General features: G+C 41.9%; 3 protein-coding genes across 3 annotated transcripts; all 3 read left to right on the top strand.

Moving 5' to 3' along the window:
* Positions 1–37,638: 37,638 nt before the first annotated feature.
* On the top strand, positions 37,639–40,787 carry LOC127575465 (collagen alpha-2(IX) chain-like). Its single transcript, XM_052025360.1, has 4 exons — positions 37,639–37,780; positions 38,398–38,488; positions 39,767–39,844; positions 40,544–40,787. The coding sequence occupies exons 1-4, from the start codon at positions 37,733–37,735 to the stop codon at positions 40,684–40,686; spliced, it is 360 nt and encodes a 119-aa protein (XP_051881320.1). The 5' UTR covers positions 37,639–37,732; the 3' UTR covers positions 40,687–40,787.
* A 10,619-nt stretch (positions 40,788–51,406) lies between these two features.
* On the top strand, positions 51,407–53,836 carry msh5 (mutS homolog 5). Its single transcript, XM_052024860.1, has one exon. The coding sequence runs from the start codon at positions 51,407–51,409 to the stop codon at positions 53,834–53,836; it is 2,430 nt and encodes an 809-aa protein (XP_051880820.1).
* A 17,664-nt stretch (positions 53,837–71,500) lies between these two features.
* LOC127575166 (collagen alpha-1(XXI) chain-like) lies at positions 71,501–143,965 on the top strand. The gene is made up of 7 exons (XM_052024859.1): positions 71,501–71,601; positions 114,620–114,734; positions 118,936–119,496; positions 132,427–132,592; positions 132,703–132,928; positions 143,316–143,489; positions 143,846–143,965. Exons 2-7 carry the CDS (start codon positions 114,656–114,658, stop codon positions 143,963–143,965), a joined length of 1,326 nt encoding a protein of 441 aa, XP_051880819.1. The 5' UTR covers positions 71,501–71,601; positions 114,620–114,655.
* Positions 143,966–144,179: the final 214 nt, after the last annotated feature.

Below are 144,179 nucleotides of genomic sequence, written 5' to 3'. Positions count from 1 at the left end.
CCAAACACATAGAGAAATGCACCTTTTGCGCAGTGTGTGTTCTGGGGGCAGCCCCCAAGTGTTGACACATTTCCGGCGCCAACATAGCATGCCCACAACTTCCTAACCCATATGTCTATGGAATGTGGGAGGAAACCAGATATAATCTGGATATAATAATTTATATAATCTCTAGGAGATGCCAGAAGTTCAAATCATGAATGTACACTTTAGAGCATACAATAGCTCTATAATAGCAGACAATAGCATGTCTGCTTATGTCATGTATGATAATGTCATAATTTCATTTGCATGTATTCTGTTTGTATATTACATATAACTATACCACAGAAGGCTTTGGCAACATAAATGTTACAGACCAAGTTTGTTGGAAACATTTAACAAGTCCACCAATAAATGTAAAACCACTTTAATATTAAGAATTTTTAAAATATGTCTCAAGTGTTGCACTATGTCACATAGTCCTCTGCCAGTGGACTGCTCTCTCAGCATTTTCACCTCTTGCTTCTGAGCTAAATAGGGCTAACAGCTGAGAGGACAAAATGAATAAACCTACTTTCAGACCCATGGAAAAGCCACACTGAAGGCATCTTCTGCAAAGGATGTGAATGGTATTTTGCAGTTAGTTTCTTCTTGCTTCATGGCATAAGACGATGACTGTCCTTTACCAATCAGTTACCTCAACTGGAAGGAACTACATAGAGCAATACAGCACAGATACAGGTCCTTTGGCCCAATGACTCCACGCCAAACACATTGTCCACCTAGCTAGTCCCAATTTCCTGCGTTTGGCCCATATCCCTCCAGGCCCCTCCCCTCCATCTACCTATCCAAGTGCTTCTCAAATGATACTATTGTACCTGCCTCAACCACTTCTTCTGGCAGCTCATTCCACATACCACTCTCTACGTGAAAGAGTTGCCCCTCAGGTCCCTTTTAAATCATTCCCCTCTCACCCTAAATCTATGCCCTCTAGATTTGGACTCACCTACCCTGGGGAAACAACTGTTACCATCCACATTATCGATGCCTCTCATAATTTTCAACATTTCTATAAGGTCATTCCTCATTCTCCTTCATTCCAAGAAATAAAGACCTAGCCTGGCCAACCTCTCCTTATAACTCAGGCCCTCTAGTCCTGGCAACATCCTTGTGTATCTTTTCTGCACTCTTTCCAGTTTAACCACATCTTTCCTATAACAGGGCGACCAAAACTGTACACAGTGCTCCAAGTGTGGCCTCACCAACGACTTATGTAACTGCAACATAATGTCCCAACTCTATACTCAATGCCCTGATTGATGAAGGCCAGCATGCTACACGCCTTTTTTGCTACCCTGTCCACCTGTGACACCGCTATAAGTCATGCTCTCGTTTGACTTTCCAAAATGCATCACCTCACACTTAACTGTATTGAAATCCATTTGCTGCTCCTCGGCCCACTTCCCTAACAGATCCCTCTGTAATCCACAATAACTTCCTTCACTATCAACAGCACCTCCTAATTTCGTGTCATCTGCAAACTTGCTGATCAAGCCTTGTGCATTCACGTCCAAATCATTTATATAAATAACAAATAACAAGGGTCCCAACACCAATCCCTCCGCCGTAATCCTCGTAGCGGTGTAAATTCCACCCCGGCATCTGTCAAGCTTGCACTGGAGGAGCTGTGCACCGTGATTAACAGTCACAAGACAGTTCACCCTGATGCTTTCCCGATCATCATGGGGGACTTCAACCAGGTTAGCTTGAGGAAGTCTCTGACCAACTACCACCAACATATCACCTGCAGAACCAGAGGAGCCAACACACTCAATCACTGTTACACCACCATCAAGAATGCTTACCATGCCATCCCACACCCGCACTTTGGCAAGTCCGATCATCCAACTGTACTTCTACTCCTGGCATATATTCAGAGACTGAGGACTGCAGCACCAGTGGTGAGGACTGCAAAGGTATGGTCAAGGGAGGCGGAGGAGCATTTACAGGACTGCTTTGGATCAGTGGACTGGACCATATTCAGGGATTCATCTTCGGATCTGAATGAATATGCCACGGCTGTCACCGACTTCATCAAAACCTGCGTGGACGAGTGTGTGCCTTTGAGAACATACCAAGTTTTCCCAAACCAGACGTCCTGGATGAACCAGGAGATTCACAGTCTGCTGAGGGCTAGATCTGTGGCGTTCAAGATCATCGATCCAGAATCCTACAAGAGGTCCAGGTATGACCTGCGGAAGGCCATCATGAGAGTGACAAGGCAATTTTGTGTGAAGGTAGAGATACAATCAGATGCATGACAGCTGTAGCAGGGTCTGCATGCCGTCACTTCCTATGAGGCGAAACCTAACAGCATAAATGGTAGTGATGCTTCACTCCTTTATGAGCTCAATGCTTTTTATGCACGCTTTGAAAGGGAGAATAACACTACACCTGTGTCAATCCCCACAGCATCGGGGACCCTGTGATCTCTGTCTCAGAGGATGATGTAAGAACATCCTTCAAGAGGGTGAACTCTTGCAAGGCATCAGACCTCGATGGTGTACCTGGCCAGGTACAGAAACCTGAGCTAACCAACTGGCTAGAGTGTAGACATCTTCAACCTCCTACTGCTGTGGTATGAAGTTCCCACCTGCTTCAAAAGGGCAGCAATCATACCAGTGCCCAAGAAGAGCAGGGTGAGCTGCAATTTGCCTACTGCCACAAGTCTACAGTGAATGCAATCTCACTGGCTCTCCACTCTGCTTTGAAGCACTTAGACAACAGCAAATCATATGTCAGGCTGCTGTTCCATCCCCTCAGTATTAATCAACAAACAAGCTGCAAAACCTGGGCCTCTGTACCTCTCTCTGCAGCTGGATCCTCGAATTCCTTATCAACAGACCACAGTCAGTGCAGATCGGTAATAACATCTCCTCCTCGCTGACAGTCAACACAGGTGCACCTCAAGGATGCGTGCTTAGCTATTGTTCTACTTTCTCTACACTCATGACTGTGTGGCTAAGCACAGCTCAAACACCATCTATAAATTCACAGATGACACTACTGTTGTTGGTAAAATCTCAGTTGGCGACAAGGAGACGTACAGGAGTGAGATAGATCGGGTGGCGAGAGGTGTCACAACAGTAACTTCACCCTCAATGTCAGCAAGACCCCAAGGAACTGACTGTGGGCTTCAGGAAAGGGAAGTTGGGAGAACACACACCAGTCCACATTGAGGGGTCAGCAGTGAAATGAATGAGCAGCTTCAAGTTCCTGGACATTTTCAGAGGATCTATCATGGGCCCAACACTTTGATGCAATCATGAAAAAGGTATGCCAGCAGTTCTACTTCATTAAGAGTTTGAGGAGATTTGGTACGTCACCAAAGACTCTTGCAAGTTTCTATAGATGTACAGTGAAGAGCATTCTGACTGGTTGCATCACAGCCTGGTATGGAGGCTCCAATGCGCAGGATTGCAAGAGGCTGCAGAGGGTTGTAGACTCAGCCAGCTCCATCGAGGGCATAACCCTCAAGGACATCTTTAAGAGGTGGTGCCTCAAGAAGGTGGCATCCATTACTAAGGACCCTCACCATCTGGGATATGCCCTCTTCTCATTTCTACCATTGGGGAGGAGGTACGGGAGCCTGAAGACCCACACTCAATGATTTAGGAACAGCTTCTTCCCCTCCACCATCAGATTTCTGAATGGTCCACGAACCCATGAACACTACTTCATTATTCCTTATTTTTGCACTATTTATTTATTTTGTAATTTATAGTCATTTCATGTCTTTGCACTGTATTGCTGCCACAAAACAACAAATTTTATGACATATAAGTCAGTGATAATAAACCTGATTCTGATTCTTCTGATTCTGGTTCTAACACCACTAGTCACCAGTCTCCATTCCGAGAAACAACCTTCAAACACTACCCTCTGCTTCCTGCCTCCAAGCCAATTTTGAATCCACCTAACTAATTCTTCCTGGATTCCATAGGACCTAACCTTCTAAACCAGCCTGCTATGTGGGACCTTGTCAAAGGCCTAGCTAAAGTCCAAATAGACAACATCCAATGTCCTACCCTCATCTACCCTTTTGGTTACTTCTTCAAAGAACTCTAAAAGATTCATCAAACATGACTTCCCACACACAAAGCCATGCTGACTCCTCCTAATCAGACCCTGTCTATTCAAGTGCTGGTAGATCCTGTCCCTCAGAATTCCCTCTAGTAACTTCTCTACCACTGATGACAGGCTGACCCGCCTGTAGTTCCTTGGCTTGTCCTTACTACCCTTCTTAAACAACAGAACAACATTAGCCACCTTCCGGTTTTAGGGAACTTCAACAGATTAACCAGACTTCACCAGATTGTGTCTAAGATTACAGATGTAATCTTTGACATGACAGCATGTTGTTGTGGAAGAACTTAATATTTACAGTAGGAAAGTTTAAAACACCTTAACCTGCAGTTGCTTTGCACCTGGTGTATCAAATCCTACATATGATGGTCTTTGAATGTAACTTCTGACACTTCTTGGTTTGTGTACCTGTGGTAGTTTTTAGACTTATTCTCCACACTGTTTGGTCTTAGTGCCACTCAAAATTTCTGGAATTATTCCCTCACTTGTATTCCAAAAGCTACATCAAATAGCAGTGTAACTGCAACTTCAGAAGTGAAGGGAAGTGTAGTATTCCACCAGATCATATATTTTTCAAATATTATTGGTTACTATTTAGACATATATTCCAGCACATCAAATTAATGAGTAAAAAACAGCAAATGGAAAACTGGAAAATAGCAAATGTAACTCCCTCATTCAAAAGGGGAGACAAAAAGCAGGAAACTACAGGCCAGTTAGCTTAATGGCTGTCAAAGGGAAAATGTTAGAAGCCATTATTAAAGATGCTATAGCTGAGCACTTGGGGAAAAAAATCAAAGTAATCAGGCGAAGACAACGTGGCTTTGTGAAAGGGAAATCATGTTTCACCAATTTATTGAGTTGTTTTAAGAGAATATATGATGTGGATGAAGAGAAACTGCAACACTTACTAAGATTTCCAGAAAGCATTTGATAAGGTACCACATCAAAGGTTATTGTGGAAAATAAAAGATGGTGGTGTTGGAAGTAACATATCACTGTGGGTAGAAGATTAGCTGGCTAATTGGAAAAAGATTTGGCATGAGTAATTTTCCAGTTAGCAAGATATACCAAGCGGCTTGCCACAGGGTTCTGTGCTGTACCTCAGCTTTTTATAAATTAGAATAAATGATTTTGATGAAGGCACTTAAAGGAATGGTTGCTAAATTCACTGATAGCACAAAGAAGGGAAGGAAAGCAAGTTGGAACTTATTAAATAGCAGAGCAGGTTTGAGGGGTCGAGTGACCAATTCATATGTTTGTTCCTGATTCAATGACTTCTTTTGCACTCAGGAATCAGCTTTAGAAGATATTCTTGAAGATATTTATTCAAATTCTATTCTGCCTTCAAATTATTGGTTATGAAACAGCTTCCTGAGGGATATGTAGCTATTGATGTATTGCACTTGACACATACATCCACTGCATTGTTTAATGTAGCATCTCTTAAAAATAAACTACAAATTGCAGATATTTGCCAAGAGTCTTCATAAGACCAAAGAAAGACATTGCAGAGAGGAAGTGGGAGCAGAACCTTGTTGAATGGGATCTTGTTGGTTCTGGCTCACCATCCTGAGTTGCCATCCATAGTCCCCACCCATTCAGATGTGGAGGGCTGATCTCGCTGGCCTTCCACATCCTTGATGGGTGCTGAGCACTGTTTTTGGTGTCAGTAGGTTACTTCGTGTTATTGCTGGCAAAATCAAAAAAGGTAAATGTTTTAACAGTGCATACCCTCATCAAAAGCAGGAACTATCAACTAAACTGCAGTGTTTGGTACAGCAGTGTATCAAAGTTAGACTGTATGGTGCACTCAGTTCTTAAAATACACCTCCCCTCAAATCCATTACAGATGTAGCATTAACTGCCACAACTAATAAAGCTGGAACCAACGAGAGAGAATGCAATACTTGATCTCTTTTAGGACCAACGAGAGAGAATGCAATACTTGATCTCCTGTTAGGGAACCAGGCAGGTCAGGTGACAGAAGTATGTGTAGGTGAGCATTTTGGGTCCAGTGACCATAATGCAATTAGTTTCAAGATAATTATGGATAAGGATAGGTCTGGTCCTTGAGTGGAGGTTCTAAATTGGAGAAAGGCCAATTTTGTGGAAATGAGAAAGGATCTAGGTAGGGTGGATTGGGATAAGTTGTTTTCTGGCAAGGATGTGCTCAGTAAATGGAAAGCCTTCAAAGACGAAATTTTGAGAGTGCAGAGTTTGTACGTTTCTGTCAGGATTGAAGGCAAAGGTAACAAGCATAGGGAACCTTGGTTTTCAAGGGATATTGGTGAGCTGGTTAAGAAAAAGAGAGAGGGGTACAGCAGGTATAGGCAACTAGGAACGGATGAGGTACTTGAAGAGTATAGGAAATGTAAGAAAATACTGAAAAAGGAAATCAGGAAGGCAAAAAGAAGACATGAGGTTGCTTTGGCAGATAATGTGAAGGTAAACCCAAAGGGTTTCTACAGGTATATTAAGAGCAAAAGGATAGTAAGAGACAGAATTGGTCCCCTAGAAGATCAGAGTGGTCGTATATGTGTGGAGCCTCGGGAGACAGGGGAGGTCTTAAACAGTTTTTTTGCATCAGTATTTACGCAGCAAACTGGTATCGTGGATATGGAAGGAAGGGAAACAAGCACTAGTGGCATGGAACATATAGAGATTAAAAAGGAGGAGGTACTTGATGCTTTACAGCGAATAAAGGTAGATAAATCCCCAGGGCCTGACAAGATATTTCCTCAGACCTTGAGAGAGACTAGTGTAGAAATTGCAGGGGCCCTGGCAGATATATTTAAAATGTCCTTAGCCACGGGTGTGGTGCCAGAGGACTGGAGGATAGCTCATGCTGTTCCATTGTTTAAGAAAGGCTCAAAGAGTAAACCAGGTAATTACAGGCCAGTGAGCCTGACATCAGTAGTGGATAAATTATTGGAAGGTGTTCTGAGAGATAGGACATATAAGTATTTGGACAGCCAAGGGTTGATTAAGGATAGTCAGCATGGCTTTGTGCGCGGTAGATCATATTTAACGAATCTTGTGGAGTTTTTTGAGGAGGTCACTAAGAAAGTAGATGAAGGTAAGGCTGTGGATGTTGTCTACGTGGACTTCATTAAGGCCTTTGACAAGGTCCCACATGGGAGATAAGTTCAGAAGATTCAGTCAATGGGTATCCATGGAAAGATTGTAAACTGGATTCGAAATTGGCTGAGTGGGAGAAGACAGAGAGTGGTTGTGGATGGTTGTTTCTCAGATTGGAGGCCTGTGACTGGTGGTGTGCCTCAGGGATCTGTGTTGGGACCATTGTTGTTTGTTGTATATATCAATGATCTAGACTATAATGTGGTAAATTGGATTAGTAAGTTTGCGGATGACACTAAGATCAGAGGTGTAGTGGACAACGAGGAAGGCTTTCAAAGCTTACAGAGGGATCTGGACCAAATGGAAAAATGGTCCAGAAAATGGCAGATGGAATTTAATGCAGACAAGTATGAAGTGTTGCATTTTGGAAGGACAGATCAAGGGAGGACATACACAGTAAATGGTAGGGCACTGAGGAGTGCGGAGGAACAAAGGGATCTGGGAGTTCAGATACATAATTCCCTGAAAGTAGAATCACAGGTAGACAGGGTTGTAAAAAAGGCTTTTGGCATCCTGGCATTTATAAATCAAAGTATTGAGTATAGGAGTTGGAATGTTTTGGTGAGGTTGTATAAGTCATTGGTGAGACAAAATTTGGAATATTCTGGTCGCCGAACCTCAGGAAGGATGTCAGTAAGATTGAAAGAGTACAGGGGAGATTTACTAGAATGTTGCCGGGTCTTCAGGAGTTGAGTTACAGGGAAAGACTTTATTCCTTGGAGCGGAGGAGAGATATGATAGAGGTTTACAAAATGATGAGGGGCATAGACAGAGTTAATGCAAGTAGGCTCTTTCCACCTAGATTAGGAGAGATAAGTACGAGAGGACATGGCTTTAGGGTGAAAGGGGAAAGGTTTAGGGGGAACATTAGGGGGAACTTCTTCATTCAAAGAGTGGTGGGAGTGTGGAATGGGCTGCCATCTGATGTGGTAAATGCGGGCTCGCTCTTAACTTTTAAGAGTAAATTGGATAGATACATGGACGAGAAAGGTCTGGAAGGGTATGGGCTGGGGGCAGGTAAATGGGACTAGCAGAATAATGTTTTGGCACAGACTAGAAGGGCCGAATGACCTGTTTTCTGTGCTGTAGTTTTCTATGGTTCTATGGAGACATTTAAAACCAATGAAAAGTAGAGTCATAAATTAAATAATTTTTAAAAAGTGAATTCAAAAGAATAACATACAGTTGCATGCAAAAGTTTGGGCACCCCTGGTCAAAATTTCTGTTACTGTGACAGATGACACAAAGATCAGTGGTGTTGTGGATAGTGTGGAGGGTTGTCGAAGCTGTCGCAAGGATATTGATAGGATGCAGATCTGGGCTGACAAGTGGCAGATGGAGTTCAATCTGGAGAAGTGTGAGGTGGTACACTTTGGAAGGACAAACTCCAAGGCGGAGTACAAGGTTAATGGCAGGATTCTGGGCAGTGTGGAGGAGCAGAGGGATCTGGGGGTTCATATCCACAGATCACTGAAAGTTGCCTCATAGGTGGATAGGGTAGTTAAGAAGGTTTATGGGATGTTAGCTTTCATAAATTGTGGGATCGAGTTTAAGATCTGCGAAATAATGATGCAGCTCTACAAAACTCTGGTTAGACCACACTTAGAGTACTGTGTCCAGTTCTGGTTGCCTCATTATAGGAAGGATGTGGAGGTGTTGGAGAGGGTACAGAGGAGATTTACCAGGATGCTGCCTGGATTAGAGAGTATGGATTATGAGGAGAGACTAAGGGAGCTAGGGCTTTACTCATTGGAGAGAAGGAGGATGAGGGGAGACACGATAGAGGTATACAAAATATTAAGAGGAATAGATAGACTGTACAGCCAGCGCCTTTTTTCCAGGGCACCAATGCTCAAAACAAGAGGGCATGGCTTTAAGGTAATGGGTGGGAAGTTCAAGGGAGATGTCAGAGGGAGGTTTTTCACCCAGAGAGTGGTTGGTGCATGGAATGCGCTGCCTGGGGTGGTGGTGGAGGCTGATACATTGGTCAAGTTCAAGAGATTGTTAGATAAGCATATGGAGGAATTTAAAATAGAGGGATATGTGGGAGGAAGGGGTTAGATAGTCTTAGGTGTGGTTTGAAGGTCGGCACAATATGGTGGGCCGAAGGGCCTGTATTGTGCTGTATTGTTCTATGGTGACTAGCTAAGCGAGTAAAAGATGACCTGATTTTCAAAAGGCATGAAGTTAAAGATGACACATTTCTTTAATATTTTCAAGCAAGATTACTTTTTTTATTTCCATCTTTTACAGTTTCAAAATAACAAAAAAGGAAAAGGGCCTGAAGCAAAAGTTTGGGCATCCTGCATGGTCAGTACTTAGTAACACCCCCTTTGGGAAGTATCACAGCTTGTAAACACTTTCTGTAGCCAGCTAAGAGTCTTTCAATTCTTGTTCAGGGGATTTTCGACCATTCTTCCTTGCAAAAGGCTTCTAGTTCTGTGAGATTCTTGGGCCATCTTGCATGCACTGCTCTTTTGAGGTCTATCCACAGATTTTCGATGATGTTTATGTCGGGGGACTGTGAGGGCCATGGCAAAACCTTCAGCTTGTGCCTCTTGAGGAAGTCCATTGTAGATTTTGAGGTGTGTTTAGGATAGTTGTTCCCCTTGCCACTGGCTGCAACACAAGCCCAAAGCATGATCGATCCACCCCCGTGCTTAACAGTTGGAGAGGTGTTCTTTTCATGAGATTCTGTACCCTTTTTTCTCCAAACATACCTTTGCTCAATTGCAGCCAAAAAGTTCTACTTTAACTTCATCAGTCCACAAGACTTGTTTCCAAAATGCTTCAGGCTTGTTTAGATGTTCCTTTGCAAACTCCTAATGCTGAATTTTGTGGTGAGGACACAGGAAAGGTTTTCTTCTGCTGACTCTTCCATGAAGGTCATATTTGTGCAGGTGTCGCTGCACAGTAGAACAGTGCACCACCACTCCAGAGTCTGCTAAATCTTCCTGAAGGTCTTTTACAGTCAAACAGGGGTTTTGATTTGCCTTTCTAGCAGTCCTACAAGCAGTTCTCTTGGAAGTTTTCTTGGTCTTCCAGACCTCAACTTGACCTCCACCGTTCCTGTTAACTGCCACTTCTTAATTACATTACGAACTGAGGAAACAGCTACCAGAAAACACTTTGCTATCTTCTTATAACTTTCTTCTGCTTTGTGGGCATCATTTATTTTAATTTTCAGAGTGCTAGGCAGCTGTTTAGAGGAGCCCATGGCTGCTGATTGTTGGGACAAGGTTTGAGGAGTCAGGGTATTTATAAAGCTTTGAAATTTGCATCACCTTGCCTTTCCTAACGATGGCTGTGAACAAGCCATAGCCCTAACAAGCTAATGAAGGTCTGAGACCTTTTAAAAGTTATCTGAGAGCTCAAATTTATTGGGGTGCCCAAACTTTTGCATGGTGCTTCTTTCCTTTTTTTCACTCTAAAATTGTACAAAACAAAAATAATACGCTAATCTTGCTTAAAATGTTGAAAAGAATGTTTCATCTTTAACTTTATGTCTTTTGGAGATCAGTTCATCTTCTACTCACTTAACTATTCACAGTAGCAGAAATTTTGACCAGGGGTGCCCAAACTTTTGCATGCCACTGTAGTTTAAATATTTTCAATTATTTCTGAAGTAAAATAATTGTCTCAAAACTACTTATCTATCCCTTCTAATCTATGGGCCTAGAATCCACTTTAAAATCAATGGATTCCCGAGTCCTATGCCAGGTCTGACCTAGTGTACAATTGAGGAGATAATTTCCTGAGTGAAATTGTTGGATTTCCATGTGTTGCTTCCACAGAAATCCAAGACTTACTGAAGTTTCACGGCTGCAAGCCAGTTCACTGACTGCAGTGCAGCAAGGTTCCCCACACTCTATCATGTCTCTCACCACAATGAAGGTTGGAATTCTCAGGGATTCCTTAACTGTCCATCATTAGGGATGAAGGATTGAGTTTGCTTCTTTCAATACAAGTGTAGTATAAGCACATCGGGCGTTAAGGCAAGGCACTGCCCTTAAAGAAACACAAAATATAGCAGCCCAGCAGCAGCAATGGGTCTAGTGGTGGTAAGACCAGGGGAAGAAAGGGAGCAAGCCATTGGGAGATGGGAAATGCCAGAAGCATCAATCCAAAGAGGATGACTGGAACTGACAGAGTCCTGACCTCCAGGAGTAACTCCTCATGGTCCAACATATATCCATGACTCTACCATTACTATAAAGCCAGGGGATCAGCTTTGGTTCAATGAGGAGATGGTCATGCTGGGAGGTGCCACACTGGTGAAGTTAAAACTGAGAACCACCAACGAGCTGAATTCCAGCAGTTAGAATGATTACTCTTGACATCAAAGCAACATTTGAGCCCCGGTTGAAATTGAAATCAATGGGCATCAAGGGGAAAACATTCCAGTGGCTGGAGCTTTTTCTCACACAACTGAAGATAGTTGTGGTTGTTGGAGATCAATCATCCCAGCTCCAGGACATCACTGCAGAGTTATTCAGGGGAGTGTCCTGGGCCCAACCATCTTCAGCTGCTTCATCAATGACCTTCCTTCCATCTTAAGGTCAGAATTAAGGATATTCACCAAAGAGGCACAATGTTCAATTCCATTCACTACTCCTTAGCAAATGGAGCAATCTATTCTGCTTGCATCAAGACCTGGACAACATTCAGGCATGGTCTGATCAGGTGCAAGTAATTTTGCACTGCAAAAGTGCCATGCAATGACCACATCCAACAAGAGAGAGATGTATCCACCTACACTTGACATCTAATCACATAATCCCCCACCATCAATATTGCGGTGGTTATCACTAAATAGAAAACTCAAATGGACCAGCCACTACAAGAGCAGATCAGAAGCTGGCTATCTAAAAAACACAAATAAGGACATTAATTAGCCACATTGGATTTACCCCATCTTATTTGAACAGGACGTAGCTGACAATTTTCCACAATCATGTCAATGCCAGATGTGATTGTCCTGAAAGAGCTGGCTAGAGATACAGCTAGTTCTCAAAGACTGGTCTTCAATACTTCAGTCCAGCGCTCTCAGCTCTTTCCTGATGTCATGTGGAGTGAATCAGATTAGTTGAAGACTGGCTTCTGTGAAGGTGGGGCTCTCAGGAGGAAGTTATGGGTCATCTAGTCATGGAATACTTTTCACTTGCCTGGGTGAATGCAGTTCTAACTACGCTCAAGAAGCTCAACACCCTCCAGGACAAAGCTGCCTGCTTGATTGATTAACTATTCAGGAAATAGTACCCTCTTCCAGTGACTACAGTTTGTACCATCTAGAAAATGGGAAGATCACCCAATGCATTTTCCTCTCCAAGTTGCACACCATCCTTGTATGGAAAAATATTGCTGTGCCTTTGTTGTCACTGGATCTACGTTCTGGAATTCCCTACATAGCTGCACTGTCGGGAGCACCTTAACCAGAAGGCCAGCAGATGGTCAAGAAAGGGGCCCACCACACCTTCTTTGGGGCCATTAAGGATGGGCAATAAATGCTGGCCTTGTTACCAATGTCCAAAAAATGAATGTGAACAAAAGAACCATAAACCATGGAGCATTGGAAGGAAAGATGCATGGCCTTGCAGGATATGATGAGGTGAATGTCATCGTACTTAAAAAACCTTCCAAGGACACTGGCTCCAGCTGAATTACACACATACTGCCACCTCTACCTACACCCATGAAAGCACTCCCACACACCCCTCACACCTGTACCCCCACTATTAATTATTCACACTCACATATTCGTATGTGGAGTCACAAATTTAAGATTGTTATTGATTTACTGGTTAAGAGTGTATTTCTGCAGTATTTTCAGGCAAAGATAACATGTAATTAGAAGGTCAACAGGACCACCTCATGTACACCGCCTCAGAAGGCCAGAGGAGAGTGTCCAAGTCTGCACAGCTATAAGAGCTACATGGGCCAAAATGATACATGAGCTGAGGAAACAGTAAATCTCTGGTAAGCATATGTCTTATATCCTCTCTTCATCCATTCATATTGTTTTGTAGTTGCTGTTTAAAATATTTTTAATGTCCATTTTCCTCATGCGCATGGTATATTCATGCTCCTCTGTTATAATTTATCATTGCAGAGTATCCTGAGAAATCACAGTGACCATTCTTTACTCTCCCTTACCCCACCCATCCCTTTGACATAAGAAGGGGTGGAAGTTGAAGAAGTGGCAAAGGAAGAGTATGCTGTGTCATCATGGCTGAACCACTAAACATTCCCTAAGAAACTGCACTGCCGGAGAAAAAAAGATTGTAAGAATGGATAGCATGTTCAGAAACATTTGACAGTCGTGGTCTGAAGTCAGGCAGGAGCCTTGGGCAATCTGTTAGCTCTCAGGAGGAGTCTACCCATCAGTGCTGCCTCAGAGGGCTTGGGTGAAGAGTACAATACTGAGGCATTTATGAGACAGCTGGTGTGGATAATCACCAAGATTGTTGGGGCACTGTCAAGTTATGACACGGACTCAAATTGCACCAGTTGGTTTTAGCCATTGGGATAGGCTTAGGCTTTCCTTTATGGAAAGACTTGTATTCTCTGTCAGATGTAAAGGTAGAACAAGGGATGAGGAAATAAATGCTTAAGAATCATGCAATTATTGAAGTAAAATGCATAATTATATCTTTTATGATTAAGAAAAATTATTAGTCTCCAAAGTATTAAGTTCTCCTTGTATTTTCACTTAATTATAACTGTTCACATCCTCAGGGTGAAAAAGGACTTCCCAGTATTGAAGGCAGACCTGGTGTGGAAGGACCCAGGGTAAGTTGTATTTTTATTATCTTCTGAATGAATAAATTTGGTAAGTTTGAAGGTGATTTAAAATTCTATGGAAACAATAAAATTAATTAAAATGTGTTTTGCAGGGTCTTGTGGGTGACCCAGGGTTTCCTGGTACGAAAGGTACAAAAGGAAAACTTGTGAGTAATGGCATGCATAATAATTTATTTTAACTATTTTGATAAAGGTTTACATTCTTTGAGGTAAAGAATGTGCATGCTTAAAAATGGAACATTTTCCTACTTGTCAGAGGTAGTGTAAATTGGTAAAGTGGTTTATTATTGTCACATGTACCAAGGTACGGTGAAAAACTTGTCTTGCATACCGTTCATACAGATCGATTCATTACACAGTGCATTGAGGTAGTACAAAGTAAAACAATAACAGGATGCAGAATAAAGTGCTACAGTTACAGAGAAAGTGCAGTGCAGATAGACAATAAGGTTCAAGGCCGTAACCACGCAGATTGTGAGCTCGAGTCCATCTTACCATAGTAGGGAACTGTTCAATAGTCTTATAACAGCGGGGTAGAAGCTGTTCTTGAGCCTGGTAGTATGTGGTTTCAGTAATTCTGAACAATCAAGTTTTATGCACCATCTCCCTAATAAGCCTTAAATGAGAACTTAAGCAAACCTGTTAATATGACATTTTAAGTTTATACACCTTGGACTCCTTGGAGTCCTCCTTGGACTCTGTCTTTACCTCTCGTTGTCTTGGTGTAGCAGCCAGCATAATCAAAGACCCCACCCACCCAGGACATTCTCTCTTCTCTCCTCTTCCATTGGGTAGAAGATACAGGTGCCTGAGGGCACGTACCACCAGACTTAAGGACAGCTTCTACCCCACTGTGATAAGACTATTGAACGGTTCCCTTATACAGTGAGATGGACTATGACGTCACATCTACCTTGTTGTGACTTTGCACCTTATTGCACTGCACTTTCTCTGTAGCTGTGACACTTTACTCTGTACTGTTACTGTTTTTATCTGTATTACATCAATGCACTCTGTACTAACTCAATGTAACTGCACTGCATAATGAATTGACCTGTATGATCGGTTTGTAAGACAAGCTTTTCACTGTACCTTGGTACAAGTGACAATAATAAACCAATACCAATACACCAGCTTTGTGCTGAATCTACTGGATAGTGTGAAATTTGAAACAATTTTTATGTCACAGACACAGGCTGGCTACAGCAATCAGCTATTACATGGGCTTTTATGCTTTCAGTCAAGATTAGGTTTATTCCCAAAGGTAGAATGAGTATTCCATGCCATATCCCTTCATTAGCTCTATATATTAGGTCTGGGTTGTGTTCCTGCTGAGAACAGCCTTCACGACATTACTGGTCACAAAGTCATGTAGCCACTGTCCCTTTACTCCATCCATAGATCTAAAATGAAAATGAAGATTGAAGGCCAACCATTCTTAAGCATTTATAAGTTCTGCTTTTTGTGAGGGACTTCTGATTGAGGAACATTCCCTGTTATCTCAGAGATTGAAATTGTTGGCCCAGTCACCCTCTCTCAAAATTGCTGCACTTTTAAGATTTGCCAATTTGTAGTTTGTTTAACCTAACTCGAGACTTGTTTGGGATGACAACAAACCACATTGGGTGCAGTTATGTTGGTTATTAAAACAACCGATTTATTGTACAAATTGCATCCGGTGCAAAGATGTACTTCACAAAGATCAAAAACCAAGGGAATCAAGGGTTTTCAAGGGATATTGGTGAGCTGGTTAAGAAAAAGAGAAAGGTTTATAGCAGGTATAGGCAACTAGGAACGGATGAGGTACTTGAAGAGTATAGGACATGTAAGAAAATACTAAAAAAGGAAATCAGGAAGGCAAAAAGAAGACATGAGGCTGCTTTGGCAGATAATGTGAAGGTAAACCCAAAGGGTTTCTACAGGTATATTGTCATGAACCAGCAACAAAAGAAACATACTGAGCATGATTTAGTGTTAAAAACTATTTTATTAATCACTACTTATGATAATACATAAAATAAAAGTAAAAATGTTAGTATGTTAGAATTCAAAAATGTTAAACCTCGAACGTTAACCCCAAAACTAAACTTTTTGTGTGTGTGTGTGTGGCAAAGTCCAAAACTCCCAGTTCCGGAATGGTTCTTAAAGTTCAGTTCCGCAAGCCATAAGGTGAAACATGAGCAAGGGCCTCTTCAACAACCACCGTTGTCTGAAGATAAGACGTAGACGTAGAGAAACAGAGAGAGAGTACATACGAAATCCAAATGTTCCACGATGGAACTCAAACGACACTTCAGTGTTTACTCGGTAGTGACTTCCTCACCCCGAAAAGCATCTGAATCGTGGTCGTCCACACAAATATACCTGTTTCCTTCTACAGGTCAGCAACAAAGTGAACTCCACCGGATTACTTCCAACTTCCATACATGGATTTCAGTAGCAAACACAGTTATTGTTTCTCATCCATCGATAGAGAAAACAAGCAGGCTGGTGTCTCTCTCTCTCTCTCCTTCTAACTTCAACAACGTCATTACGTCCTTTATCTTCTATTGACGTAAGCACGCCCCACACACACATACACACACACTCTCTATCTTAAAGGGACTTTCACTGAGTCCGTAACAATATTAAGAGCAAAAGGATAGTAAGAGACAGAATAGGTCCCCTAGAAAATCAGAGTGGTTGTATATGTGTGGAGCCTCGGGAGATGGGGGAGGTCTTAAACAGTTTTTTTGCATCAGTATTTACTCAGGAAACTGGCATCGTGGATATGGAAGGAAGGGAAACAAGCACTAGTGTCATGGAACATATAGAGATTAAAAAGGAGGTACTTGATGCTTTACAGCGAATAAAGGTAGTTAAATCCCCAGGGCCTGACAAGATATTTCCTCGGACCTTGAGAGAGACTAGCGTAGAAATTGCAGGGGCCCTGGCAGATATATTTAAAATGTCCCTAGTCACGGGTGCGGTGCCAGAGGACTGGAGGATAGCTCATGTTGTTCCATTGTTTAAGAAAGGCTTGAAGAGTAAACCAGGTAATTACAGGCCAGTGAGCCTGACATCAGTAGTGGATAAATTATTGGAAGGTGTTCTGAGAGATAGGACATATAAGTATTTGGACAGCCAAGGGTTGATTAAGGATAGTCAGCATGGCTTTGTGCGCGGTAGATCATGTTTAACAAATCTTGTGGAGTTTTTTGAGGAGGTCACTAAGAAAGTAGATGAAGGTAAAGCTGTGGATGTTGTCTACATGGACTTTATTAAGGCCTTTGACAAGGTCCCACATGGGAGATAAGCTCAGAAGATTCAGTCAATGGGTATCCATGGAAAGGTTGTAAACTGGATTCGAAATTGGCTGAGTGGGAGAAGACAGAGAGTGGTTGTGGATGGTTGTTTCTCAGATTGGAGGCCTGTGACTAGTGGTGTGCCTCAGGGATCTGTGTTGGGGCCATTGTTGTTTGTTGTATATATCAATGATCTATATGATAATGTGGTAAATTGGATTAGTAAATTTGCGGATGACACTAAGATCAGAGGTGCAGTGGACAGCGAGGAAGGCTTTCAAAGCTTGCAGAGGGATCTGGACCAAATGGAAAAATGGTCCAGAAAATGGCAGATGGAATTTAATGCAGACAAGTGTAAAGTGTTGCATTTTGGAAGGACAAATCAAGGGAGGACATACACAGTAAATGGTAGGGCACTGAGGAGTGCAGAGGAACAAAGGGATCTGGGAGTTCAGATACATAATTCCCTGAAAGTAGAGTCACAGGTAGACAGGGTTGTAAAAAAGGCTTTTGGCATCCTGGCATTTATAAATCAAAGTATTGAGTATAGGAGTTGGAATGTTTTGGTGAGGTTGTATAAGTCATTGGTGAGACCAAATTTGGAATATTGTGTGCAGTTCTGATCGCCAAACTACAGGAAGGATGTCAGTAAGATTGAAAGAGTGCAGTGGAGATTTACTAGAATGTTGCCGGGTCTTCAGGAGTTGAGTTACAGGGAAAGATTGAGCATGTTAGGACTTTATTCCTTGGAGCGGAGAAGAATGAGGAGAGATATGATAGGTGTTTACAAAATGATGAGGGGCATAAACAGAGTTAATGCAAGTAGGCTCTTTCCACCTAGATTAGGAGAGATAAGTACGAGAGGACATGGCTTTAGGGTGAAAGGGGAAAGGTTTAGGGGGAACATTAGGGGGAACTTCTTCATTCAAAGAGTGGTGGGTGTGTCATCTGATGTGGTAAATGCGGGCTTGCTCTTAACTTTTAAGAGTAAATTGGATAGATACATGGACGAGAAAGGTCTGGAGGGGTATGGGCTGAGGGCAGGTAAATGGGACTAGCAGAATAATGTTTCGGCACAGACTAGAAGGGCTGAATGGCCTGTTTTCTGTAGTTTTCTATGGTTCTAAAGATGATAGCTACAGTATTTTCCATGAAACCAGATGCTCACCCTTTGAGTGACTGCAGTCTCTTTTCTCCTGCTGTGTCCTGTTGACTGCAGGTTCTCTTCCTTTTGGTTGTGCTTGCTCACTCTCTCTCCAACTCCACACTCTATATGCTGTTTCTCTTTGATCTTACTTGCTAGCTACCAACTTTCCAGAGCCATCTTTCCTATTATTTCCAGAAGTACATTTTACATTTCACTTACTACTAGCTTCATCTCTTTAGCAGATTGAACCATTACCTATCTCTGTTTATTCTCTTGCAGACTGAGGAACTCCTTGAATGACACTCTTAAGCTAATTGTCTAGCATTCTGTCATAAATGTCGCTTGCTTCAGCGACATGCCCCTTGAATATTACAACCTGATCAGAAGCATGCTGGACTGGGCAGTGGCAGAGCCTGTGGTGTGGAAGTTCTGCCCTCAAAACAACCTTAAGAGTTTTGACAGATAGCAAGGCCTCATCTCCAGCTGTGCCTGCTGTAAAAGCTGTGAATTTAATATTTTTATATGTCTCTGACACTTTGTGACATTTAAAAACTTTAAAAATTGAAGTAAATAAATCTACAAGAAGTAAAACTAAAGCCATTTATAATTAAAGGCATTTTCTTTTGCCTCCTAATCCACAGCTGTACAATTCCATATGCCAACATGAGTTTATGTGCAATACCATTATGAGAAAAGCAATATTAATAAAATTATAATCTCTGTACAGGGTGTTCCAGGAGGTTCTGGGACAAAGGGAGACTCTGGGCTTAAGGTATGTTGGTGTGATCCCACAGCTATTTGCACAGACTTAAAAAAAATGTTTCTTCTCATTTATGACACGTAGACTGAAATTTTCTCACAGGGGATACCTGGAGATCCAGGCCGACCTGGAAGAGATGGAAACCCAGGCATTGAGGTATAACTTATTCAATTTATAAGTAAAACACATTCAATTTGTATCTGAATTTTGATTGCAAGAGTAAACTATAGTAATTACTCTGATTACTATTTTAGGCATATCAAGGACCACAGGGACTGAAAGGACTAAAAGGCATTACTGGACCCAAGGTTAATGGAGTGTTTTCTTAAATTTTTGGATAATTCAATAAACCAACAGGTCTGTAATCATTTTCTATATTTTTAAAGGGAGAGAAAGGATTTCCAGGACCTCGAGGTCATGAAGGTCCAATAGGAAAAACTGTAAGTAATTAAAACATATCTTTTTGCTTGAGATTCTGATTTCGAGATTCTGATATCTTAACTCTGAATTGCTCCAAATTTAATATTAATAAAAATGTTTATGTATGTCACAAGATTTCCTCTGATCGTGATTTTGAATTTGAATTTCACAATAGCTGAAGATGCAGGAAATCTTTGTTCAATATTTACTGCTAACTGAATTACCAGAAGAAACCACTTCTGATCTATAGGGAATAGAGATTTTAATTTACAATGAGTGAAGATAATTGTTGAATCAATCACTTTGGGTCACTCTTGCTAAGTTCCTGTTGATATTTACAAAGCACCCCGGATTGTTTGTGTCAGCACTCACAGGAAAAATCCAGAATCTATAAGAACAAATAGCATTTTGTTTTTCAAATATTATTCTAACCATATAGGAAAACATGCTTTAAATCAACTTTCACTCCTATGGTTTTGGGTTTGGATCTTGAGGATAGAAAAAAAAACTTTTGTGCAGATATACTTCCTTTTCTTCTATCATTCTCATTCATCCAGAAGATTAAGATGCATGGGATCCAAGGTGAATTGGCCATTTGGATTCAGAATTGGCTTGCCCATAGAAGACAGGGTAGTGGTCGATGGGACTTATTCTGGCTAGAGGTCTGTGACTAGTGGTGTTCCTCAGGAATCTGTATTGGGACCTCTGCTGTTTAAATGACCTGGATGAAAAAGTAGATGGGTAGGTTAGTAAGTTTGCAGATGATACAAAGATTGGTAGTGTTGTGGATAGCATAGAAGACTGGCAAAGGATACAGCAGGATATAGATCAGTTGTAGATATGGGTGGAGAAATGGCAGGTGGAGCTTAACCCAGCCTAATGTAAAGAGTTGTACTTTGGGAGATCAAATGTAAAGGGACAGTACACTGTTAATGGCAAGATCCTTAACAGTGTTGATGAGCAGAGGGATCTTGGGGTCCAAGTCCATTGCTCCCTGAAAGTGGCTACACAGGTTGATAGGGTGGTAATGAAGGCATATGACATGCTTGCCTTTATTAGTTGAGGAATTGAGTTCAAGAGTCAGGAAGTTATGTTGCTGCTTTATAAAACTCTAGTTAGGCTGCATCTGGAATACTGCATTCAGTTCTGGTCACCCCATTCCAGGAAGGATGTGGGGGCTTTGGAGAGGGTATAGAAGAGGTTTACCAGGATGCTGCCTGGATTAGAGGGCATGTGCTATGAGAGGTTAGACAAACTTAGGTTGTTTTCTTTGGAGCAACGGAAGCAGAGGGGAGATCTGATAGAGGTTTATAAGATTATGAGAGGCATATATAGAGTAGATAGCCAGTATCTTTTCCCCAGGGTTGAAATGTCTAATACCAGAGGGCATGCATTTAAGGTGAGAGGGGGTAAGTTCAAAAGGAGATGTGCAGGCAAGTTTTTTTTTACACAGAGAGTGATGGGTGCCTGGAATGTGCCGCCAAGGGTGGTAGTGGAGGGAAATACGATGAAGGCATTTAAGAGGCTCTTAGATAGGCACATGAATGTGCAGGAAATGGAGAGATATGTACATTGTGTAGGCAGAAGGGATTAGTTTAGTTGGGCATTTGATTACTAATTTACTTAGTTCGGCACAACATCGTGGGCATGTTCCTGTGCTGTACTGCTCTATGTTCTATTATTAAATTGCATTAACACATTGTTGCAACTGGAAGTGGAATGTGTAACTGCTATGAAAAAAATGGTCAATTGAAATAGAGAAGTGAAAATCATTTGAAAATCTTACATTATTTTAAAACAAAATTAAAAAAAAAATCACCTCTTTTCTTTCTCTCCTGCCAGCAACCTAATTCCCCTGCCCCCTCCCCAGCGGTTTCAGTGATACCTCCTGTGCATCTGATACAGATGTATTGTTGACAGATTTTCATTCAAGCACCCTTTAGTTTTGCATACTTGCAATTTTGGAGAGACTGTTCTCAGGAATGTATATTGATATTATGGAGGATAAATTGCTGCTTCTCTGTGAGGTTCTGAATCCTTTTCTCATGCTTGTGCATAATCCTTGTTTGATGGGTTGAATGCCGATGGCATTAATGTTGAGAAAACAAAGGTGTTGCATCAACTAGTCCCTGGACAGCCCATGCACCACCATATATCAATATTGAAGCACAAGTATTAGAAAACATGGAGCAATACTTCCCATCTGTTTTCTTTCTAAGGAAACAAATATTGACAAAGATATTCAATGCAGGATCAGGTGTCCTAGTTCTGGAGGCTAAAGGACTATTTTCAACAATCATAGCATCTGGACCCCAACTAAACTGTCTGTATACAGTGCCATGGTCATACCAACCTTCCTTTACAGCAATGAATCCTGATTCTTGTATCATAAAGGCCAGAAGTGCCAGGGACACAGCAGTACTGTCCATATCATTGTCCTGTGAGTCTTTCCAACTTGCTGCTACACACACTGAGAAAATTGTTGCTAAAGAATTTTCACAGGGTTTTGGCCATTTAAGGTATTCATAAAAAACATTTCTTGACTCAGTAAACCTTGTAGTCATATCTCTGTTTCTTTTATCATGAATTAAACATCAATTTTTACATGATCTTTTAATCCTATACAATAGGGGCCAAAAGGCCATAAAGGTAATGCAGGAGTACCTGGATGGCCTGGGATTGTTGGGTACCCTGGAAATCAGGTAAGCTTTATAATCTCCAAGTACTGTTCTTTCTACAGATCAATATTTTCATTAGTTTACATGTTGTATTACGTGACAACCTGTTTTAATGTTTACATTTCCTGAAGGGTCATGTAGGATACCCTGGACCGAATGGAGTAAAGGTATGGTGGATCTTGTTTTACATACTGAAACATCTCAGCAGAAACAATTTACTCTTGACATCTACTCTAATGAAATTGATGCCTGTCATAAAACCTGCCAAGCTGAAATTGATTTCCTGCATGGGTAAACCTTAAAAGGATCCCAAAATACCATCTTGGCCCACCTCCTTCAACCTACACTCAGAAAAGAATTCTGGCTATTTAGGTTTTTTTGTAGGATCTTGCCATCTAGAAGTTTTTCAATGCATCAATAGTAAAGGTATTTTATCAGTAATCCACTGACACTAAAAGGAGTTTGAAAATCCAGAAGATGTGATAAGGTACTAAATAAATGCTAATGTACTTCTCTCTTTTTAAGCTTTGCTCAACATTATTATATCATAGCTTCCAAGACTTCAGACTGGGAATTCTGGTGGTGAATTCCATGCTGGCAGAGTAACATACAGGTAGAAGAAGTCTGATCAACCATTTACACCCCACCTGATCTCCTTTTTCATAAAATTTAATGGTTTGAGATGTATAATATGCAATTGGTCCATGACCATCAGTTTCACCTTCCTGTTGAAGTTAAATTTTAACCCACATTCATTTCTTAAAGGATACCAAACACATGGTGAGTATTTATGTCAAAGATCTGAATAATAAAACAATACTGTGACTGACTGGAGGGTAGTTTCTTGCAATATACCCTTTATTTTTCGCAGAGAATTAAAATAAATCAAATACTGAAAATTAACCCTTATTATCTCTCAGGGGGACAAAGGTGCTAAGGGAATACAAGGTTTTGAAGGTCTAAAGGTAATGTAAAAATGTTACTTGTAAAATTACAATTAGCGATACTAAGAAGAAATCATCATAGTAATGATACCCTTCAATGTACTTTGTTTAAGGGTGAAAAAGGAGAAAAAGGATCAAAAGGAGAAGTAAGTAAAGACATTCTTATGATCATTTAGTAAAGGCAAATGATAAAGAAACTTGATGGGTATGGAAAAAGAAATTGTTTCCTTTTGAACCAGAAACTAGAAGGGGGCACAATCCTAAATGTGGAGTTGTATCTTTGTCTCTTACCTCCAATGCAATTACCAATGCAACAACAACCTCTCAGTTTCAAATATTCTCACTTTTGCTGATAAATTTCTGGAAGTCCATAAAGACAATATCCATATAGATTGCCCTTTCCAGCATGTTGCGAACCAACACAAGAAATTCTATAAAATTATTCTGGAATGACTTACCAATTACAAATCCATGTTGTCTCTTATTGATAGACTGGGATAAACTGTGACATGTCCATGTGCATGGTCTCCAATGATAAATTCCAGGAACTTTCCCACAATTAATGTTCAACTAACAGATCAGTGGCTACCTCATTTCTCTCAACTCCCTTCCACATAGATTGCATTTTATGTTGTTCCTTGATTTGCTGTCCTAGTGGATAGGCAATGGTAGACAGCAGGAGACACAGAAGGTCTATCACTTATATTTGAATCTAACATATTGACCTGCATAAGTGCCAATTTTATTTTCTTTACAGTGGACACTGAGAGCTTATTCCTCAGAGATGTGCCTGCTGTAATTTATGGAGCACCTTGCAACAACATAGGACACCTACTGCCATGACTGCCAACTGCATCTCCTGGGCTAATGCCCACTGATCTTTGTAAATAGAATCATGAATATTAAGCTTTGGAATCATTTTGTTTGCCTATAAATTTTCCATATGTTAAATCCAGCCATGATTTTTTTGTTGGAGTCTGATACCCAAAGTCTCCATTGAAATAATAGAAGAGCAACTGTGAAAGATGAAATGTTCACAGATGGTGTCACTGTTCTTCCATATAATGAAAAACAGACTGTGTTCCAAACATTGGCTCTGCATGATTGACTTCTGATGTTAAATGATTAATAACGGTCAGACTACACTTTAGTTTTGTATGCAAGGAGCTAACAGTTTGCTCAGTGCTGTGTCAAACTCTTCTAAAAACATATCAACTAAATCTTGCATGCTACATAAATAAGTAGGACGGATAATGCAGAGCTTCCATTCTGTTTTATCTGGCTCCTGATTAATCACAACTGATCCTTACTAAGTAGTCAGCCTACGCTTCCCATCAATACAATGTTATGTTTTGTAATAGGGTTTGAATTTGTGCCAGTTTCTTATTCAAATACATTTGATAATGAGTAGCATTCAAGTTTAAATTATTTCAAGTACGATCCCTTTTGGTCTGCAGAAATGATACTATGATTAAATAAGCATGCTTTTATATTAGCTTCTGTGTTTTCAATGCATGTTTTTTATTTGTACATTAACAAATGTCAGTGAACATGCTGATGTAATGTACTGTGTGAATCACAGAATGCATGATTGATGTGCTGCATAAGTTTTCTTAGCATTAAGTCGCCTCCCTTTCCCTTCACCCCATAACTGGCAATTGTGATTTCCTTTGTCCAGGTTCCATGTTCTGCAATTCCGACACTGTACTTCCTTCCATAAAACTCATCAACTTATCCGAGACTTAGATTCCCTCCTTCTGCTATCTCTGTTCTTCATATGCCTTAGAATGCTTTCCAATTTAACATGCCTTACAAATACAAGTCATCACTTTTGAAGATCTTGACTTTATTTTCTAGCCAGGTGATAAAGGTGATCCTGGACCAAGGGGTCTCAAGGGCAAAAGAGGGCCTCCCGGAGAACTGGGCGATAGGGGTGCACTTGGAGAACGTGGTATAACTGGTGATACAGGTTTGCCTGGATTTTCTGGACCCACTGGACCTCCTGTAAGTAAAATTTGACATATGAAACAATATACATTCACATTACTCCAAATACCTTTCGTGTCTTTGTGAGAAAAGAAATATCCTGCATCATAATGTATAGGATAAATCAAGGTGGTAGAGAAATATGTCTGCAATGAGAATATTTATATTATAAATATCCAGTAAATCTGAGGTACAGCAATGGTTACATTGTTTACAAAGGTTATTTGCCAAGAGATTGGATCACATAGTACTGCTTTTAAATACTTTGCGATTAAATTTTGATGTCTTGTGTGTAAATTATGAAAACATTATTCTGCAAAAATCTTGTTGTTTATGAAATTCAACCACAGGCATTTCTGGACATGATATTTTTGGAAAGATGCAAAAATAGCAGGGTTATTATAATGGGAGACTCCAACTTTCCAAATATTGATTGGCACCTACTTAGTGCCAAGGGTTTCGATGGGGCGCAGTTTGTTAGGTGTATCCAGGACGGATTCCTGACACAGTATGTTGACAGGCCAACTAGAGGGAATGCCATCTTAGATCTAGTTTTAGGTAATGAACCAGGACAGGTGAGAGATCTATCGGTGGGTGAGCGTATGGGGGACAGTGACCATTGCTCCATAACCTTTAGAATTGTCATGGACAGGGATAGGAGCAAAGAGGATGGGAAGATTGGGGAAAGGTGAATTATGAGGTTATAAGGCGAGAACTTGGGAGTGTAAATTGGGGTGACATTTTTGAAGGGAAATGTACTATGGAGATGTGGTTGATGTTCAGGGATCTTTTGCAGGATGTTAGGGATAAATTTGTCCCAGTGAGGCAGAGAAGGAATGGTAGGGTGAAGGAACTGTGGGTGATGAGAGAGGTGGAACAACTAGTTAGGAAGAAGAAGGCAGTATACATAAGGTGTAAACAGCAAGGATTGGACAGGGCTCGTGAAGAATATAGAGTAGCAAGGAAGGAACTTAAGAAAGGACTGAGGAAAGTGAGAAGGGGACATGAAAAGGCTTTGGCGAGTAGGGTTAAGGAGAATCCCAAGGCTTTTTTCTTGTACGTGAAGAGCAGAAGGATGGCTAGGGTAAAGGTAGGTCTGATTAGAGACAAAGGTGGGAGAATGTGCCTGGATGCTGTGGAAGTGGGTGGGGTTCTCAATGAATACTTCTCTTCAGTATTCACCAAGGAGAGGGGTCTTGATGATGCTGAGGACAGTGTTGGTGAGGGTAATGTTTTAGAGTATGTAGATATTAAGAGAGAGGATGTGTTGGAGTTATTAGAAAATATTAGGACAGGTAAGTCCCCGGGGCCTGACAGAATATTCCCCAGGCTGCTTTGTGAGGCAAGGGAGGAGAACGCTGAACCATCGGATAGGATCTTTGAGTCCACGTTGTCCACGGGGATGGTACCGGAGGATTGGAGGGTGGCCAATGTTGTCCCCTTATTCATGAAAGGTAGTAGGGGTAGTCCAGGGAATTACAGGCCGGTGAGCCTTACGTCTGTGGTGGGTAAGCTGTTAGAAAGGATTCTAAGAGATAGGATCTATGAGCATTTAGAGAATCATGGACTAATTAGGGACAGCCAGCATGGTTTTCTGAAGGGAAGATCTTGCCTCACAAGCCTGATAGGATTCTTTGAGGAGGTGACCAGGAAGATTCATGAGGGTAGTGCAGTGGATGTGGTCTACATGGATTTTAGTAAGGCGTTTGACAAGTTTCCGCATGGTAGGCTTCTTCAGAAGGTCAGAGGCCAAGGGATCCAGGGAGGCTTGGCCGTGTGGATTCAGAATTGGCTTGCCTGTAGAAAGCAGAGGGTTGTGGTGGAGGGAGTGCATTTGGATTGGAGGGCTATGACTAGTGGTGTCCCATAGGATTGGTTCTGGGACCTCTACTTTTTGTGATATTTATTAACGACTTAGATGAGGGAGTGGAAGGCTGGGTTAGCAAGTTTGCAGATGACACAAAGATTGGTGGTGTTGTGGACAGTGTGGAGGGCTGTCGAAGTTTGCAGAGGGATATTGATAGGATGCAGAGCTGGGCTGAGAAGTGGCAGATGGAGTTCAATCCAGAGAAGTGTGAGGTAGTACACTTTGGAAGGACAAACTCCAAGGCGGAGTACAAGGTAAATGGCAGGATTCTGGGCAGTGTGGAGGAGCAGAGGGATCTGGGGGGTTCATATCCACAGATCACTGAAAGTTGCCTCACAGGTAGATAGGGTAGTTAAGAAAGCTTATGGGATGTTAGCTTTCATAAGTCGGGGGATCGAGTTTAAGAGCCGCGAAGTGATGATGCAGCTTTATGAAACTCTGGTTAGGCCACACTTAGAGTACTGTGTCCGGTTCTGGTTGCCTCATTATAGGAAGGATGTGGAGGTGTTGGAGAGGGTACAGAGGAGATTTACCAGGATGCTGCCTGGATTAGAGAGTATGGATTATGAGGAGAGACTAAAGGAGCTAGGGCTGTTCTCATTGGAGAGAAGGAGGATGAGGGGAGACATGATAGAGGTATACAAGATATTGAGAGGAATAGATAGAGTGGACAGCCAGCGCCTCTTTCCCAGGGCACCAATGCTCAAAACAAGAGGGCATGGCTTTAAGGTAATGGGTGGGAAGTTCAAGGGAGATGTCAGAGGGAGGTTTTTCACCCAGAGAGTGGTTGGTGCATGGAATGCGCTGCCTGGGGTGGTGGTGGAGGCTGATACATTGGACAAGTTCAAGAGATTGTTAGATCAGCATATGGAGGAATTTAAGATAGAGGGATATGTGGGAGGAAGGGGTTAGATAGTCTTAGGTGTGGTTTGAAGGGCGGCACAACATGGTGGGCCAAAGGGCCTGTATTGTGCTGTATGGTTCTGTGGTTCTATAAACACAAGTGCACCTTATCAGTGTAGCACATGGCATGTGCACCAAGTAACGCTGTCCACAGTGTATTGCTCATTTTGAGCATTGCCACTTGAAATTGGGTCACATTTTTCTCCCCCAGAAAAGTTGTTGGCCACCTACAGAGAACAAAGTCTTCAAAGAACTCCATTTGCTACAGCAGCAGTATTTGAAATGCACTCAGCCAATGAACACTTACTTTTGTACAATGCTGCGGAGATTACGTGGTGACATGTGAGGCTGCTGTAAGGTCATATAGTGACTTGGATGAAGTCCATTGCTGTTTCTCCACTTAACTGTGACTCTTCCCTTTTGGTGTGCCACATGAGCTGCAGCAGTAGGACAAGTGTTGGAGACCCCTGAGCCATTCAGGGAGACATGTTTCTAGTTCCAAGGTTTGAAGGCAAGATAATGCACAACTAAGATTTTCTGAGCGGCCTTCTGGGCTGTTTCCTTCTGTGGATGGAGCTACAGCTGTGCATGTGTGCCCAGACTACTCTGCCAATGAAGGCCAAGGTCAATGTCACTCTGAACTTCATACCTTCCAGCTTATTCCAAGTGGCTGATTTACGCCATAATTCCCATTGCACTAACAACTTGAAAACAGTCATGCACTCAAAATTTGCACACATATAACAGTACATTTGACCACACTGCAAAATTTTAGCATTTCTACTGAGAAGCAATTCAATTCTAAGCAACTGTACTTTAACAAATTAGGTTTTCAGCTACTTTATCTGATTGTAGATAAGCCTGATCTATTGTGTCTCTGATCTTTCAACATCTTTTCAAATAGATTTTTAGAAACTAAATCTTTACTTAAAAATAAATTGATATTTTGAACTCTTGCCATTTTCAGCACGATAGCAGCGTGATGATCCAATACAACTATGATCTAATACAACTATAAATCAAGGTATCATACCGCACATGTAATATTTATGGTGAATTATGTACCACTTTTATCTATTTTAGGGTCCCATTCTACCTGCCAGTCATGTGATTGAGGTCTGCAAAAGACTTGTTCTTGAACAGATGTCACTATATACAAGTATGGTGAGAAGAAAATGTATCAATGCTTGCCCTCTTTATGGAGATGTTCCCACAGGACCTCCTGGACCAGTTGGTGAAAAGGGACAACCTGGGAAATCTGTGAGTAATCAGATACTTACTGAAAAAATTTAACCGTAAACAACTTCTGCCATTCAGTGGGCTTTTGCCTTAGAAACAAAAGTAACAAAAGCTGGAAATACACAGTAGATCAAGCAGCACCTGTGAGAGAAATGGAGTTAATATATCAAGTCAATTTCCTTCCTTCAGAATTGAGAATAGTTCAACAAGCCTTAAGACACCAAGAAAGGGCGAAGGAAGGGAGGAAAGAACAATAAGTATCTGTGATAGGTGGGAAGGCTGAGGAGATTAAATGACAAAAGGAATGATTGTGCAAGAAAAAAGAATTTCTTAATGCAAACACTAAATTAAGAAAAATTGAGTTTAGAATTCTACCTATGGAAATACAGGAAGATTTAACTAATGCATGAAGTATCAAGGAGCCCAGTTCCATGGAGTAACTTCCACGACACAGTATTGATCTTGAAACTTTAGAGTATGAGGGAATCTTAAGGGGTTGATTTCTTTCCAGAATTCAGTTAAATTTTGCAGTTAGTATGACCTTACAATTTATTTTGTAGTATTGTGAGTAAACTAGCTGCTTCCTGTCTGATAGTAACCCAGGCCCTTCTACCTGCACTGGCTTGAGTCCTGAAATGTGTGCTCTATAATATGCTCACCCTTGTGGATAGACCATAGTGATGTCAGCTTTTGCTCAAGCTGCAGGAAGCGATGACACTTCCTACACCAATGTTGTGCAGAACAAAGAAAGAACCAGGAGTTCCTACATGGTATACAGAACTAAAGAACAAAAAAGAGCAATCACACTGTTTAGAGTGCATTGCAGACCTCTAAACAGTCCAGCAGAGATAGAAAAGCAAAAAAAAGAGCAAAAGTTCTGAAAAGAACTGGAACAGTAATAGTGGGGATTTCAATTACTCTAATATTAATGGGGAGCAGTCAGACTAAAAGGCACATAAGGCACAGGATTCATAAATTTTATTAAGGTGAACTATTGTACCCCATATTTTGCAAACTCATATGAGTACGTGCAATTCTGGATTTAGTAAATGAAGCTGGGTAGGGGGAAGGATTATCAGTGGGAGAGCATTTTTGTGGGAGTGATCATCATTCAGTAGAATTAACATAGTTCGAGAAAGGGATAGAACTGCTAAAGACAAGTGAGAAATAATGCATTTGGAAGGAACAACAAGGCTAGAAGATGCACTATAAATGTTGAGCAAAACTCAGGAACAAAGGGACTTTGAAGTGTATGCCCCTAGATTCTTAAAGATAGCATAATCCTTAAAGGTGATTAAAAAGTCATTTGGAATGCTTTCTTTTATTAGCCAGGGAACAAAAAAAATAAGAGCAGGCAGCTTTCATTAGGACTATAAGGAGAAGGACATTATGGTTGATGAATTCAGGGAGGACTCAGTGAAATTCCGCAACATTAAAAAAAGAACCAGTATTAGATGTCTTAACAGGCTTAAAAGGTGGATAAATCCTCAAGGTCTGATGAAACGTATCCCAGGCTGCTATGGAATCCAAGGGAGGCGGTTGCTCAGGCCCTGACAGATTCAAGAGGGGCAGCAGGGATAAGCAAGGTAATCACAGGCTTTACAGTCCATTATCAGTGGTAGGGACGTTATTGGAAAAAATTACAAGGGACAAGATCAATCTACATATCAAAAGGCCAGGATTAATCAAGGATGTCTTTGTTAGGGGGAGATTCTGTCCAACCAATTTTGAAGAGGTGACAAAACATATTGATGACGGTTATGTGGTGGTAAGGTCTATGTGGACTTCTGAAAGGTCTTTGACGAGATCCTTCATGGTATATGTATCCAAAAGGTTAGAGCTCATGGAATCCAAGGCAAGTTGGCAAACTGCTTCCAAAATTGGCTTGGTAATAGGAGGCACTGTTTTGGAATTGGAAGTCTTTGACCAATGGTATACCACAGGGATCAGTCCTAGGACCTTTTAGAACATAGAACATAACAGCACAGTACATGCCCTTCAGCCCACGATGTTGTGCCGACATTTTCTCCTGCTCTAACATCTATCTAACCCTTCCCTCCCACATAGCCCTCCATCTTTCTATTATTCATGTGGTTATCTATGAGTCTCTTAAATATCCCTAAGTATCTACCCCCACAACCTCTGCTGGCAGTGCGTTCAACGTACCCACCATTCTCTGTGTAAAAGAACTTACCTCTGACATCCCCCTTATACTTTCCTCCAATCACCTTAAAATTATGCTCCCTCATGTTAGCCATTTTCGCCCTGGGAAAATGTATCTGACTGTCCACTCGATCTATGCCTCTTATCATCTTGTACACCTCTCATCCTCCTTCTCTGCAAACAGAAAAGCCCTAGCTCACTCAACCTATCCTATAACACATGCTCTCCAATCCAGGCAGCATCCTGGTAAATCTCCTCTGCACCCTCTCTAAAGTTTCCACATCCTTCCTGTAATGAAGCGAAGAACTGAACACAATACTCCAAGTGTGGTCTAACCAGAGTTTTATAGAGCTGCAACATTACCTTGCAGTTCTTGAATTCATTACCCTGCCTAATGAAGGCCAATACACCATACGCCTTCTTAACAACCCTATCGACTTGCGTGGCAACCTTGAGGGATCTGTGGACGTGGACCTCAAGATCCCTCTGTTCCTCCACACTGCTAAGAGTCCTGCCATTAACCTTGTATTCTGACTTCAAATTCGATCTTCTAAAGTGTATCACTTCACACTTTTCCGGGTTGAACTCCATCTGTCATTTCTCAGCCCAGTTCTGCTTCCTATCAATGTCCTGTTGTAACCTACAGCAACTTTCTGCACTGCCCACAACACCACCAACCTTCATGTCATCTGCAAACTTACTAACTCACCCTTCCACATCCTCATCCAAGTCATTTATAAAAATGACAAAGAGCAGGGGTCCCAGAACAGATCCCTGCAGAACACCACTGGTCACTGACCTCCAGGCAGAATACGCTCCATCTACCACCACGCTCTGTCTTCTATGAGCGGGCCAATTCTGAAACCACACAGCCAAGTTTCTCTGGATCCCATGCCTCCTGACTTTCTGAATGATCCTTCCATGAGGAAACTTATCAAACGCCTTACTAAAATCCATGTACACCACATCCACTGCTCTACCTTCATCGAGTTGCTTTGTCAAATCCTCAAAGAATTCAATCAACCTCGTGAGGCACGACCTGCCCCTCACAAAGCCATGCTGACTGTCCCTAATCAGCCTATGTTTCGCCAAATGCTGATAAATCCTGTCTCTAAGTAATTTGCCCACCACTGAAGTAAGACACTGGTCTGTAATTCCCAGGTTATCAGCCCTAGCGTATCAGCCTGTTGTATGCCATCCTCACAAATGTCCAAGTCTCTCTCTCTGGTGAATACTGAAGCAAAGTATTCATTAAGGACCTTCCCTACCTCTTCCGACTCCAGGCAGATGTTTCCTCTTTTATCCCTGGTCGGTCCTAACCTCACTCTAGTTATCCTCCTATTCTTCACATAAGTGTAGAAAGTCTTGGGGTTTTCGCCAAGGACTTCTCATGCCCCCTTCTAGCTCTCCTAAATCCATTCTTAAGCTCCCTCCTGGCTACCTTGTAACTCTCCAGAGTCCTGTGTGGTCCATGCCTTCTAAACCTCAGGTAAGCTTCTTTCTTCCTCTTGACAAAATATTCTACGTCTCTTGTCAACCACGGTTCCTTCACTCTACCATCCTTACCCTGCCTCAATGGGACAAACCTATCCAGAACCCCATGCAAGTACTCCCTAAACAACTTCCACATTTCCACTGTGCATTTCCCCAAGAACATCTGTTCCCAATTTACGCTCCCAAATTCCTGCCTAATAGCATCATAATTCCCCCTCCCCCAATTAAATACTTTCTCATATCTGCTCCTACCCCTCTCCGAGGCTATGGTAAAGGTCAAGGAGTTATGGTCACTGTCTCCAAAATGCTCTCCCGAGAGATCTGAAACCCGATCAGGCTCATTGGCTAGTACCAGGTACAGTATGGCTTCTCCTCTAGTTGGCCTGTCCACATACTGTATCAGGGATCCTGTGTTTTGTTAAATCCTTTTGTTAAATGCATTAATAATTTGGATATGAATATGTAAAGTATAATTAGTAAATTTGCAGATGATACAAAAAGTGATGTTTTTGTTGATAGTGAGGTGGGTAGTCTTAGGCTACAGGATGATATTGATCAGTTGGTTAGATGGGCAGAGCAATGGTAGATGGAATATAATCCTGATAAGTGCCAGGTTATGCATTTTGGGGTGTTTGATAAGGATAGGGCATACACATTGAATGGAGAGACCCTAGGGATCATTGAGGAACAGAGAGACCTTGATATACAAGATCCTTGAAGGTGGCAGTTTGCAGCTGGTGAAGAAGGCATACTTCAGCAACTTGAAAAGGTTGGATAAACTAGTGCAAAAAACTGCAGCTTATGAAAATCCACAAGAAAGTACTGGAAACACTCAGTAAGTCAAGCAGCATCTGTGTGGAGAGATCAAGGGCCCTTCTTCAGAACTGGAAAAATGTGAAAACAAGTGTGTTTTAAGTTGCAGAGAGAGACAGAGTGGAGAGAACACTGGGAATGTCTGTGATAGGATGCAGACCAAAGTTGCCTAGGCAACAATTACTTTAAAAAAGCTACAGTTAGAGATAGAAGAGAAAAGGAACAATTGAAACAGAATAGTTGCATTTGGAGAGAGAGAGAGAGAGAGAGAAAGTGGAGGTGGGGGAAGGGGATAGGAAAAAAAAATTATTAAATTCAGCATTAAGACCCAAGGGCCTCAACATATCCAGACAGAAGATGAGGTGCTGCACCTTCAACTTATCCATTGCAGCAAGGTAGAGGCCAAAGAAAGGGAGGTCAAACACAATGTTTGCTACAACTAACGACGAGTATTTTTTCCAGTATGTAGCTGCTGAGACGCTCATTAAAGGGGTGCCTCAATAGTGACATCACTCATAGCTGTCTATTACAAGAGGTAACATTATTTACCCAGCTGGTCACTTGGGATGGGTTTAGAACATGGCAATCTATCTGCTCCCATACAGTCTTCAGAGACACCATACTCTACTTGGACCTCTCTGATGAACAATGTGTTTGCAGGCTCAGGTTTTCTAAGACCATCATCAATAAGATATAATATCCTGCACGAATACCTTTGGCTAGAGTCTCATGTCTGGACTGCTGTACCCATTGAGATGAAGATCACCTTGACTCCATTTCCTTACCACAGGATCTTTCCAAAAGGCTGCAGTAGATCTCTTCTATGTCTCTCAATTTGGTGCTGACCAGAGAGGTCATATGGGCTTTGTAATCACAAAGAAATGATTATGCCTACTCTGATTTCAGTTTGGAACAGGTGACATCTCGGGCATGACAGGCTTCACAAGTGTACAAACAGCCATGTAGTTAAGAACTCCCCTTTAATAACCCAGACTACATCCAGATGAAAAATACAGTTCTGATCCTCGAGCTTACTTTAGGTGTTGGTGGACAGCGTAGGACGGGGAGCAGGAGAAGGACAAAGAACTAAAGTGACTGAAGACTAGATGTTCAGGTTCACTCTTGCAACTTGAATGGATATATTCTACAAAGAAGGCAATCTGCTTTTGAATTTTCCAGTGCAGAGGAGACCACATTGTGAGCACGGAATACAATATAATGTAGGTCCTCCACAGTTTACAAACACCCGACTTATGTACAGCCCATACATACGAATGAGCATTTGGGAGACTGGTGGGAAGGATTTGTTGCTTGGGAACTCAGTTCACAGCCACATTTCTGACTTGAAAGCTGTTCAGGTTTGTTACGGACTCAGTGAAAGTCCCTTTAAGATAGAGAGTGTGTGTGTATGTGTGTGTGGGGCGTGCTTATGTCAATAGAAGATAAAGGACGTAATGACGTTGTTGAAGAAGTCAGAAGAAGGAGAGAGAGAGAGAAGGGAGAGAGACACCAGCCTGCTTGTTTTCTCTATCGATGGATGAGAAACAATAACTGTGTCTGCCACTGAAATCCATGTATGGAAGTTGGAAGTAATCCGGTGGAGTTCACTTTGTTGCTGACCTGTAGAAGGAAACAGGTATTTATGTGTGGACGACCACGGTTCGGATGCTTTTCGGGGTGAGGAAGTCACTACCGAGTAAACACTGAAGTGTCGTTTGGGTTCCATCGTGGAACATTTGGATTTCATATGTACTCTCTCTATGTTTCTCTACGTCTACGTCTTATCTTCAGACAACGGTGGTTGTTGAAGAAGCCCTTGCTCATGTTTCACCTTATGGCTTGCGGAACTGAACTTTAAGAACCATTCCGGAACTGGGAGTTTTGGACTTTGTCACACACACACACGAAGAGTTTAGTTTTGGGGTTAACGTTTGAGGTTTAACATTTTTTGAATTCTAACATACTAACATTTTTACTTTTATCTTACGTATTATCATAAGTAGTAATTAATAAAATAGTTTTTAACACTAAATCATGCTCAGTGTGTTTCTTTTGTTGCTGGTTCGTGACAGGTTACTAACACTTCATAGTTAGTGAACTCTGCTGTAACCTGGGGACAACCTGTAAATTGGAAGAAGTGCAAGTCAATTCCTGGTTCACCTGAAAGGTCTGTTTGGTTTACTAGATGATAGGAAATGAAGAGGTAAAAGGGAAGGTGTTGCATCTCCTGCAGTTGCATGGGAAAGTGTCATGAGGAAAGTTGCCCAACACATTGATGCAATCACGAAGAAGGCACGCCAGCGGCTCTACTTCATTAGGAGTTTGAGGGGATTTGGTATGTCACCAAAGACTCTTGCAAATTTCTACAAATGTACGGTGGAGAGCATTCTGACTGGTTGCATCACTGCCTGGTATGGAGGCTCCAATGTGTAGGATCACAAGAGGCTGCAGAGGGTTGTAGACTCAGCCAGCTCCATTACGGGCACAACCCTCCCTGCCAGCGAGGACATCTTCAAGAGGCAGTGCCTCAAGAAGGCAGCATCCATCATTAAGGACCCTCACCACCCAGAACATATCCTCTTCACGTTACTACCATCGTGGAGGTGGTGCAGGAGCCTGAAGACCCACACTCAACCTTTCAGGAACAGCTTCTTCCCCTCCACCATCAGATTTCTCTTTTGCACTGTTTATTTATTTTTGTAACTTACCATAATTTTTATGTCTTTATGTCTTGCACTGTACTGCTGCTGCAAAACAACAAATTTCACGACATATGTCAGTGATAATAAACCTGATCCTGATAGGTGGAAATGCAAGCGTGAACTAGGGAGTTGCAGAGGGAACGGTTCTTTCAGAATGCTGAAAGTTGAGGGGAGGGGAGGATGTGTCTTGTGATGGAATCCTGTTGAAGGTGGCAGAAATTATGAAGGATGATCCATTGAATGTAGAGCCTGGTAGGGTGAAGGCAAGATCAAGAGGGATCCTATCACAGGTCTGGCTGGCAGAGGGGAGTGAGAGGAGAAGTGCAGGAAATAGAGGAGATGCAGTGGAGAACCCTGTCAACTATGATGGAGGGGGTGCCACCATTAAAGAAAAGGGAGGATACCTCAAAGGCACTGGTGTGCAAAATATCACCTTTCTCTGCACATTAAAAGCTGCTGTTTTAATCCCTAATTTTCTAAATTCTGATGAAAGGCAATTGACCTGAAATCTTAATCTCTCTACATCAATGTTATCTGATCTGCTGAGTATTTCCAGCATCTGCAATATTTTCTTTTTGAGGAGATAGTTAGGATTATGACCAAATATGTTCCCAGTAAGAAAAATGTGAACCCTCAGCACTTTGTTTCTCAATGTAAATTGGGTGACTGCTTGGTAGAATACCTCTGATTAGTCTGCAAGTGGGAACTTAGCTTTCAATAACCTGTCACTTTAATTCTCTCTCCCACTTCACTCTGTCCTTTCTGTCTTTGACTATGTGCACTTTTGCAACACGGCCTTGGAGAACAGCATGTCTTCTTTGTTTGGGCACATTGCAGCCCTCCAAACTCAATACTGAATTCAACAATTTCAGGTAACCAGGTTTTGTTTTCTTTCCAGGGATATTAATTGCTATTTCAGCTACAGTTTTTTTCCTTTATTTCTTTTCTGGTCTAACTGCTGGAATTCAAAATAATGGTTACGTTGACAACTTTGATCTACACCCTATCACTGACATTTTCTCCACCCCTCCCCCTTGTTTTCTTGTTTTCTCACTTTTCCAGTTCTGATGAAAGGTCATTGACCTGAAACATTGAGTGCTGTTCTCTCCACTGATGTTGCCTGACCAGCGTGCTTCCAGCATTTTCTGTTCTTGTTTCAGTTTAATATGGAATTTGGTATTTTGTGATTGTCATATCAATACTACAAAGCTTCCAAATGGGAAAGTGAGTGAGTTTGGAATTGGACTGCCAGGTTGCTTACTATGAGCATGCAATATGGTAGCTGGGCATCATATGCTCCAAAATTCAAGGTACAGCACAAATTTCTTAAAGTTAGTAGTCTTAACTGATAATGCAAGTCAGGAATGTTCACTTATAATGCATGAGAAATAGGCAAAGAAGTAAACATACCTAAGATTTTTCATGGAGAAACTGGGTACCCACCTAAACATCAGATATGCAAAAAACAAACATCTTTTGGATACGCAGATCTGTATTCCTCGTACATTTCATCACTGCAGATTTTGGCTCCTCTTTTGTTGTTGACATCAAATTTACTTAGAAATCACAAGATACCAGGATCCTTGCTATGGTTCTGCAATTACAATAATGGAAACAAGGCAGCCTGCAAGGCCATTGTTCAGGCCAAATATTTGATCTCTGAGGATCAACCTGTGCCAGTCTGAAATTCAATCCAGGACATCTTCCTGCACATTTTGTCACATATCAATGATTATTTAACAAAAATGGAACAGGCTTTGCTCCTATTGTCATCTCCCAGTTATAATTTATCTTCATTCATCAAATGATTTTATTTCTTGGCTTTTCTCTGAACCCTGTGGATAATTTTTACTTCTATCAATTTTGCTAATTTGCTTTGAACATGAGAGTTTTAATTCTGATTAAACTATCAAAATCTGATTTTAAGGGTAGGCCAGGAATCAATGGACATGACGGAGAAGGAGGATTGGAAGGATTCACAGGAGAACCAGGTGATCCAGGACTGCAAGGGTTGAAAGGTCTGTTCAGTTATAATTATTATAAATATCTAGTTTCTTTGTGTATTTTGGCAGTGTTTAATGTCACTTTGACAGCTTCATGTTATAACAGTGGGGTTCATTTATCAGTTTGCTCTGATCTCCTTAGTTTGATCACTTTTGATGTGTGGTTATTTTCTAATCTGTTACCTTTCTTTACTCATGCAAAATCTGTACCCACTACTTCTAGCCGCCACCAACCCTGTTTAAATTTTCTCGCCAACAACTTCTTGCCACTCAGTTAACAGCAATAAAAATTACATTCAAAGAAAAAAATTATCTTATGCTTTTCAAGATATTGTAGTCACTGGATCTTAATCAGGGTGTTGGGGGTGGGGCACCTTGTAAACTATAAGTGAACAGCTTCAGCCTGTGGTTAAATGTGAGGTCAGGAAGGATACTTCTGCTCTTCCCTATTCTATATTCAAGTAAACATTTAACAAACTCACCTGTTTAGTTTTGCGATTCCCTTAATAGTCATTGGGAAGCATGCAGAATTGTATGCATTTACCAATAGTTTTGGCTGTATCAGGACAATATAATATTGTAGAGGGAGCCCCAGACATATATTAAATCACTTATTTGCATATCCAGATTGTTTAAGTCTTACTTAAAGCCTGAATGCCATTTTTTGTCATGTACCAATATTGCATACTTCAGACTATTTTTGATCTTAATGACCAAAGATTGGTACAGAACGGTTGTTCAATCTCTTTGTATCAAAAATTTTGAGAATGAATATATCTACTATTACTCATACACCCATCAGGTTGCCATACCCTGAAGTCTGTTCCAAGTGCTCTACTATCTACTTTAAATTACTGCTCTATGGCTTTATCTTAGGTTGTTAGGCCTAAAACCTGAGGAATGCATGATGCCATTGTCATTTGTGGAGAACAGGACTTAGCACTTCAATTGATTTGTAGATGTATTTGATCCTAATTTTCTTTTAAGTATAATCAGATGCATAAGAAATTAGAGGCTTGTTGGCCTAGCCTCTACATAAGGAGGCTAGGCTTGGAAGCACCATTCCCGATTGAAAGGCTACAGCTCTCTCACATCAGTTCCCCCAGTGCTTGCCACAAAATCGGGTAGTTTTATTAGGAGTGACCACTGCATAGACCTTATCCAGACAAATTCCCAATTTCACAATTGAAATTGGAAAGATTTCTGCTGTTTGTTAATCTCAAAGTAACAATTGTTCGTGGCAAAAGGCCTCTCAATGAATGTTTCACACTTTTATTGCATTTCTCATTTCAGGTGAACACGGAGACCCCGGTGACCAAGGTCCCCAAGGTGTTGGGCTCTCTGGGTTTATAGGGGCACAGGGCTCAAGAGGTAAATGTGCATCATAAATTTGTATTGTGCATTAAAATAGCTTATAGCTTATCTTAGATCAGGTAGTATCACATTTCTACATGACATAATTCAGTTACAATAAAAATAAAACAATCATGAATGAAAATTAGCTGAGCAGGTCCCAGACCATGAACTTCATTCCCTTCAAGTAGATCTCCTTTAAGTTAAATACATAACTTTTAGTGGTTCTCCATTGGGATCCCAAAACCCTCCATCTTCCGGATGGAAACCCCTAACCCCCATCCTATTTACCATCCTGGCCTTCCCCACTTGAATCTCATGTCCAATCATTACAAGTGCCTCCATTAATTCATCATCTGATCTTTATTACCACCAAACTCTTTCTTACCCAGCCCTCATCAATCTCCTACATCTTTCCGTACCAATCTCATACTCAGTCCCTAAATCAACTGATCCCTGGTTGAACAATCTGCCACATGATGCTTCAAAATCTCATCGCAATTCTATCCAACACAAGATCTTAATTTCCAATCATCCCACCTCCCACATTTGGAGCCCTGACCTCTAACCACAAGTGATGTCTTAGTTTCTACTTTACCTATTTTTTCTTTGTACGCAATTTGCCATGTCAAACCATCGGACTAAACACATTACAGGTATCTTATAATTTCTAGCCTGGTGCCTTTTCTGGTATTGTTTTTGTTGTTATTTACATAGGTGACCGTGGAAAGCCTGGATCAAGCATACCTGGACAATCAGGGCAACAAGGTCCACGAGGTCACACAGGGCGACGAGGTTTAAGAGGATATCCAGGACATAGGGGAAATCCAGGTGCCTGTAAGGCAACAGGATGTGATTAGAAATACCACCTAGAATCCTGACAATCATTATCCTGGGCCACAATCCAGTCTACTTCCAGAAAATTACATTGATATTGAACAACATGTGTAAATAAAGGAGACATTTTTAGAAGACACCATATGAATAAATATATTAAAACAGTTTGCATGAATCCTCTGGATTCTTGCCAAAATACTTGAATTCAAAAGAATCTGATTAGAACTCCATTGTGCAAACAACTAGGTTGTTTGTGGTGTCACCAACTTGAATTTTATCATTTGTTCTACACTGGTAATCTAGTCTCTTGATATTTCTTTGAACTTTTAAAAACAAATAGAAACAGAATGTGCAATAGTTTTCAAAATGTTTGAGTAGTTCTCCATTAATGTAAAACCAATGGAAATTCAAAGATAACCCAAATCAATATTCTACTGTGAGGAATGATACAAAATAAACATTCTGAATAGCAACAAGGATGCTTGCTGTTCTAAAGTTGTCTTAAAAATATTACAGAGTGACTTGATAGCTACTTACGAAATTCAAGAGGGAGATTGCATAGATTGGAATTAATCCACATATAGAAGTTGACAGTGGACCATCTTACTAAGCATTGGAGTTAAAGGAAATGCGTACCCTCGTGATTGAGGAGACAATTGTTGACATTCCCAATTTCCACTTCCTGCTGAATCACTAATCGTTTCAATGGCAAATTGTGAAGGTTTGTTATGCCATAGAAGGAGCCCATTCTGCCCACTGCATCCATGCTAGCTTCCAGAATAACAACCCCATTAATCCCATTGTGCTGCAATTTATTCTCTCTCAAATGCCCATCAACTGCCTTTCTTTTTCTTTCGCTACTTAACTACACTCAGTAGCCAACTAACCTACCAGCACGTCTTTCAGATGTTAGAGGAAACTAAAACACCCGGTAAAAACCCACACAGTGTCATATGGAGGATGTGCAAACTCCACACAGATAGAACCCAGTCAAGATTGAACCAAGATCCCTGGAGCCATAAGACAGCAGTGCTAACTGTTGTGCCATTGTATCGCTCCTATTGTCAGTCACACTTTGGTTTTAACAATTAGCTTTGGAAAAATGAAGGATCTTTTCTTAGAACCATAGAAAAATACAGCACAATACAGGCCCTTCGGCCCACCATGTCGTGCCGACCTTCTAACCACATCTAAGACTATCTAACCCCTTCCTCCCACATATCCCTCTATTTTAAATTCCTCTATATGCTTATCTAACAATCTCTTGAACTTGACCAATGTATCAGCCTCCACCACCACCCCAAGCAACACATTCCAATGCACCAACCACTCTCTGGGTGAAAAACCTCCCTCTGACATCTCCCTTGAACTTCCCACCCATTACCTTAAAGCCATGCCCTCTTGTATTGAGCATTGGTGCCCTGGGAAAGAGGCACTGGCTGTCCACTCTATCTATTCCTCTTAATATTTTGTATACCTATTTCTTAATTGGTGTCTTAGTGTCTAAGAATGGAAAATTACACAAGAGGTGAAGCCAGGTAAAATTTTGTTGGCACTATCACTCAATTAATGGGAGCTAAGTTTGGCATCCTTCCAATATAAAAGGAAATTTGATGTTCCCATACAATCAAGCATTTGAGCATTCTTGCAATTTACACTGAATATTCAAAAGTAAATATTAAGTAAATTGGTTTATTATTGTCACATGTATCAAGGTACAGTAAAAAAAACTTTGTTTTGCATGCCGTCCATGCAGATCATTTCACCACGTCAGTATGTCAAGGTAGTACAAGGGAAAGGCAACAACAAAATGTAGAAGATAGTGTTACAGTTAAAGAGAAAGTGCAGTGCAGGCAGACAATAAGGTGCAAGGCCAAAATGAGGTAGATTGTGAGGTCCACCTTATCATACAAGAGATCTGTTCAATAGTCTTATAACAGCTGGATAAAAGCTGTCCTTGAGCCTGGTGGTACGTGCTTTCAGGCTTTTGTATCTTCTGCCTGATGGAAGGGGGGAGGAGAGACAATGTCTGGGCTGATTATGTTGGCTGCTTTACCAAGGCAGCGAGAAGTGTAGACAGAGTCCATGGTTTTTGTGATGTGAACCCAGAAATTCTATTGTACAGAACTTGAATTCAAACCACTACATAAATAAAAACCTCAGTTTTAACAAGCATATTGGGTAAATGTATCAAAAATGCACTTTGCACAGTCTACAAAATTTTACTGACAGTTCCATGTGTGTGTGACGTGAAAGTGGATGCAGCAAGTAAGGTGCAGAGGGATTAAGAAAATCTCTGTGCAACACTTGTTTTGGGCCTCTCCACTGAAATTCTATCATATCCCCCAATTAAGAATCAACATAGGCCACTCATGGGAACCAGCTTTTAACAGCAGTGTCATCCTCAGCATTATTTAAGCTGGGCATCATTCATTTTGAATTCTGTTGGAAAGTCAGGTGAAAGTGACCTCAGGTGCATGTCTAGTGGCAACTGGTTTTTGAACTTCTGGTGAATGCAATATAACTTTTATCACAACACCTTTTCACCAGTGCTGCTGCAGTTGGTGTACCGCATGGCCAGGAGCTAAAGGACAGGATCTTAAGAGGAGGCAAACTTGTGAGAGGATCCTAATTGAGAAGAGCTCTTTACTGGATTTCTCCCCTTTCCAGGTTTCTGTGCAACAATTTATCTGGAGAGTGGAAGGGGATAAAATCCAGAGTGTGAAGTTCATAATACTACATCTGAAGTAATACTGGATTTCTGCTTGCCCTGTCAACCTGAACCAAGCATATACATCTAGTGCGCTGTGTGATCCATGCACGGAAAACAAGGACTGGGCAGCAGGAAAAATGTGTATCCAGTCATCATCAAATGAGATGTTTGCATAGGTGGCTTTCATTATAATTGTATTAATAATAAAACATTGAAATCAAGTATAAAAGTAATAACAGATCAAATTTTGTAGATAGGATATAAGGGACTACTCCTTAATCTACAGCACTGCATTCTGCGATTCAAAATTAATTACAGTATTTGGGTCAAGCAAAATTAAAATGCTGGGATACAGGAATAAATGGAAGGTGAACATGGAGGAGACACTTGATGATGGGGACAAATCAAATGGCAGAAACTCATTTTCTTCTCAGTAAGAAAGGGAAAGAGGTTGAATTCAAGGGTAAATCAATGGAGGGAAATTGCATTAATTATTTGGGGTACAGGAGACCACACAGGCAAAAATGTGATGCACATTCATTGACTGTATGTGATAAATACTCTTTCCTTGGTACCATTGCTAGTGCTTCAGCTTTGCACCATATGTACAGGTGCTGGGGGTGAAGAAATGGAGTTATATGTCTAAGTTTGCAGATGACACAAAGTTAAAGAGGTACAGCAAATTTCATACAAGGAAGGCAGACATTGCCCAAAGTCAGATAAAGAAAGAAAGGGGACTAACATGTGCAAGATGGAAATCAACATGAAGAAGTGTGAGGACATCCAGAAAGAATTCGAGATTAACACATTGTAACAGGCTAATCATGCTGGCCTGGTTCCATGTTTCCAGATCGCCACCGCCAGTCTCCTTCCTGCCTACACTTATCTGATTGGGTTGTGCAGGCCCTTTGCACTCATAGTCCAGCAGTGTGGTCTGAGCAGTGATTGGGCCTCCAGTGGTGAGATCAAGAGTCCACATCCTGAATTACTACTGATGGCCTTTGACAAAGTTGGGGCGGGACTTTGTTGGCTGTGAAAGTTGTAAACATTTTTATCGTTTTTCCTCATATTATTTCTCATACTTCCTTAAGACATAGAAGGAGGGCATTTGACACCAGCAAGTCTATGCTGGCTTTAAAGCATATCCACCAATCCCATTCCCTCACTTTTTTCCCCCTGTAACCTATTTTCTACAATATTTTTAGAAGTCTGACCTTAAAACTATTAAAACTGATATAACTAATCATGAAATATTTTCTTAAAATAGTTAATTGAGACACTTGTAAGTAACTAAAAACATTGAAACAAATAAAGATAAATAGTAACAACTTCTCTATTGTCTCCTCCTTCTTTGCCCCACAATCGCCATTGCTGAACTCTAATTGGAATCGCTGGCATTAGCCAGCTAGATCCAACCTAATATATGCTAATAGCAATCGATTGGGAACTGTGGAGAGAGCAAAGGGATTTGGGTGCCCATGTACATAAATGGTTATAATATAACGCAAAAGAGTAATCAAGAAGTCCAACAGAGTATCTGGATAACGGAATTGATGGCTTTGTGGCCAAGCTTGTGGATGATAAAAAGATAGGTGGAGGGGGAGGTAGTGTTGAGGAAGCAGGGAGTCTGCAGAAGGACTTGGGCAGGTTGGGAGAATGGGCAAAGAAGTGGCAGATGGAATACAACATAAGGAAGTGTGCAGTCATGCACTTTGGTAGAAGGAATAAAGGCGTAGACTATTTTCTAAACGGGGAGTGAATTCAGAAATTGGAGGTGCAAAGGGACTTGGGAGTCCTAGTGCAGGATTCCCTAAAGGTTACCTTGCAGGCTGAGTTGGTAGTAAGGAAGGCAAATGCAATGTTAGCATTCATTTCAAGAGGACTAGAATATAAAAGCAAGGATGTAATGCTGAGGCTTTATAAGGTGTTAGTCAGACCACATTTGAAGTATTGTGAGCAGTTTTTGGCCCCATATCTAAGGAAGGATGTGCTGACATTGGAGAGTGTCCAGAGGAGGTTTACAAGAAGAATCCTGGGAATGAAATGTTTGAGGAGCAGATGAAGGCTCTGGGCCTGTACTCGCTGGAGTTTAGAGGTGAGGGGGGATCTCATTGAAACCTACCGAATATTGAAAGGGCTGGATAGAGTGGACGTGGAGAGGATGTTTCCAGTAGTGGGAGAGTCTAGGACCAGAGGGCACAGCCTTAGAATAGAAGAATGTCCCTTTAGAACAGAGATGAGGAGGAATTTCTTTCACCAGATGGTGGTGAATCTGTGGAATTCATTGCCACAGACGGCCGTGGAGGCCGAGTCATTGGGTTTATTTAAAGCTGAGGTTGATAAGTTCTTGATTAGTAAAGGGGTCAAAGGTTACGGGGAGAAGGCAGGAGAATGGGTTTGAGAGGGAAAATTAAATCAGCCATGATGGAATGGCAGAGCAGACTCAATGGGCTGAATGGCCTAATTCTGCTCCTATGTCTTATGGTCTTAATATAGGGTTGCACTGCAAAGTAAAAGAGAGGAAGCAATGTTACATATGTACAAAATAATGTACTTAATTTTGAGTTGTTCACCTTAAAAATAATGTATTACCCTTTGAGGGAATGCAATGCACATGCACTATAATGATAATGAAGCTTAAATTATAAGAAAACAAAATATTGAAATAAAAACTAAAAATGCTGGAAGTACTCCACAGGTCAGGCAGAATCTATGGAGAAGTAAGTAGTTAATTATCTGGATCTCGATGAGTGGATATCAGGACACACTCACTTTCCATATTTCCCATTATCCTGCACATACTTGCTTTGGATCCAGAAGACTAAGCACTCTCATAGACCTCATCAGCAATGAGGCAGTAGGGCCTTGCATGTTGTAATCCGGTAACATGGGCAGGCTGAAAGAAAGTCGGCCCAGAAAACTGCTGAGGAAATCTTTGATATGCTTCCATCAAAGCTCTCCAGCTTTTTGAATGTTTTTGTGTATCCCTATCCCTAAATTTCTAAAATTAAAATAAAATCATAAAGATCACAAACACTTTTAAATAATTACAAATATTACTGCAAACAACTGAGAGAAACAAATTTACCATTATTTTTTAACCTTCTTTGCAACTGTATAATCTCCACTGAATGAATGGGTTTACAGATCCTACACTAAGTGAAACTGGGATGAGGATTGGTGAGCAGATTCCTCAGTGAGAAAAAAATAATCTGGGGAATCTAAGTAACTTCGTACTCTACCATTGGACTCCATATGGAGTCCAGGTGTGTTGTGAACTCTCAGATTTGCTGGCAGTTTGGGATTTTTGTGTTTGGATGAGCATATTGTCACACCTCCCATATTACTCGCAGTCATGCATGTAAATGCAGATATTCCCCACAGACACATCCACTAGGCCAAAGTTCAAAAGTCACAAAAAGTCATTGAACTGAAGTGTATTTTTGTCTTTTACTATCTCTGCAGATGATGCCTGACCAGCTGAATAGTTCCAGCTTTTTCTATTTTTGTATACTTAAATTATGAGGACAGGTCAGCATTGCCTTCAAGTGCTGAAGATTCAGCAATGGTCTGTGTTTGTATTAAACACTGTAAATGGACTCAGTGGTACAGATAGTTAGAAACTATTTCCACTGGTTAATCCAGGTCATGATCATAACATGAGAGGAGGGATATTTAGGGGTATAATCAGGCAGCATATTTTTTACATAAAAGGATGTAAAAACCTGGAATTTTCTTCCCAAAAATCGATGGATGCTGACTTAATACAGTAATTAACAGACTTTTATTTGGTAAGGGATCAAGAAAAATGCATCAATAACAATTAAATGGAATTGTGCAGCAGATCAGACCTTTAACTGAGGAACAGCTCCAGGAGCTGAAACAAACTTCTGTTCCGGTGGTTCTTTGCTAGACAGGAAGAATTAACTCAAAGTTTCTTCCAACTCTGTGTCTGCTGCATAGCCAATTAAATTGCCAACCAAAACTCCTTTCCTCTGTGTGTGTCAACCCCATGCTGAGTCCATTTAAATACAAATCCAACTTGCCATCTGTGGATGCTTACTAGAAATGATGTAATGCGTTAACAACCAACTTGCTCAAGTCACCTTATGATAAGGATAATAGTTTTGAAAGGTTTCTGATCTTTTTTCAAGAAAACAGATTAAGGCATCCTTTTGTATTCTTTTGTTCCAGTGGCTTCAGCATTTGGATAACTGAAACTTTGGGACTAAAGCCTTAAATTAACATTACTATAGTTTCAAACAAAAATGCTTTAAAGGCCATAATGGTGGGATGATGATGAAAAGTTCTAGAAATAATAATCAGGGACAAAATTTGCAGACACTTGAACAGTTATGGATTTTTTTATAAGTAATTTTCAGAATCTGGGTGACGCTAGCAAGGGCAGCATTTATTGCCCATCCTTAATTGCCTTTGAGAAGGTGATGGTAAGCCACCTTTTTGAACTGCAGCAGTCCTTGTGGTGAAGGTACTCTCACAGTGCTGTTGGAGAGGAAGTTCCAGCATTTAGACCCTGCAACAATGAAGGAATAACAATGTATTTCCAATTCAGAATTGGTGTGCAACTTGGAAGGGAATCTGCTAGTGTGGTGTTCCCTTACAAATGCTGCCTTTGTCTTTCTTGGTGGTAAAGGAGGTGCTGTTGGACTAGCCTGGATAAGCAACTGCATTTTGTAGATAGTGCACACTGCAGCCACTTATGTCAGTAGTTGAAGAAATGATTGTTTCGGATGGTGGAAGGGGTGCCAATCAAGTGGACTGCTTCGTCCTTGATTTGTTTAGGAGTGTGATGGAATACTCTCCACTTGCCCACATGAGTTCAGCTCCAAAAACACTCAGGAAGACCATCCATAAACTCTGCCCAGCTTCCAATGCTTGTATCTGACCTGCTCTATAGAGCAAAATCAGCTCTAGGGTTTGTTGACAAGAAGATGTGCTACTCCTCACTTCAGGCAGCAAAAAGACACCATTGTTATGATAGGCCATCAAAACCTCTCTAAACAAATGGTCCATTCCTTAGCACTCAAATGCTGGGCTCTGTCATTGCTGAGAATGGGGATGTTTTTGGAGTCCCCTCCTCCCGTTGGCTGTTCATTGTTCACTATCATTCAAGACTAGATGTGGCAGGATTGCAGAACTTAGATCTGTTATGTTGGTTGTGAAATCGTTTAGCTCTATCTTATAAATGCTGTTTTTGCTGTTCAGCATGCATGTAGTTCTGTATTGCAGCCTTATGGCTGACATCTCATTTTTTGGCATGCCTGATGCCATTTCCAGCAGCATTGAGTGAGGGTTATTCAAGGCACTGAGGTTACAGATTATGGTTGTGTATATTTTTGGTGTCGTTGATAGTCCACAACACCTTATAGGTGCCCAGTTTGAGCTGCCAGATCTGTAGTACCACACAATAAGGTACGAAAGTGGGACTTTGGCTCCACAAGGCATACGCAATAGTTACTTCTACCATTACTATCACAGACAGATGCATCTGCCACAGATGGATTAGTGAGGACGAGGTCAAGTAAGTCTATCTCATGTGTTGGATTACTCAATACTTGCTGCAGATGCCACCTTGATTAGAAAATGCCATTATGGATTTTTTTTAAAGGCAGATCAGGTCAAGCCAACTTGATGTTTTTTATCTGAGTAACTGAGGGAATTGATATGCCTACACTTCCTCGTTTGACCACAACTGGACTATTACACACAGTTGGGTGCCACAGTTTGGGGAAGCTGTGAAAGTTTCAGAGACAGTGCAGGTATGATTCCAGTGATGAGGGATTTTGGTTCTGTTATAGACAAGTTGGGGTTGTTCTCTTTGGAACAGAGGGGATTGTGAGGGGATCAGAAATTTAATATCATGAAAGATATGTACAAAGTGGAGAGAAAATGTTCCGATTGGCTGATGGGTCAAAGATAAGGGGCATAGAATTAAGGGGATTATCAAAAAAATCAAAAATGACATGAGGACAATTTTTTTGTTCAGTAAATGGTTGGGAGTGGAATGCATGACCAGGGGAGTAGCAGAGGTAGAAAAACTGTAGCTTTAAAATGGCACTGTAAAAGTACACATTTTTAGGGCTATGGGCAGAGGATGAGGGAACAGGATAAGCTGGATTGCTCCAACACAGGGCAGTACTGCCTTCAGAATTCCAATGGCTTCCTTCCTTGTTTTAACCTTCTGGGGATTCTGTAAAAGTCAAAAATCTTGAAACTCACCAAGGAAACATTTTCCACATTAAAGATAGATGTTAGTTACTTTACCTTCAGAGGTTTCTTAAATGTGTTTAAGATTACATTATTTTTACTCACCTTTTGTATATTTCTTGAGTTTTTTTCAAAGTCTGTTTTGAACTAAGGTGTCAATAAGCAACTTCACTCAATCTGCTTAAACTTTTTTTGGCACATAAAGTTCTTCCTTCCAAAACTATATTTTTGGGTTTCCTCTTCACAAATATTTATATGAATAATTTAGAGGAAGGTACCAAAAGTACAGTTACTAAATTTACTTATGTCACAAATATGTGTATAAAAGTTCTGAAGAGGACAAATGGAGGCAACAAAGGGATATACTGTAGATAGTTCAAGTGATCTGGCAAATGTAGCACAATGAGGGAAAACATGAAATTGCCCATTTTGGCAGGGAAAATAAAACAAAAAAGTATATCACCGAAATAGTGAAAGATTGCAGAGCTCTGACATGCAGAGAGATTTAGATATCCTGCAGCATGATTTGCAAAAGGCTTGTAAGCAGCACAGCAAGTAATTAGGAAAGCAAACAGAATGTCATTGTTTATTGCGATAGGAATACAGAAATTGGGAGATTATGCTTCAGTTAGATGGTGAATTGGTGAAACCACATCTGGAGTACTGTGTAAGGTATTGGTCTCCTTATTTAACAAAACAATTCAGAGAAGGTTTACTACACTAATGTCTGGATTGGGCAAATTGTCTTATGAGGAAAGGTTGTACAGACTAGGGAATTTATAAGAGGGAGAACTCAATTGAAGTATATATGATGCTGAGAGATCTTGACAGTTGATGTGGAGAGGATGCTTCTTTGTGAGAGAATCTGGCACAAAGGGGTCAGTGTTTAAAAGTAAAGGGCCTTTTATTTAAGACAGACATAAAGCAAACATTTTTTCATAAGGGGGTTGAGAGTTTTTGGAACTCTCCCTCAAAGGGTGAAGGAAATAGTGTCATTGAATATTTAAAATGAGGTAGTAGGTGTAGGTAGCTGAGACAGATAACTTGATAAGCAAGGGAGGTGAAAGGTCACTGCAAGTAATTGAGAATGTGGACTTGAGGTTACAGTCAGATCAGCTAATATCTTATTAAATGGTGGAGTAGGTTCCAGGGATTGTGATTACTACTAATTTGTTTGTATGCACTGAAATTGCTCTTATCACACTTTGCCATCACTGTACAATAATTAGAGTGTTTGGGAACCTTTATCACCTTCGAGTCAAGCCGAGAATGTCTTTCATGCTTTGCCTTATGCACCGAGCCCAAAGGCAAAAGTGCATTTACTGGTACAAAGGAATTGCAATACCATCCTTGTCTGCCCTGCTCATCCGTTGCTACACTTCCCCAGACTCACGAAAAGTAAACTACTGCAGGGCGCGAAATCCATACTGCTCCTGCATTGAGACTTGCACGTTATTTGCGGCACTGATTTAGATTAAAGCCATTGGGAAACTATTCGCTCAGTGGGTGGAAGCGAGGAGCTGAGTTACGCGCGACACCCGCCCAACCGCCACCTCGCGCGCGCGACACCCGCCCAACCGCCACCTCGCGCGCGAGAACAGCTCTATGCGCGACACCCGCCCAACCGCCGCCTCGCGCGGGAGAACAGGCCTATGCGCGATACCCGCCCAACCACGGTCTTCGCTCAGCGCCGCCTCGAAAGCGCGGGGGTCGGCAAATGACACGCAATACGAAAAATGGCGGCATAAACAAACAGCTGAGAAGAGACTGAAACGTGGTGCGATTATAAAGCGAATGTTCCAATGAGTAACCCTACAACCCCCGTTCAACAGCCAACGGCTGTGGTAGATGACGTGAATGCTTCGACGCAGCCCGAGGTGTATGTAAGTGTCTTGTGGCATAGCGGACATCTCGGGCTCGTTTACTACAGCGCCAATGAATGTATCGTTTACATCATGCCTGATGCCCCGGACTCACAGGATCTGAAGCTACTGAGGAAAGTGTTGGAAGAAATCCAGCCCCGGTGCATCTTAACAAGTGCTAAGCAAGACCACAACATGGCAGACTTCCTTCAAGCAATGGGGACCGCCAACGACGGAGAGGATGGGAAGCCAGAAATAGCTCTCTTCCCCAACGTGGACTTTGGGCTCAACATTAGCAAGCAACGGGTGTTGTCGGCGAACTTGCCCTTCGTCCCCTCGCACCTGACTGACGCGGAGAAGATCATGTACCTGGCGGCAATCATCCCATTCGAGTGCGCCACCATGTTGCGGGCACTCGGAGGGCTTTTGAAGTTCATAGAGAGGAGGAGGATTGGAGTGGAATTGGAAGATCCCAGTGTGAGCGTCCCCATTCTGGCAATCAGGAAATTTGCACTGAATGACACGGTGTACGTTGACCAGGACGCCTACTGCGTGTTGCAGATTTTTAAGTCGGAAGTGCACCCATCTGTATACAAACTGGCGTCAGGGCTGAAAGAAGGACTGAGCTTGTTCGGAGTTATGAATCGCTGCAAATCCCAATGGGGGACAAAGCTGATGAGGCTGTGGTTCATGCGTCCTACAAACAAACTGGAGGAACTGAACAAGCGGCTGGATGTTATCCAGTTTTTCATGCTGGCCAGAAACACTGAGATAGTGCAGACGCTTCAGGACTGCTTGAAGCATATCAGGAATGTCCCGATGATTCTGAAAAGAATGACACTATCCTACACCAAAGTGAGTGACTGGCAAGCCCTTTATAAGACCGTATACAATGCCATGTGCATTGGAGACACTTGCAAATCCCTGCCCAGGTCTGTAGAACTCTTTGCAAAGATCTCTGGGACTTTCACTGATGATCTTCATTATATTGCCAGTCTCATTACTAAAGTGGTGGATTTTGAAGGTAGCAATACAGAGAACAGATTCACTGTTCGGCATAATGTGGACCCAGCTATAGATGAAAAAAAGCGCAAACTGATGGGTCTGTCAGATTTCTTAACTGAAGTAGCAAGGAATGAACTAACGCTACTGGATAGCAGGATTCCATCATGCTGTGTCATCTACATCCCTCTGATTGGATTTCTTCTAACTATTCCACGCCTTCCAAGTATGGTGGACAAGGATGACTTTGAAATAGAAGGACTGGATTTCATGTTTCTGTCTGAGGGTAGGCTTCATTATAGAAGTGCCAGAACCAAAGAGCTTGATACAATGTTGGGAGATTTGCATTGTGAAATCCGGGATCTTGAGACAGCTGTCATGTACCAGTTGCAGGCGAAGGTTTTGGAGAAGTCTGCAGTGCTCTATGATGTGATGGAGTATACAGCCCAGTTGGATTGCTTAATTGCCATGGCTGTTGTAGCCCAAGAAAACACCTACGTAAGACCAAGATTAACCAGCAAGAATATAATCAACATCAAAGATGGAAGACATCCTCTCATGGAACTGTGCACAAGGACATTTGTTTCAAACCCCATTGGTACTGGTGGAGAACATGGAAAGATTTGTATCCTTACTGGTCCAAATTCCAGTGGCAAAAGTGTATATCTCAAGGAGGCTGGCCTAATAGTGTTCATGGCACTAATAGGTTGTTACGTACCTGCCACAGAGGCAGAAATTGGATTAATAGATGGTATTTACACGAGGATCCAAAGCCGTGAATCAGTGTCTGTGGGGCTTTCCACATTCATTATAGACTTAAATCAGGTGGCAGCTGCAGTTAACAATGCTACGGAGAGATCACTGGTATTAATTGATGAATTTGGAAAAGGAACCAACAGTGTTGATGGCTTATCACTTCTTGCAGCTGTCTTAAGGCATTGGGTGAAGCAAGATATGAAATGCCCTCATATCTTTGTATCTACTAATTTTCATAGTTTAGTTCAGCTTAACCTACTCCCTGCTGTTGCCCTAATGCGTTATCTAACACTAGAAACCATACAGGATGGAGAGGAGTTGGTGTTTTTCTACCAGCTGAAGGAAGGTGTCTCCACAGACAGCTATGCTGCCAATATAGCTATACAGGCTGGGATGCCACCACAGGTAGTGAAGCGAGGGATACAGATTTCTGAGCTGTACCGTAGAGGACAACCTATTTGTCGTCTTGACTGTCCTCCAAAAGCAAACAAGTTTGAAGCACACAAAGATTTGGTTGATAAATTTCTTCAGTTGGACCTCAGCGACCCTAATGTAGACCTACAGGAATTTTTGAGCAAGGGGGTTCTGGCATATACAGCTTCGGAGCTTTGACATAGCTTGTTGCTGAACTGCTTCAGGCTGTCACCTAAATCAAAACTGAATGCATTGCTACTTTTGAAGGATCCTCTTTCCCAATGCTTTTTAATGGATAAACAGAAATCTAGATTTGCAGTTGTTCAAGCTTTGAGGTGAGTGTATCAAAATTATACTAATAGTGTGATTAAAGTTTGGTTTTCCAATCTGTTAAGTAAGTTTGTAGATCTAAGCATTATGACATTGGCAATGCTGCAGTTATCTCTACATGTGGGTTGGGATGGAAAAAGTAAGGCAAATTTTGATTAGAAGTTATGGAAATGTCTTTATTTGATTTTGCAGTGCAATGGTTTGAAATTGCCTTGGTCAGGTAAATTTTTAAACATATGTGAATTTAGTTAGGTGATGCTTTATAACTAAGTGCAACTCTTTCCTAAATTCTCTCTTGGGGGAAAAATAGTCAAAAAATGGAGTAAGTGGAGTGCAGCAGAAAGAGTTTAAATGGACTATAGGAAAGAGAATCATGATGATTAAAAGGAATGCAGAAAACAGCTCTGGTAAATTCAATAAGTGTGTGGGAGACCAAGCCCTGGTAATTCAAAGGAGGAACCAGAACCCAGTTGTGCTTCCTTTGCTCTGGAAAACAACAGCTACAGGAAGTAACTGAAGGTTGGTGACCAGTGGTGTTCTGCAGGGATCTGTTCTGGAACCCTTGCTCTGTGATTTTTATAAATGACTTGGATGAGGATGTGGAAGGGTTAGTAAGTTTGCTGATGACATGAAGGTTGGTGGTGTTGTGGACAGTATAGAAGGTTGCTGTAGATTACAACAGGACATTGATGGGATGCAGACCTGGGCTGAGCAGTGGCAGATGGAGTTCAACCCAGAAAAGTGTGAAGTGATACACTTTAGAAGATCGAATTTGAAGGCAGAATACAAGGTTAATGGCAGGACTCTTAGCAGTGTGAACAGAGGGATCTTGGGATCCATGTCCATAGATCCCTCAAGGTTGCCACGCAGGTCAATAGATTTGTTAAGAAGGTGTTTGGAGCATTGGCTTTCATTAGTCGAGGTATTGAGTTCAGGAGCCGCGAGGTAATGTTGCAGCTCTATAAAATTCTGGTTAGACCACACTTGGAGTATTGTGTTCAGTTTTGGTTGCCCCATTATAGGAAGGATGTAGAAGCTTTAGAGAGGGTGTAGAGGAGATGCACCAGGATGCTGCCTGGATTGGAGAGCATGTCTTATGAGGATAGGTTGAGTGAGCTAGGGTTTTTCTCTTTTGGAGAGAAGGAGGATGAGAGGTGACTTGATAGAGGTGTACAAGATAAGAGGCATAGATTGAGTGGACAGTTGGACACTTTTTCCCAGGGCGAAAATGGCTAACAGAGGGAATATAATTTTAAGGTGATTGGAGGAAGGTATAAGGGGGATGTCAGAGGTATGTTTATTACACAGAGTGGTGGGTGCGTGGAACGCACTGCCAGCAGAGGTCGTGGGGGCAGGTACATCAGGGACGTTTAAGAGACTCTTAGATAGACACATGAATAATAGAGACATGGAGGGCTATGTGGGAGGGAAGGGTTAGATAGATCTTAGAACAGGATAAAATGTTGGCACGACATCGTGGGCTGAGGGCCTGTACTGTGCTGTAATGTTCTATGAAGTCTTGTTGACTGGAGGAGCTGAAGTTCTGGGTTTTGGAGCTTGAGCAACAGTTGACATTTCATATTTATAATGACATAGGAGGAGACTATTCAGCCCAACAAACCAAGCTGACTCTCAGAGCAATATTATCAATTCCATTCAACCACTTACTTCCTTATAACCTATTATCTCTCACATACCCATCAACTCCACCCTGATTTTCCTACCATCCACCTACCAACACGAGTAACTTACGGTGGACAACTAATCTACCAACCAGCACGTCCTTGGGATGTGGGAGGAAGCTGGAGCAGTGCAAACTTACACAGTCACAGGGAGAACATGCAAAGTCCACACAGATGTTAGGATCAGACCCTATTCACAAGCTAAGCTGATGTGCCACTGCAACATCATTCATCCATGATGTTCAGCACTTTTCAGATACGAGTGTGCAGGCAGATAAGAAATGAGGGACTGCCAGGAGACAAGAAAGAGGAGGCAGTTTGTTCATGAGTACCCTGAGGGGACTGATGAAGGGCTTTTACCTGGCGAGTGTAATGTATCCAAAAACACAGCATTATAATCGTCTTAATCATGCAGGAAGAAAGGAGAAAAGTCAAGTGAGCAATAGTTACTGGGAATTCTATTGTGGTGTAGGCATGATTCCAGGACGATACATTGCCTCTGTGGTGCCAAGCTTAAGGATATCACTTAGGGCTGCAGAACATTCTGGAGCAGAAGAGTGAAGAGCTAGAGGTGGCGCTACCAATGATATAAATAGAAAGAGGGATGAAGTCTTCCAGGTTGATTGTAAAGAGTTAGGGAAAAAATTAAGCATGGCCTCAAAGGTTAGTAATCTGGATTACTCCCTTTGTCATTTACCAGTGAGCATCGAAAGATCAAGACAGCACAAATAGATGTGTGGCTGAAGAGATGGTACAGGATGCTTTAGGTTCCAGCAGAATTGGGACCAGATCTGGGGGAGGTGGGGCCTCTACAGACTGAACAAGTTACACTTCAGTCAGGTGAGTCTAGTGTCCATGAGTTCATTGGTGCCATCCTCGTGTCACTAATATCCTTCAGGAGTAGAAATTTTCCATCTTTGGCCAGGTCTGGCTTTTGTGATTCCAGAATGAGCATGCAGTTTACTCTTAAACACCCACCAAGATAGCTTAACAATCCATGCAGTTGTACTATAACTGCTATGTTAAACGGAGAAAGAACAAAATGGATGGACTAACTGGCATTGACCTAGGCATGGAATTCAAATACAGCTGAATTCCTATATGAGTCTTCCTAACATACGGTATATCTGGTAACTGGTGTCTGAATTTGGAGAATTAAACCATGGACTAGTCAAACAATAGCATGATAAATTCCCATAAAATCATACGCTATGGACATCATGCCAGACTTCTGTACCTTAACCCTTGGATACATCCTGCCCCACTGTACAGATAGACTACCAGAGGGAGCCACTCAGTGGTATACAGGCTTGAGGGAGTAGTCTTCGAAGGCTGCAACATTGATTCCAGATGCCACACAATCTGAAGGCATGAGGTCAAATCTGTCAAGGAAACACCCTCTTATTTACCATCCACTGTCCTCAGCAGATGAATCAGTAGTCCTTAGTGTTGAATAGCACTTGGAGATCCAACTTAATACTCTTCAGGAGACCCAGTACCACCACCTCCTTGATCTCAAAATGCCCTAGTACGTTAGCATGTTCCACAGTGCTCTCACTATCCTCCATGTTCTCTGTCTTGGCGAATACTAATGCAAAGTATTTGTTTTGTGCCTCACCCACATCCCTGATTCAAGCACAAATTCCCTCCTTTATTCTTGAGTGGTCCTTCTCTCTCCCTACTTATCCTCTTGTTTTTAATGTAACTATAAAATGCCTTGGGATTCTCTTTAATCACACTTGCCAAGGACATTTCATGGTCCCTTTTGGCCCTCCTAACTCCATGCTTGAGTTGTTTCCTGCTTTCTTTATATTCCTCAAGGGCCTCATCTTAGCTTCCTAAACCTTATGTAGATTCTTCCTTTTTCTTTTTTTGTCATTTTCTTGGTTGGAAGCTGCTTTATCTGGGGGCAAGAGACTTACCTTGTGTCACCACAAAGCTTCTCTACAAGGCACAAGTCAGAAATGTGATGGAATACTCTGCACTTGCTGGGATGAAATCAGGTCCACTAACACTAAAGAAACTTGACACCCTCCAGGACAAAGCAACATGTTTGGTTGTACCCCATCCACCACACTAAACTTTGATGACCTCCACAACTGGTGCACTGTGTACCATCTACAACATACACTGTAGTTACTTACCAAGGCTATTCCAGCATCACCCAAACCCATGACCATTGGCATCGAGAAAGACAAGAGGTTCAAGTGGATGGGAACACCACCATCTTCTCTAAGGCAATTTGTGATAGGTGAGATAGTCGACCTTGCAGAAAAGCCCAGATCCCAAAAATGTACAAAAAAAACCTTTTTTGGGATTCTTTTTTGGATGTTGGGCAGAATGGTCTATCATTTCCATAGCTCTGTGATTGTGGAAATGTATGCTCAGATGGAGAGCTGATGTTTGAAGGATGTCTTTAATCCCTGGGGAACTTGAACCATTTCCTGGGAAAGTGGAACCTGTGTATCTTAGTACATTATCAGGACTGTAACAAATATGGTGCTGTTTGTGTTTTTGAGTAGGATTTAAACTAATTTGGGAGGGGAATGAGAACTTTAGTGTAGATCTTCAAGAAAATTTAGAGGTGGATGGCAGGGAATTATTAAGCATTTTTGTAAGAGATTTCTAATATTTTCTAATATTATAAGACCACCAATGCATTCAGGATGCACGAATGATGCAAAGGCTCTTCTCCGATGTTCTATGACACTTCAGGCCAAGACTTAATAGGAACAATAATTTTACGTTTTTCAGCATTCTTCCCATCAGCCTCTTCCCCTCCTTTTCCTAGACATCATTAAGCAGCTTAGATAAACTACTGCTGGGCTCTTTAATGCTGTCCAGTGGTTTTCTGTAGAAGTGGAACATGGGTTACCTGTCAGATTTCAATCCCTATATTAATTTAAATGCATTGAGTTATCCTTGCAGTGTGGCTGGATTTTTAAGATTTATCAGGCAGGCTGGTGAAGAGAAGAACAAGTATCCCTCATGTTAGTTCACTTGCTATCTTGCTAGAATGTATCTGGCAGTGCTGACCTAGGTGAGGACAGTCTGTGATGGTACAACCAAACTACTCTTGGCAATGGACATGGAAATCATCCAACCAGGGTACACTCTGTGCTCCTGCTACTTTGTCTTCAGACTGATTCAACAAGATTTGTTCAACATAAGGGAGCACTGATTCATCAGCTGAGGGACAGCAGTATGTAATAATCAGGAGGAGGAGGTTTCTTTGCCCATGTTTGACCTGGTTCCATAAGACTTCATGGGGTTTGCTGACAATCTTGATACCAGGAGCTTCTCCCTTTTACTTGTAAACCACTGTGCTGCCATCTGCTGGTTTGATAAGACAAGACCAAGCATTTGATGGAGGAGTCTGGCACCTTACATGTAAGGTATAATTCAGTATGTCTGACTCTATTAAGCTACTCCATAACTAGTCTGTGGAACAGCTCTCCCAATTTAAACACTAGTCCCCGGATATTTGTGAGGAGGACTTTGTAAGTTTGACTGAACTGGAAGCGATTTTTGCCTTGTCCGAAGTTGATGACCATATCGATGTTAGGGTGTCTGAGAAAGTTTATTCCTTCTCTGTTTGAACATGGTAGTAATGTTTATAATTGAGTGGCTTTTTAACGCTTTAGAGAGTCAGTCATATGGGGTGGGTCTGAGTCACCTATTGGCCAAATCAGATGGCAGATTTCCTTCCCTAAATGTCATCAGTGAACCAAATGTGTTTTTATGATAGTCCTGGTAATTGTATAAATTGAAAACTAAATTTTGAGCTATGAGTTATTATTCAAGTAAACTAGTGACAATTCTGCAATGTTTAGTTAGGTTTGTTCCAGTAACTGAAGTTCAAAAATCTTTTATTTTAGATTTATGGCAATTATTTTAAACTGCTTAGTGGCTCACTATCTGTAGTACACAGCTATAAACTGTATGCTGTATGATTTTATGAAGGCAGGTACTTGAATCGTTTGCCTAAATTTTGATCAACAGTTCATGCAAAGCAAGAGGACCACAAATCTGTTTGAGCAGATAGCAAAGAGATTCAGTTTCCATCCCAAATTTTGGGGACAAGAAGACTGTGGTCATGATTGCAAAGAGGACATAATAGTAGTAATTCCCTGACAAATGTTCAGAACATTGGAGCAGCAGCATGGTTCAACAGCAATGAAAGGAAATATCCAGAAAAACAGCCTGTTTAAGAATGTGGAAGGGAATCAATACTCAGTAGGATTGATTGGAGTCAATTAGAATTTAGTAAAGTCTTTGAAGTGAAAGTTCCTCTGTTGGAGAATTTTCTTGGTAACTCTAAAAAGAAATTAGGGAACTTTGCAAAATACATAAAACTTCCGGCCACTTAAATCACTTCAGCACTAGGTTTACAGCCAGCCATTTTTACTTGGTAAACTTTTGAATTTTCTCATACATAAGATGCAGTGGTTGTTTGTGCACATTTGAGCTGCAAAATCATGCAGCCAATAAAACATTAATATTGAAGTTAAAAACAAGTGAATCCAAGAATAAAGACAATGTGGCCATGGAACTGGAATTGTTCGAGCACTACAGGTGCCAATTTGCTTCCAGTTTTATCAAGACTTCACATTTTAGCAAGACTTATGCTGCCTGCCTGATGACAGATTGCCCTATTGCTCCCCCACCAGATCATGGTGTCAGTCCTTGTTCAATGCTGATTTGACTCCTAGCTTGCCAAATGGACCCTGGCAATCCAACTAATGACATGAGTTAAGCATATTTGAGTAAATGGTGTTTAGTAACTGGAAAGGATATGAACACCAAGAGAGCTTTTTGACACAGTATGTAGATAGACCAAAGAGGTAAAGAGCTCTACTGGACCTTATCTTGGGGAATGAAGCTGGTCAAGTGGAGGGTGTGTCATTGGAGGAGTATTTTGGAAATAGTGACCGTGACTCCATATCATTCAAAATGGATATAGAAAAAGATCAGGATGGACCGAAAATAAATGCCTTAAATTGGGGAAAGGCTAATATCATGAGAAAAAGACAACACTTGACTAAGGTTGAAAGGGAGCATCCACTTGCAAGCAAGTTTACGTCTGCATAATGGGAACCATTCAAAGAAGAAATAGTAAAAGTTCAGGGTCAACATCTTCTTCGAAAGGTAAAAGCCAGGGTTAACTGGTTCAGGGAACCCCAAATGTTGATGTTATTGAGGGAGGATAAAGTGAAAACAGGAAACATATGTCAGGTATAGGAACTAATGAGGAGGTAGGCCTATCATGTGTGCAAAAAGTGTAGGGAAATGCTTAAAAAGGAAATTAGGAAGGCAAGGGAGAAGGGGGGGGGGGTGGGCAAGAAATATCACTGGCAAACAAAATTAAGGTTAATCCAGAGGCTTTCTATAAGCATATTAAGGGCAAAAGAATAACCAGGGAATGAATAGGACCCATTAGGGACAGCACGGGCAATCTGTATGGAGCCAGAATGTATAGGAGTGGTCCTAAAGGAATACTTTTCATCAGTATTCACTAAAATACCAGACTTTATAGTTGGAGAATTTAGGGAAGGGGAAAGTGATGGTCTACTGCAAATTTCAATAAATAAAGAGGAGGTACTCCATGTCTTAGCAAGCTTAAAGGTGGATAAATTCCAGTCTGCTGTGGGTGGCAAGGGAAGCAATTACTGGGGCTATAACTGATATTTTAACTGAGGAACAAGTGAGGTTCCTATTGACTGGAGGACAGCAAATGTAGCCTTTATTTTCAAGAAGGGCATCATGGAAAAGCCTGGTAATCATAGACCTGTGAACCTAACATCGGTACGTAGAACATTATAGCACAGTACAGGCCCTTCGGCCCATGATGTTGTGCTGACAGTTCATCCTGCTCTAACATCTATCTAACCCTTCCCTCCCACATAGCCCTCCATTTTTCTATTATTCATGTGGCTATCGAAGAGTCTCTTGAATGTCCCTAAGGTATCTACCCCCACAACCTCTGCTCGTAGTGCGTTCCACACATCCACCACCCTTTGTTTAAAAAACAAACTTAACTCTGACATCCCCTTTATTTCTTCCTCCAGTCACCTTAAAATTATGCCCCCTTGTGTTAGCCATTTTTGTCCTGGAAAAAGAAGTTTGACTGTCCACTTGATCTATGCCTCATCATATTGTAGACCTCTATCAAGTCACCTCTCATCCTCCTCCTCTCCAAAGAGAAAAAAAAAGCCCTAGCTCTCTCAACCTATCCTCACAAGACATGCTCTTCAATCCGGGCAGCATCCTGATGCATCTCCTCTACACCCTCTCTAAAGCTTCCACATCCTTCCTATAATGGGGCGACCAAAACTGAACACAGTACTCCAAGTGTGGTCTAACCAGAGTTCTATAGAGCTGCAACATTACCTTGTGGCTCTTGAACTCAATCCCCTGACTAATGAAGGCCAACACACCATACACCTTCTTAACAACCCTATCAACCTGCGCAGCAACCTTGAGGGATCTATGGAGGTGGACCCCAAGATCCCCCTGTTCCTCCACACTGCTTTGAGTCCTGCCAATCTACAGCAACCTTCTACACTATCCACAACACCACCAACCTTCGTGTCATCAGCAAACTTACTGACCCACCCTTCCACATCCTCATCCAAGTCATTTATAAAAATCGCAAAGAGCTGGGTTCCCAGAACAGATCCCTGCGGAACACCACTGGTCACCGATCTCCAGGCCGAATGTGCTCCATCTACCACCATTCTCTGTCTTCTATGAGTGAGCCAATTCTGAATCCACACAGTCAGGTTTCCCTGGATCCCATGCCTCCTGACTTTCTGAATGAGTCTTCCATGAGGAACTTTATCAAATGCTTTACTGAGATCCATGTACACCACATCCACTGCTCTACCTTCATCAATGTACTTTGTCACATCCTCAAATAATTCATTCAGGCTTGTGAGGCATGACTGGCCCCTCACAGAACCATGCTGACTATCCCTAATCAGTCTATGCTTCTCCAAATGCCGATAAATCCTGTCTCCAAGAATCTTCTCCAGTAATTAGCTCACCACTGAAGTAAGACACTGGTCTGTAATTCCCAGGGTTATCTCTACTCCCTTTCTTAAACATTTGCCACCCTCCAATCATCTGGCACTATTCCTGTGGCCAGTGAGAACACAAAGATCATTGCCAAAGGCGCAGCAACCTTGCTTCCCATAATAACCTTGGATTTATCCTATCCAGCCCCAGTGACTTATCTGTCCTAATGTTTTTCAAAAGTTTAAGCACATCCTCTTTCCTCATGTCGACATGCCCTAGCGTATCAGCCTGTTGTACGCCATCCTCACAAACATCAAGGTCTCTCTCACTGGTGAATACTGAAGAAAAGTATTCATTAAGGATCTCCCCTACCTCTTCCGATTCCAGGCACGTTTCCCCTTTCATCCCTGATTGGTCCGACCCTCACTCTAGTCATCCTCCTATTCTTCACATACGTGTAGAACACCTTGGGGTTTTCCTTAGTCCTACTCGCCAAGGCCTTCTCATGCCCCCTTCTAGCTCTCCTAAGTCCACTCTTAAGCTCCTTCCTGGCTACCTTGTATCTCTCCAGAGCCCTGTCTGGTCCATGCTTTCTAAACCTTAGGTAAGCTTTTTCCCTCTTTGCAAGATATTCCACGTCTCTTGTCAACCACAGTTCCTTCATTCTACCATCCTTACCCCATCTCAATGGGACAAACCTATCCAGAAGCCCATGCAATAACTCCATAAACAACCTCCACATTTCCGCTGTGCACTTCCCCCAAGAACATTTGTTCCCAATTTACGCTACCAAGTTCCTGCCTAACAGCATCAATTCCCCCTCCCCCAGTTAAATACTTCCCATGTCGTCTACTCCTATCCCTCTCCAAGGCTATGGTAACAGTCGAGGAGTTATGGTCACTATCTCCAAAATGCTCTCCCACCAAGAGATCTGACAGCTGATCAGGCTCATTGCCTGGTACCAGGTCCAGTATGGCCTCTCCTCCAGTCGACCTGTCCACATACTGGTGTGGACATCCTTCCTGGACACACCTAAAACTGCACCATCTGTCCCCTTTACACTAAGGAGGTGCCAATCAATATTAGGGAAGTTGAAATCACCCATGACAACAACCCTGTTATTTTTGCAACTCTCCAAAATCATCTTCCTGGTCTGCTTCTCAGTGCCTCTGCCGCTATTGGGGGGTCTGTAGAGTACTCCCAATAGAGTGATTGCTCCCTTTATGTGTCTGACATCCACCCAAACTGACTCAGTAGACAATCCCTCCAGAAAGTCCTCCCTTTCTACAGCTGTGACACTGTCCCTGATCAGCAAAACCACTCTCCCACCTGTTTTACATCCGCCTCTGTCCCTTTTGAAACTTCTAAACCCCAGAATATCCAGCAGCCATTCCTGCCCTTGTGACAGCCAAGTCTCTGTAATGGCCATCACCTCATAGTTCCATGGACTTACCCATGCTCTATGTTCATGACTCTTGCATTAAAGTAGACACACTTCAGCCCATCCAACTGACTACAATTTTGCCCGTTCAAATGCTTATCCTTCCTCACAGTTTTTCTACACTCTGCATTTACTGGTACACTAAATGCACCAACCTCTGACCTATCACTCGGGTTCCCATCCCCCTGCCAAACTAGCTTAAACCCTCCCCAACAGTTATAGCAAACTTGCCCGTAAGAATATCGGTCCCCCTCCAGTTCAGGTGAAACCTGTCCCTTTTGTGCAGGTATTACCTTCCCCAGAAGAGATCCCAATGATCAAAAAACTGAAACCCTGCCCCCTGTACCAACTCCACAGCCACGCATTCATCTACCAAATCAACTTATTTTTACCCTCACTGGTGCGTGGCACAGGCAGCAATCCAGAGGTTACTGCCCTCGAGGTTCTGCTTTTCAGCTTCCTACCTAGCTCCTAATATTCCCTCTTCAGGACCTCATCTCTTTTCCTACCTATGTCATTGGTACCAATATGTACCATGACCTCTGGCTGTTCACCTTCCCCCTTCAGAATGCTGTGAACCCGATCTGAGATATCCCTGACCCTGGCACCTGGGAGGCAACATGCCATAGAATCTTTCACGTCCACAGAATTCCACCATTCTCCCCCCCCCCCCCTTACTATGGAATCCCCTATCACTACCGCTCTACTCTTCTCCCCCCTTCCCTTCTGTACCACACAGCCAGGCTCAGTGCCAGAGACCTGGTCACTGCAGCTTTCCCCAGTAGGTCAATCCCCCCCAACAGTATCCAAAGCGGTATAACTGTTATTCAGGGGAACGGCCACAGGTCTCTGCACTACCTGCCTATTCTCTTTCCTTCTCCTGACAGTCACCTAGCTACCTGCCTCCTGCAGCTTAGGAGTTACTGCCTCCCTGTAGTTCTTATCCTTGAACTCCTCAGTATCCTGTAGGTGCCAAAGGTAATCCAGCTGCAGCTCCAGTTCCCTAACACAGTCTGTAAGGAGCTGCAGCTGGATGCACCTCATGCAGATGTAGTTATCAGGGAGACTGGCTGTGTCCCAGAACTCCCACATCTCACAAGATGAACACACCACTGACCCTGGAGCCATTTTAACTATTCTGGCCTGGTACTGAAGGAAAACACCAAAGCAAGGAAGAAAGAAACTTACCAGAGACTTATCTTTGCCTCCCCCTTCTCTCGCCGAAACCTCTTGAGCCAAAGCCTCAGTCCCCCCACTTTGACACTGGCCCACACACACACAATGGCCACACCATTTATACCTACCTTTTTAATTGCTGCTGTTAATACTAGTAGGGAAGTTATTGGAGAAAATAAGGGACAGGATTAACACTTGGAACAACAGGGTGTAATCAGAGCTAGCCAACGCTTTGAATTTTTTAAAGAGGTAATCAAGTGCATCAATGAGGCAGAATTGTTAACATGGACTTCAGTAAGGCCTTTGACAAGGTCTCACATGGGAGACTGGTCCAAAAAGTTAGGGCCCATGTGATCTTGGGCAATTTGGCAAACTGGATCCAAAATTGGCTTTTCAGTAAGAAATGAAATGATGGTAGAGGGTTGGTTTTGTAATATACATGATGATTTGGAGGTGAATATAGGAGACATGATCAGTAAGTTCACAGATGACAAACATTGGTGGAGTTGTGGATACAGAGTGATATTGATTTGTTAATGGAATGGGCTGATAAATGGCAGACGATGTTCAATCCAGATAAATGTGAGGCAATGCATTTTTGGAGTGCTAATGAGGCTAGGACATATACAATGAATGGTAGGGTCTTAGGGAGCATTGATGAACAGAGAGAGACCTTGAAGGTACAACTTCAGAGATCCTTGAAAGTGGCAGCACAAGTAGATTACATGGTTAGGAAAGCATAAGGTATATTGGCTTCAATTAGTTGGAGCATTGAATACAAAAGCAGGGAGGTTATGCTCCAACTTCATAAAACTTTTGTTAGGCCTCAACTGCAGTACTGTGTGCAGTTCTGGGTGCCACTCTATTGGAAGGATGTGGCAGTGCTGGAGAGGGTGCAGAGGAGATTCACCAGGATGTTGCCTGGGTTGGAGCATTTTAGTTATGAGGAGAGACTGGAGAAACTAAGTCTGTTCTCCCTGGAGTGGAGTAGGCTAAGAGGGGATATGACTGAAGTATATAAAATAATGAGGGTTATAGACAGAGTTGACTGCAGAAAACATTTCTTCTTATCAGAGGTAAACAAAATAAAAGGACATAGATTTAGGATAAGGGGGCAGAGATTCAGAGGGAATCTTAGGGGAACCTTTTACTTCGAGAGGGTGGTGGATACCTGGAATGCTTTGCCTGAGATAGTGGTAGAAGCGACGTCACTGACAGCATTTAAGAAGTCCGTAGATGAGCCCTTGAATTGCTTAGGCATAGAAGGGCGTGGGACAGGTGCTGGGGATGGGATTAGTGAGGATGGGTGCCTACTAGTCTGCGTGAATGTGGTAGGCTAAATGGCCTGTTTCCTTGTTGTATGTCTCCATGACCACCATCCAAGTTACCACCCCCCCCCCCCCCAAACACCTGTGACAATTAGATGGATCCTCAGACTTGCAGGCTTGTTGCTTCATTGAATGAAGAATTGGTTGTGCACATTTACTTGTCCCTCAAGTTGCTGAGAATCAGAAGTTATGACAAAGTATTGCTGCTTAAGTTTTACTTAAGAATTTTATTTCAGCCTTTTGTAGTTCCATCCAGATATGGAGGTTATAATGATGCTCTCTGGATCTTTAACTTGACAAGGAAGAGGTCCTGAAAAGCAAGGTACATGTTAGAAGATGTACGTAAGAGATGCAAAAGCGCCCTGAGCAGGAAGCCTTATTCTCAATGACTTTTGCAAGAGCATTTAAAATTGCATCAACTTGTTAGATGAGCAGTGCTTAAGCAAACTTTTCTGAGGAAGGCCTTATAGCTTTCTGCTACATTTTGCACCTCATATACAGTTGCAAAGCATGGCCAAGAAAGCTCACTTCCTCAGGAGACTAAAGAAATCTGGCATGTCCACTTTGACCCTCACCAATTTTTACCAATGCACTAGAGAAAGCATCCTCTCTGGATGTATCATGGCTTGGAATGGCAACTGCTCTGCCTGTGACCACAAGAAACTGCAGAGAGTTGTGAACACAGCTCAGCACATCATTGGAAACCAGCCTCCCCTCCATGGGCTGTTTACACTTCTCACTGCCTCAGTAGAGCAACCAGCATAATCGAAGACCCCACCCACTCCAGACATTTTCTCTTCTCCCCCCTTCAATCGGGCAGAAGATACTAATGCCTGAAAGCACTTACCACCACTGAAGGACAGCTTCTATCCTGCTGTTAGAAGACTATTGAACGGTCCCCTAGTACGATGAGATGGACTGTTGAACTCACAATCTACCTCATTACCTTATTGTTTGCCTGCACTGCACTTTCTCTGTAACTGTACTTTACTCTGTATTCTGTTATTGTTTTACCTTCGATAACACATTGAAAAGCCATAACCTCTACTACTCAAAAGGATGAAGGCAGCAGGCACCTGAAACATCAGCATATGCAAATCTGCCTTCAAATGACATTCAGTCCAAGCTTGAAAATCTAACAGCACTGCAGAAATTCAAGAATGTGCATGCCAAGTTCTTAAGGGCAATTAGGGATGATAATTAAATGTTGGTCTTGCCAGCAATACCCACATCCCATGAGTGAATAAAAAAAGTAAAAATAATTATTCAATTATCTTGCTTCTGCTAATCATGTTAGACCAAACCCACATTCAACTCCATATTTACACAGCCAAAAAAACACATACAATGTCAATTTTCTGCCCTTGTGCATAGCTGTAATGCCTGCCTTCAACAAGCCTCTGGTTATCCTACTGCTCCTATGCTGTATTTCCCAGGGGCTGAAATAACAAATAGTCGAAGAGGAAAACTGAAAGTGGAAAAGAGCATTAATGGTCTTATAGGGCAAGCTCCCAACAGCTTTATACTTAAATAGCATTGAACTTAACTTTCTTGCCACATGACATAGCAATCTGGGCTGTTGGGCAACAGCAAACTCACTGACTAAATCCTGAGAGAATAAAGCAGATTTTAACTCTGTGATGTCTCTGCTATTCCTCCAGGCTACCTCTTTGTTATGGGAAACTATAACAGGGTAGATTGCTGGAGAACCATGAGACCCGGAAAGCTCCTTTAAATGCTTATCAGAAATATGATGGTATGTCTGAACTTAACTGGCAGCAAGCTGAATTTGTGTGGTATCTTATAATGATGAGTCAGAGTACAGGAAGGAGAGAGAGAGAGAGCTTAGTGACATGGTGTCATGACAACAACCTTTCCCTCAATATCAGCAAAACAAAAGAGCTGGTCATTGACTTCAGGAAAGGGGGTGGTTTACATGCACCTGTCTACATCAATGGTGCTGAGGTTGAGAGCTTCAAGTTCCTAGGAGTGACCATCACCAATAGCCTGTCCTGGTCCAACCATGTAGACGCCACCGCCAAGAAAGCTCACCAGTGCCTCTACTTCCTCAGGAGGCTAAAGAAATTTGGCAAGTCCCTTTTGACACTCACCAACTTTTATCGATGCACCATAGAAAGCACTCTATCCTGATGCATCACGGCTTGGTATGGCAACTGCTCTGCCCGTGACCGTAAGAAACTGCAGAGCATCACAGACTCCAGCTTCCCCTCCATAGACTATACCTCGTGCTGCCTTGTGAAGCAGCCAACATAATCAAAGACCCCACCTACCCGGGTCATTCTTTCTTCTCTCCTCTCCCATCAGGCAGAAGATACAGGAGCCTGAGGGCACATACTACCAGGCTCAAGCACAGTTTCTATCCCACGGTGATAAGACTATTGAATGGCTCCCTTATATGATGAAATGGACTCTTGACCTCACAATCTACCTTGTTATGACCTTGCACCTTATTGTCTACCTGCAATGCACTTCCCTGTAGTTGTGACACTTTGTATTCTATTATTGTTTTACCCTGTACTGCCTCAATGCACAGTGTAATGAATTGTTCTGTATGAACAGTATGCAAAAATTTTTCACTGTACCTCGGTACCAGTGACAATAATAAACCAATACCAGATGTCTGAGCTTCCACTGCAGCACATAGACACCAATGGTTGGGTCCACAGATTTTGAAGTGATGCTGGATGCCCCATCCAAGTAGCAAAGGATGAAATCCAGGCTCTGCACAATGTTGATGGCAAAGTTAGAGTTGGTTTCATGCATCCTTTCAGGTAGGCACCCCACCCCTACCCCTTCCCCACAACCACCCCACCACCACCATGCTTCTTCTCTTCTTCTCTTCTTCCCTTTCCTAGCCTCCTTTTTGTTTTCTTTCTCTTACCTTTTACCCACCCACCGGTGGATCTGCTCGCCCCTCCTCCCCCGCACCTGCCTATCACTATCTCTTACCTGCATCTACCTATCACCACCCTGTGCCCACCCTGGCACTCCTCCTTTGTCCACCTATCACTGCTCTGCTTTTCCCTCCTATATATTGGGCTTCCCCTTTTCCTATTTTCAGTCTTGAAGAAGGGTCCTGACCCGAAACATTGATTGCCTGCTTTTCTCCACGGATGCTGCCTGGCCTGTTGAGTTCCTCCAGCATCATCATGTTTTTAGTTCAGGCTTGCCATTTTGCTGGGTATTTTATTAGTCATGGCCATCCACTTTTGTCCAACCCATTGAAGAGTTGAGTACTCTGGAAAAGGACATGTGTGACCCACCCCATTGTAAAGTTGGCACGTTGGATAACCATACCCTAATCCCCAGCTTCAGATAACTTCTGCCAGGTAGTGCAAGTCATTGCAAGTATTTGATTCAATGCTGGGATATTTCATTTGCCATAAAGAAGGGCTAATGGGTATGTTTATGGTGAGGGTCAAGGGACATTAGAAGTGTAAATTTGCACCTTGTATAGCTTGCAAATCAGAAGAAGTTATAGGATAAGGGGGAAATGGAATGTGAAGATAATTGGTAGGGATATAACATCAGCTCCAGTGGTTTCTGTGGTACATTTGGTGGCCACTCCAGTGTTGGACTAGTTCTCTAGAGGAGTGAGCTGTTGAACTCATGCTTGGCACTCATAGGTCTGTTGTTGGTGATTAGGAGCAGTTATGAACTGCTTACTCATGCATGAGAGAGAGAGGAGTGTTTGTGAATATCTTGCAATGTTTTGTATTTGCCATGGTTGAATAATTGACAGTCTGGAAGCTCTTGAGATGTGGGTGGGAAGGTTGGAATTGTTAAGTGTGCACAGATTTAGTGGTGCATATGAACCTTAGGAAGGAGTCATGATTGACAAAGATTGTAAGTAATAATAAGTGTGTTTTGCTTGGAGCCGTGTGTAAGAAGGCTGGTCGTGCAATTGTTGTGAGTTCATATTTATTGTGTATTTACAGAACATTGCCATACTGGGGTTATTAAGTGATTTTCATGCTGCATCATGTCTGAAATTCAAGATGCTTCTCTTTTCCATGCTCTGGTGTTTTCCAGCAAGTTTCCTAAACTTGTGGAGTAACTTCCGCCTGGAATTACAGCCACAATGAAAATCCCCCCACCCCCCCCCCCCCCCCCCCCCCCCATCCCCCTGACCCGAGTCAACTCCTCATGGCATCCATTCACCCTAGCTTGAATCAGCTAGCATTAGACACTCAATAAATTGGATCCTGTAGACATTAGCATTGGCTAAACACTGATATTATGACGATGAGATCAGGAATTTTGAATGCATTCTGCACCAGGTCAAACAGACATAATTTCATGAGTTTTGCTAGCTTATAAATTTTGAAAGAAATGCTGCAATCCAGTCCCTCTAGAGGTCACTGTTACAATATTTTTGGCTCAACAAAAATCAACTGTTAAAACATAATAAGGTTTATTTCTGCTTTTCTTTCAAAATCACCCAACAATTAGTAGATTCATTTAGGCAAATTAACTTAGGAGAAGGTGTATTGATTACATGTTATTGGTGAGCATTTTTGTTTGGAAGTTTAATGCAGAAATGCAGGTATTTTTATTCTATGAAGCATTTAAGCACCTTAAAAGCACAGAAGAGAATGGAAATGATAATAGTTCCAGTGTTATCTGGAAAAACAGAAAACATAACTATTGGAATGTTTAGTTTATGACGAAGCAACAGATGTTACCATGGGGATTGTCAATCTGCACTCCTTAGAAGTAATTATATTGTTGGATTCACCAAAGCAAACGTGGAATAGTCCTTAAATATATCAAATGCAGGGCCTCTCCCTTTGAGATACGCCTCCTTAATGCTGCGTGTGAGACTTGGCAAATGGAAGTTTGCCAGATCCACATGGAACAGTGTGAGAATGAATCAAGTTTGTGCCGGGAGACTTTAACAACATCATTCTGTACCTCCAATTTAGAGATTGCAGTTGATAGAAAATCTACCGTCAGTTGCTCTGGAAGGTAAGCTACTGACAAGAGGTACATACTATTAAGCATTTCATTCTCATTGACTTCTACTTAATTAATTGTGTGTAACTAAAGTAAGTTCATAAAAAGGTGAAAAATAAGAGAGAATTTAGCTGATTTTCTGATTAGGCATGCATTGAAAACTTAAGTGCTGAAATATGGTAGTGTATTGATTACCTTACTGGCTTAACATCCAGGTAATTGAGCTGGAGACATGCTTGAATACTGTTTGTGGTAGCTGGGCAATTTAAATTTAAGTAGTTAAATAAAATGTGGATTAAAAATCCATCATCAGGACTGAGACATCTGGGTCACTAGTGTCTTTCTAGAAAGGAAATATGCTGTCCTTAAATGGTGTTGCCTATATGAAGCTCCAGATCCAACTACCCAGTCATTTGGCCAAAGGGGTAATTAAGAATGGCTAAACCAGTGACATCCATATTTTATGAATGAGTAGAAAAATGATAACGTTCACAAAAAATTGATTAAAATGTGTTCTAATTAGTGTACGAAAAGTTAAAGAAATGCAGTTACTAAAAAAAGGCCTGATAATGCATTTAAAAAATGTGAAATATTTCTCATACTTTATATTTGAAATTAGAATGGTATTTACTTCTGCAATGTGTGTAGATGATGCCTTGCTCTCAAAGATACTGAGATTTAAATTTATTATCTATTATTAATAACAATAATGCATCCAAACATTTTAAAAGTAGTGGTTGTGAAAAATAATTTGACTGTGGTTATGCTGTAGTCATGTTGCATTTGTTGCATCATCTTTATTAAGTGAAAATTCAAATTATTGTTAAAAAAAATCATACTAAATGATCAATTTTGTCACAGATAAGGAAGTTACTTTAAGTTCAAATCACCTCATGGTCTGAATCTGTAAATGACTATTAATGATTGGAAACATTTGGGAACTTTGGGTAGTTGGGATATATCAATAACATTTGAATTACTGCTGTAAAGGTTACTTCATCGTAAACTAATCAGACAGAAAATCCCAATGATAAGACGAGTTTGCAGAAATCTGTTGACTGTGTTGTGAAGTTAAATCACTGTCTTGACATGCAAGGAACAGATGAGCATTCTGAAAATTACTGCAAGGCACCTAACCAGGAAAATAAAAATCTACAGGTGTACCTATGTGATTTAAATGTTAGATATTTAGTGATTAAATAATTTTCAAAAATGTTGAAACTAATTTTTCACAATTATTAACTAATATTACAATTAAAGTACATTTTAATTTGTGTAAGCATTGAATTTCTCAGAATATCAAAGCATTGTCCATCATTTCTATTTCATTAGGTTTTGAACTTTTAGAATGGTTAATCCCTGATTATGTACCAGAAATTTGAACTTTAATATGGTTTTATGTGCTGAGTTTTAATGTGTTTGATTTTTAAGCCTTGGAAGAAAATATAACATTTTAGCATTTGTAAGGATAACTTAACGGGAAATATATCTCACGGTTCCAAGGATTATTTTCCTCAAACTTGCTTTTTGTGAAATTGGATTTATAAACAGCTGGTTGCCATTTACATGGCTGTGAAATTAACTTGTGCAGATCCAACTATTGCAATATAATAAATTAACTGTTCAGTGACTCAGTAGGAATAATGCATTATCTCTTGTTGCTTATAATATTTCCTGATACACTTCTGGACATACTAAGAACAACTACTATTAACGGGGAATTATTTATCATTTGGGAGGGGGGAGCTAATTTCAGATTCCAGAAAATACTTGGTGCTTCCCTTGATTGTCCTACAACTCTCAGCATTGTTAAGCATTGACAGAAATCTATGCCAGAGCAACCCCTGTGGTTGGGCTGGACATCAGTTCTTGGAAGTTAGTCTCAGGAATAATGTAGTGGGTGGTGATGAGGGAGCAAGCAGAAGCACACATGGAACGTCATTTCATTTAAATGATAAAGCAAAATGCAGCATGTGCTGAAAATCTGAAATAAAACAAGGAAATACTTGAAATACACAGGGAGAAATTGTGGAGGGAGAAACAGAATAATGTATCAAACAGGCTGATGAATTTTCATCAGAACTGGGAAAAGTTAGAAATTTGTTTTTAAAAAAAGTCAGTTGCAGTGGAACGAAGGAGAAATGGAAAGAACAAAAGTTATGTGAAAGAATGCAATCAGGAAAGGTTGAATGACACAAGTAGCGGTGGCCAGCTGATAAGATAAGATAAGATCTTTATTAGTCACATGTACATCGAAACTCAGTGAAATACACCTTTTGCGTAGTGATTTTGGGGGGCAGCCCGCAAGTGTCGCCACACTTCCGGCGCCAACATAGCATGCCCATAACTCCCTAACCTGTACGTCTTTGGAATGTGGGAGGAAACTGGAGCACCCGGAGGAAACCCACACAGACATGGAGAACGTACAAACTCCTTACAGACAGTGGCTGGATTTGTGGCCGGATTTGAACCCGGGTCGCTGGCGCTGTAAAACATTGTGCTAACCACTATGCTACCGTGCGTGAAAGAGGGAAATGAAAATCAAAAGTTTCGTCTGAGGAAGATGTAAATACGAGAGTAATAAAATCTGAAATTACCAGAAGAGGGAGAAAACACTGAACATTGGAGGATGGTCCATTGACCATAGAGGCTGGTGGGGTTGAAGGTGATTACGATGGGATACCCCCTAAATGTAAAATACCCTCTATCTGCATACCCACTAAATGTAAAATAGTCATCCTCTTTTGGGAATGACAAGCACTACTGTACCTAATGAATACCTAAAACAAGACCTGAATTTCTGTTACCCACAGGTGCGTGTGATGATTCTATAATTGGAAAATGGTTCACAAAGTGATTACAAATGATCAACGTGGGCCAGAAATTAGTTCAAAATCCACTTGTTCTTTCTTGCATTTTAAACTTATTTTTGATATATTGCTCAATGCTTAATAACTCTGGACTGCCAGTTATATGAAGATCCTGGAAAAGTAGCATAAACTCGATATGAAACAGAATTGCCATATCACCCGCATGTTTTAATGATATTTCCACCTTTCTGAGGAGGTATTTCATTAGTTCACCCCATTCTCTTGGGAATATATGTCATTTACAAAAGAGGATAAATACCCAGCATAAGGTATAAGGTAAACTAGTCTGTGGTTGATAATTGAACACCACCTTCTTCAACAAGAAAGAGGGAAGTTTATTAAGGAGTTTGTTGCATTTTATCTTGGTGATGCCTCCAGTGTGTGTGTATACATGCTTATGTGGAGCATTTTCTGAGATTAATGGTTCAGTTGAAATGTACACCCTAACCTTGTATTCATATGCCACAACCCACATATTAGGACAGAGAACATAAAACAGTACAGCACAGGAACAGGCCCTTTAGCCCACGATGTCTGTGCCAAACACAATGCCAAATTAAACTAAATCTCTTCTGACTGCACATGATCATATCCCTTCATTCCCTGCACATTAAGATAAGATATCTTCATTGGTCACATGTACAGAACATAAAACAGTACAGCACAGGAACAGGCCCTTTAGCCCACGATGTCTGTGCCAAACACAATGCCAAATTAAACTAAATCTCTTCTGACTGCACATGATCATATCCCTTCATTCCCTGCACATTAAGATAAGATATCTTCATTGGTCACATGTACATCGAAACACAGTGAAAAACATCTTTTGCATAGAGTGTTCTGGGGGCAGCCCCCAAGTGTTGCCATGCTTCCAGTGCCAACATAACATGCCCGCAACTTCCTCACCCATATGTCTCTGGACGTGTGGGAGGAAACCAGACCACCCAGAGCAAACCCAAGCTGATTGTGTCTGTCGAAAAGCCTCCTAAATGGCACCATCGTATCTGCTTCCACCACTACCTCTGGCAGCCTTTTCCAAGCACATACCACTCTCTGTGTAAAAAAAAACACTTGGTCCGCATATCTCCCTTAAACTTTCCCCTTCTCACCTTAAATGCATTTCTTCTAGTATTTGACATTTCTACCCTGGGAGGAAGATTCTGACTATCTACCCTATCTATGCCTCTGATCATTTTACAGGTCTCCCCTCAGCCTCTGATGCTCCAGAGCAAACAACCCAAGTTTGTACAACCTCTCTTTATAGCACATGCCCTCTAATCACAACTTGTGTCAGAGAGACAATACTGTCACAAGGATCGAGAGTCTCGAAGGCTATGTTGCTTGCCTGGTGCTCGGGTTCAGGACGTCTCATCTGACCTGCAGAGGAATTTGGAGTGGAAGGGGAAAGATCCGTTTGTTGTAGTCCATGTGGGTACCAACAACGTAGGTAGAACAAGGAAAGAGGTTCTGCTGAGGGAATTTGAGCAGCTAGGGACTAAATTGAAAAGCAGAACCAAAAAGGTATTAGTCTCTGGATTGCTACCTGACCCACTTGCAAATTGGCACAGGGTCAATAAGATCAGAGAGTTAAATGTGTGGCTCAAAGATTGGCATAGGAGAAGCGGGTTGGAATTCGTGGGACATTGACACTAGTATTAGTAAGGAGGAAGCTGTTACAATGGGACAAGCTCCACCTGAACCATGCTGGGACCAGGGTTCTGGTGAATTGTTCAGCTACGGCTGTAGATAAGGCTTTAAACTAATAGTAGGGAAGTGGGTTCAACAGATTGGAAAAGAATGGATAAGGTAAAAGGGAAGGAGAGTGCAGAAGAGGTTACTGAAGTCTCCAAAATAAAGAATAAGAGTAAAGTTAAGAAAGGGATAAGAATTTAACTTCAGGCAACATGGAGACAAATTTGAGAAGAGTGGTGGATACAGGACTGAAAGTGTTATATTTGAATGCACACAGTGTACAAAATAATGTAGATGAGCTTATTAGCACAGTTAAAAATTGGCAGGTATGACGTTGTGGGCATCACAGAATCGTGGTTGAAAGAAGATCACAGCTGGGAGCTAAACATTCAAGGATACACATCCTATCAAAAAGACAGGCAGGTGGGCAGAGGGGGTAGGGTGGCTCGGTTGGTTAAAAAATGAAATCAGATCCTTAGCAGGAAGTGACATAGGATCAAAAGATGTAGAATCCTCGTGGGTAGAGTTATGAAACTGCAAGGGTAAAAAGACCCCGTTGGGAGTTATATACCGGCCTCCGAATAGTAGCCAGGATGTGGGGTACAAATTACAACAGGAGATAGAAAAGGCATGTAAAAAGGACAATGTTACGGTGACAATGGGGGATTTCAGTATGCAGGTAGATTGGGGAAATCAGGTTGGTACGGGATGCCAAGAGAAGGAATTTGTAGAATGCTTACAAGATAGCTTTTTAGAGCAGCTTGTGGTCGAGCCCACTAGGGAAAATGCAATTCTGGATTTGGTGTTGTGCATTGAACCAGATTTGATTAGGGAACTTAAGGTAAAGGAATCCTTAGGAGGCAGTGATGATAATACGATAGAATTCACCCTGAAGTTTGAGAGGGAGAAGCTAAAATCAGTATTACAGTTGAGTAAAATTAACAACAGAGGCAATGAGAGAGGAGCTGGCCAAAGTTGGTTGGAAGGGGACCCTAGGAGGGATGACAGTAGAGCAGCAATGGCAGGAGTTTCTGAGAGTAATTTGGAAGACGCAGGATCAGTTCATCCCAAAGAAGAAGCAGCATTCTAAAGGGAGGATGAGGCAACCGTGGCTGACAAGGAAAGTCAAAGACAGCATAAAAGCAAAAGAGAGGGCATACAATATTGCAAAAATTAACAGGAAGCTAGAGGATTTGGAAGCTTCTAAAAACCAACAGAAGGCAACTAAAAAAGCAATAAGGGGAGAAAAGATGAAATAAGCCAGCCAATATTATAAAAGAGGATACCAAAATTTTTTCAGGTATATAAAGAGTAAAAGGGAGGCAAGAGTGGACATCAGACTGTTGGAAAATGACACTGGAGAGGTAGTAGAGGTGAACAAAGAAATGGCAGATGAACTGAATAAGTGTTTTGCATCATTTTCACTGTGGAAGATACCAGCAACATGCCAGAAATTCAAGAGAGTAGGGCAAAAGTGAGTGTAGTTACTATTACGAAGGAGAAGGTGCTTAAGAAGCTGAAAGATCTGAAGGTGGTAAGTCACCTGGACGGATGGACTACACCCCAGGGTTCTGAAAGAGGTAGCTGGAGAGATTGTGGAGGCATTAGTAGTGATCTTTCAAGAATCACTAGAGTCAGGAATAGTTCCAGAATAATGAAAAATCACAAATGTCACTCCACTCTAAGAAGGGAGGGTGGCAAAAGACAGGAAATTATAGGCCAGTTAGCCTGACTTCAGTGGTTAGTAAGATGTTAGAGTCCATTATTAAGGATGAGGTTTCAGGGTACTTGGAAGCACATGATAAAATTGGCGAAGTCAGCATAATTTCCTTAAGGGGAAATCTTGCCTGACAAATCTGTTGGAATTCTTTGAGGAAGTAACAGGCAGAATAGACAAAGGAAAGTCAGTGGATGTTATTTGCCTGGATATTCAGAAGGCCTTTGACAAGGTGCTGCACAAGAGCCCGTTAGACAAGATAGGAGCCCGTGGTATAACAGGAAAGGTACTAGCATGGATAGAAGGTTGGCTGACTGGCAGAAGGCAAAGGATGGCAATAAAGGGGGCCTTTTCTGATTGGCTGTCGGTGACTAGTGGTGTTCTGCAGGGGTTTTTGGGTCCGCTACTTTTCACGTTACATGTTAATGATCTGGATGACAGAATTGATGGTTTTATGGCCAAGTTTGCGGATGATACAAAGATAAGTGGAGGGGCAGGTAGTGTTGTCTACCTTTCCTTTCTCGCAGTCTTTCTATGCGCTGCATCTACATGTACACTAAATGCACCAACCTCTGACCTATCACTCTGGTTCCCATCCCTCTGCCAAACTAGCTTAAACCCTCCCTAACAGTTCTAGCAAACCTGCCTGCAAGAATATTGGTCCCCCTCCAGTTCAGGTGTAACGCATCCCTTTTGTACAGATCGTACCTTCCCCAGAAGAGATCCCTTCTGTACTGTTCTGTACTTTGGGTGCACTCTGGCAGCATACTGTGAAGGACAACATTGATAAATGTGGTTATCCATTAGATAGGAAAACTAGAAAGACGACATACTATATAACTGGTGTTAAATTGAGAAGGAGACTTGGGTGTTCTTTTACACCAATCACTGAAAGCAAACATTGCAGGTACAGTAAGCACTTAAGAAGGGAAATGTTATGTTGGCCTTCATTGTAAGAGGATTTAAGAGCTGGAGCAAAGATGTCTTTCTACAGTTATACAGGGCCTTCATGAGACTATAGTTGGTATAATGTGTGCAGTTTTGATCTCTTTATCTAAGTAAGGATATATTTGTTATGAAGGGAGTGCAGAGAAGGTTTAGCGGTTTGGCAGGACTGTTAAATGGGAAGAAATTAAGTTGAGTAGATTTGTATTCACTTGATCCTATTAGAATGAGAAGCAATTAAAATGAACTTTATAAAATACAGGGCTAGACAGATTGGACATAGGGAGGACATCTTTATTGGTTGGGGTGTCTAGAGTGAGGAGTCACTGTCTCAAACTGCAGGGCAAGAGAATTTGATACCACTGAGGGCTGTAGAGACAAAATCACTGAATATATTTAAAAAGTAGATAGGTACATTTCTGGATGCAGAAGGCATCAAGGGAGATAGAGAGCAGCAATATGGCAAAGAGATAGATGATCAGGCACAATTATAGTGATGGCCAGAACAGACTAAGAGGACCAAATGGGCTTTGACTGCTCCTATTTTCTATGTTTCTATTAAACAGTTAATATTTCAGATTCTGATGAAGGATCATTGACGTGAAGTATTAACTCAAGTTTCTCTCTGCACAGATGCTGCCAGATTTACTGAGTATCCCCATCATTTTCTGTATTTGTCTTATTTTTTGGTGCTCATCACATATTAGTGATAGGAAATGTACACTCACTTTTTTCAGATAATGTTATCGTTAAGGTAGTCCAGCTTAACTATAGCAGAGTTAGCTACAAATCAAATATTTAATCCACTATAGTATATTAAGAATTTCCCTAAATGTTGCACTGGCATTATTGGAACTAAAAACTAAGGGTGGGGAGAGCCAGCCTTGGATAACTAAGGAAATAAAAGGCATCAAGCTAAGAGCTCATGCACACAAAGTCATTAAGAGTAGTGGGAAACTGGAAGATTGGAAACACTTTAAAGAGCAACAAAGGACCACTAAGCAAGCAATAAGGAAAAGGAAGATAGGTTATGAAAGTAACAGATATTTAAAGTTTTTATAATTATAAAAGGCAGGAAAGGGTGGCTAGAGTGAACATAGGTCCCTTGGAAGATGAGAAGGGGGAATTAATATTGGGTAATGTTGAAATGGCTGAGGCCTTGAACAACTATTTTGTGTCAGTCTTCATGATGGAGGACATGTCTAACATGCCAAAGCCAGATGTTATGGATGCGATGGGAGGTGTCGGATCCCGTTATTTTCGAATCCCCAGGTTCTTTCAGGGGTCCAAGAATGAGTTGAAAACAACTTGGTGCTTCACAAAGTTTTATTGGAAAAGTTTAAAATGAAGAAACAGTCACAGAGCACATGGCACTAGCTTTAGTACTAGGAGATGAGCCGAGACAAAAGGGACTAAAGCGGAGCTAGAGCCGGGGGTGGGGGGGAGTGAGCAAGAGCATGATTAACAAAAAAATGACACATTTTATACCTGAGATAAGAGGTAGTCCTTAGCTAACTGTAGTCCAATCAGGAAACCTATTAGATACCTGTGGCGAAACCAACCAATGAAAAAACACATATTCTCCTGATGGACGAACCAATAAGCTAGGAAGCGGCCATTGCTTGTGCAGCCACTTGAGATGTATTAAACACTACACATGTTAAAAAAACTAATTAAAACAATCGAATCAAACAGGAGGTGAGGGCCTTGATACAATTGCTGTCACTAAAGAGGTAGGGATGAGCAAACTAGTGGGTCTAAAGGTAGACAAGTCCCCTGGTCCTGATGGGATGCATCCCAAGGTACTGAAAGAAATGGCGGAAGTTATAGTAGAGGTGTCTATGATAATTTACCAAAATTCTCCGGACTCTGGGCAGGTCCCAGTAGATTGGAAGATAGTGAATATTGTGCCATTGTTTTAAAAAGGTTGTAGGCAAAAGGCAGGTAACTCTAGGCCAGTTAGCTTAACGTCTGTAATCGGGAAAATGCTTGAAGCTATCATTAACGAAGAAATAGCAAGACATCTGGATAGAAGTGATTCCATCAGGCATAGCATGGATTCAGGAAGGTCAGGTCCTGCTTGATAAACTTACTGGAGTTCTTTGAGGATACAATGAGCACAGTGGATAAAGGGGAACAGGTGGATGTGGTATACTTGGAATTCCAGAAGACATTCGATAAGGTGCCGCATAAAAGACTTATCCATAAGATAAGGATGCATGGAGTTGGGGGTAATGTATTAGCATGGATAGAGGATTGGTTAACCAATAGAAGGCAGAGAGTTGGGATAAATGGGTGTTTCTCCGGTTGGAAATCAGTGGTAAGCAGGGTGTCGCAGGGGTCGGTGCTGGGCCCGCAACTGATCATGATATACATTAACGATTTGGAAGAGGGGACTGAGTGTAGCATATCTAAGTTCGCTGATGACACTAAATTGAGTGGAAAAGCAAATTGTGCAGAGGATGCAGAGAGTCTGCAGAGAGATATAGATAGGTTAAGTGAGTGGGCAAGGGTCTGGCGGATGGAGTACAATGTTGGTAAATGCGAGGTCATACACTTTGGAAGGAAAAGTAGAAGATCAGATTATTATTTAAATAGTGAAAGATTGTAGCATGCTGTTGTGCAGAGGGACTTGGGAGTGCTTGTGTATGAATTGCAAAAGGTTGGTTTGCAGGTGCAACAGGTTATCATGAAGGCAAATGGAATGTTGACCTTCATTGCTAGAGGGATTGAATTTAAGAGCAGAGAGGTTATGCTGCAACTGTACAGTGTACTGGTGAGGCCACACATGGAGTACTGCATGCAGTTTTTAACTGGAAACAATACTGCTTTTAACTGGAACGTACTTGTTTTGAACACTGAAAAATCTCTTTGAAAGTCTTCCACTGTTACTCAACTGTCCCACCACATAGCCTGTGTTTCCAGTCTACGTTAGCCAACTCCTCCCTCATCCCTTTGTAGTCTCCCTTGTTTAGGCATAATACACTGGTTTTAGATCGAATTATAGCACCCTCCATTTGTGTGAGAAATTCATTCATATTATGATCACTCTTTCCAAGAGGATCCCTAACTACAAGATCGTTAGTTTTACCTGTCTCATTGCACAGGACCAGATCTAAGATAGTTTTTTTCCCTTGTAGGCTCACTCACATGCTGTTCAAGAAAGCTATCACGGATGCATTCTATGAAGTCCTCCTCAAGACTGCCTTGACCAACTTGATTCATCCAGTCTATGTGGAAGATAAAGTCCCCCATGACAACTGCCGTTCCATTCTTACATGCATCAAATATTTCTTGGTTTATTGCCTGTGCCACTGTAATGTAATTATTCCGTGGCCTACAGACAAATCTCACCAGTGCTTTTTTTCCCTTTACTATTCCTAATCTCTACCCAGATAGACTCAACATTCTGCTCCTTAGATCTTATATCATCTCTCACTATCGCCCTGATCTTATTCTTAATTAAGAGCATTACCCCACCTCCCTTACCCTCTTGCCTATCCTTCTGTATTCCCACTCACCTCCACCCTGCAACTACATTTCTGTCATGGCCACTAAATCATACCCCTTTGTACTGATTTGTGCCACAAGTTCACTGACCCTGTTTCGAATACTACGGGCATTCGGATAAAGTACCCTTAGTCTCATTGTCCTTGTAGAATCTAGTTACCTTTATGTCCTTTGCATTTGACTTTTCTGTACTCCACTCTTACTTTGCTCTTTTCTAACTTTTGCTCTGGTCTCTGTTTTGCTTCCCTCTGTCTTTCTGCATGGATTCCAATTCCCCTGCCACATTAGTTTAAACCCTCCCCAACAACACTAGCAAATAATCCCCATAGGACATTGGTCTACACCTGGGCAGGACTGGGATCATTCAGTTTGTACTGGCCCCACCTCCCCTAGGACCAGTTCCAATGCCCCAGGAATCTAAAACCCTCCCTCCTGCACCACTGCTCAAGCCATATTCATCCTAACTATGCTGCTATTCCTACTCTGACTAGCACGTGGCACAGGTAGTAATCCTGAGATTATTACCTTTTGAGGTCCTACTTTTTGATCTATCTCCTAGCTCCCTAAATTCTGGTTGTGGGACCTTATCCCTCTTTTTTCCTATATTGTTGGTACCTATATGCACCACGACAACTGGCTGTTCACCCTCCCCTTCCAGAATGCCCTGCAGCCACTCTGAGACATCCCAGACCCTTGCACCTGGGAGGCAACACACAAACCGGGAGCCCTGTTTGCGGTCACAAAAGCTCCTGTCTATTCCCCTTGGCATTGGAATTCTCTACCACTATAGCTCTGCTGCTCTTTTTCCTGCCCTTCTGTGCAGCAGAGCCACTCATGCTGCCATGATCCTGGCTACAGCTGCCTTCCCATTTAAATGTTAACACAGCACTTATTACAAGATACATCACAGAGGCATTATCAAGAGAAATTGACATTTTGGGGCAGATGACCAAAGTCTTCATTGTGTTAGGTTTTAAGAAAGCCTTAAAGGAGGAAAGAGAGGTAGAGCAGCATTGGAATTTTGGGAGGTTTCGGCTTGGTGTCTGAAGATATGCTGACACAGAGGAAAAAAAAATTATATTCATGATTGTGATAAAACCAGAATTAGAGAAGGGCAGTTAGCTCTGAGTGTTATACACTGGGGGAGATTTCAGATGTCAAGACCATGGACAGATTTAAAAACAAGGATGAGAAATTTAAATTTGGGGTGTTTAACAAGAAGTCAGCGGAGATCAGTGTGGACGGGGGCATGCTGAATGAAAATGATTTGTTGTAAGTTAGGTCATTGTTACTGAGGTAGGAATCATCAATCTTGGTGATGGCAGGGATATGCAGTACTTACCAAAGTTAGGAAGGGACTGTTTCAGATTCAGACTGTTAGGGAGAACGATTGAATTGTTGGCTATGGAACAGTTTTTGACAGAGAAAAGAAATGAAAATATTCGTTTTCCCAGCATTTAACTGAAGGATTTTCTGCTCATCTACTATTGGATGCTGGTCAATGGTCTAAAAATTCAGTGACAGTGACAAGAGATGTGGTGATGAGGTAAAGCTGGGTATTAACCTTGTACATGTGGAAATTAATACTTTGTTTTTGGATGAGGTTGCCATAGGAGAGCATATTGATAGGAGACAGGAAAGTGCCAAGAATAGATCCCGAGGGATGACAGAGGGAATGGTGCAGACATGTGAAGGCAAAACTATCGCTGGTTATTCTCTGGTTTTAATTCAAGAAATAAAAGTAAAACCAAATAGATATGGCCTCACTCAGTTCCATCTGGACAGTGTGGAGAGGGTAAGAGGAATGGTCAAATGTTTCAAGTGCTACACAAAGGCCTCAAAGTATGTGGAAAGCTAGATCATCTTTGCATTACTCCCATAGAATTTGATAAAAGTCTTTTCAGTACTTCGGAGGCAACAGATCCTGGAGGGACTCAAATTAAGAGTTCCAGGTGAGATGAGCATGAAATTGGAGGTAGTAATAAGTTCAAGTAATTAGAAAGGAGAACGTGGTTTGAGATTTGGTCACTGTTTAGAAGAATAGAGAGGATAGTTTTCTGAGAGAGGTGAAAACAGGTGATTTGAAGGAGAGAAGAATGTGTATAAGAAGAGTATGTTATTAGCTTGTACTTGTGTTTCTTTTCAACCTAAACTTCATTACCAGATGGTTTTGTTTTCAAAATAATTTGAAGAAAGATTAAGGGGCAAATTTAAAATTGTTATTCAGGTAAAAAAAATTAATGATTTTTTAAAAACAGATTCTGTAGGTATGAAACATGAAAGAGACGGGCCTGGAAATCTGTGTGCACAATGTAAAAAAAAAAATCAGTTATGCAGATGTAAATCACATGATACAACCCTAATAATTTTTGCTTATGCTTATTTTATAAAATGTGGAAAATTTCATTTTTGTTTCTGAGCATAACAAAGACAGTTTATGGGTTTTTAAATAACATAAATATAGATTGGCTAATGTATTTGAATTGGTTCTCAACAAGACTTTTAATTTTCTTTTAATTTCAATACCTGCATAATTTTTGGTTGCCAAAGACAACCAAAATTGGAATAAGGATGGACAGATTTCTTTCTTATTTCAACTTAAATTTATTTTACCACAATGTATGAAAGCGATGGCCTCCTATGTTTGTTGATTATAAAGAAATTATTTCCATGTTGTCGCCATTATGTGAGTGAGAGAAAAATCATAGAAGATCAATGTTGCAAGACCAGGGTCTTTTCCCATCACTACTTTTACTGTTGTCCAATTACTTGAAGATTCTGTTGATCTGGTCCAGAGGTGCCCAGGCGTGCATGAAAAACAGGGAGGAAAGAGTTGCGAAGGCCAAGTAAAAGTCATTTAGGTGGGTGGGCACTCCGTCACCGTAATCTTGGTGATTAGATGTGAGGTACATATTGTGTTACTCTATTTGGCCCAAGACTCATCCATTGCCTATCTATTTCTCGAATTATCTTTCATCTTGCCTGGCAGTTCAAGAATAAACAGGTTTGCAAGGACACTATGTGCAGGCACCCAGACTAATTGGAGAAGAACATCCCCAAAACTGCACTGAAAACAACATTGTTCCTATTTATAAGCCTGAATTGGGTCATATTACCAGAGCAGGTGTAGATTGTCCAATCCAGCTGGAATGAATCCTTCACTTTTCCGAGATGGAGAAATACTTGAAGAGGAACTTCCTTGACCATAGAGACATCAAGCAACAATGGCCTTGAGGAAAAAAAGGAGAGAGTGGAACCTTTTGATTTCTTTCCCAACCAGATATTTATTGCCTTTTTGCAAAATGCTTGATTGGCATAACTGACCAACAGATTCTAGAATCAAGCACTGGATGATAGCAAGCAACATCCTTCCAGTCCAATCCTTTTAATATGCTCAGAAATTAGGTGAAGATATCCTCAGTGCTACTGCAAAAATGAGACAGTTATTCATTTCCTGATGGGATGCCAATTAGTGATGAAGATGTGGTGAAGAAGTGATGAAGAACCACATTGGTATTCATGTTGGTTTATTCCTATGTGCTCAATAACACAGGATGCTATGCTCTGAGATTATGCTTAGACAGATGTTTGGGGCTGGATCAACAGGATACCCTGATCAATATAAAAGTTACTGGTCTTCAAGCTGAAGGAGCAAGTTTTGCCAAATACTGTACTCCAACAGCAAGGAGTTGGTCTTCAGGATGTTTGTAACCAAGATGCTTCCTATTCGGTGAGCATTTGGGGATGGCTGTGTATAAAACCAAGCCTAACACTTTTGCAAAATATTAGAAAATTTAGCCTGTGTTTTTTGTGCATTTAAGGAAATGTATCCATTATAGTGATATGTTGATTGTAATTTCTGACTTCGTGATTTTTGTGTCTGTGTATATTTTCTAATAAGTTCATGTAATAAAGTCTACAATTTTGTTTTGAAAAGATAATTCAAAAGCATATATAGGTCTTGAGCATGCAATGTTTCATTTAGTTTGTTACTACATGGTCCTGCAATACACTGTGCTCATGCCTATACCTCTGAGGGCTCAAACCCTCATAGGGAGCCTGTTAATAAACCACAGCACTTCCATAAATGTCTGTGGTTTTCTTCATTGAGATGGCTACAAGCGAGGGTATGTCACCTTCTTCACATTCACAGATCAGAATATTCCTTGGTGAAGACATTTATTCCAAACCAGGAGTGCCTGACAAGCCTTTAGAACTGAGGTGAGTGATGGGAGGTGGTCACTGTGACCACTCCCTGAGAGCACCTTGCCAGACAGGAGAGCAGAGTAGGAAGAACTTCTGTGTCATCATTTGGTTGTTGGTGTCTAATATTCTGACCCTTCAAACTCTAACTGAAAAATTGCTGCCCTGCACCACACAAATTCTACAATAGCAACACTAGCATGACACACCATGCATACATAAATACAATCAGATACCAGTAGTGGTATTGGAGGTTGCCACAATCTATTTACAGTATAACCTCAGCACTTATTCATGTATCATGTAGCTCACAATTCAGATAACATACACAGGCACAGCGGTTGAGCTTTGGAAATTATGTACTTGTTTTTAGTTCATAATTTGGATTATTATTATTGCCACATGCATCGAGGTACAGTGGGAAAACTTGTTTAGCATACTTTTCATACAGGTCAATTCATTACAACAGTATATTGAGGTAGTACAAGGGAAAACAATAACAGAGTGCAGAATAAAGTGTTACAGAGAAAGTGCAGTGCAGGTAGACAATAAAGTACAAGGTCATAACAAGGTAGATTGTGAGGTCAAGAGAACCATTCAATATGTTTATAACTGCAGTATAGAAGCTTTACATGAGCTTGGTGGTGTGTGTTTTCAGGCTTTTGTATCTTCTTCCCAATGGGAGGGAGGAGAAGAGAGAATGTCACGGGTGGGTGGGGTCTTTGATTATGCTAGCTGATTTACCAAGCCAGTGAGAAGTGTAGACAGAGTCCATGGAAGGGAAGCTGGTTTCCATGATGTGCTGAGCTGTGTCCACAACTCTCTGCAGTTCCTTGCAGTCACGGCCAGAGCAATTGCCATACCAAGCTCTGATGCATCTGGAGAGGATGCTTTCTTTAGTACATCAATAAAAATTTCCTATTTGACGTGTAAAATAAGGTTGCCTGCAACTGGTGACTCTCAATAAATGAGAGGAGGACCTTTCTAGTTCCAAAGGTTTACTGGATAGAGGGTCCACCTCCTTATGGGGATTGGGGGTGACCCTTCCTAGTGCTGTCATGTGAAGAAGGTATACCAGCTTCCAGTCATATTTTTTACATATCTTCTACATTCATAACCACTCTGTTCATCTGTATGTCTGCTGGATGTTCAATGCCTGTACTCGCCATTATCTTTTTTTTGTCTTTATCATTGCAGTAATGCGAGATACTACTCCCCAGCTCGCTCACTGCACCCGAGGAGTACTCAGCAATAGAAGGGAGAAGGTTCTGTGTCATTGAGCTTCCTACTAAGCACCAACTGTGATAACTGACCCTGGAAGATTTGAACAAGCTTGCATTTAACATAAGGAAATACCTGACGCTAATGGAGTAAGGCTAGGCATTATTAGTAATGTGGACAGATGATTAGCTGGAGACAGAGAGTTCACTCCAGGTTGGTGACATGTTATGAGATGTGCCACTGGGATCAGTACTGGGGCCTTAAATTTTTACAACTTAAGTAAATGGCTTGAATGAAGATATAAAATAAATGCTAAATTTGTAGCTAATGCAGGAAAGTAAATTGTGGAGAGGTCATAAGGAGGCTGCAAAAGAATATAGATAAGTGTGTGGGCAAAGATCTGGAAAATGGAATATAATGTGAAAAATGAGAAATTGTCTTTATTGGCAGGAAAATTATGAAGCACATTATCTAAGTTCCAAGAGGTTACAGAGCTCTAAGGTGTCTGGGTGTCCACATGTATGATTTACAAAAGGATAGTGTCCAGGTACAGAAATTAGGAAAGTTAACCGTGTAGCGGCTAGCTACACACTACAAAATGAAGACACAGAGTTTCTGGTCTTCATTTTGCCGGTGTGCCTTTAATATCCCAAAACTTCCCGCGCTGACGTCACATGCGGGTCACCTGACCTTCCTGCGCGCGGGCTTTCCTAGCCCGACGATGGGGAAGAAGGAGGGCCCCGCGCCATCTTAGATCAGGGCCTCCGACGACATTCGTGATGTTGGGAGCTGGTTCGATGCTGGTGCGGTGAGTCACTACATAACCTCCCCCCCCTCCCCCCCCCCCCCCAGAACCGGCAATACCGTCACGAAAACCAGAATTAAATAAACTATGACTTGGGTGGCCTGCCCCTGCGCCACGCTCGCTAGACCACCATGGGTTGGTCCAAGTCTAAATGAGCCGGCTTCAGCCGGTCAATCGTAAACACCTCCTCACGCCCCCCAATGTCCAGCACGAACGTAGACCCATTGTTCCTGACGACCCAGAATGGCCCTTCATATGGCCGTTGCAGCAGTGATCGGTGTACGCCCCTCCTGACGAAGACGAACTTACAGTCTTGGAGGGAAGTCGGCATACAGGTCGGGGCCTGTCCGTGTCGTGAGGTGGGAATCGGGGCCAGGTTTCCAAGCCGGTTGAGCGCCGTGGCAGGTTCTTCCTCTGGCCCCCAAGGGGCTGGTAGGAACTCGCCCGGGACGACTAAGGGCATTCCGTAGACCACCTCTGCGGACGAGGCATGCAGGTCCTCTTTTGGCGCGGTGCGTATCCCCAGCAGGACCCAGGGGAGTTCGTCTACCCAGTTGGGCCCCTTAAGGCAGGCCATGAGTGCCGACTTCAGGTGGCGATGGAACCTCTCCACCAGCCCATTGGATTGCGGGTGATAGGCGGTGGTGAGGTGGATCCGGGAACCCCACAAGTCGGCGACGGCAGACCACAGGCCAGAGGTGAATTGAGCTCCCCTGTCTGAGGTGATATGTGCCGGGACACCGAAACAGGCCACCCAAGTTGACAAAAGGGCCCGTGCACAGGACTGGGGGGAGGTGTCTGTGAGGGGAATGGCTTCAGGCCAGCGGGTAAAATGGTTGACAATCGTGAGGAGGTACCGCGCTCCTCGGGAGACTGGGAGGGGGTCGACCTGGTCGACATGGATATGGTCGAACCTCCAGAGGGTAGGTTGAAAATCCTGCAGGGGGGCCTTGACATGCTGCTGTACTTTCGAGGTCTGGCAGTGATTGCAGGACCGGGCCCATTCGGAAGCCTGTTTACGCAGGCCATGCCAGACAAACTTGTCTGACACCATCCGGACAGTAGTCCGGATGGATGGGTGTGCAAGGCCGTGGATGGCATCAAACACCTTTCGGCGCCAGGCAGCTGGGATGATGGGGCGGGGTCTACCTGTGGAGATATCACAGAGCAGGTTGCGCTTACCGGGGCCTACCAGTAGGTCTTGCAGTTGCAGGCCCAAGACTGCGGTGCAATAGCTGGGCATCTCCAAGTCCGTTCGCTGTGCCTCTGCCAAGGCGCCAAAATCCACCCCCGGGACAAAACATGGATGATGGGCCGTGATAGTGCATCCGCGACCACGTTCTCTTTCCCAGACAGATGGCGGACATCAGTGATGAACTCTGAGATGTACGACAAGTACTGCTGCTGCCCTGCTGACCAGGGATCTGAGACCTTGTTGAAGGCAAAGGTCAACAGCTTGTGGTCGATGAAAGCTGTAAACGCCCTGCCCTCCAAGAAGTATTGGAAATGTCTGATGGCCAGGTACGACGCCAACAGCTCGCGGTCGAAGGTGCTATATTTGAGCTCTGGTGGTCGAAGGTGCCTGCTGAAGAACGCCAGCGGGTTGCCAACGCCCTTCGATAAGCTGTTCTAGAACGCCTCTGACCGCTGTGCTGGAGGCGTCGACCATGAGGGCAGTCGGGACGTCCGTGCGAGGATGCACCAACATGACGGCGTCCGCCAAGGCCTGCTTGGTTTCAATGAACGCAGTGTGAGCCCCTTCCGACCAAACAACGTCCTTGCTTCCACCTGACAGGAGAGCAAACAACGGGCGCATGATGCGGCCACGGATGGTATGAACCGGTGATAAAAGTTTACCATACCGAGGAATTCCTGCAGGTCCTTGATGGAGGTGGGTCTGGCAAAATGGCGGATGGCGTCGACCTTCGCAGGCAGGGGCGTGGCGCCCTGTTTGTCAATCTGATGGCCCAGGAAATCGATTGTCTCCAGCCCGAATTGACATTTGGCTGGGTTGATGGTCAGGCCGAAATCCCTCAGGCAAGAAGAGAGTTGGCGGAGGTGCGTGAAATGTTCCTGGCGGCTGTTGCTGGTGATCAAGATGTCGTCGAGGTATATGAAGGCGAAGTCAAGGTCGCGCCCGACCGAGTCCATCAGTCATTGGAAGGACTGAGCAGCGTTCTTGAGACCAAAGGGCATCCGGACAAATTCAAAGAGGCCGAAAGGTGTGATTGGCGCCTTTCTTTGGAATGTCATCCGGATGCACCGGGATCTGGTGATACCCGCGGATGAGGTCGACCTTGGAAAAAATGGACCTCCCATGCAGGTTGGCAGCAAAGTCCTGAATGTGTGACATGGGGTACCGTGCCGCACAGTAATGTTGTTGAAGCGTTGGTAATCGCTGCAGGGTCGCCAGCCTCCGGCTGCCTTGAGGACCATGCGTAGCGGAGAGGCCCATGGGCTGTCCGACCTGCGGATGATCCCCAGCTCCTCCATTTTTTTGAATTCCTCTTTCGTGAGGCGAAGCTTGTCTGGGGGTAGCCGCCAGGCGCGGGCGTGGAGGGGAGGGCCGTGGGTGGGGATGTGATGCTGGACGCCGTGCTTAGGCAAGGTGGTGGAGAACTGGGGCATTAGTACGGATAGGAACTCTGCCAGGACCCTGGAAAACTTGTTGGTCAACGTGGTGACGGAGTCGAGGTGTGGGGCCGGTAGCTTGGCCTCACCCAACAAGAACGTTTGGAAGGTCCTGACATCTACCAAACGCTTACCCCGCAGGTCAACCAGCAGACTGTTGGCACGAAGGGAGTCTGCCCCGAGGAGTGGTTGCGCGATGGCGGCCAGGATGAACCTCCAAGTAAAGTTGCAGGTGCCGAACTGGACGTGTACCAAATGGGTGCCAAAGGTCCGAATGATCATTGCCGTTGGCGGCTCTGAGGGTGGGTCCTGGTGTGCAGTTGCGAGTCTTGCGGCTGTTGGGAGGCGTGACGCTGACTTCGGCTCCTGTGTCCACTAGGAACCGACGTCCGGAATGCCTGTCCCACACATGCAAGAGGCTATCCGGGTGGCCAGCCGCCATAGCCATCAGCGGCGGCTGGCTCTGGCGTTTTCCGGACCTGCATGGTGGCCTGCATCTGCGGGCATCAGCGCCCCACCGCTGGTGGTAGAAACACCATTGGTCGGTCAGTGTCTCAGACCTGGTGGCTGGTGGGGTGCGTTTGATTGCCGGGTCTGGCCTGCTGGGCCGCTGGGTACGTGGCGTGGCAACGCGCTCGACGGACGCCCTGCTCTCCTTTTTCGCCCACCGAAGGACATCCGCCCGGGCGGCCACCTTCCGGGGGTTGCTGAAATCGGCATCCGCCAAGAGTAGGTGGATGTCGTCAGGTAACTGCTCCAGGAAGATCTGCTCAAACAGCAGGCAGGGTTTATGCCCATCTGCCAGGGCCAACATCTCGTTCATGAGTGCAGAGGGGGGGTCTGTCGCCCAACCCATCGAGGTGGAGGAGGCGGGAGGCCCGTTTGCGTCGGGAAGGGCCGAAAGTCTCGAGAAGGAGGGTCTTGAACTTATTGTACTTCTCCTCCTCCGGGGGCGCCTGGATGAAGTCCTCGACCTGGGCTGCGGTGTCTTGGTCAAGGGCACTCACCACGTAATAGTACTTGATGTCGTCCCTGGTGATCTGGCGAATCTGGAACTGGGCCTCGGCCTGGTCAAACCAGACATGGGGCCGGAGGGTCCAGAAGGTGGGCAGTTTAAGGGCTACTGCCTGTACCTCTTGCTATGCAGACATCATGGGTCCAAAAACATTTGGGCCCGTCGGGGTCGCCAGTGTAGCGGCTAGCTACACACTACAAAATAAAGACACAGAGTCGCTGGTTCGAAATCAGAAGTCAAATGAACGACAGGGGCGCGGTGCGCCTTTAATATCCCAAAACTTCCTGCGCTACAGTTCCCGCGCTGACATCACGCGCGGGTCACCTGACCTTCCCACGCGCAGGCTTTCCTAGCCAGACGATGGAGAAGAAGGAGGGCTCTGCGCCATCTTGGATCGGGGCCTCCGACGACGTTTGCGATGTCGGGAGCTGGTTCGATGCTGGTGCAGTGAGTCGCTACAACAGAATATTATTGTCTGTTGATAGGGGAATTAAATACCAAAGTAGCAATATTGTGCTTCAAGTTTATAGAGTATTGATGATCTGGCATACTGTATATAGTATTGGTCTTGTTTAAGGAAGAAAGTTAATGTGTTGCAAGCAGTTCAGAGAAGGTCCACTAAACTGATTGCTGGAATGGGTGGGTTGACTAATGAGGGAAGGTTAGATAAGCTAAGCTTGTATCTACTTGAGTTTAGAAAAGTGAAAGGAGATTTGGTTGAACCATATGAGACCCTGAGGGGTTTTGACAGGGTAGAAGTGAAGAGGATGTTTCCTCTTGTGGGAAAATCTAGAAATAGGAGTCACTATTTAAGAATAAAGGTTTACTCATTTAAGACAGATATAAGGCAAATCTTTTTCTATCAGAGGTATTGAGTTTTTGGAACTCTCTTCCTCAAAGGGCAGTTGAATGTTTTTAAAGCAGAGATAGATCCTTGATAAGTGAGGGAGTAAATTGTTAGTGTGGGTAGATTGGAATTCAGAGTTGTGGTTACAGTCAGATGAGTCGTGATCTCATTAAATGGCCGAGAACGCTTGAGGGGCCACGTGGCATATACCTGCTCCTAATCTGGATGTTTGTATATTGGTTGTTGTGTTGTAGGGATGTTAGTATGTTAGCTCCCTGGAAGGTACTGTCATCATTTCTGTTCTGGACTCAAATAAAGATTATGCTAGTGTGCATGAACACATTGTTTCAGAAGCATATGGCATCGATGATATGGCATTGGTCTCCTTGATAAAAGAAAGATATTAATTTGTTGTAAGCAGTTTAGAGAACATTATTGAAATGCGAGATGTATGTTTTGGCTTTTCTGGTTGTCTGTGAGAGGTATCGAGGAGTCTGACTGATCTGGATAGGGGCCCATCTCCGACCTTTCGTAGGACCTCCTGCAAAGCCAGGAGCAGTTCCATTACAGTTAGGAAGTGGGAGGCACCTCTGCACTGGTGGGCATTGTGAATTTCATTGGATGAAGCAGGCTTCCTTTGAGGCAGTGGCCAGTCAAAGGCTACCTGCATTTGTGGAACCTCATCCAAACCAATCAGGCAATGACTTGCTCACATCCAGGAGCAGATTGCTGCATTCCCAGAGCAGTCAGATCAAACTGGAATGTTCTTCAAAAGTTCCAGCAGATCCTCTTTCCTCACGTCGACCTGCCCTAGTATATCAGCCTGCATGCGCCATCCCCACAAACGAAAAGGTTTCTCTCTCTGGTGAATACTGAAGCAAAGTATTCATTAAGGACCTCCCCTACCTCTTCCAACTCCAGGCACATGTTTCCTCTTCTATCCCTGATCAGTCCTACCCTCACTCTAGTCATCCTCTTATTCTTCACATATGTGTAGAACACTTTGGAGTTTTCCTTGATCCTACTCGTCAAGGACTTCTCATGGCCACTTCTAGGTCTCCTAAGTCCATTCTTAAGCTCTCTCCTAGCTACCTTGTAACTCTCCAGAGCCCTGTCTGATCCATGCTTTCTAAACCTTAGGTAAGCTTCTTTCTTCTACATTTCGTGTCAACCACGGTTCCTTCACTCTACCATCCTTACCCTGGCTCAAAGGGACAAAACTGTCCAGAACCCCGTGCAAATAATCCCTAACTAACCTCCACATTTCCGTTGTGCACTTCCCCTAGAACAGCTGTTCCCATCTTACGCTCCCAAGTTCCTGCCTAATAGCATCACTATTCTCCTTGCCCCAATTAAATGTGTTCCCATATCGTCTGCTCCTATCCCTTTCCAAGGCTATGGTAAAGGTCAAGGAGTTATGGTCACTGTCTCCAAAATGCTCTCCAACCGAGAGATCTGATCAGGTTCATTGCCTAGGACCAGGTCCAGTACAGCCTCTCCTCTAGCCATCCTGGACACACCTAACAGACTCTGCACCATCTATCCCCTTTACACTAATGAGGTGCCAATCAATATTAGGGAGGTTGAAATCACCCATGACAACAACCTCTCCAAAATCTGCCTCCTGATCAGTGTCTCTGCTGCTATTGGCGGGGGGTGTGTCTTTAGAATACTCCCAATGGAGTGATCACTCCCTTCCTGTGTCTGACTTCCACCCACACTGACTCAGTAGGCGATATCTCCAGGATGTCCTCCCTTTCTACAGCTGTGATACTGACCCTGCTCAGCAAAGCCACTCCCCCACCTCTTTTGCCTCCGTCCCTGTCCCTTTTGAAACATCTATACCCCGGAATATCCAGCAGCCATTCCTGCCCTTGTGATAGCCAAGTCTCTGTGATGGCCACAACGTTGTAGTTCCATGTACTTATCCATGGTCTAAGTTTGTCACCCTTGTTCCTGATACTTCTCGCATTAAAGTAGACACACTTCAGCCCATCAGACTGACTGCAATTTTGCCCTTTCAACTGCCAAGCTTCCTCACAGTCTTTTTACACGCTGCATCTACTTGTACACTAAATGCACCAACCTCTGACCTATCACTCGGGTTCCCATCCTGCCAGACTAGTTTAAACCTTTCCCAACAGTTCTAGCATTCCTGCCCGCAAGAATATTGGTTCCCCTCCAGTTCAGGTGTAACCTGTCCCTTTTGTGCAGGTCATACCTTCCCCAGAAGAGATCCCAATGATCAACAAATCTGAAACCCTGCCCCCTGCATCAACTCCACAGCCACACATTCATCTGCCAAATCAATCTATTTTTACCCTTACTGGCGCGTGGCACAGGCAGCAATCCAGAGATCATAGAATCATAGAGCAGAACAGCACAATACAGGCCCTTCGGCCCACAATGTTGTGCCGACCTTTAAACCTTGCCTAAGACTATCTAACCCTTTCCACCCACATATCCCTCTATTTTGAATTCCTCTATATGCTTATCTAGCAATCTCTTGAATTTGACCAATGTACCTGCCTCCACCACCACCCCAGGCAGCGCATTCCATGCCCCAACCACTCTCTGGGTAAAACACCTTCCTCTGATATCTCCCTTGAACTTCCCACCCATTACTTTAAAGTCATGCCCTCTTGTATTGAGCATTGATGCCCTGGGAAAGAGGCGCTGGCTGTCTACTCTATCTATTCCTCTTAATATTTTGTATACCTCTGTCATGTCTCCTCTCATCCTCCTTCTCCCCAAAGAGTAAAGCCCTAGCTCCCTTAGTCTCTCCTCATAATCCATACTCTCCAAACCAGGCAGCATCCTGGTAAATCTCCTCTGCACCCTTTCCAACGCTTCCACATCCTTCCTATAATGAGGCGACCAGAACTGGACACAGTACTCTAAGTGTGGTCTAACCAGAGTTTTGTAGAGCTGCATCATTACCTCGTGGCTCTTAAACTCAATCCCACAATTTATGAATGCTAACATCCCATAAGCTTTCTTAACTACCCTATCCACCCGTGAGGCAACTTTCAGTGATCTGTGGATGTGAACCCCCAGATCCCTCTGCTCCTCCACACTACCCAGAATCCTGCCATTAACTTTCTACTCCACATTGGAGTTTGTCCTTTCACAGTGTACCACCTCACACTTCTCCAGATTGAATTCCATCTGCCACTTCTCAGCCCAGCTCTGCATCCTATCAATGTCCCTCTGCAATCTTCGACAATCCTCCACACTATCCACAACACCACCAACCTTTGCGTCATCTGTAAACTTGCCAACCCACCTGTCTACCCCCTCATCCAAGTCATTAATAAAAATCACGAAAAGCAGAGGTCCCAGACCGATCCTTGTGGGACACTGCTAGTCACAGCCCTCCAATCTGAATGCACTCCCTCCATCACAACCCTCTGCTTTCTACAGGCAAGCCAGTTCTGAATCCACGTGGCCAAGCTTACCTGGATCCCGTGCCTTCTGAAGAAGCCTACCATGTGGAACCTTGTCAAATGCCTTACTAAAATCCACGTAGACCGCACATATTGCACTACCCTCATCAATCTGCCTGGTCACCTCCTCAAAGAACCCTATCAGGCTTGTGAGACAAGACCTGCCCTTCACAAAGCCATGCTGGCTGTCCCTAATCAGTCCATGCTTCTCTCAATGCCCATAGATCCTATTTCTAAGAATCCTTTCCAACAGCTTACCCACCACAGACGTAAGGCTCACTGGTCTATAATTCCCTGGACTATCCCTACTACCTTTTTTGAATAAGGGGACAACATTTGCCACCCTCCAATCCACCGGTACCATTCCCGTGGAGAACGAGGACTCAAAGATCCTAGCCAATGGTTCAGCAATCTCCTCCCTCGCCTCGCGGAGCAGCCTGGGGAATATTCCATCAGGCCCTGGGGAATTATCTGTCCTAATATTTTCTAACAGCTCCAACACATCCTCTCTCTTGATATCAACATGCTATAGAACATTAACCTTACCAACATTGTCCTCAGCGTCATCAAGGCCCTTCTCCTTGGTGAATACTGAAAAGAAGTATTCACTGAGGACCTCACCCACTTCCACAGCTTCCAGGTGCCTCTTCCCACCTTTGTCTCTAATCGGTCCTACCTTTACTCTCGTCATCCCTCTGCTCTTCACATAAGTGAAAAATGCCTTGGGATTTTCCCTAACCCTACTCGCCAAGGCCTTTTCATGTCCCCTTCTTGCTCTCCTCAGCCCCTTCTTAAGTTCCTTCCTCGCTACCCTATATTCCTCAAGAGACCTATCTGATCCTTGCTGCCTACACCTTATGTATGCTGCCTTCTTCCTCCTAACTAGATGTTCCACCTCTCTTGTCACCCATGGTTCCTTCACCCTGCCATTTCTTCTCTGCTTCATCGGGACAAATTTATCCCTAACATCCTGCAAGAGATCCCTGAACAACGACCACATCTCCATAGTACATTTCCCTTCAAAAATGTCATCCCAATTTACACTCACAAGTTCTAGCCTTATAGCCTCATAATTTGCCCTTCCCCAGTTAAATATCTTCCCGTCCTCTTTGCTGCTATCCTTGTCCATGACAATGCTAAAGGTTATGGAGCAGTAGTCACTGTCCCCCAAATGCTCACCCACTGATAGATCTGTCACCTGACCCAGTTCATTACCTAATACTAGATCTAATATGGCATTCCCTGTACTCGGCCTGTCAACATACTTTGACAGAAATCCTTCATGGACACACTTAACAAACTCTTCCCCGTCTAAACCTTTGGTACTAAGCAGGTGCCAATCAATATTTGGGAAGTTGAAGTCTCCCATGATAACAACCCTGTTATTCTTGCATCTTTCCAAAATCTGCCTCCCGATCTGCTCCTCAGTATCCTTGCTGCTACCAGGGGGCCTAGAGGATACTCCCAGTAGAGTAACTGCTCCTTTCTTGTTCCTAACTTCCACCCATACTGACTCTAGAGAGGATCCTTCTACATTATCTACCCTTTCTGCAGCTGTAATAGTATCCCTGACCAGTAATGCCACCCCTCCTCCTCTTCTCCCCCCTCCCTATCCCTTTTAAAACACTGAAATCCAGGAATATTCAGTATCCATTCCTGCCCTGGTGACAACCAAGTCTCTGCAAGAGCCACAATATCATATTTCCATGTATTTATCCAAGCTCTCAATTCTACCCTTTTTGTTTTTCAGCTTCCTACCTATTTCCCTATATTCCCTCTTCAGGACCTCATCTCTTTTCCTACCTATGTCATTGGTACCAATATGTACCATGACCTCTGTCTGTTCGCCCTCCCCCTTCAGAATGCTGTGGACCTGATCCAAGACGTCCCTAACCCTGGCACCTGGGAGGCAACATACCATACAGGAGTCTCCTTCATGTCCATAGAAACTCCTGTCTTCCCCCCATACTATTGAATCCCCTATCACTACTGCTCTCCTCTTCCACCCCTTCCCTTCTGCGCCACACAACCAGGCTCAGTGCCAGAGACCTGGTCACTGCGGCTTTCCCCGGTAGGTCATCCCCTCCAACAGTATCCAAAGCGGTATACCTGTTATTCAGGGGAACGGCCACGAGTACTCTGCACTACCTGCCTATTCTCCTTCCTTCTCCTGACAGTCACCCAGCTACCTGCATCCTGCAGCTTAGGAGTTACTGCCTTCCTTTAACTCTTATCTATGAACTCCTCGTTTTCCCGTAGGAGCAGAAGGTCATCCAGCTGCAGCTCCAGTTCCCTAACACGGTCTGTAAGGGTATTCCAGTTATTGTAGGCATTGCACATAACTGTCACTTTCATGATGTGTCTAGTCTGCACACATATGTTGAGTGAAGGAAATTGATGACCCATACAATGTCTATCACACAATGCAACATTCGAATGCAACCTCTTCCTACTTCAATCTGAGGTCCCTACCTGCTTTAAGTAGACCACTATCATCCCAATACCTAAGAAAAATGAGGTAACATGCCTTAATGACTCTAGCCTGGTGGCTCTGACATCCACTATCATGAAGTGCTTCAAGAGGCTGGTCATGGCACACATCAACTTCAGCCTCCCAGAAAACCAGAAAACCTCGACACATTGCAATTCACCTACCACCGAAACAGGTCTACGGCGGACGCCATCTTCCTGGCCCAACACTCATCTCTGGAGCATCTGGACAGCAAAGGTGCCTACTTTAGACTATTGTTTATTGACTACAGTCCTACCTTCAATAATATAATTCCAAGCAAACTCATCTCCTTACTCCTCAACCTGATACTCAACACCTCCCTTTACAACTGGACCCTTGACTTCCTGACCAATAGATCGCAATCAGTAAGGATAGGCAGCAGCATCTCCGCCACAATTCTCCTCAACACTGCTGCCCCACAAGGCTGGATCCTCAGCCCACTTCTTTACTCCCTATATACTCGTGACTGCATGGCCAGATTCTGCTCTAACTCCATCTCCAAGTTTGCAGATGGAGTTAGTGGGACGAATTTCAAATAACGATAAGTTGTAGTAAAGGAAGGAGGTAGAGAGCCCAATGGCATAGTGTCATAACAACAACCTTTCCCTCAATGTCAGCAAAACAAAGAGAGCTGGTCATTGACTACAGGAAGGGGGGGGTGCTGAACATGGTTGTATTTACATCAACGGCACTGAGGTCAAGAGGGTTGAGAGCTTCAAGTTCCGAGGAGTGAACATCACCAATAACCTGTCCTGGTCCAACCACATAGATGCCATAGCCAAGAAAGTGTACCAGCACTTCTACTTACTCAGCAGGCTAAAGAAATCTAGCATGTCACCTTTGACCTTCACCATTTTTTATCAATGCACCATAGAAAACAATGTATCTGGATACACCATGGCTTGGTATGGCAACTGCTCTGCCTGAGACCGCAAGAAACTGCAGAGAGTTGTGGACACAGCACATCATGGAAACCAGCCTCCCCTCCATGGACTCTGTCTATACCTCTCGCTGCCTTGGTAAAGCAGCCATCATAATCAAAGATCCCACCCACCCCGGACATTCTCTCTTTGCCCCCCTCCCATCGGGTAGCAGATTCAAAAGCCCTAAAGCACTACCACCAGGCTCAAGGACAGCTTCTGTTGAGCTGTGATAAGACTATTGAATAGTGTCCTCATATGATAAGATGGACTCTTGACCTCACATCTACCTCATTATGGGCTTGCACCTTTTGTCTGCCTGCACTGCACTTACTCTGTAACTGTAACACTTTATTCTGCATTCTGTTATTGTTTTCCCTTGTACTATCTCAATGCACTGATGTGATGAAATGATCCGTATGGATGGCATGCAAAACAAAGTTTTTCACTGTACCACAGTATACTGTATGTGACAATAATAAACCAATTTACCGATTTCCATCTTTCTAATGTCATGGCACATTTTATTGAAGTGGTTAGATTGGAATGGATGTGTGAGAGCATTATAATCAATATAATTTTTGCCCATTACAATTAAATATGACAACAAACCACATGATGATATGAACTATTCACTCTTGAGCCTTTCCTTTATGTTAAGTGTCCCATCTGGGCTTGCTAGAACGCTATCTCTACACATATGGGCTGGTGGAAACCTACTCTCTTCTAATGACTATAATTGCAGGTAGCCATGATGGACAACTATAAGCAGCTATAGGCCTCAATGGAGACTGCATCATCTCGGAGGAAGAAAGAAGCTTACCTAAGGTTTAGAAAGCAAGGATCAGATAGGGCTCTGGAGGGTTACAAGGTAGCCAGGAGGGAGCTTAAGAATAGACTTAGAAGGGCTAGAAGGAGGCATGAGAAGGCCTTGGTGGAATAGGAGGACGATTAGAGTGAGGATAGGACCGATCAGGGATAAAACATAGAAAAAAAATAGAAAAACTACAGCACAGTTCAGGCCCTTCGGCCCACAAAGCTGTGCCAAACGTGTCCCTACCCTAGAAATTACTAGGCTTACCCATAGCCCTCTATTTTACTCAGCTCCATGTACCTATCTAACAGTCTCTTGAAAGACCCTATCGTATCTGCCTCCACCACCTTTTCCGGCAGCCCATTCCACACACTCACCACTCTCTGAGTAAAAAACTTACCCCTGACATCTCCTCTATATCTACTGCCCAGCACCTTAAACCTATGTCCTCTTGTGGCCACCATTTCAGCCCTGGGGAAAAGCCTCTGACTATCTACCCAATCAATACCTCTCATCATCTTATACCCCTCTATCAGTTCCCCCCTCATCCTCAGTCTCTCCAAGGAGAAAAGACCAAGTTCCCTCAGCCTGCTTTCATAAGGCATGCTCCGCATTCCAGGCAGCATCCTTGTAAATCTCTTCTGCACCCTCTCTATGGCTTCCACATCTTTCCTGTAGTGAGGCGACCAGAACTGAGCACAATACTCCAAGTGGGGTCTGATCAGGGACCTATATAGCTGCAACAATACCTTTCAGTCCCTAAATTCAATTCCCCGATTGATGAAGGACAATACACCATATGCCTTCTTAACCACAGTGTCAACCTGCGCAGCCGCTTTGAGCGTCCTATGGACTCGGGCCCCAAGATCCCTCTGATCCTCCACACTGCCAAGAGTCCTATCATTAATACTATATTCCACCAACATATTTGACCACCAAAATGAACCACTTCACATTTATCTGGGTTGAACTGCATCTGCCACTTCTCAGCCCAACTCTGCATCCTATCTTTATCCCTCTGTAACCTCTGATAGCCCTCCAAACTATCCACAACACCCCCAACCTTCGTGCTATCCGCAAACTTACTAACCCACCCCTCCACTTCCTCACCCAGGTCGTTTATAAAAATCACGAATAGTAAGGGTCCCAGTACAGATCCCTGAGGTACACCACTGGTCACCGACCTCCACTCAGAATACGACCCTTCAACAACCACTCTTTGCCTTTCGTGGGCCAGCCAGTTCTGGATCCACACTGCAATGTCCCCTTGGATCCCATGTCTCCTCACCTTCTCCATAAGCCTCGCATGGGGTACCTTATCAAACGCCTTGCTGAAATCCATATACACTACATCTACTGCTCTCCCTTCATCGATGTGCTTACTCACATCCTCAAAAAATTCAATCAGGCTCGTAAGCCAGGACCTGCCCTTGACAAAGCCATGCTGACTATTCCTAATCATAATATACTTCTCCAAATGTTCATAAATCCTGCCTCTCAGGATCTTCTCCATCAGCTTACCAACCACTGAGGTAAGAGTCACCGGTCTATAATTCCCTACTCCCCTTCTTGAATAAGGGAACAACATCCGCAATTCTCCAATCTTCTGGAACCTCTCCCGTCTCCATCGATGACGCAAAGATCATCGTCAGAGGCTCCGCAATCTCCTCCCTCGCCTCCCACAGCAACCTGGGGTACATCTCATCTGGTCTCAGTGACTTATCTAACTTGATGCTTTCCAAAAGTTCCAGCACCACCTCTTTTCTAATATCTACATGCTCAAGCTTTTCAGGCCACTGCAAGTCCCCACTGCAATCCCCCAGATCTTTTTCCGTAGTGAATACTGACATAAAGTATTCATTAAGTACCTCCGCTATTTCTTCCGGATCCATACACACTTTCCCACTGCTGCACTTGATAGGCCCTATCCTTTCGCATCTTATCCTCTTACTCTTCACATGCTTGTAGAACGCCTTGGGGTTTTCCTTAATCCTGCCTGCCAAGGCCTTCTCATGGCCCCTTCTGGCTCTCTTAATTTCTTTCTCAAGTTCCTTCCTTTTAGCCTTGTACTCTTCCAGATCTCTAACATTACCTAGCTCTCTGTACCTTTTGTATGCTTTTCTTTTTCTTTTGACTAGATTTATTATAGCCTTCATACACCACGGTTCTTGTATCCTCTCGTGACTCCCCGTTTCATCGGAACATGTCTATGCAGAATTCCACACAAATACCCCCTGAACATTTGCCACATATCTTCCGTACTTTTCCCAGAGAACATCTATTCCCAATTTAATCTTCCAATTTCCTGCCTGAGAGCCTCATAATTCCCTGTACTCCAAGTAAACGCCTTTCGAGTCTGTCTGTTCCTATCTCTCTCCAGTGTTAACGTAAAGGAGATAGAATTATAGTAAAGGAGATGGAAAAAAAGGGAACATGTGCCTGGAGTCGGAGAGGTAAAGGAGATCCTTAATGAATACTTTACTTCAGTATTCACCAGTGAGAGACACCTTGACATTTGTGAGGATGGTGTACAACAGGCTGATATGCTAGGGGATGTTGACGTAAGGAAGGAGGATATGCTTGAACTTTTGAAAAACATTAGGATAGATAAGTCACTGGGGCTGGATGGGATAAATCCAAGGTTATTACGGGAAGCGAGGGAAGAGATTGCTGCACCTTTGGCAATGATCTTTGCTTCCTCACTGGCCACAGGAGTGGTGCCTGATGATTGGAGGGTGGCAAATGTTGTTCCTTTGTTCAAGAAAGGGAGTAGGGACAACCCTGTAAATTATAGGCCAGTGAGTCTTACTTCAGTGGTGGGCGAATTATTGGAGAAGATTTTTAGAGACAGGATTTGTGGGCATTTGGAGCAGCATAGGCTGATTAGGGACAGTCAGCATGGCTTTGTGAGGGGAAGGTCGTGCCTCATGAACCTGATTGAATTCTTTGAGGATGTGACAAAGCACATTGATGAAGGTTGAGCAGTGGATGTGGTGTACATGGACTTCAGTAAGGCATTTGATAAATTTCCTCATGGAAGGCTCATTCAGAAAGTCAGGAGGCATGGGATCCAGAGAAACTTGGCTGTGTGGATTCAGATGGAGTGTGTTCTGCCTGGAGATTGCTGACCAGTGGTGTTCCGCAGTGATCTGTTCTGGGACCCCTGCTCTTTGTGATTTTTATAAATGACTTGGATAAGATGAGATATCTTTATTAGTCATATATACATCGAAACACACAGTGAAATGCATTTTTTTGCGTAGTGTTCTGGGGGCAGCCCGCAAGTGTCGCCACACTTCCGTCGCCAACATAGCATGCCCACAACTTCCTAACCTGTACGTCTTTGGAATGTGGGAGGAAACCCGAGCACCCGGAGGAAACCCACGCAGACATGGGGAGAACGTACAAACTCCTTACAGACCGTGGCCGGATTTGAACCTGGGTCGTTGGCACTGTAAAGCGTTTAGCTAACCGCTATGCTACCGTGCCTGCCCACTGATGTGGAAGGGTGGGTTAGTAAGTTTGCAGATGACACGAAGGTAGGTGGTATTGTGGATAGTGTAGAAGGTTGCTGTAGGTTACAACAGGACATTGATAGGATGCAGAGCTAGGCTGAGAAGTGGCAGATGGAGTTCAACCTGGAAAAGTGTGAAGTGATACACTTTGGAAGATAGAATTTGAAGGCAGAATACAAGGTTAATTTATTAGCAGTGTGGAGGAACAGGTGGATCTTAGAGTCCACGTCCATAGATTCCTCAAGGTTGCCACGCAGGTCGATAAGGTTGTTGAGAAGGTGTATGGTATGTTGGCCTTCATTAGTTGAGGTATTGAGTTCAAGAGCCGCAAGACAATGTTGCAGCTCCATAAAACTGGTTAGACCACACTTGGAGTATTGTGTTCAGTTCTGGTTTGCCTCATTATAGGAAGGATGTGGAAGCTTTAGAGAGGGTGCAGAGGAGATTTACCAGGATGCTGGCTGGATTGGAGAGCATGTCTTGTGAGGATTGGTTGAGCGAGCTAGGGCTTTTCTATTTGGAGCGAAGGAGGATGAGAGGTGACTTGATAGAGGTGTACAAGATGATAAGAGGCATAGATTGAGTGGACAGTCAGAGACTTTTTCCCAGGGCGAAAGTGGCTAACATGATGGGGCATAATTTTAAGGTGATTGAGGAAGGTATAGGGGGATGTCAGAGCTAATTGTTTTACACAGAGTGTGGTGGGTGCATGGAACGCACTGCCGGCAGAGGTGATGGAGGCAGATACATTAGGGACATTTAAGAGACTCTTAGATTGGCACATGAATGATAGGACAATGGAGGTCTATGTGGGAGGGAAGGGTTAGATAGATATTAGAGCAGGATAAATTGTCACCACAACATCATAGGCCAAAGGGCCTGTACTGTGCTGTTACGTTCTATGTCCTTGAAATTATCCTGCAACAATGAGGATCTGATATTGGGGTAAAGTTACTTTTCTCGCAAATATTATCAGGGCCAATATATTTTAAAGCGCTCTGCCTGGATGACAAAGTTTTATCTTCTTTTACTTGCTTTTAACTGTTTAATGAATATGGACTAATTCTCTGAAGAAGGTCATATTCTAACAGCTTCCCTAGGACCTGTAGTCGGTGACGCTTTGTTGTGAAGTCATAGTCAATAAGACCTAGCTAAGTTCATTTCTGTCTTCACTTAGACATAGAGCAGCCTCCCACAGCAGGGCAATAGCAATTCAGGAATATAAAAGCAAAAAGCTGCAGTTAGTGCAAATCTGAAATGAAAACAGAACACATTGAAGATATTCAAAAGTTCAAGCAGCATTTGTGGAGAAAGAGAGAGAAAAGTTTTCATCAGAACTGGAAAAGGATGTGTCTTGGCCCACAGGAGTGAGATATTTGAATGTTTGTTGGCAGCTTTATGAACTAGTGAGAACCGATTGCCTGTGCTTAGTTAGCTGAAGTCATAGAGCAGGTGAGGTTAAAGCATATAATGATGAACTTGCATTATTCTGGTCCCAAAAGTGAAATTACTGTTAACTACACAAACACTGAGAAACAATGTTTAAGCAGGATGGGTGGGGTGCCTGACTGTGGCTGTTATTGGTACTGCCACATCAAAGGTTATCGTAAAACAATATTTATATCATGGTGTAGGAGGTAACATATTGACCTGGATAGAAGATTAGCCATCTAACAGAAAACAGAGAGTGGTCTTAAGTGGGCCTTTTTCTGGTTGGCAAGATATAACAAGTGGTATACCAGAGTTGAGCTGAATCTGCAACTTTTTATAATTCTTGTAACTGACATGGATAAAGGCACCAAAGATATAAATTTGTGATGACATAAAAATAGATACATCAGTAAATTGTGAAGAGGACATAAGGAGGATACCCAAAGGGATGTAAATGTGTTAAAAGTAGTTCAGAGAAGGTTTTTGGATTCATATCTGGATCGGCTGGTTTGTATAATGAAGAAAGATTGGACAAGCTTGTATTCAGAAAAACTGCTGGAGGAACTTAGCAGGTCAGGCAGCATCTGTGGAGCGAAATGGACCATCAATGTTTCGGGTCAAGGCCTTTCATCTGAACAGTCTCCAGTTCAGATGAAGGGTATCAACCTGAAACGTCGACTGTCCATTTCCCTCCACAGATGCTGCCTGACCCACTGAGTTTATCTAGCAGCTTGTCTTTTGCTGCAGATTCCAGCATCTGCAGTCTCCTGTGTCTCTCTAAGCTTGTATCCAGTGGAGTTTTGAAGAATGTGAGGGGACTTGATTGAAAGATATAAGATGTTGAGGGTTCTTGAGAAGATGGATGTGGAGAAGATGTTTCCACATGTGGGAGAACCTGGAACCAAGAGTCAGTGTTTCAAGATAAGGTGTTATCCATTTAAGTCAGAAACTAGGCTTTTTCTTCTCTCAGAGGATGGTGAGTCTTTGGAACTCTGTTCATTAAAAGATGGTGGATGCAGAGTGAATATTTCTAAGGTGGAGGTAAATACATTCTTGATAAGCAAGGGTTAATATGGGTGGACTGGAACGTATGGAATTGTGGTTACAATCAAGCAGGGATGATCTTATTACATGGCAGAGCTGGGTCAGGGGATTGAGTGGCCAAACTGTTCCCGATTCATATATTCATATGTATCTAATGGTTGGAGGGAGCTGTCAATTTCTCAAGATCTCCCTATCGTTAGGCATGACACATCAGAGATTCTTGAAGAGTCCAATCAGAGAGTCATAAAGCAATACAGCATCGAGACAGGTCCTTTGGCCCAATGAGTCCATGCCAACCACGGTGCCCACCCAGCTCGTCCCAATATCCTGCTTTCGGCCCAGAATCCTCCAAGCCCCGCCCTCCATGTACCTATCCAAGTGCTTCTTAAATTATGCTATTGTACCTGCCTCAATCACTTCCTCTGAGAGCTTCTTCACTAACAACAACTCTTCATAACTTTGTGTCATCCGTAAACTTATTGATCAAGCCTTGTGCATTTGTGTCGGAATCATTTATATAAATAATGAATAACAAGGGTCCCAACTCCGGCTCCTGCGGCACACCACTAGTCACTGGCCTCCATTCCGAGAAACAACCTTTATCCCCCACCCTCTGCTTCCTACCTCTGAGTCAATTTTGAATCCACCGAACTAGCTCTCCCTGGATTCCATGGGATCTAACCTTCCAGAGCAGCCTACCATGTGGGACCTTGTCAAAAGGCCTTGGTAAAGTCCAAATAGACAACATCCACTGCCCTACTATCTACCCTTTTGGTTACCTCTTCAAAAGCCTCTAAAAGATTTGTCAAGCACTACTTTCCACACACAAAGCTATGCTGACTCTTCCTAATCAGACTCTCTCTATCCAAATGCTGGTAGATCCTGTCCCTCAGAATTCCCTCCAGTAACTTCCCCACCACTGATGTCAGGTTGTCTGGCTTATAGTTCCTTGGCTTGTTCTTGCTACCCTTCTTGAACAATGGAACGACGTTAGTCATTAGTCACCTTCCAGTCTTTGGAAACTTCACCAGTGGCTAACGATGAAGCACAAGGGCCTCTGCAGTTTCTTCTCTAGCCTCCCATAAAGTCTGAGGATGCACTCGGTCAGGCCCTGGGGCCCTTAATGTGCGTAAGAACCACAGAACCATACAGCACAAAACAGGCCCCTCGGCCCACCATGTTGTGCTGTCCATCAAACCACCCTCACACTATCTAACCCTTTCCTCCCACGTATCCCTCTATCTCACATTCCTCCATATGCCTATCCAACAAACTCTTGAACCTGTCCAATGTATCTGCCTCCACCACCACCCCAGGCAGTGCATTCCATGCACCAACCACTCTCTGGGTGAAAAACCTCCCCCTGACATCTCCCCTGAACCTCCCACCCGTAACCTTAAAGCCATGACCTGTTGTCTTGAGCATTGGTGCCCTGGGAAAGAGGCGCTGTCTACTCTATCTATTCCTCTCAATATTTTATATACCTCTATCATGTCTCCTCTCATCTTCCTCCTTTCCAGTGAATAAAGCCCTAGCACCCTAAGCCTCTCCTCATATTCAATACACTCTAATCCAGGCAGCATCCCGGTAAATCTCCTCTGCACCCTCTCCAACGCTTCCACATCCTTCCTATAATGCGGCGACCAGAACTGAACACAGTACTCTAAGTGTGGCCTAACTAGAGTTTTGTAAAGCTGCATCATCACTTCGCGGCTGTTAAACTCAATCCCACGACTTATGAAAGCTAACATCCCATAGGCCTTCTTAACTGCTCTATCCACCTGTGAGGCAACTTTCAGTGAACTGTGAATATGAACCCCCAGATCCCTCTGCTCCTCTACACTGCCAAGTACCTTGCTATTTACCCAGTACTCTGCCCTGGAGTTTGTCCTTCCCAAGTGTACCACCTCACACTTCTCCGAATTGAACTCCATCTGCCACTTGTCAGCCCAGCTCTGCATCCTACCAATATCCCTCTGTAAGCTCTGACAGCCCTCCACACTATCCACAACACCGCCGATCTTAGTCTCGTCCACAAACTTACTAACCCAGCCTTCCACCCCCTCATCTAAGTCATCTATAAATATCACAAAAAGTAGAGGTCCCAGAACCAATCCCTGTGGGACACCACTAGTCACTGCCCTCCAATCTGAGGGCACTCCCTCCACTACAACCCTCGGCTTTCTACAGGCAAGCCAATTCCTAATCCACACAGCCAAGCTTCCCTGGATCCCTTGGCCTCTGACCTTCTGAAGAAGCCTACCATGAGAAACCTTATCAAACGCCTTACTACAATCCATATAGACCACATCCACCGCACTACCCTCATCAATCTTCCTCGTCACCTCCTCAAAGAACTCTATCAGGCTTGTGAGGCAAGATCTTTCCTTCACAAAGCCATGCTGGCTGTCCCTAATCAGTCCATGATTCTCTAGGTGTTCATAGATCCTACCTCTTAGAATCCTTTCTAACAGCTTACCCACCACAGAAGTGAGACTCACCGGTCTGTAATTCCCTGGACTATCCCTACTACCTTTTTTGAACAAGGGGACAACATTCGCCACCCTCCAGTCCTCCGGTACCATCCCCATGGACAACGAGGACTCAAAGATCCTTACCAGCGGTTCAACAATCTCCTCCCTCGCCTCTCGAAGCAGCCTGGGGAAAATCCCGTCAGGCCCCGGAGATTTATCTGTCTTGATAATATTTAACAATTTCAACACATCCTCTCTCTTGATATCTACAACCTCGAGAACATTACCCTTACTAGCACTCCCTTCCGCGTCATCAAGACCCCTCTCCTTGGTGAATACCGGAGAGAAGTATTCATTGAGAACTTCTCCCACTTCCACTGCCTCCAGGCACATTCTCCCACCTTTGTCTTTAATCGGACCTACCTTTACCCTAGCCATCCTCCTACCCTTCACGTACATGAAAAGGCCTTGGGATTTTCCTTAACCCTACTAGCCAACGCCTTTTCATGTCCCCTTCTAGCTCTCCTCAGCCCTTTCTTAAGTTCCTTCCTCGCTACTCTATATTCCTCACAGGCCCTGTCTGAACCTTGCTGCTTATACTTATAGGTATGCTACCTTCTTCTCCCTAACTAGTCATTCCACCTCTCTTGTCACCCATGGTTCCTTCACCCTGCCATTCCTTCTCTGCCTCACCGGGACATATTTATCCCTAACATCCTGCATAAGATCCCTGAACATCGACCACATCTCCATGGTACATTTCCCTTCAAAAAGGACATCCCAATTTACACTCCCAAGTTCTCTCCTTACAACCTCATAGTTCGCCCTTCACCAATTAAATATCTTCTTGTCCTCTCTGCACCTGTCCCTGTCCATGACAATAAGGCTGCAAATACCTCCTCCTTGGTAATATGAATGTTCTCCAAAACATCTCCACTTGTTTCCTTTATCTTTTGAGCAACCGTGATTTTCTCCTCAGTAAACACAGAAGAGAAATATTAGTTAAGAATCCCATCCATCTCCTGCGGCCCAAGTCATAGGTGCCCTGCTGATCTCCAAGGGTGCATACTCTCTTCCTAGCCACCCTTTCAATATAGCTATAGAATCTCTTGGGATTTTTCTTAACCTTACCTGCCAGATCCGTGTCATGTCCTTTCTTTGCCCTCCTGATTTCCCTCTTAAGTGCATTCTTAATCTTTTTATAGTCATCAAGGGATTCACTCATCCACGACCTCCTTAAGCCAATGTATACTTCCTTCTTCTTCCTGACCAGAGCCCCAATATCTCTCATCAGCCAAGGTTCCCTGAACTTGCCAGGTTTACCCTTCATCTGAACAGGAACATGCTGCCCCTTGATTCTTAATGTCACACTTTTAAAAGCCTCCCACTTGCCATTCGTTCCTTTCCCTTCAAACAGGCTTACCAAATCGCTCTGCTAGATCCTGCCTAATTCCCCCAAAATTAGCCCTACTCCAGTTTAGGACCCTAACCTGTGGAGCTGTCCTATCATTTTCCATCACTATCTTAAAACTAATAGAATTATGGTCATTAGAGCCAAAGTCACCTCAGTTACTGTCAGGGAATTGCCAATTGTTTGCACTCTTTGTGATCTCTATTCTTTGAACTGGTGAGAGTCAAGGCAATGACCATCAAAATTACTCAGGACTTCAACGGTATCTGAGGATGCATTGTGACAGCATTTATTTTCCTGAGGTAAGGATTAGCGTGCTGTCTTGTGCTTTGCAGCTCACAGCAACAAGAGCATCTTTGGGACATAATGCTAAACCTTTAGTATGGCATGTAGTATGCTTTGGTCACATTTGAGTTAATTGTAATTCCATCTATGCTCTGATTTAAGAGAGCTGTGGAGGTATTTAGCTATGTAGTTGCAGGCATCAAAATTTTAATCATAGCCAGTAAAGATTTACAATGAATCTGTTTGTTCTGGGTAAGCTGAGGCCAGCTGCTGCTGATAAAATTATTCCTGTTCTGGCTTTTATAAAATTGGAGCTGTCAGATCTGTTCACTTGCTTAATGCAAGAATTCTTTTCAAGGTTGGTACTTCAGCAGTACTTCACTTTTCGAGCCATCAGTTCCTACAACATGTTGCATTTTTCTCTGTATGTTGGTCATGGTTTACAGAAGCAACTATAAGTGAGAACTGTTGATGTTGAGCTGCATAATTTGCACAGTTAGCTCTTGTCATGGAGTTTTAGTAATTGAAAACCAAAACTATAGAGCATCAAAATGGACCATGATTGCCTTTCTGTCCAGGTAAGGAGCCAGTTTTGTGGAGTCTGTACAAGAATCTCTGAGCAATGTCAAAGGTTCTAGAAGCACATCGAGAGAAGATCTGCCTGCATCATTGTCTTCCAACATCCTCCTTTTCGAGCAACTTCTCTGCCTGCTCCTCCTGTACCATCTGTTGGAGCACGTCAGGAAAAGGTTGAGCTCTCCTCTTGATAAGCTAGTCGAATTTGCCTTAAAGAATAGTTCAGTCCTCTCCAGAAAGCATTGTAGGGTTCCCCCAGAGCTGTGCAAACATTGGAATCTCATCTTGATTTGGAGGGCATTCTCCATGTGACTGTTTGTAATCCTGTTATTAGAAAGATGCTGTACTGCATTAGCTGGACCATGGACAAGATAAGAGAAGATTTCTTCAGTAGTCACATGTACATCGAAACACACAGTGAAATGCACCTTTGCGTAGTGTTACGGACTAGATTACTGTTGGTGAATGTCCCTTTAAGATAGAGCATAGTGGTGTGTGTGTGTGTGTGTGTGGGGCGTGGTTACGACAACAGAAGATGAAGGATGTAATGACGTTTTTGGAGCAGACAGTCGGATCAGTCGGAGGAGAGAGAGAGAGAGAGAGACACCAGCCTGCTGGTTTCTCTATCAATGGATGAGAAACAATAACTGTCTGTCACGACAATCCACGTATGGATTTTTGGAGTAATCCGGTGGAGTCCACTTTGTCATTAACCTGTAGAGGGAAACAGGTATTTTTGTGGACGGCCACATCTCGGATGCTTTTCGGGGTGGCAGATACTTTGGAACAAAGCAGTGGAGTTTACTTTGTTGTTGACCTGTAGAAGGAAACAGGTATTTGTGTGGACGGCCACAATTAGAGAGCCTTTCGGGGTGAGGAAGATGCAGTGGAGTAGTCACTGCTGAGTAGACACTGAGGTGTCGTATGGGTTCCAAAGTGGAACATTTGGATTTCTTAATTACTCTCTATTTTCTTTCTACGTCTACATTTTGTCTTCAGTCAACAGTGGTTGTTGAAGAAGGCTTTGATCACGTTCGCCCTAAGGCTTGCTGAACTGAACTTTGAGAATTATTCCTGGACTTGGAGTATGGGAATTTGCCACACACACACTTGGAGTTTAGTTTTTGGGGTTAATGTTTAAGATGTAACACTTTTACCTCTAACATTCTAACATTTTTACTTTTATTTTTCTTATTATCGTAAGTAGTTATTAATAAAGTAGTTATTAACTCTTACACATGACTCAGTGTTTTTCTTTTGTTGCTGGTTCATAACAGTAGAATGTTCTTGGGGCAGTCTGCAAGTGTCACTACGCTTCCGGTGCCAACATAGCATGCCCACAGCTTCCTAACCCGTATGCCTTTAGAACGTGGGAGGAAACCAGAGCACCTGGAGGAAACCCACGCAGACACGGGGGAGAATGTACAAACTCCTTTCAGACAGCAGCAGGAATTGAACCCGGGTCACTGGCGCTGTAATAGTGTTACGCTAACCACTACACAACCAAGGAAGGAAGGGTAGCCTTTAACCCCAAGAATACCAGCTCTCTGTGCAGAATGTTGGCTGAAATATGATAAGCATTGCAGTGGCTGCAAGTTGGATATTCAGTTGATTGTGAAGCTCTAGGTTTTCAAAGGGACCCCAAAGTATATATAATTCTCATGCGCTCTGAATCTTCAGTGAGCCCTTCCAAACTGGTCTGTCTGATGATCTCTGCTCAAATAAATCAAGACAGCCTCATTTCCTTAGAGTGAAGAGCACTGGTAACTTTTCTGATGTGCAGGAAACAAGGAACTATGTCACATCACCTGTCAGCTCCTGGACTGATCTGGAACCCAAGAAGTTCAGGTAATATTGACCTTTATAATGCCCAACATTGTTTACAAAGAACAAAATCATGATCCTTCCCGAGTATTGCATGATAAGTAATGTCATTGCACGCATTTCCTATGCAGCAAATGTCATATGTATGCTGCCATTTACCACACACAGAAATGTCGAGTTGAATTTTGCAGACTGCAAATGGAATAGTGACAACGTTTCATGATTAATACGGTAAAAAATAGTGCTAAAAATTGCAGCATGAGTGAATTTGTTTCTAGGCCGTATTTTCCTTCCGTTGTTTTGTTAAATTATAGAATGCCCTCTTCCCTTCTCGGTCTCAAACTCTATGATTCACCACATGGTGCTGCAGAACTCCAGTATCTTATCATATTGCTACAATATGTGTGGCGGGAGATCGGATGAATCCTGCATAAAATTAGTATCTTGGTCTACTTTTAGAACACAAACATGACAAAGCAGATTGGATGAAAAATGTAGAGAAAATCATGGGTGATGCAAAATATCTTTGTGATATATGCTTTCGCTGGTTAAGTCCTGAATGTGGCAATCACAAGATCTGTTGAGGAACATTTTGTTTTAAAATCTTCTAAATATGAGAAGGAAACTATACCAAGGAAGTCATTTGAAAAAAATGCTTCATCAGCAATCCATGGATGATGCTATAACCAGCCACCCTTCAATCTGCTTGTATACCTATCCATTACTAATATTTGCCAATTGATCTTTAAAGAGATGGTTCATGTAAATTTTGGGCATTTTTGCCCTTGAAAGAATCTTAGGCTTCAGAAAGCTTGCTGTAGGAGCATTGTTCACACCTTCCTGGTTTACACTCTCAAGTAATTCCTGTTGCACTTCTGCATGCGTATAAGGATCTTGGAAGATAGATTGGGGCTGGATGAAAATGGAGTTACTCTTTTCAACCTGGATGGTACCCTAGGCTTTTTTTAGTTACAGATTTTGATTAATAATTAAAGTGATATAAACTACCATCAAAGGAAACTGGCTCAAGTGGTTTATTAGATTTGACTGAGTGATATTCCCACTGTTCTGAGTTTCATTACTAGAAACATTTGTTCGTATTTTCTTCATTGATGAAATATTTCCAGTGGGAATAGTTACAGGACTTACAAGTTGTATTTAGCAAAGATTCATTCCAGTGTTTTGAATTTCTTCCAGCTTCAATGACAAAGCTCAAAGGAGGTTGAAAATTCCAAATATATTCTTTTTATAAATGAAAAATATGTATGATGCTACTTCATGTAAATATACTGCTTAGCCCTTGCCATTTTTCTCACTTTCAGTTTTTGATGTGTACATGAACATTGAATATAAAAACCATGAATCTTGTCCTGCAAAGTTTTCTGTTTCTGCTGCTGCAAGAAGTCAGTACAGCTATGGAAGATGACGTAAGATCCAGTAAGAAACCAATACTTTCTTTTAATTTTGAATTTATTGTGGCATTTAGCTCATCAGGTTAATGAGTGACCCAGCTAAGCAGTGAAACAGCTTCCTGTTCTGTGTCTCACAATACCTGTGAGGCCTGCATCTGTGTGATTTAAATAAGGCTTCCTGAGCTGGTCCCAGGCCAGCTTTGGTAACCCGACTCAATTAAGGATTTTACCTGGCTATCCTATGAGCCCCTTACCCCCTTCTTCTTCCCAAAGGAAATTCAGCTGCCCCCAATGTAAACTCTTAAACCTTGTTCACCATGCATCTCTGCTGCCCCTCAATCCCAATGCACTGATTTGCTGACCTGACTCACCTCACTGTTTCAACTGATTTGCCAACTCAAACACTGATAGTTACCTCCACCAAAACCATCAACAATCCTCCTCCCACAGTGGCTCCTTACTCTAAGAAACCCTACCTCTGGTCATACCTCATGATCACCAATTGCACTAAGCGACAATCAAGATTAATGTTCAACATAAACCTCCATCCCCATCCCCCAACATGACTGATTGCCAATCTCACAGCTCGATTACTAATCTAATACACCATCGTTACTTGCCTATTTGGCAGTCAAACTTTTCCCAACCGGGACTGCCCATGATTCTTATCTCCAGACCCTGGCCTGACTCCACTCTTACCTCATTTTCTTTGTACACTTTGCTGTTTCACAGTGTGCAAAAAGTGCAATGAGTGTGCAAGGGCTGTTCAAAAAAATTATATCCTGGGCCTCATAGTACTGAATTACACACCAGCCATTAACAAAATGTTCCTTAGCCTGCTGTAAGCAACTAACTTGCCTTTAGAAGTGCCAGTCAGTATCTGGACTTGTTTATTTTAAAGAGAAACCCATTGTGGATATTGAAAATTTGAAATAAAAAGAGAAAATAGTGAAAAACAGAAAATAACACAACAAATAAATCGGTGGCTGGAAAGAGGAAGATAGGTTATTGTTTTAGGTATGAAACCACCATCACAGCAAAAATAATTTGGAATGGTATCCAATTTCTCATCTCTTCAGATAGTAACAGACATGATGTGAATTTAAAACAGAGTTATTTTATCATATTTGCAGCTTGGGTATACTGATCACTAGGTATAAGAATAAGTTATAAAATTGCCTTTTTCATCTTTGTGACCAACTGGAAATTAAGACAATAATGGAATAAAGTTGCACTGTAAGGCCTTTTTTTTCAAATGAGCAGAAAACTCTGGGCTAGAAGTATGTAGTTTTCCAATATACGTTTGCATGCATGACAAAGGCAACATATTGAAATTTTAGTTGGCTATCTCAGTCAAATTTTTGGAAATTCATTGATCCACAGGAAAAGATTATAATTTGGCGTATTTGACATATCCTATTCAGTGACCTCAGAGATAACAGTACACTTATGGTATTATATTATGAGACAGTACACTGTTAATGCAGAGGGATCTTAGGGTTCTTAGCTCCTTGCAAGTGGCTACACAGGTTGATAGGGTGGTAAAGAAGGCATATGGCATGCTTGCCTTCATTAGTCAAGGCATTGAGTTCAAGAGTCAGGAAGTTATGCTGCAGCTGTATAAAACTGCAGTTAGGTCGCATCTGGAGAGTACAGAAGACGTTTACCAAGATGCTGCCTGGATTAGAAGGCATGTGCTATGAGAATAGGTTGGACAAACTTGGGTTGTTTTCTCTGGAGTGGCGAAGGCTGAGGGGAGATCTGATGGAGGTTTATAAGATTATGAGAGGCATAGATAGAGTAGACATCCAGTATCTTTTCCCAGGGTTGAAATGTATAATACCAGAGGGCATGCATTTAAGGTGAGAGGGGAAAGTTCAAAGGAGATGTGCAGGGCAAGTTTTTTTACACAAAGAGTGGTGGGTGCCTGGAATGCGCTGCCTAGGGTAGTGGTGGAGGCAAATATGATAGGAGCGTTCAAGAAGCTCTTAGATAGGCACATGAATGTGAGGGAAATGGTAGGATATGGACATCGTGTAGGCAGAAGGGATTAGTTTAGTTGGGCCTTTATTACTAATATAATTGATTTGGCACAACCTTGTGGGCCAAAGGGCCTGTTCCTGTGCTGTACTATTCTATGTCATAGTTATAGGAATATTGCAGAGAAAATTTTGCTACATTTTGGGCCTCATCACCTAATTGCAGCATATTCAGAAGTAGTAAATGCACCTAATTTAGCTCGATATATCTTCATATTAGTAATAAAATGGAAGGACACAACAGATTCCTTTCTGCTGTCCCTCTCTTCCTAATTTGTGCCCAGGTGTTGCCATAATCACAGCCACAGCAGCAGAAAAATGTCTACTAGTATTCTTCATATTCATGACCTTGATGCAAATAAAATTGTCTTGAAATTCTTGCATTTGTGCCCCCCCCCCCCACACCAGGCCACAGTGAATTCAACTAACTGCAGTGGAAGCCTTGTTTACGGTGGTGTAGTGTTAGAAAATCCAGGGAAGTTAGTGATCAGTGTTTTTTTCAAATACTAATTACATAGAACAGAGAAGAACTTACACTAAGGCTGTTCACAACAGATACTCTGTCCCAATGTTTATTCTTCTGGCAAATTTCCTTCACCCACCATTATCTAATCCTATCTCAATATCCTACTCCCATTTCCCTCATGTATTTAACCATTTTCCCTTAACTAATTCCCCTTAAAGGCACTTGAATTTTCACCTCAAGTACCCTGCACAGATGAGAGTTCCATATTCTCACCATTATTTAGGTAAAGAAGTTTCCCTTGAATTTCCAATTGGATTATTTACGGCTCTTATATTTTTGTCTCCTTGAGTTGGAATCTTGCAGCTGGATACACACTCTCTGTCTACTTTATGAAACCATTTTATTATTTAAAAAACCTATATTTTTAATGACATTTTAACATAGAACAGTACAGCATAGGAATAGGCCCTTCAGCCCACCATGTCTGCACCGACCATGATGTAAGTCTAACTAATCCCATCTGCTTGCACTTGATTTGTATTCCTCTATTCCCTGACAGAAAAGAGACTGCAGATGCTGGAAATCTGGAGCAACACATACAAAATGCTAGAGGAACTCAGCAGGTCAGGCAGCATCTATGGAGGAAATGAACAATCGATGTTTTGGGCCAAGACCCTTCATCAGGATATTGAGTCCTGATGAAAAGTCTCGACTTGAAGTGTCAGCTGTTCATTTCCCTCCATTGATGCTGCCTGACCTGCTGAATTCCTCCAGCATTTCGTGTGTGTTGCTCCCTCTTTTCCCTGCCTGTTCATGTGTCCGTTTAAGTGCCTCTTAAATGTTGTTATCGTATTATCTAAGAAAGCTTGGAGGCCTGGAGAAAAGGAATTAAATTTTATGTGGAACCAGATTGCATTTCATTTGTTATTGCATAGCACACTTCCATAAATTTGATCCTGCTTCTTGATGCATTGAATACACATACACATAGAGACTACAGCCTTACAACACCTCCATTCCACATTGAACTGCTGTCAAACCCTACCTAATGCCTGGCAGAATATCACTATCCCCTTTCCCACATCCCCTCCCAATCGGCTGCTAAACCCCCTCTTGCCCCAACCCCAGAAGCAGAATTATCTGCCACTGGCGTTCCGGGTTCTCACTTTGGCCAGGGCACAGACTTACTTATTTTTGCTTGCCTGCTCTACACTGATAGCAGGAAAGACCTTTGAGGATGCAAGGCCAATTCTGTAACACACTATTCCTGGGCCTTGTGTACTATGGATTGTTACAATGATGGTCTTTTTTAAAAAAAGTTATCATTGACCTGTTGCATACTAGGCCATTAATATACCTTTATAAATGCCATTTAGTTTCTGGTTTATATGTCCTTTGTAATCTGGATTTATGTCTGTAAACCTTGATATTTGGTATTCCCTTTAAAGCTTTTGAAATACAAGATGCCAGACTATATGTTTTTTTTCAAAAACAATGTGAAAAATATGTATGTGGCTTTCAATTTTAGAAATTCCCAACTACCATGGCCTTTAAGTACAAACACAAGTAGAAATATAAAACACGTGTAATCTTTAAGTTTACAACTCTGCAATATTTCAAATTTCCTGTAAAGTTATAGTGAAATTCATATTGTTGACTCCAAACTGCATTATATGTATGTTATTCCTTTTTACTAATAAAACTTCTCTTTTTTCTTCTAGGCTGCCGAACTGCTCCAAATGACCTAGTTTTCATTTTGGATGGTTCCTTCAGTGTAGGACCAGATAATTTTGAAATAGTCAAAAACTGGATTATTAACATATCCAGCAGTTTTGAAATAGGGACCACATTTACACAAGTTGGTGTTGTGCAATATAGTGATGATCCTTTGCTAGAAATCCCATTGGAAAAACATAGGTCCAATGAAGACTTGATGGAAGCAATGGCAGCCATCTCATATAGGGGTGGAAACACTAGAACAGGAAAAGCCATAACATTTGGAGTTAAAAATGTGTTTGCTACCTCGACCAGGGCTGCTAATACTGTTACTAAAGTAGCAATTGTACTTACGGATGGAAAATCCCAGGATGATGTGAAAGAGTCAGCAGAGGAAGCAAGGAAAAGAAAAATTATATTGTTTGCAATTGGGGTTGGTCAGGAAATAGAAGATGCAGAGCTTCAAGCAATTGCTAATAAACCATCATCTACATATGTGTTCTATGTAGAGGACTACACTGGTATCTCCAGAATTAGAGAAATAATGAAACAGAAGCTTTGTGAAGGTAAAACAAAACATTTTTACAGATTTACTTAATTCCTTCAGTTTACAAAATGTCCAGTCATGATATTTTAAATTCTAGTATTGCTGGTTCATTATTGTGAAGAAAGCACTAAAATAAAAATATGTACATTTAACTGCACTGAACTAGAATGATCATTGTTCAGCTGCCACATATAATAATATGTCCATCAAAATATTATATAATCTATATGGCCTATTGTCCAGCTGTTGAAAAGCAGAATTCAAATGGACATAGAAATACTTCATGGTGTAATTTCACTATTTTCTCTAATGATGAATGTGATTTAAAACTCCAAAACAATGAAATAGATTATAGCAATTTCTATTCATAAGATGTGAACTTTTGTTGTTAGTTTACATTTAAGTATTTTCCAGATATAGGCTAAAACCAGGTGTGGGAACTTTCTGCATATGTTTATTCAGTCTTTCTATTATTTAATCCTATGATGAAAATCAAGTTCAGGTTTATTGTCGTAGACATGCATACATGGGGTATAAATGCCATGAAAATTAGCTTTTTGTAGTATAGTACATTACAAAGATGACAAAAATAAGTTAACATAAACTTAAATTAACATAAATTACTGTATACATAATTTACACGACAAAATAAACATTATGACACTAGTGTAAGCTGAGAGAGAGAAAAACAAATATAGTCCAAGGTATTTGGTATGTCACCAAGACTCTTGCAAATTTCTATAGATGTACAGTGGAGAGTATTCTGACTAGTTTCATCACAGCCTGGTAGGGGGGCTTCAATGCACAGGATCACAAGAGGCTGCAGAGGGTTGTAGACTCAGCCACCTCCATCATGGGCACAACTCTCCCCACCATCGAGGACATCTTCAAGAGGCGGTGCCTCAAGAGGGCAGCATCCATCACTAAAAACCCTCACCATTCAGGATATGCCCTCTCTTCATTACTACCAGCGGGGAGGAGGTACAGGAACCTGAAGACCCACACTCAATGATTTAGGAACAGGGTCTTCCCCTCCATCATAAGATTTCTCAATGGTCCATGAGCACTACTTTGATATTCCTTTTTTTTTCACACTACTTATCTATCTATCTATCTATCTATCTATCTATCTATCTATCTATCTATCTATCTATCTATCTATCTATCTATCTATCTATTTATTTATTTTCTGATTTATAGTAATTTCATGTCTTTGCACTGTACTGCTGCCACAAAACAACAAATTTCATGATACGTATATGTCAATGATAATAAATCTGAGTCTGAGGTAGTGATAGGGGTTTTCAGGTTGGTTCAAGAACCTGATAGCAGTAGGGAAGAAGCTGTGGTTAGACCTTGACGTGTGGGTCTTCAAAGTCCTGTACCTCCTCCCATCAAGAAGAGGGCACAGCCTGTAGGTTGGGATCCTGGATGGTGGATGTCAACCTTCCTGAGACATTGTCTCATGTAGATGCCCTCGATAGTCGGAAAAGCTGCGAATTTTCTTCCTAGTTCCGGAAAGTCAAATATTTCAATGGAGTTAAAGTCTTCTATGTGGTATTTTTATTGCAGTTGCTAACAAATTTGTATCAAATTCTTAAATATGCTATTTTGATTAAGTCAATCATCTAATTAAAATATATTAGTTAACAACTTTGTTAAAATAATACAAAAACTTGAAACATACACATTAACATGGAAAATTTATATCAAAGCCTGGTTACGCCATATGAGCTTGACGATACTCAACCACATGTGATAGATTTGGGTTGGATCAGGTGTATGTTCTTGATAAAGCATTTAGGTTTAGGCCACATTAGGCCATGCTGGCTTAGTTTCCTATCTTATCCCAGTCAGGATGATTTCCTTTGTATTTTCTGTTCCTGAGCATGCCAAGTGTTTTTTTCCCCAACTTTCTGGCTTGGCTAAAAACAGGTTTGGTTTGGAAAACCATATATGTGGGTTTGGATGGATTGCCTCTCAGTGTAATATTAGAGTACTCACTGATCAGGAGCACTCTTGTCAAGTCTTGAACAGAGACCATCAGGTGAGCAGGGACAGAGATTCACAAGGAATATGAGCTTCTTGAAAGCTTAGGGATTGACAGACTACACTTGTGGCACTTCAGGATCCCTTTGACAATTTGGAGCTCTTCATTAATCATAAGGTTTCTGATCCAAAAAGGATAGGATGCAAAAGAAGATATTGAGGAAAAAGAATGTTATCAAATATAATTTAATATATTTTATAGGTGAGTAGACAGGAAGAGCATTGTATGAGGAGAGGTCAGGTGAATTGTTATCTACTAATAGAGGTAGAGGGCATAGCTAAGGTACTAAATGAGTACTTTACATCAGGCTTTACCAAGGAGGAGGATACATCTGGACTCTCAGCAAAGGAAGATATAGCCAAGATTCTGATGGGCAGTGAATTGACAAAGAGGGAAAAACAGAATAGCCAGCTTCACTTTCAACAAAAAAATACATTCAAATATGTCTGTTTTATGTTATACAGATGTGTACTTATTTTGGCCTCCTGTAGGGGGAGTGGCCCAAACACCACATTTCCAAAGCTCAGTCTCTTTGTGTGCAATCCCTATGTGTGCAAACTTATACACTTTTCGAGAGAAGTTATCAGAGCACTACAGTTACCTCTCATGATCAGCCATCGCTGATATAACTTCCAATGCACTATCAGCACAGGGTGGCTCTATGGTATACAAGCAAGCAATATATTATCCTTCACTCAGGCCCACTACAATATCCCCTTTTGACTCTTGTGTTACGTACCAGCAATAATAGAAACACACTGAGACATGTATAAGTGTTAAAAAACTATTTTATTAATAACTACTTGTAATAATAAGGAAAGTAAAAACATCAGATATCAAACATAATCCCCAAAACTAAACTCAAAGTGTGTGTGTGGCAAATTCCCAAACTCCAAGTCAAGGAAAAGTTCTCAAAGTTCAGTTCAGCAAGTCATCAGGTGAAACGTGAGCAAAGGCTTTTGCAAAACCACCGTTAACTGAAGAGAAAATGTAGAGAGAATATAGAGAGAAATTACGAAATCCACATGTTCCACGATGGAACCCATATGACACCTCAATCACTGATGATCCCCTTTGCTTTGTTCTGAAGTATCTGCCACCCCGAAGGCATTCGATACATGACTGCCCACAGAAATACTTGTTTCCCTCTACTCTTCATCCATCGATACAGAGACCACCAGTCAGTGTCTGCCTGTCTGTCTGTCTCTCTCTCTTTCACTCACTTCTCACTGAGCAAAACCGTCAGCACGTTGTAATCTTCTTGCTGTCTTGATGACACCACACACACACGCACGCACGCGCACACACACACACACACTACTACTCTACTGTCCAGCTGCCTTAAAGGGAGATTCACCAAATAGCAACCTGACTTGTAACACTTGGCTAAACCAACCAAGGATGTTAACTACTGTAATCTGTTTTAAAGTACCCATCGTGGTTCCAGTAATCAGATAATATGTTAAGGTTCTTCACTGCCTTATATAGCTTTGAGGTTATTCTTAATTTGTTCTCAGTTAATAGCTTTTGCCTTTTAGTTATAGAATTTTTTCTCAGCAGGCAGTATAACTGGCCATTCCCCAACATAGTACTAGTGTAGTCTGAAATGCAACCATAACAACTGATACAATCCATGGGTGTATTCTAATATCCATTCCCCAGTTCCATATTCTTTCAGTTATTTCCATACAATGCCTTTCTGTGCGACACATCAGAAACAGAACAATGTGTGCATACTAGGGGGAGGATGAGGCAACCATGGTTGACAAGGGTAGTCAGGGACAACATAAAAGCAAAAGAGAAGGCATACAATATGGCAAAGATTAGTGGGAAGCCAGAAGATTCGGAAGCCTTTAAAAGCCAACAGAGAATAACTAAAAAAGCTATAAGGGAGGAAAAGATGAAATGCAAGGGTAAACTAGTCAATAGTGTAAAAGAAGATTCCAAAAGTTTTTTTTAGATAGATAAAAGGTAAGAGAGAGGCTAGAGTGGACATTGGACCACTTGAAAATGTCTTCCCATCCCTTCCCCTTTCATTATTCCGAAGAGGCCTTCGCTCCATGACACCATGATCTTCCCTTCCATCTTCACAAACCACTCTCCTCACAAAACTTTGCTATGCTGCCACAGAAAATGCAAGACTTGCCCTTTTACTCGCTCCTGTCCACCATTCAGGGTTCTAGTCTTTCCAAGCAAGACTGCAATTCACTTACATCAATTCCATTCAGTGCTCATAATGTAGTCTTTTCTAAATTGGAGAAACCGTTGTTGATTGAGTTGCTACTTTGTAGAACACCACTGTTCAATCCACAATTGAATCAACAATTTCAGATAACTCGATCTTCCTGTTTGTGTCTGAACTAGCCACATCTGCTAGGTTACCTGTCGGTAATACTAACAGTTCTTCTCTTTCCTAATCTGTTGGACACCTCCAGCATCCTCCTTTTGTTTTCAGGTTTCAGCAACAGCTCTGACCTGCATTTCACAGCTCTACATATCGCATTTTCTGCTTTCTCTTCCTAACTGCCATCTTTAATCTATTCACCAGGTCAGTCAGTAAACTGGGTAACTTTACGATAGATACTCCCTTCATCCAATCCAGTCCTCCCTACTTTCTTTGCAAATTAAAATCAATTTGTTTTCTCTCTTTCCAAGATCTAATGAAGGGTCTTAGACCTGAAACAAAAATTCTGTTTCTCTTTCCATGCTGCCTGACGTGATGAGTTGCAGCATAACAGCACTTCTGTTTTTAATCCAGTTTTCCACATTTGCAATTTTTTAACATTTAGTGTTTTTTTTAGTGTTAACCAAGGTACTCAACTGCTGGAGGAAGTTCGCAGCCTAGTATCATCCCCTGAGTCCTGGTACATCAGGCTGGGAGATATTTCTCCTTCATCTTGAGAAGCATTTCCTCACTCAAGCACCCCATGGTGCTCCTGTCACTTATGCACCTTATTGTTAGGCTTTTAGTTTTAACAAGGGAACATTCATGACTTATACTGATGCTCCTGTGTCCACTAACATCTTGCGTTGCTGCCCCCCTTAACAATATTGTAATGTGGATTCAGGGGTCTTCATGAGCTTTGGTGTTCATCCCATTCATGCATGGGCTGCTTAATAACTTCCAGGAACTGTTCCTTCACCATATCTTGGTCATCCTGTTATAGGAAAGATGTGGTTAAACTGGAAAGAGTGCAGAAAAGATTTATGAGGATGTTGCCAGGACCAGAGTGCCTGAGTTATTGGGAGAGGTTGGCCAAGCTAGGTCTTTATTTCTTGGAACATAGGAGAATGAGGGGTGACCTTTAGATTTATATAATCATAAGGGGCATGGATAAGGTGGATGGTAGCAGTCTTTTCCCCAGAGTAGGGGAGTCCAAAACTAGGGGGCATAGGTTTAGGGTGAAAGGGGAAAGATTTAAAAGGGACTTGAGGGGCATCTTTTTTACACAGAGGGTGGTGAGTATATGGAATGAGCTGCCAGAGGAAGTGGTTGAGACAGGTGCAATAGTATCATTTAAGAAGGACTTGGATAGGTACATTCAGGGTTGGGGCTCAGAGGGATATGGGCCGAATGCAGGAAATTGGGACTAGCTTGGTGGGCATCATGGTTGGCATGGACTCATTGGGTTGAAGGGCCTGTATCCATGCTGTATTGCTCTCTGCCTCTATATCCTTGACATTGGGATGTTGGGTCAGGACTTTCTTTCCCTGACACAGTCCTTCATGAGTGTCAATTTTGCATGCTGGCAAATCAATGTCACCTCATTGCATTCTTGAACACTATGACTGTCCTAAATAAACAAGGTGGCCATTGCCTTGAAAGTGGGAGGAATGGAGATCATGAAATCTACAAGCCACTGAACCTTTGAGGCATTTTTATCACCTCCTTTCCAACAACAAGATAGTCCTAAAGAACCGACACTGTTAACAGCAAAAAAAATGTAGCATTTCAAATAATGATGACAATCAAGTCATTGTATTTAAGCAATACTTCTCCCAGAATATCCTTAAGATATTAACTGGGAAAATAGCATTAAAAATTCAGTAATTTGCATGCTGTAGAACTGAGTTGGTTTGCCTAACAACAGGCCCCAAAATTTCATATGATGAATTCTACCAAATGTACACCAGCAGATCAAGAGTTGCATTCACTGAGACAATGCAGAACTGAAATTGGCAGTATTTTAGACATCAGTACATGCTTATAGATATTTGATATTCGCTGGACAATATTATGTGCTTGAGAGTTTGAAAAAATTAGAACACAGGTTTTACAAAGCTAATTCTGGCTGAAAGTAGTATTCACAAGGTGAAAAAACATACAGATAAGAAGGAAAGTGTTCACCGTGTCTTTCTTCAAGGATATCTATCATTGGAAGATCAGACACACTTTGGCCAAAAAGAGGGAACGTTGTTGGGGAAGGAACAACAAATGAGTTCACAGTTTTAATATGAATGACCTCCAAACCCTTCATGAGGGGACAGATGAAAAATGAGGGAGACTGCTGGTTTTCATGTGTGAAAAATATTATGTGCTATATGGAAAAGGTATTACTTCGAATCTGCAGCACAGAAAGTGACTATTCAGTCTTTAGACTATTCGGTCTAAAGTCATGGGCCAAAGGGCCTGTATAGTGCTGTAATGTTCTATGTTCTATTGATGCCTCCACTTATACTCAAGGCAACTCTCAATCTGCTCAATGTACTAAAAGAATAAATAAGGTCTGATTGCTGGGCATGTTGGGCTAGGACAGGACATTGACTTTGATTTGCTTGAACCTTTCAGTGAATTTGGAGGATTTTGAATCACAGATATTTTTCCAGTGCCTTAAGATGCCTATTGTATGTAGTCCTAATCTCAGAAACGTATGGGAGTGCAGGGATCTTGGCTGCCTAGTAAACTACAAGTTTTGTGCCAGGCCTAAGATCTTGATCTTTAAATACGCTATTCCTTATTCAACCAAAGACTGTGCTGACACATTGAAAGATGGTGCTGATTTTCATCATGGTATCTCCTTTGCTGATAGGTGCTTCTGAAGTTATGGGAAGTAGTGCATGCTTTCTAGGGTCTCACCATGAATCTCTCTGTCATGGTGTTGGGGAAGCAGGTTAGTAGAGGGCCTTGATCTTATGGATGTCAAGTGTAAGGCCCTTCCTCTCATATATGTACTTCAGTGAATGAGCCAATGATGTTCAACCTCCATGCACAAATTCAGTAGTCGAGTTGCAGGTACTGAATGTCAACTAACTGACTGCAGACAAGGCGACAGGTGATGTCTGAAATTCAGACGAGCAGGAAAGATAACATGCTGGCTATTCAGAAGTTTCTATCTTTTGTACCCTGAGCATCTGCATACTTTTCACCATCTAAAATCGAGCCATTTAACTCATCCTTCAAAGTGATTTTCCCTTTAATGCGATACAAACCAACAGTCTTACTGTATATACCATCTTTTCTGCAACAATACCTGCTTGCGTACAGAAAAGTAAAAACACTTCTTCCATATTAACATTAGTTGTCCAATAATACCTGGGAGATAGTACTCAATTTCTAACCTCTACCTATTCACTAGAACTGCAAGAGGTAGCAAATTGCAGGGATTTTGTTCAGGAAAATGTGTTCACTGTTAGCCAGAGCATCCTAATCCTGAGCTTTAACACTTGCTAGCAGCTGCTCCCTAATTGCCATCCGAAAGAACCAAGCACTAAACCATCTGACATCAAATATTTGACTAAATTATCATAACTATTTACAAAAACATCCTTTGCTCATATCACCTTGTGCGACTTTTTTGACCCTGCAAGTTTTTCTATAATCTGTTTAATAGAATGGGCAACTGCAAAATATTATGTATCCTTTGAGTTGGAATTGGCCTTGCTGTAAAGGCTCTCAGGTCCTGCAGTTAACACAGGATTTTCTGACTGCTTATCGAGTGCTCATTAGCAACCAGGTACTACAAGAACGAAGGTCTCTGTGAAGAGCTTAATAGAGATCCTTCATCTAGCTATTCTGCATAAACACAAAGACTGAAGTATGCGCATAAGCTTCTTCACTGATATGAGAACGAACAGCTGAAAAACAGACTTGAAGAAATAAAAAAGATTCTTGGAACCTTGGTTAAAAGCCCACCAAAAGCTACTAATTCTTGCCATGAAGAAGATTCTTCGGGACAGGAATTTTAGGGAATCCTCATAGAGAGGAATCTTAGGAACAGGATTTACGAGCATTTGGGGAAGCATAGTCTTATTCGGGGGTAGTCAGCATGGCTTTGTGAGGGGCAGGTCATGCCTTATTAGCCTACATGAGTTTTTCAAGGAGGTGACAAAATAAATTGATGAAGGTAGACCAGTGGATGTGGTACATGTGGATCTTAGGAAGGCATTAGACAATGTTCCCCATGGTAAACTCATCCAGAAAGTCATGAGGCATCAATCCATGGAAACTTGGCTCCATGGATTCGGAATTGGCTTGCCCACAGTAGGCAGAGGGTGGTAGTAGATGGAGCGTATTCTGCCTGGAGGTCGGTGACTAGTGGTGTTCTGCAGGGATATATTCTGGAACCCCTGCTCTTTGTGACTTTTATAAATGACTTGGATGAGGAAGTGGAGGAGTGGGTTAGTAAGTTTGCAGATGACACAAAGGTTGGAGGTGTTGTGGATAATGTAGAAGGTTGTTGTAGATTACAACGGGATATAGACAGGATACAGAGTTGGTGGAGAAGTAGCAGATGGAGTTCAATCTCCAATAGAGACATATAAAAGACTCAGAAAAGTACATGGATGTAAGTAAAATAGTGGGTTATGGGCTGTGTAGGAGGGAAGGGTTAGATTGATCTTGGGGTAGGTTTATATAGGTTGGCACAACATCATGGGCCAAAGGGCCAGTACTGAACTGTACTATTCTATGTTCTATGGATACTTTGCTAAGTGATTGACATTGGCTTCTCCAGATAATCCACCAAAATCCATTCTTCCTTCATTCAATACATTCTATTATCATAAGTGTTTTCTCACTACTGCCCTCAACTTCATTGTTTAAAGATCTTTCTGGTGCTCTGTCAGATACATTCACAAGATCTAGCAGTAGATCACATACAAATGCATTAGGGAGGAGAATAATGTCTCGTTTTCCAGGGTGGCCAGTTATGTCAGCTTTATCTTGTCAAATGAATAGTGTAATAAATTGCATTCATTTTGCTATTAAGGCAATCTCATCCATGATAAGAACCTCCATTCCATCCATGTGCAGGTTGTATTTAACTACAGGATCTTCCTACAGTATATGCACAATTTGCAGACCACCCCCTTGATCGCTTCACACCTCTAAGCAGTCTTGCCAGCCAGCTGGTTGATGATTGGGGGTAACTCCCATGAGTAACACAATCAATGAGTCCCAAGATTGGTCAAACAAAGCCATTTCTCAACAAGATATTACATTGAGCAAGCATCATTATGATGAAGATATATTTCAGGTGCCTTTTCAAACCAGAGGCACCCTTAAACATCTGCTAATGTTTGCTATATTCTGCGCAACATTAAGCAACAACATGAGTTGTAGACACAAGCTGGAGAGATCAGAGCCAATTCAGATGAAGAAGAGGAGAGAAAGAATGAAAGGAGATGCAGAGATTGTACAACTAGTGATTCTCGTTTCTTCCTGGAAAACCTCATTACTATGAGTTTCTCTGACATCCACTCCTAATTTCTTTACCCCAAAGCAAACTAGTCTACCATGTATGCTTTACTTCCTCCTGTCTCCCCTACATTGTTGAACATCAATCTGTGTCACAATTCCACATGTTTAAGAGGCCACTTATCAAGAACGAAACAGAAACGTTCCAGATATAAAGTGGTGCCATGAAATAAGTTTTATTGTTTGTAAGATAACTGAAGCTTAATTTTGTATAAAATATCAATCTGCATAGACTTGTTCAACTACAAATTTATCTTCCTAAAATTGTTACATGAATTCCTGCTGTGATGATTGACATCTCTTTGTCAAATATCCTTTGTCTTTTAAGGAGTCATGATTGTCATCCTGTTGCACCTCCTATGGAATAGGTAACAGCCCAAAAGAGATTAAAGACATGAATTAGAACTGTCAAGCTACAATTGATTAAGGTGTTCATTATGTGCTTTATATGATCATTTTTTTGCTTGCTACCAAGATCACAAGTGTGTTGTAGGTAGTGTGACTGGATGAGTTCTTCCTCCAGATAATTGTGATGCCCCAGCTTTCCATCACCATTGGCAATAGATTCAATTGCAACTGCAGCTGGTAATTTGAAGATGGCTGAGGGCCATGTCTGATTATCTGCCTTTCCCTGGTATTCAAAGCTTCATATAGGAAAATAAATGAAAGTAATATTTCTATGCATAGTGCAAATTAATAGACAATATTTTTAATAGTGACCAGGGGAGGGAGGCATGACATTCCAAGAAGGTGCAGTTGAAATGTCCCTGGTAGATGAGGATAAGCAGAAGTTCTTGGAAGTGGAAGTGTATTCACCTGAATGGTAAGTTGCTGTTTGGAGTGTTGTGCTGAAGTAGTCTTAAGGGCAGATTAATGGGGCTGGAGTAATATGCACATCAAGCCGTGGGTTAACATGCCATTGTTGGTTAACATACCATTCCTGATCTGATGAAGTTATTAACCACTTATAGAACTGAGAACAGGTGTGGGAAAATCACAGTCCTGCTGCTCACATCTGTGACAACCTCCAACTATGTTTCCTTGATCTTACTGGCAGACTTCTTCCTGTCATGTGGTGCTGATCCATGATATCCAGTGAAATTTGGGCAGCCTTGGAATGGATGTTTTCATCATTGCCAACTTACAGTATGCCTTTAAATAATGGAAATACAGTTAATTCATGTGTATTGCCATCATATGTACTAGATACATAGAAATTATAATACCTTTAGTAAGAGTCTACCTGAAGTCATGTTTAGGAAATCTATTAAAATGACAAAACGACCTACCAAATATTAAAAGGCCTGGATAGAGTGGACATGGAGAGGATGTTTCCAGTAGTGGAGAGTCTAGGACCAGAGGGCACAGCCTCAGAATAGAAGGACATCCCTTTAGAACAGAGATGAGGAGGAATTTCTTTAGCCAGAGTGTGGCGAATCATTGCTACAGATGGCTGTGGAAGCCAAGTCATTCGGTATATTTAAAGTGGAGATTGATAGGTTCTTGATTAGTAAGGGCATCAAAGGTTACGGGGAGAAAGCAGAAGAACGGGGTTGAGAGGGAAAAATAAATCGGCCATGATCGAATGGCGGAGCAGAGTCGATGGGTTGAATGGCCTAATTCTGCTCCTATGTCTTATGGTCTTATGGACTCTTTTGAGGGTATAACTAGCAAGGTGGTTCAGACAAAGCTAGTTGTTTAATATATCTCGGATTTTCAGAAGGCAGTTAATAGGGCTCATGGGATTTGGCTTAGTATGAGGATTGTAAAACGGATGCTCACTTTTGGAAATCGTGTGTTGCAAAAATTAGTGCTCACGCTTCACTTAATTGCAGTCTATAATACTAATTTAAAAGGCAACTGAATATAATGTGCCAAGTTTTCAGACAGGACAATTCTGGAGAATGCTGAAAACTATGGTGACAATGAAAGAAGTTGCAAGCGGATATAGACAGATTAAGTAAATTGACACAACATGGCATGTAGATTGAAATATGAAATTAGCCACTTTACCAGTAAGAATAGAATAACAGAACATTTTCTAAGTAATGAGAAATTAATACATTTTGGTTAGCAGCAACTTGGAATTCCTGGCATACCAATCACACATAGATAATATACAGTACAAACCCAGCAAACAACTTGGAAGACACATGGTTTTTAGGTGCTAGGGGTGCCAAAGCTTCTGCTACATTGATCTCTTTCACTTCTTTGAAAATATTGCATCCAAGTGGGCACTGGAAAGCTCTACAGCATAATGTATATTGACTTCCAAAAGGCATTGGCAATCTACGTGAAAGTCTTTTAGTTAAGCCTAATACAATAGGGTAGACCTTAGGAATGGACAAAAGATTGACTGTAGGGCAGATAACTACACCTTTGTGTTATTTCCAGATGAGAGTTGCTGAGTAGCTCCTTATACTAGAAGTATAAACCACTACTCTTTCTAATTTACATCAATGGATTATGCTCAAAGCTTAACGCTGATGTACCAAACTTCTGACAAATCAGTTCAAAGAGTACAAAATGAGTGGTGTAATGTGTGTAAATTAATGGAACTTTAAATTTATGGTGCACAATGAGGCCATTCAGCCCATTGTGTACATAATCCCCAAACTAAACTTTAAATTAATCCTACTTCTTCTGTCTTAGTCCATATGTCTGCAGGTTATAGTTTCTAGTATGATAAATCTATCACGGTGGATAACCTCATACACAAATCACATAAAGTTAATATGCAAACCCAGCAAGCAATTTGAAAAGCAAATAGTCTTCTTATGTATTATCTTGTAACAATAAATGATTAAACACATTGAATGAAGTCCATTGAATAAACATCAGAGCAAAATTAGTAAGGAAATAATAGGTTTAATAATAAAATATTTTATGTTCCACATTTTCTTATATTCTCATGTTATGACTAGAGTACAGCATTGTGGTAGGAATGGTACCTAAACCCAAGGTTAAATGGTCATATCTTTGAAACTGACAACTCTTGAGGTCTTGCAGTAAACTTTGCTTAGCTTTCATTGGAAAAAAAAGTCAGATTAAACAGCTTCTGTTTACGTTTTTAACCTAGTACTTACTATGGAAAGCTATATTCTGATGTAAAATTGTCCTGACACACTCTAGATACTATCCCACGTGCCTGTTTATGGTGTATTTGTGAACTTCAAGAGTAAAATTTCTGTTGTTCTTTCCAGAAACTGTCTGCCCTACAAGAATACCTGTGGCATCTCGGGATGAAAAAGGATTTGATATCCTTGTTGGATTAGATATTAGAAAAAAGGCCAGTGGAATTCACGGCTCATATCATGGCAAAAAAGCTTACAGAATTACAGCACAGAATGATTTAACAGAAAGAACAAGGTATTCATTTTCAGAATCTACTTATAAGGAAATAATTTCCTTTTCAAAGAACTTTGCCTAAGATTTTTATTAAATATTTTCTAATGTAAAAACAATGATTTTGATTGCAGCGATATCTTTCCTGATGGTCTTCCTCCTTCCTATGTCTTTGTGTCCACATTACGATTCAAGAGGCCTACAACGAAAGAAAAGTGGGATTTGTGGAGAATCTTAGCTTTAGATGGTACAATTCAAACAGCTGTTACACTGAATGGTGAAGAAAACACAGTAATTTTTCATACAACACACGTGGTGAATGATACGCAGTCTGTGACCTTCACTTCTGCACTTATAAAGGTAAAAAATGATTAATTGTGGGCCATTTGTACAGATGTATGGAATTATCATTTATTTTATTACAGATCTATTTTTTAGAATGTTATTGTAGATTATCAGTTCCAGAAAATAAACAGAAACCATTTGCATGCAGATATATGGATGTCCATTAAAAACTAGTTACAATGCTCAGTGATTAATATACTGACAAGCAGCGAGAGTTCTGAACTGATAATACACTGAAATGAGTGTGAACCTCACTATTGCATCTCGAGAATTTATATTCAGATAATTAAGTTTGGAATTTAAAATAAAAGCTAGTCTCCATTATAGTTACTATTGTAAGATATCTTTATTAGTCACATACATCAAGACACACAGTGAAATGCATCTTCTGCGTAGAGTGTTCTGGGGGCAGCCCGCAAGTGTCCCCATGCTTCCGTAACCAACATAGCATGCCCACAACTTCCTAACCTGTATGTCTTTGGAATGTGGGAGGAAACCAGAGCACCCGAAGGAAACCAACGCAGACACGGGGAGAACGTACAAACTCTTGACAGACAGCGGCCGAAATTGAATCCGGAAAAGTACCCAACATCATAGGAATCTGTCTGGTTCACTAATATCCTTCAGGGAAGGAAATCAGCCATCATTACCTATCTGTATGTGACTAATGTGGTTGACTCTTAACTACTTCTTCATTTCAGGGGCAATCAGGGATGGACAACAAATGCCAATATTGGCAATAATATCTCTATCCCGTGTATAAACTAAAAAAAGTCAAAATAATTTTATGAAAATAACCTTAACAAAAATCGTTTACATGAGTTCAAGGATTTTGAACCAATGACTGTAAAGGACCTGTGATAAATTTCCAAATAAGGATGGTATGTGTTGCAGGTATTCACCCTCAACAGCAATAATTGATTAGGCACAGAGAGACTCTGTATTAGCTGACAAATACCTTTATTGGTTCAATTAACAACAAACATGCAAGTCATTTCAAAACTAAATATCTGTGCGCACACCCACTAGGTTTCTCTGACCCTCCCTGAACAGTCAAAGAATAGAAAAGGTAATACCTGCAAATAGGAGTTTACACTGGCCAGGAATTCCTCTTTGTCCCAACGTAATCTCCACACTTCCAATGTGGGGTCTTCCACTTCCACGATGGTTGGTCTCCAGAGTTTTCGCTGCTTCAACACTGGAAACCCTCCATTCTTATCCTCTTATCGGATTGAATTGTTGTGTTTCAATTTCATGGGCTCAGGCTTATCTTGCCAGCCTGTGTCAGCTTCTCATTGGTCCAAGACTACAAGCAGTTTTACTTTATTGCTCTTCCCCCAGACTTGTGCCTCAGGTAACTTTCTTTGTTCTCTCTGAGACAGACCAGTTCAAACCACTTTATCCAGGTCAGCCAAACACTGGGCTCAGGTTACTTGAGGTCACAGGCTGTTCTTTCCACAAGCCTGCCATTTCTGTCTAACCAAATAAACAGCTTCTTATTTGGAAATGATCTGAAGTTTAGCAGAGCATCAGCAGGGACCTCACTGTGTCCACTTTCAATTGCTCTGATCGAGCCATCCCTGAGAAAAAACCAGTTCACAAAGCAGTTCACAAAATGGCGGCCCCAAGAACAGTCAAAATGGCAGCCTCCATTCCTTTGACCACATTCCTTTGTCTGCTTCCACTGTCCTTGGCTCATTCCACTTAGATGTTTTGCAGACTTTAATTCTTTCTGGCCAACATAGGTGACTTGGAGGAAAATCTGCAGGTGTTGGCATTGTATGTACCTAGTCATTGGGTTTAGGAGTGTTGTTGCAAACCTTAGTCAGTTTCTTGTGAATGATAAACATTGCAGGTGGTGGAGGGAGTGAATTTTAATGGAGGAGTATAATGTACAAATCAATTGTGTTGATTTTCTCTGGTTGATGTCTTGGTTCTTGAATATTATTGGAGTTGTGATGATCCAAAGAGGTGAAGAATATTCCATCACACTGCTGTCTTGAGCCTGTAGATAGCAGAAAGACTTTGGTATCATCACATGATTCCCAAACTGCTGTTGTGGCATCAGTTGGGCAGGCACGGTAGCGTAGCAGTTAGTGTGACACTATTACAGCACCAGTGACCCGGGTTCAATTCTGGCCACTGTCTGTAAGGAGTTTGTACGTTCTCCCCATGACTGCGTGGGTTTCCTCCAGGTGCTCCGGTTTCCTCTCACATTCCAAAGGTGTATGGGTTAAGAAATTGTGGGCATGCTACATTGGCGCCGGAAGCATGGTGACACTTACAGGCTGCCCCCAGAACACTCTATGCAAAGATGCATTTCACTGTGTGTTTCAATGTACATGTGACTAATAAAAAAATCTTGTCTTATCTAGTTTTTATTTCATAGCATCATCGGATTATTACGCCACAGAAAGAGGCCATTCATCCCATTGAGTCAATGCCATCTCCAAGTAAAACCATCCTATCAGTTCCATGCTTCTGTTCTTTCCCTGTAGCCCTGCAAATCATTCTCTCTCACGTCTCAATCCAATTGCCTTTAGAAGGTACTGATTGATTCTGTTTCTGCCACTCTTACTTGCAGTGAATTCCAGATCATAACTACTCTCCAAGTTGAAAAAAAAGTTTTTCCTCACAACCTCTTGTATCATTTTTACAGAATTTGGAATCAATGGCCATTGTTCCATCCACCATATCTAAACCAGCCGTAATCTAGTACTTCTTTATTAAATGTCCCCTTAACTTCTTTGCTCCAAGGTGAACATCCTTCTGTAGTTAAACCTTAAAGTTAATATCCCCCATCCCTGAAGCAATTCTAGTAATCTTTCTGGGACTTTCACTTCCTTCCTAACAGTGATCAGAACTGTGTACAGTAGTTTAGTTGTCAGCTAACCAATATTTTGTGCAGGTTTGATATTATCTCCCTATTCTTCTACATAATGCTTCTATGTATGAATTGCAGGATCCCATATGCTTTACTAACCAATCTCTCTGACACTTTTAAGGTTCGATATACATGTACACTTGGGCCCCTCAGTCCTTGCACAAGCCTTTAGATCTGTGCCATTTAATATTATTCTTCTTGCCAAAATCTTTTGCTTTACACTTCTTTGTATTAAATTTCATCGACCACCTCTCTGCTTATTCAGCAGCCTTTATGCACTGGTCTTCTTCTTAGGCAGCCCTTTGGAATCAAGGATGACTTACCTACAGTCCACTTCGGTAAATTCTGAGATGGCTAATGAGGCCATCGTGCAACTGCCAATTCTTCCGCAGATGGGTCAAATGGTGGCTGAAGGTGTGAGAGGGTGAATAGATCGTGAAGTAGTACACTCCTTCCACTGCTTACACAGAGCTTCTGGATGGTCCCAATGCCTGGCCTTGAGATTCTCAATATCATCCCAAATGCCCTCTTTCGACTTAGAGCAGTTGTGGGTGAGAGATTCTCGGAAGATTCATAGTCAGGTTTATTATCACTGACTTCTATGTTGTGAAATTTGTTGTTTTGCGACAGCAATGCAGTGCTAAGACATAAAACTACTATAAATTACAAAAATAAATAAGTAGTGCAACTAAATGAAATAAAGAATTAGTGTTCATGGGTTCCTGAGCCATTCAGAAATCTGATGGCGGAGGGGAAGAAGCTGTTCCTAAGTCGTTGAGTGTGGGTTTTCAGGCTCCTGTACCTCCTCCCTGATGGTAGTACCGAGAAGAGAGCATGTGCCAGGTAGTGAGGGTCCTTAGTAATGGATGCCACCTTCTTAAGATACCGCCTCTTGAAGATGTCCTCAATGGTGGGGAGGGTTGTGCCCATGATGGAGCTGGCTGAGTCCACAACACTCTGCAGCTTCTTGCAATCCTGTGCATTGGAGCCTCCATACCAGGCTGTGATGCAACCAGTCAGAATGCTCTCTGCTGTAGGTTTATAGAAATTTGCAAGAGACATTAGTGACATACCAAATCTCCTCAAACTCGTAACAAAGCAAAGTTGCTGGTGTGCCTTCTTCATGATTAAATCAATGTGTTGGGCACAGTATAGATCCTCCAAGATGTTGATGCCCAGGAACTTGAAGCTGCTCACCCTTTCCACCACTGACCCCTCAAGTCAGTGGGGATATTGCATTTCTTCAAGGAGGCTTTGAACACATCATTGATTCTTAGTCTTTATTCACCTAGTAGCTTTTCCAATGAAAAAGCTGAGAATAGAAAGTCTATTTTGAGTCTGATGTCAGGTATGGAAAAGACATGGCCTGCCCAGTGACTGAGAGTAACTTGGATCTCTGAACTGGAAATGTTGGCCTGAGACAAGGTGCTGATGTTGGTTCACTTATCCTTCTAGCAAATTTGGAAGATTTTGCAGAGACAGCATTGATGATATTTTTCCAGTGCCTTGAGATACCTGCTGTAGGTATTTCAGCTTAGAAATACAAAGGAAGGCAGTGATTACTGCTGCCTAGTAAATTATGAGTTTAGGTCTGAGGTTTTGAGTGTCTTCAGTGAGAATGGTTCTGTGGTCCCTTTGGTAAGTATCACAGCTTGCATGCCTTCGTGGAGCAAGGGTAAAATGGTGATGGATTTCTGTGGGTAGTCAATTTGAGAGATATTCCACAGTCCCTCCCAAATGATGGAGTCAAAGGCTTTGGTGAGGTCTAAAAAGATCATGTGTTGTGGTCAATGTTGCTCCCTGCAATTTTCTTGGAATTGTTGGAACAGTGGAGATTGTGGCCACTGTGCCTCTGGATCATTGAACTCCACACTGTAATTCTGGAAGCAGCTCTTTTGGCCACTGGAATGTGTCACGAACCAGCAACAAAAGAAACACACTGAGCATGATTCAGTGTTAAAAACTATTTTATTAATCACTACTTATGATAATACGTAAAATAAAAGTAAAAATGTTAGTATGTTAGAATTCAAAAATGTTAAACTTCGAACGTTAACCCCAAAACTAAACTCGTCGTGTGTGTGTGTGACAAAGTCCCAAACTCCAAGTTCCGGAATGGTTCTTAAAGTTCAGTTCCGCAAGTCATAAGGTGAAACATGAGCAAGGGCTTCTTCAACAACCACCGTTGTCTGAAGATAAGACGTAGATGTAGAGAAACATAGAGAGAGTAAATACGAAATCCAAATGTTCCATGATGGAACCCAAGCGACTCTTCAGTGTTTACTCGGTAGTGACTTCCTCACCCCGAAAAGCATCCGAACCGTGGTCGTCCACACACAAATACCTGTTTCCTTCTACAGGTCAGCAACAAAGTGAACTCCACCGGATTACTTCCAACTTCCATACATGGATTTCAGTGGCAAACACAGTTATTGTTTCTCATCCATCGATAGAGAAAACAAGCAGGCTGGTGTCTCTCTCCCTTCTCTCTCTCTCTCTCCTTCTGACTTCTTCAACAACATCATTACGTCCTTTATCTTCTATTGACGTAAGCATGCCCCACACACACAAACACACACACTCTCTATCTTAAAGGGACTTTCACTGAGTCCGTAACAAATGATATGGTAGTGGAGGACACTGGCAATGATGTTTCATGTGGTGAACAACAAGGAGGCGTTTTGCAGTTACCATGGTTGGACCAGTCTCTTTTCTTGAAGATAGTCATGATTATAGCATCTCTGAGCTACCCCGGAATCTCCTCCTCCTTCCAGATGTGGCCAATGAGGCCATGGATTTGTGTCTGAAGCTTTTCACTGCTGAATTTTAGGATTTCTGTGGGGATACCATCTGCTTCCTAATCTTATTTTTGTTGATATAGGATCTGGCCTTCTTGTCAAATAGGTGATATTGTAAGGTAAAAAGTATTGAAAGCTGATTAGATTTTCTTTCGTTGGAGATGCTTATTGCCTAAAACATGTGTGGCATTTTGATGAAGGCGTTTCTGTTTGAAACGTTAGCTCTGTTTTTCTTGACTAGAGGTATTTGTACTCTGAGCTCTGGACTGGTAGCCAATTCATTTAACCATAAAACTACCCTTGCAACGCAACTGTGAGATTCACCCAAACAAATCACAAAAAATCCAATATCCAGCAATCTTTATTCTAATGAAGGGTCCCAGACCCAAAACAATAATTGTTTTTCCTTCCACAGATGCTGCATGACTTGCTGAGGGTTTCCAGCTTTTCCTGTTTTTGTTTAAAACATTTTTCTTGAGCGTCGTAATGACTTGCTTGGTTCTTATCCTTGTCCTCAAGATGCTTCATTTTGGCAGTTCTCTGCAAGTCTAGTTATCCTACAATGGAATATCCTGGATCATGATCTTGTTCCTTATCAACCAGCATACCTATTGTCCACATTGTTCATTCTTGCTGAGATTCTGCTAGAAGACAACCCCAATGTAAATTCCATTCAATTTCAGGATAGGGTGAAAAACACCTGACTCATAGGCAATTGATAGCAGATATCAAAGTTATAATGAAATAATTTCACCATTGTAGATTCTAGTATATCTGCCTTTCCATTCACCTTTGAGAGAATACGCTCTAACCTCTCTGCTCTTCTTAATAACTTCTTCAGTCTTCCCAAATACCTCCTGCAATTAACTTGGTTTTCTGTTAAATCATGAATCATATAGTTAACATAGGCCTTTTTCTGATAATCTATATTTAGTCATCCAGGGAACTCTGACTTTGTATACCCTTCCTTTTACTTTTGTGGGAATATATCTAGCTTTTGATTTCAGTCCATTTGGACCACATTCTTTGTAACTCATTAAAATTACCCTTCCTCCAAAAAATTTTCTTTTATAATCATTCTTAATAAGCTGTGATTATTATGATGTATCATGTATACATAAAACAGATGTGCTTGAGGAAGAATGAAGGCAAGAAAATACTGTAGGTATAAGGACATAAGTTAGATTTGTGCATACATACAAAAAAATGATGGCAGGTATAGTTCATGTTGGGAAAGGAATAATAGATGAGTGACAAGAAATATTATAATTGACTGGGATAAGGAATCAGAGTTTAGTAAGGTTAGTAGAAAATTGAGTTAGGGACATTTGGAAGCAGTTAATAGATGAGGAAAAGCAAACCGCAGAAATGTAGTGGGGAGCTGCTGTCAGGAACCAAAGTTGTGCTGATGGAAAGAGAAGAAAGAAAGTTGGTTAGAACAGAAGAAAATGGAATAGTAGGATGAGGGGTATACTGTAGTGAAATTAAAAAAGAATTGAATACAGCACGTTTGCAGAAAATAGGAAAAGAAGCAGCTATAAACCAATACTAATATTGTAGGGGAATCATCAAGGAGCTCATTAGGGTACAGATAGATCAGGAGAAAAGTGAATTTAATTTTAGAATTTATTCATGAAATGGAATTGAGATAATTTATAAATTATAAATAGAAAAGAGATGAACTGGAGCTGTGCATAACTATCCAATACTCAATAAAAAAAGAGGATGAAATAAAGAACAGAAAACAATTGAGAACAGATAGTGGGAAACTAAATCAGAGGTTTGGGAAAGGTCAAAGAAAAAAATACTTCCATTCCAGAGTTTATGAATAGTATTTGTAATGGGAAGACATCTGTTTATTATTTATCTATCTACTAGTTACAACAAAATCTTATTTTTAGTTCTGCATTGCAGCGAAAAGGACATTATATTAATGCATGTATTTTGAACACAGCATTTAGAGATAGGCAGAAATGAGATAGGATAAATAAGGGAGAGAAAATAGACATTTTAGTTGGAATTTCAATCAGTTTGTTGAGTGGTTTTAATTATGTAATGTGGCTGTTTGGGTGCAGATTGTGAAAGCAGCAGCATCAGAATAAAGTAGATTTATATCACTTAGTTTTACTGTGATGGTACAGCTCTACCTAGGTCGTTCTATTGGTTTATTCTCACATGCTGATAGGCCCACAAAATATTGAGAGCTTTTTTGCAGGTTAAAATAAACTTTTCATACTGCCTATATTTCTCAGCTGAAAATAACTCAAAATACCTTGCCACAAACTGCCACCCCTTTATTTTTACCTTAATCTATGCATCAGAATTAGGCAGAATACTCCAGTTATGATCTAACCAATATTTTATATTCCCCAGCTTTTATACTCTGTGCCTGTGTTTAGGAACACCAGAATCCCATATGTAGAGGCTAACATATGATTTTGGACATGGCCATTGTTGTTTTGAAATGTGCCTCCTGATGCATGAGACTGAATCATGATTTCTTTCTCTTCATGCATTTTCTGCCTTAATTTAAAAAATTACTGACCTCAGTTTGATGGTTTCCCACATGAGAGTCAAAATGCAGCATCCAGTTACCAAGATGAGCTTTAAAATTAACTGTTAATATTCAAGACCCTTCCTCCATGCCCTCCAAAACACTTGCACATAGGACTTTTTTTTCAAATTGCAAGGTTGTTTAATTCGTGGTCCTATCTTGCAATAACAGCATTATAATGAGCATTAATTTCTCCGTAATCATTATGAATTTGCCAATTCCATGTCAACACTTCCAGACTCAGCCACGATGCAGATCTGATAAAACATCATTGACGTGAAACATTCTCTCTTTCTCTTTTCCTCAATGCTGCCTGCTCAGCTTAGTATTTCATGTATTTTCTGTTGCATTGCAGATTTCCAGCATCTACAGTTTTTTTGATTTTCGATGGTGCAGAATCTGATAAATAACATTTCAACTCCCATTTCAGCATAGGCAGAAACCTTCAGAAGTATGAATGTTGCAGTGGAATCTCAAACTGCTGCCTTGAAAACTCACTGCTGCTGTCATGGCTGTTCAACTGGCAGATTAGTGCACTCCAAAGCTAGGCCATTTATGCTAAGGTCTCAATTGTGCACTTGCAGGATCCTGCACAGGATTGAAACGCTAGGATTCAGGGGATACTCCAAATTCCTAAAAGCCTTCTATCAATTCAATGTATTGGCTAAAATATGTTATGGCACTAGAATTCACATTGGAAAAACTCATGTAAGTTTCTTGGATGCATAGCTTTGACTATTAAATCATTTTGACAGGAGTTTTGACCGAGTCACTATTTTCACATTTGGAGATACTATATTTTTTTGTTTCAAAGCAGTTTGATATTTAAATCTGGGGCAAAAAATGCCTTCTGCATTCTGTCACCCTATGGTCAGCATGGACTGGTTGGGTTGAAGGGCCTGTATCTGTGCTGTATTGCTCTATGACTCTATAAGCATTTGAACCCCACTTTCTGGGGAAATCCTTATGCCATGATGCTTTCTTCAGCTGGTCAAGATGAAGATGAATTCTCTTTTCCTTGAATAGAGAGGCTCAATCATATTGTAAATTTACCAGAAGGCAGCAAACACTGCACGTATGAGTGGTCACTTCTTGCAGTGATCCAGAAACAGAATTAATGTGATCTTCACCTCCAAAGTTATTCAGGCGGTGCTCTGCAGCTGGAGCTTTGCAGCAAGTATAAGATACCAGTGACCAATTATTTTGAAAATCTTTGTCTCTAGGTACAGATATATGGTAATAGGAGCATTATTCCTGGATATCGCTTGTGAAATAGACTCTCTACGCAGAGGCTGTCTCACCCTAGTCCTCCTGACTCTACTAGAAAGGGAGACTTGCCTTTAGGCCCTTTCCCCCCTGAACCTGGTTGCAATGGAGGCCTGGAGGATTACTACTAAAGCACCTATAATTCACAAAAAAAATTAGAAGCTTTCATCCTGGAGCACAAATTTCTGCAAAGTTTTAGTTACAGATCAATTAAATATGCAAGTATGGATGCTTTCTTCCTGCAGTTCAGAACTGGTTTCCTGTGGGTTGCTCAAAAACTGCATTGGGTACAAAGAAGTTCCCAATTTGGCAGGCAGCCTCAAATCACGGTTGCATTGTCATTGCTGCCTACACTACATATTTCTGCAATGAAGATCTGATATCCATGTATCTTTGTAATAGGCTGTATAGGCTGTAAAGTTGCCATTGGAATATCAAAGCACAAGATTAGAACCACCAATGTCTTTAAAAAAACAGCGTGTTAAAAATTTCTAAGATTTGTAAGTCGTCACCAAAGTAGTGACGTAACAACAGATTCAGCCTTAGATTTACTTTGCTAAATCGTCAAATGTACAAAGCTTATTCCAAATTTTGCACCATGTAATGAATTTATTAGCATTACTTGAACTGTCATGTCATGCACAATTCAGGGAATTCCTTTATTTTTCACTTAATTGCAAGGTAATTGATTATCTAATAAATGATTTTTAACTGGTTAACTTATCTCTTGAAAGAATAAATTTTGGAATTACATATGAATAAGTTAATCATTTACATGCTAATTAAATTTAATGCTCAAAGTAGACTGCATGCTGATGTTAAGGTATGAGGAGAATAAAAAGGCCCAAAGTGAAAATACATTAATGCTGACCATTTATCCTATTACTTATTTTGCTACAGGCATTGTTTGATGAAAAATGGCACCTTCTGCGAGTCCTAGTAACAGAAAGAGATGCTACTTTATATTTGGATGATAAATCAATTGAGACAAGACAACTAGAACCTGTTCTTGGTATCTTCATTAGTGGAAAAACACAAATTGGAAAATACTTTGGGAAAGAAGCAACTGTACCAGTAAGTTAAACTTTTTCTCAATAAACAGCAGTATGAAGTAAAAATGAATTTTCAAAAATCCAGATTTTTCTCAATCCCTCCTGCAGACTAGGAGAAGGTATCACCATCTCAAATTTCTTCTTTGGAACTTCTCCGATACAAATATGGTGAAATAAAGATAAATAAAAATGTTTTGTTAAATAATTATATCTGTATCCATCAAATGAAACATTTCATTAATTGGTTCAAAATGTTGATTCTATCAAATTTGAAAAATTGGAAAATATTCATTACTGAATACAGAATAAAATATTAAATTATTTTATTATGCAAAACATAGTGATTATTTTTGTTTAACATGATACCATTAATCGCAGTTTGACGTTCAAAAATTAAGGATTTACTGTGATCCAGAACAGAATCAGCGAGAAACTGCTTGTGAAATTCCAGTTGTTGTAAGTACATCTCTGTACGATAACTTGATGGGTATTACATAACTCATGATAAACCTTACCTATCACACTTCTGCTATCACCCATTATTGATTACATCAAAACATAATAAATGTTATAAATACGTCATTAAAATGTCACTCCTCTGACTCACCTGAAGCAATGCCATCCGACAACTGATATTAAGCATATAATGCTAAAATAATGATGAATTAAATTTAGTTTCAAAATATTGATTGTATTTCAAAATTGTGATAAA

This window comes from Pristis pectinata, chromosome 10 (assembly GCF_009764475.1).
Source record: "Pristis pectinata isolate sPriPec2 chromosome 10, sPriPec2.1.pri, whole genome shotgun sequence".
Lineage (NCBI taxonomy): Eukaryota > Metazoa > Chordata > Chondrichthyes > Rhinopristiformes > Pristidae > Pristis > Pristis pectinata.
This window is presented reverse-complemented; position numbering and strand designations above follow the sequence as displayed.

Coding starts and splice junctions, on each gene's coding strand:
- LOC127575465 (XM_052025360.1), top strand. CDS start 37,733: ATGAGCATGCAATATGGTAGCTGGGCATCATATGCTCCAAAATTCAAG. Junction 37,781..38,397: donor CATATGCTCCAAAATTCAAG/GTACAGCACAAA, acceptor TCTGATTTTAAG/GGTAGGCCAGGAATCAATGG. Junction 39,845..40,543: donor AGGGGCACAGGGCTCAAGAG/GTAAATGTGCAT, acceptor TTATTTACATAG/GTGACCGTGGAAAGCCTGGA.
- msh5 (XM_052024860.1), top strand. CDS start 51,407: ATGAGTAACCCTACAACCCCCGTTCAACAGCCAACGGCTGTGGTAGAT.
- LOC127575166 (XM_052024859.1), top strand. CDS start 114,656: ATGAATCTTGTCCTGCAAAGTTTTCTGTTTCTGCTGCTGCAAGAAGTC. Junction 119,497..132,426: donor GAAACAGAAGCTTTGTGAAG/GTAAAACAAAAC, acceptor TGTTCTTTCCAG/AAACTGTCTGCCCTACAAGA. Junction 132,929..143,315: donor TCACTTCTGCACTTATAAAG/GTAAAAAATGAT, acceptor ATTTTGCTACAG/GCATTGTTTGATGAAAAATG.